The 129,989-nt window shown below is 43.5% G+C and overlaps 6 protein-coding genes and 1 long non-coding RNA gene across 15 annotated transcripts in view; 4 read left to right on the top strand and 3 right to left on the bottom strand.

Annotated features, from left to right (window-relative positions):
* BMERB1 (bMERB domain containing 1) overlaps positions 1–7,066 on the bottom strand; it is a 20,567-nt gene extending 13,501 nt beyond the window's left edge. The window contains exon 1 of the mRNA XM_087942086.1: positions 6,650–7,066. Coding sequence (XP_087798212.1) covers positions 6,650–6,758 — 109 coding nt within the window. The 5' untranslated portion in view covers positions 6,759–7,066. The remainder of the gene's footprint in view (positions 1–6,649) is intronic.
* Positions 7,067–8,636: 1,570 nt separating this feature from the next.
* CCP110 (centriolar coiled-coil protein 110) lies at positions 8,637–25,314 on the top strand. Of its 2 annotated transcripts, XM_026704262.2 has the most exons (15): positions 8,637–8,736; positions 10,330–10,486; positions 11,188–11,316; positions 13,465–15,046; positions 15,542–15,669; positions 17,084–17,264; positions 18,191–18,297; positions 18,862–18,978; positions 19,949–20,050; positions 21,423–21,539; positions 21,775–21,854; positions 22,264–22,326; positions 22,697–22,756; positions 22,849–22,931; positions 24,963–25,314. In XM_026704262.2, the coding sequence occupies exons 2-15, from the start codon at positions 10,346–10,348 to the stop codon at positions 25,013–25,015; spliced, it is 2,943 nt and encodes a 980-aa protein (XP_026560047.1). In that variant the 5' UTR covers positions 8,637–8,736; positions 10,330–10,345; the 3' UTR covers positions 25,016–25,314. The 2 variants fall into 2 exon arrangements, with proteins under 2 accessions (XP_026560047.1, XP_087798206.1); XM_087942080.1 differs by lacking the exon at positions 22,849–22,931 and having other exon boundaries at positions 8,647–8,736; positions 24,963–25,311.
* Positions 25,315–28,023: 2,709 nt separating this feature from the next.
* On the top strand, positions 28,024–72,762 carry VPS35L (VPS35 endosomal protein sorting factor like). 3 transcript variants are annotated; one of them, XM_087942070.1, is made up of 32 exons: positions 28,065–28,150; positions 29,553–29,652; positions 30,146–30,310; positions 30,937–31,059; positions 31,953–31,977; positions 32,434–32,510; positions 33,246–33,374; positions 35,554–35,638; positions 37,222–37,281; positions 40,089–40,185; positions 40,395–40,442; positions 42,264–42,357; positions 43,127–43,204; positions 44,235–44,357; positions 46,175–46,221; positions 47,344–47,455; positions 48,419–48,535; positions 49,874–49,927; positions 50,637–50,717; positions 51,318–51,380; positions 52,910–52,995; positions 56,522–56,602; positions 59,898–59,961; positions 61,066–61,164; positions 61,852–61,929; positions 62,607–62,721; positions 66,493–66,632; positions 67,958–68,123; positions 68,312–68,430; positions 71,476–71,622; positions 72,405–72,539; positions 72,618–72,762. In XM_087942070.1, exons 1-31 carry the CDS (start codon positions 28,134–28,136, stop codon positions 72,501–72,503), a joined length of 2,889 nt encoding a protein of 962 aa, XP_087798196.1. In that variant the 5' UTR covers positions 28,065–28,133; the 3' UTR covers positions 72,504–72,539; positions 72,618–72,762. The 3 variants fall into 3 exon arrangements, with proteins under 3 accessions (XP_026560048.1, XP_087798196.1, XP_087798197.1); XM_026704263.2 differs by having other exon boundaries at positions 28,024–28,150; positions 72,405–72,762; XM_087942071.1 differs by having other exon boundaries at positions 28,140–28,468; positions 72,405–72,762.
* Positions 72,763–74,276: 1,514 nt separating this feature from the next.
* Positions 74,277–82,470, bottom strand: KNOP1 (lysine rich nucleolar protein 1). The gene is made up of 5 exons (XM_087942072.1): positions 82,330–82,470; positions 79,897–81,103; positions 76,797–76,871; positions 75,799–75,870; positions 74,277–75,038 (listed from the first exon to the last, which is right to left on the bottom strand). Exons 2-5 carry the CDS (start codon positions 81,085–81,087, stop codon positions 74,724–74,726), a joined length of 1,653 nt encoding a protein of 550 aa, XP_087798198.1. The 5' UTR covers positions 81,088–81,103; positions 82,330–82,470; the 3' UTR covers positions 74,277–74,723.
* Positions 82,471–82,515: 45 nt separating this feature from the next.
* On the top strand, positions 82,516–106,443 carry IQCK (IQ motif containing K). Of its 2 annotated transcripts, none has more exons than XM_026704265.2 (10): positions 82,516–82,605; positions 83,932–84,002; positions 85,744–85,894; positions 86,898–86,995; positions 89,460–89,512; positions 90,990–91,067; positions 96,552–96,636; positions 98,525–98,636; positions 101,611–101,756; positions 106,342–106,443. In XM_026704265.2, exons 1-10 carry the CDS (start codon positions 82,542–82,544, stop codon positions 106,366–106,368), a joined length of 885 nt encoding a protein of 294 aa, XP_026560050.1. In that variant the 5' UTR covers positions 82,516–82,541; the 3' UTR covers positions 106,369–106,443. The 2 variants fall into 2 exon arrangements, with proteins under 2 accessions (XP_026560050.1, XP_087798205.1); XM_087942079.1 differs by lacking the exon at positions 106,342–106,443 and adding an exon at positions 102,627–102,712.
* GPRC5B (G protein-coupled receptor class C group 5 member B) lies at positions 102,800–122,434 on the bottom strand. 5 transcript variants are annotated; one of them, XM_026704266.2, is made up of 4 exons: positions 121,411–121,639; positions 113,380–114,393; positions 110,316–110,428; positions 102,800–108,284 (listed from the first exon to the last, which is right to left on the bottom strand). In XM_026704266.2, the coding sequence occupies exons 2-4, from the start codon at positions 114,383–114,385 to the stop codon at positions 108,240–108,242; spliced, it is 1,164 nt and encodes a 387-aa protein (XP_026560051.1). In that variant the 5' UTR covers positions 114,386–114,393; positions 121,411–121,639; the 3' UTR covers positions 102,800–108,239. The 5 variants fall into 5 exon arrangements, with proteins under 5 accessions (XP_026560051.1, XP_087798203.1, XP_087798202.1 ...); XM_087942077.1 differs by lacking the exon at positions 121,411–121,639 and adding an exon at positions 122,320–122,434 and having other exon boundaries at positions 108,016–108,284; XM_087942076.1 differs by lacking the exon at positions 121,411–121,639 and adding an exon at positions 121,237–121,259 and having other exon boundaries at positions 108,016–108,284.
* A 1,686-nt stretch (positions 122,435–124,120) lies between these two features.
* Positions 124,121–126,971, top strand: LOC148124680 (uncharacterized). Its single transcript, XR_015739563.1, has 4 exons — positions 124,121–124,228; positions 124,556–124,616; positions 124,715–125,518; positions 126,002–126,971. It is a non-coding gene; the product is annotated as an uncharacterized LOC148124680 (long non-coding RNA).
* Positions 126,972–129,989: the final 3,018 nt, after the last annotated feature.

Below are 129,989 nucleotides of genomic sequence, written 5' to 3'. Positions count from 1 at the left end.
GCTTCAGCGCTGGAGACCGATTTAACTTCTCCATCATGCCAGAAGGGACCAAGTTCCCCAAGGAACATAAGGCAAGGCGCATAGCACATCTTCAATCAACAAAGAAGGATATTTGTAGCTCAAGGTTGAACCGTTGGATCCTTGATGCTCGGTTGTTTTCTTGAAGGCATTTCATTACTCAACTAGGGTACTCAACCCAACTACATAATATCATCAGTGCTAGATGATATTAGCACTATAGAATGGATGATGTTACCTAGGTGGGTAAGGAATCATCTGCAAGAAAACTTCCAAGCTCAGAGAGCACCAAGGACCCAACAGTCTTCCTCCTCCTCCTCCTCCTCCTCCTCCTCCCCCCCTCCACAGACCTCATTCCTTTCTAGGACTGATGATGTTATTTAGTTGGCTAATGAAACATCTGCAAGAAAACCACCAAGCTCAGAGAGTGCCGAGGCCCCCACGTAGCACGTGCATTTCCGCCACTTCCTTGCCACGTCCCACCATCTGCCACTCAAAGTAACTGCCTCGGTTTCCCTAATGAGAAGGACGGTTCTGCCCAATGAATAAAATTGATCCCTCAGTTTTGTTAATGCTCAACTGTTTGGCATAGAAGACATTTCAAGAAGATTTTCGGGTTTTCGATATGGACCTTTCAAGCCCATGGATACACTTCACCATCCAATATTTTTTCAAAACTTGGCAACTTTAAGAGGTGTGGATTACAACTCCGAGAATTCCTCAGCCAGCAATTCAATTTCTGGAAATTAAAATCCATGCCTCTTAAAGTTGTCAAGTTTTTTAAAAAATACAAAATATTGGCACAATCCAATGAGTCAGTAAGGCTAGAAGAATAGCTGATGAGCAATCAGACCCACATGAGTTTCTTTGGTAACTATAGAAAATGGTTTATAGATCGAATGGTATGTCAAGAGTTTTTCCCTAAGCTCCAGTTTAATCCTTGGTTGTAAGTTGAAAAAAAGAAAGAAACAGATTCTCGGTCGTAGCTGGCCTTTGCAGGCTCATTCCTGGGCCGAATTGTGCAGCCATGCGCGGCAAGCAAAGTCTGTGAAATAGTGACAGCAATAATTCACACCACAGATGAGCCTCCACAAGCAAGGATCTTGTTTCAACTTGGCCAAAGTCATCCCTTGTGTTTGTTCATTGATACTCCTGGGGGAATTGTCCCCCAGTGCTATCCTCTCTTTAGTGTTAAGAAATAAATTTTGTCTTTGTCTATTCTGGCGCACTCCTTATTCCTCTGCTTTTGAGAAGTAAAAAAAAAAAAGAGTTTTTCTCTGTTTTTAATACAGGTAGTCCTTAACTTACGATCACAATTGAGAATGAAATTTCCATTGCAATGTGTCAACTCAAAAACATTTCTCTGGTTTTTTAGAGTTGCTAGCAGAAAGGGAATGGGGAAAATAATGCATTCCTTAAATGCTTCAGACAATTGCTAGGCAGCCGAGGCTTTTGGCGCGCAAGATTATTACCGGAGAACATGATTAATGACTCTTGGCTATGGATGTGTCCCATTGGAGAATATACATCCAGGGGGTGGGGGAGGACTAGGGTCAAGGGTGAAATGAATGAAGTGTCTCAGAGTCGGCTGCACCCAGGTATCACTGACATGTTCACTCCTAATAAATGATTTTTTTAAAACTCTGAAAGATGCGGCTAGAAACTCATGATTTGAATGGGGGTGAATTGTCGGAGCCCTGACACTCTGGTTACTAAGTGAGTCGTGCCTAATTTTATGACCTTTTTTGCCACAGTCGTCTAGCGAATCACAAGGGGGAACAAAAAAAAAAACCTAAATCAAAACTGAACTCCCTATCTAAAAAGCATCTGGAGAGTTGAAGGGAAAAAAAGGGATTTTTCTCGAATTCCTAGCCTGCCAAAAACGAATCTGATGTCACATTGTCTTCCCCCCCATAAAATCCATGTGCACGCACATTCTTCCAGAAGGCCAAATCCTCAGGGGGTTCAGCTGGCAAGACCAGTAAGATACAGTTCTGCCTACTCGTTTCTTAAATCTTTCCGCTGCCAAAATACACAAAGATCTGGATGATTTTTTTTAAAAAAAATAACAGTGTCACGGTTGACTTTTGCTACGCAGCCTGATTTGCAACCGGTTAACAGGGAGAGGGGAAAGAAAGCACTGGAATATAAGGGAATTTTGGGAAGGAAATTTGGAATGCAACTGGAAGCCTGAGACAGACCCAACCCCTCAAGGTCGCCCAGCTGGGGAAGTCCGAAGCAGACAGATCGTTCCCAAAACAAAGAGAGCGGAAGTGATTGGTGGACAATTCACAATGGGAAGTCCAAAGAAAAGGGAAAATTTTCCAACGTTGTTTTCACACGAAATCATCAGAATTGGCTTTTCTACTTCTGCAAGCACACGGAATCAGAAGGAAGGAAGGAAGGAAGGAAGGAAGGAAGGAAGGAAGGAAGGAAGGAAGGAAGGAAGGAAGGAAGGAAAAGAAAGAAAGAAAGAAAGAAAGAAAGAAAGAAAGAAAGAAAGAAAGAAAGAAAGAAAGAAAGAAAGAAAGAAAGAAAGAAAGAAAGAAAGAAATGTTGTAGTATGATCCCTATCTAGTTTACCCCAGGAGGCCAATAATGATCTGGCTAACTTTTTTAATTTCATGTCTCAAAACTCCAAAACACCGAGGCAGCTCCATGGGTTGCAAATAAATCTGAAGGCTTAAAAAGTATTTAAAAAAAAGATTAACCACCTGCTTGTCGTGAAAGGCAAATCCCGTGAAGATTGCAGACATCTTGGGCAGAGACAGAAGGTCTCAGCAGGTTCCAGACATTCGTATAATCAATCGAATGGAATAATAAATGATAACACCTCCTCGCACCCCACCCTACCCCCAAACCCCACTCCAGCCAATCATTCAAACCACATTAAAACTGATAGCTCTTTTCAAACAGGATTAAAAAACAAAACCCACAAACCCTGATCAATTATTCAGGCAGCGGCTGCTTGATCTCCTCCAAATGATCAGTTCTCAAGAATACGCAAGAATGAAATAAAACAAATCAAAATGGACCAGTTGAATATATAGAGCAATAAGTTAAGATTGTTTAAAAAATAATAATAGATGTATTAAATAATAGCTATAAGAAAATGTGATTGTTGTTATATTGGTAAGAAAAGTATTAATTATAATTGTAAGCACAAGATATATGTACCCTGTTGACACCTGGTTGAAATGAAATGGAATTATTGTAAAATATAAAATATTTTTTTTAAATAATAATAATAATAATAATTTAAAAAAAGAATATTCAAGAATGGTCAGCTCCCTTTATGTTATTCTGGCATCTAATTTATTTATTTTTTTAAAAATGTGATGTCCCTCACCAGGGATGTGAGAAAACAGCAACGCACACACAGCAAGATGAAAATAGGTGAAGAACAGCAATATAACCACTTGTGTTTGACTTTTGGGTTCAACTGGCCCCTCCATTAGTTAAATATCCAAGGAGAAAGAATATATTTGGAGGGTTGCTCCCATTTTCACTCTGTCCTCCTGGAAGTTACTGCAAGTCCTTGGAAGAATGGAATTTCTCATTTCCAAGCCCTTATTGATTGAAAACCACTTTTGGGGGAAAGCAAGCTTCTTGATGTAATTCAGTTCTATTCTTTTTTTCTTCCTACAGGTTTCATATCTGTCCTTTGTCCCCTACTTTTCAATAGTTTCCTGATTGTTTTGATGTAACTGTACACGCCTTTGCTAAAGACACGATCCTAGGCTTTTAGCATATTAAATCATGTAGATAGTGAAGTCTTTGAGTTGAACGCAACTCCTCTTGTTTTTGAGGACACGTTTGTATAGTTTCCTGGCAACAATACAAAATTGGGTTGCTGTTACTTTCTTACTTCTCTCCCTTAGTCATCTCCCATTCAAGAGCTATCCATGGCTACACCTGCTTAAAATTTTTGGAGACCACTCAAGCTCAGCATTGGAAAAGTTGCAAAATAAAACAAACACAGAGAACACAGAGTTGGAAGGCACCTTGTAGGTCATCTAGTCCAGTGGTCACCAACCGGTGGCCCGCGGCCCACTGGTGGTCTGTGCGAAAATTTTGGTGGTCCGCAGAGAAATGTCACCCCGCAGGGCACCCCCCCAAAGCAATTAATCCAGGCTGTGTGGGAACACAAGTCTGCCTAACCATCAACTGTTCTGCTGTGCCGGGAGATTTAGATTAGCTAGAAAGCAGGAAATGGTTGGATTTCTGGCTTTCTAGCTAATCTTTAGATCTTTGGACCTCCCTTAGGACTGAAGGTTCTATTATTCAGTGCAGACTCAGATAGCCGATGGCAGAAACACAGATCTCTAAGTGAATCTGTGATTCTGTGAGCAACTCAATCTGCCTGCCTGCTTTGCCTGGTTTTGGGTAAAAGTTGCTATTTTTTTTTAATTTAAAAAATGAATATTTACATAAATATTTATAATATTTACATACAAGCCATGGCCAGGCAGCCACATGACCACCAAGCCACACCCACAAATTAGGCCATGCCCAAGAACCGGTTGTTAAGAAATGTGAATCCCATCCCTGCCTCTGTGTGTTTGTGTGTGTGTATGTATGAGAGAGAGAGAGAGGGAGGGAGGAAGGGAGGGAGAGAGAGAGAGGTTAGATCTTTCTCTCTACCACCAACGTCAGCAAGACACCATCGGTCAAAATTCATATTATGAGTTTGGTGGTCCCTGAGGTCCAAAAGGTTGGTGACCCCTGTTCTAGTCCAACTTCCTGCTTGAGCAAGAAACCTTATACCATTCCAGACAGATGGCTGTCCAATCTCTTCTTAAAAACCTCCGGTGATCCTTGATTAGTTCCCACCCATTGCTTCTTGTCCTAATTTCAGGTGCTTTGGAGAACAGCTTGACCCTTTCTTCTTTACGGCAGCCCCTCAAATATTGGAAGACTGTTATCATGCCATCCTCTAGTCCTTCTCTTCATTAAACTAAACATGTCTTACCTCTACAGAGGAAGGAATTGCATCTGCACTGCTTCCATCAAATCTATGCTACCCAAAACTTCGGTAGCCCAATTTTCCCCCCACAGCCCCAGCCCCAGCCCCAGCATTTTCCAACAGGCAAAACAACCGGCAGCTTTTTCAACTATAAAGATGGTGGAGAGATATGGCACGCCAACCTTCATTGTCCCAACGAAATGAACTTTTGACTCAAAGGTTTCTCAGATCCGTTCTTTTCCATTTTAGGGGTATGAAACATTCAAAGGGAGGAGGGGAAAGGATAACTTTTGGTATTCCCAGGTTCTTTGGATTCAGCATGTCTAGAAATTAGAAACAAAAACAATCCCATCCTCAAGGCAAGCTTGACTTCTGCTAACTGCAAGCATTGACTTTTCTTGGAACACTTTATGAAAATGATCTGCCCTAACCTTCTTCCCAGATGATTTTGGACTTACAAGTCCACCTATGTCCCTGGAATTCCCAAGCAATTCCCTCTATCAAAGTACAAACCAACACTAGCCCAGTTTAGCTTCTAAGATCAGCCAAGGATCCTGTAAAATATAGGGTTTTTGTTTTTTTTAACCCACTGTCATTCCAACCCCTTTCCTAATAAGGAAAAGCGCATTAGATCTTGTCTATGGAGATTCTCAATCATCCAGGTCATAGTTGTCCCAAATGAGCTTTTTCCAAAAGGCAAGTGGACTTTCTTGGGCTGTTGTTTCCACCACCCCCACCTGAAAATGTTTGGCTTTTCCTCCAAGAAGCTTCTTCAGTTCTTCTAAAGAACATGTCTTCCACTTTGCTTGTCACAAGATCACAGTAAGGGATCTTCCAAGTATAGAGAGCATAGGAAAACAAAGACCAAACCATGAAGGTTACCAACTGAATTGAAGAAGCTTCTTGGAGGAGCAGCGAATGGTTTTCGAGGGAGATGGGGGGAAACCAAGAAAGCCCACTTGCCTTTTGGGGGAATAAAAAGCACCTTTCGTACCTTAGAACTTGCTCCTCCACTACCTTCCACTTCTCCTGTGTCTCAAAACAAAACATGATGCTGCTATTCGTGTATCCCTTGCCTCTTCCAAGATGCTGGGATCACAGCATGACAAACGTTCTCCAGATTTCTTTCTGTTTGATTGTCACAAGACCACCATCAATAAGGGTCCTTCTAAGCATACAGGAGATGGGAAAACAAAGACCAAATCTTGAAGATGACCAACCACCCGAATCAACCTTCTCTGACTAAATCATCTCCTTAGGGACGCTGAGGTATATCTCCACTGCCCAACACAAATGGGTGAATTCAAGATTTCTGGGCCACCCAGGAAGGCAGAAACCTCTTCTCTCTCCTTTCCTTTTGTTCCTAGGAAGCCAATAGGACAAGACGGGAGGAAGAGTGATGTTGGATTGGGAATCTCACCATCTTTTTCCTTTCAAAGTGCTGATGCAAACAGCTGGCCAGTCTTCCTTCCTTCCTTCCTTCCTTCCTTCCTTCCTTCCTTCCTTCCTTCCTTCCTTCCTTCCTTCCTTCCTTCCTTTCCTTCCCTTCCCTTCCCTTCCCTTCCCTTCCCTTCCCTTCCCTCCCCCTGCATGCACAAACATCCCATTTGATATGGCTGGAGGGATGGGATGGAGGGGAAAAACCTGCCAGCCCTTTCCACTTACTTTTCCCGAGCCCATCGGTGGGTTTCCACTCCGTCTCTTTCACCGCCCCGTAGCTCCTCAGTGGTTTCTCGGCTCCTAAACTGCTGGAGATGGATTGCTTCAACTCCATGCTGCCAGGTGCCCCTCGGGCCCAAGCTTGTTCTTCAAGACTTCAAGGCTGGCCTGGGACCCACTTCCTTTTAGTCCATCCTAGCTGGAGGAGAAGAGAGAAAGAAGAGAAACGCAGGGTGGGGAAAGGAGGAGGAGGAAGGGTCGCTCGATCTGGTCTTCGGGGGAGGGTTGTTGTGGGTTGTTGTAGTGTGTGTGCGTGTGTGAGTGTGTTCTTCTCTTTAATTCCTGCTGCTAACGGATTGGCAAGAGCAGCTGAGCTCACTGCATCTTTCCCTTGTGTTGGTACCCTAGGAGAGGACAGAGAGAGAGAGATGACAGGAATGCCGTGCGCAGACTCAGAGGGGAGACGCTGGGTAAGCCCCCTCCCCCACGGCCCAAGGGAACACAGGGAAGGGAAGGGGAACCAGGCAAACAAAGGGACATGGGGAAGAAGGTCCAACAAACCCATCAGGCGGGTGTAAAACAAAGAACGCCAGCAAGAGAAAAACCGGCTCGGACCTGGACTGCATTTCAGCCGTTTGTCTGCTTGCGTTTGGGGTGGTGGTAGGGAAAGAAAGGATGAGCTCACCTCATGGATGTGAGGTTGTCCAACCCTTGGGGGAGGGTCAGCAAGGTAGATTTCAGAGGAGCAGGGCTCTCCCCACCGCCCCCGAGAAGGGTATGGGTTCAAGGCAGCCTGCTTTGGGCTAGCTTTTTCACTCCCAAGAGACCAGTTCTGATCAGGCTGGAGAATGGGCAGAGATTAATATTCAGACACTGTTATTAGAGAGGATGTTCGGTTGAGTTGTACAACACGTAGACCAGGTTTTTTAAAAAGGGGGGGGGTAGGGTGGAGTGTGATTTTTCCCAATTGAATTGGGCATGGTTTGGGCAGGTGGAGTGAACCAAGGGGTCCCATGAAAAGTACTGCATTCTATGAGAAGGAAATACCATGGTTTAGCTCAATAAACCTGGTTTGGAAAAGTGTTTGCAAATTTCTTTGAATGTATGCTTATTTCTCAAGGATTCAAGCTCCAGTTGGCTTCTCAGGGCTGCTTCAGACAATACCCAAAATCCTCAAGGAGGGTGGGGGTTGCTTGATTTATCACCCCAGGATATGAACAATACACTTTCCTTTGTCAACCAGTTTACGGCTTAAAAATTAGGTGTGAATGATCAATTTATTTTGCCTTATATATATATATATGGTATTCAGCTTTGTTCGGGTATTGAACAATCAACCCATCGAACAGAAGTTGCCCTCGGAAGTGGTGGGAGTGCCATCACTTGAGACTTTCAAGAAGAGATTGGACCGCCATCTGTCAGAAATTGTGTAGGATCTCCCACTTGAGCAGGGGGTCGGACTAGATGACCTAAAACGTGTCTTCCAACTCTGATTATCTGTTATCTGTTATATTGACTGTTTCCTTTTATCTTTTCTTTTATGTACCTTGAGAGCATTTGCACCAAGACAAATTCCTTGTGTGTCCAATCACACTTGGCCAATAAAGAATTCTATTCTATTCTATGCTATGCTATGCTATGCTATGCTATGCTATGCTATGCTATGCTATGCTATGCTATCCTATCCTATCCTATCCTATCCTATCTATCTATCTATCTATCTATCTATCTATCTATCTATCCGTCTATCCGTCTATCCGTCTATCCATCCTATTACTCTGTCTCTCAATCTAATCTAATCTATCTCCAGGAGAAGACAAAGCGGTCATCCGTTTATTTCCATCCAGGAATCCTGTTCCCTCGAAAGGACCCTTCCCCCCCTTTTAAACTACAACTCCCAGAATGCAAGAGTCGGGTTGCCTGGAGACGGCGCGGGAGGCTTGTAACGGCCGCCGCTTCGTTACGCCGGAAGGGGCGGGGCCGCGGCCGGCGTTGCCAGGCGCTGGGCAGGGCCTGCCCGGCCTCGGTGGGAAGGAGCGGCGAAGGCGCGCAGTTTGCGCTCGTTGCAAGCGGGGCGGACGAGGGGAAGCTCGGTGGGGCATCCGCGGGGGGCTTCGGCGGGCCTGTGTTGGGAGGCATTGTCGGTGGGGGTGGGTAGGTCAAGTCTGCAGAGAACAAGGGGGAGGGGGGTCATTTAAGCTGCTTATATATATAAAAGGTTAAGGTTGTCCTTAATATTGACATGTATATCGTTTTATGCTTGGGTTAATATCAATAATTTATTAAATTATTAAATTAATTCAGTAATTTAATCATTTGCTTCATGGGAAGCTGTCCTTAATATATTGAGCTGCCCACTTAAATGACATTAAGCAGCGTTGACTTTTTGCAGGCTTTGGTTCCTGTGAAGTCATCCTTAACTATGGAGCATCCTTAACTATTAATGTGAAGTTGTCTTTAATTTTTAAGCTTTGATTCGTGTGAAAAAAAAAATGTCCTTAATGTTCAGTTTGGGGTTCATGTGAAGCTGCCCCTTCGATCATCGTGAACATGTATTTTCAGCTTTGATTTAGGTCCTTCATTTTTATTTAATAAATAAAAATAAAAATAAAAATGAAGGTCTTAAATCAAAACTGAAAATACATTTTCATGCTTTGATTAACGAGAAGTGGTGCTTCAGTTAATTTGAACCTGTCATTTTAAAAGCTTTGATTGATATGCGAAGCTGTCCTTCGTTTTGAGCTGTCCTTAACGTTAAGCTAATCCTAAACGCTGTTTAAATTTTACCTTTTATTTTTTTTACTTAAGCTTCATTTGGCTTTCGTTGAAATGATCTTCCTCACCCCTCAAACAGATGCTTGAAACTGGGAGGGACCCTCTTTATTCAGCATCTGCCATCTTCATCCAAGCTATTCTGGAAAAAACAACAACCCAGCCCTGATTTAAAGATGTAGTAGATGTGGATGTGTGTGTGTGGATATGTCTGTTTGTGTTTATAAGGAAGGGTTTATGCTTGGGATAAATATCTGGCTTGTCAGCCTAGAGACCTTCATAACAACAAGAACCAAAACCTTTAATAAGAAGGATCACTGGGAAGCTTCTTGAGAGGAAGAGGTTGCACCCGATCATGGATCTTTAAAGATCGATGGGAAGAGACTAGATTCAAATTTAGGCATAAAACCAGTGGGTTTGGGACAACTGAGGATAAGACAGATGCTAGGGAATCTCCTAAATTTTGTACTTATTGTATATCAGGGAACGGTGCCATCAACTTGGATGACAGCACATTTATTTTTAAGTTGGCCTTTTTAGTAAGTAATCATATTAGAACCCATTTTAAAATCAGAAACATGTCCGGTCAGATCAGATTTTAATTCCATAGCTGCCTGGAAGAGTTGTGAGTTGTGTGGTTTTGCTTGGTACAAATATAATAATTGCTGTCCTTTGATTTCAGTTGCAGAGGTGTTGTTTTTCGTCTTGATTTCGATAACAATCTTTAGGTCCTGTTGCAGAGTCTCTTTAGTTGGCAGTGCAATTTTCCAGGCCATTAATAACAACAACAGAGAGAGATTAACCAGGGAATTGTAGGTAGAGTGACAGTTATTGTTGCATATATGCTGAGTTGTTATTTGCAAAAGAAGGGGTGGTTTTTTTTCCAACTCTTCTCTCCCTGTGTCATTCTGCAGCTCAACTGCATTAACGATGGAGGAATATGAGAAATTCTGCAAGAAGCACCTGGCTAGGATACAAGGAGAGTTTATGGAGAATGGAATGTCTCCCATTGTTCAGCCTAGATATGTATCCCTTATTCGATTTAATGGGGTCCCTGTGCTTTCTCCTCTGGTAAGTTGGCTGAATCATGTCCATGGTAAAAAGTTAATGACTGAACTTGAATTATGTTGGGCACTTTGCTGTGTGTACGTTGTGAATCTTCTGCTCTGCTTTTTCTTATTTTTAGAGCAAATACTTTTCCCCCTCTTCCATTAAAATGATAAAATAATCATTAAGGATGTCCACTGGAAAAATCTTTAATGATCCTTTTTATCAGAGCTCATATGCTCTCTTTTCTTGCTTTTTGTGAGGGCGGGGCCCAAACTGTTTACTTTTTACTTTGTGTCTTTTCATTCCGAATTTCTCAAAATCAGAATTGCATTGAGAAAATTTGCTTCAGTGCGTGGTGTCTTCACTTGTGCGTGTGGATCTTTTTGCTGAAGCTTTACAATCTTATTCGTTGTAACATTTCCTCCCAATGTACTAGTCCGAAGTTTCTGGGGGCACTGACTGGAAATCAGTAATTTAAAAAATGCCTCCTTTTTTGCGACTCTAAATCAATGAAGTTTAATAAAAGTGCAAGCTCACGACTGTCTCAAAGGTACTTTTCTTTTTTTCCCTTTCCAAAAGGCAACTGGACTTTTTTGATGTTTCTGAAAACATTTTGCTTCTCATCCAAGAAAGTTTCTTCAGTTACTTTGAGAATCTCCACCAATATGAGCCCAGGACTAATAATAGATGGCAATAATAATTTGTCTCCCTTGCTTTGACAGCTGACTCTGGAGAAGAAGAAAGAGCTTCAGCAGGACAGACAGAAGGCTCTGGACCTAGAATGCTGGAGACAGAATTCCAAGCAGAGGCTTTTGCTGACCCGGGTTGAGGAAATAATGGCCAATGTGCAGGTGAGTTTGAAAGACTTATTTTTATGACCGGGGAGCCATTTTATCTGCAACAGATTTGGAAGGGAATAGGTGTTCTTTTGCTCTCCAGGAGCAAAATCTCTGTTTTACATTAAATAGCATCATTAAATTGCATTAAATAATTCTGTTGAGATTGAAGTAAGATTTCAGGATGGCAATTGGGCAAGGCATCCTGACTAAGCTCAGTCCAAGGATAGGCTGATTATCCTGAATCCTGAGCATATCCTAGACTGGAACAAGGTACTTGATTTGGATACGCTGAAGTTCCCTCCTAGTACAGAGTCTACTTAGGTGTCTTTTCAACCCGGCCTACTTCCCAGGGTTGTTTTTGTAGGGATTTTGTTTTATAGTGACAATGTTGGGAGAAACTCCCAGATAAAAAGCGGAATATAAATGCGAGATGGACATTAAGAAGGAATGAATAAAATGACAGCTTCTGTTCAATGGATGTACCGCATCTAATGTTCCTAAGATGTAATTGAAGTTTGACATTTAAGATATATACATTGATATATATGAATATGTGTGTGTGTGTGTTTGTGTATTACACACACACACACATATGTATGTGTATATACATATGTGTGTGTTACTAATAAAGGAGAATATTTGTAGTTCAAGGTTGAAATAAGGGGTCATTGGTGGTCTCTGAGCTTGCAGATGTTTTGTTACCCAACTAGCTAGCATCATCAGTGCTAGTTTGTGTGTGTGTGTGTGTGTGTCTTTTCATGCGTGTATGTTTGGTCTGTGATTCATTCTTTCATATATCTGAATGTGATAAAGAATTTGGAAGCACTTAAACTTCTCTTATTGGAACACACCTTTAGGTAATCCCAATTAACTTCTGCTAAATGCGGAATTTGGGCACTTTTGATCTGGAAAAAAATCTGGTAGTCTTTTTTTTTTTTTAAGGGTTGACATTTCCTCTTTATTATATTTGCCGTAACGAACCAATGTAAATAGGCACAGGAGTCTGCCCTTCCCTTTCATAAATTTCTGTGTGTTTTTCTTTCTAGAGTTGGCCCATTAGAGTGTTGACACCGTTACTATTGAATTAAAGAGATCATGGTGGTAACTGGAAGTGGCGAATGAGATTGTCCTGGTGCTTGATGGGCACAGTGCAAGGGTATTTCAGCCAACAATGCAGCTTTGTTGCTTTAAAGTAGCTCATTTGTTAGCTCGGCTTGTTTAGCTGGAGTGATAACAGGAGCCCAAACACACACTATTCAATTTCTTACTCTGTTTACTAGTGTACGCTTGGCAACCATTACCCAGCCCGGGATTCAGAAGGTGTGGCCAGAGTGCACTGAGAATACAGTAATAACCACTTACATTTCTTCTACACAGTGTGTATTTTTAACCATGCCCATAGACTACAGAGCAGTTGGCTTATTAACTTGATGCTCTTCGTGCTTCAAAAAAAAAAAAAAATTAACAATTGTGACCGATCAAACTGAGAGCCAGTTCGGTGTAGTGGTTAAGGTAGTGGCCTAAAAACCAAGAGATTGCGAGTTCTAGTTCTGCCTTAGGCATGAAATCTCGCTTAGCAACCTTGGGGCAGTCATTCTCTCTCAGCCCAGCCCATCTCACAGGGGTTTGGTGAAGGAAATAGAACAAGGAAAGAGCATTAGGTATGTTCACTGCCTTCAGTTACTTATAAAGTAATAAAGATGGGATAAAAATCTGATGAATAAACATTAAAACTGTAGGGATCAGGGTTGGGTTGCTACATCTGCCAAATGATCAGTTGCTTTCTATTTCAGGAACAGTTAAAATCCTGTTTGTCATCCCTTTGATTTTTTCCCTCTTTGATCTCTCTATCAAAACAGGTTTTGATTTTTCTTTTAGTTCTAAAAGTTATTTGCTGTGCATTACATACATGTATTAGTCCGCCCAGCTCTGTAAAAATTCCGAGCGCTGTACAATAAAATCAATCTTAAAAAGCCATTAAAAACCCACCGGTTTGCTGGAATGGGATGGAACCAGTAAAGGCTTCAGTGGGTAAACCATTTGACCGTTTCAATTACTTGGATCCTATCCAGTGTGCCTTTTACGATTATTTTGGAACAACCTACTGATCTTTTTAACCCACTACTTTAAATATATATGTATTTTTTTTTAAACTGACAGATGAAAAAGATGTCCAGCCAAAGCGATTTAGACCAGTCTGAGAAAGAGAATATCCATTTGGATTTAGAATCAGAAGTGCTGAGCGGCTCTGCAACAGAACCCTGCAGCCTTTTGCTGAATTCTACTGCTTTGGGTGAACATCAAGAACCCCCAAAGGCCCCAGATGTTAAGCCAGTGGAGACCCAGGGTGCAGCAATCAGGAACGCTTTTGAAGGCACGGAACAATTTATCCCTCCTAATCCCACAGAAACTTCCAGTAGTCCTTTAGAAAAGAGAATTGGCTCAGGAGGTCCGTTTTCCAGGCCTCCAAGCCCACCTCCTACCAAAGAGATTGCCAAGAAAGATTCCACTGAGCCCGGCCTCGGTGCTGGGGAAGGTACCGACCCATACGTCATGAGCCTTCAGAACCTCTTAAAAAAATCCAGGGAGTACATTCAGAGAGAACAGACGCGACGGAGTCTGCGAAACAGTTCCAAGAGAAACAGCCCCGGAAGCCACCCGGATAAAGAAAACAGTGCAGTGAAAATGAACGAGCTGGGGAAAGAGAGAGGAAAATTGACAGGCAGGAATATTCCGGTTGCAACCCCGGAAAAAACCGGCCTTGTCAAGCCCGGTGCTCCTCAACCTTCCTTAACCTCTAAAAATCATTCCGGTGGAGTGACCTCACCCAGTTTTTCTAAAGTCGATATCCCAATGAGGTCCGGAACGCCTCCCATTTTGGACTCGGATTCGGATGAAGACTTCAAAAACCTCTCTCTCTTTGGGAAGGACAGCCTGCTCCGGACCTTCACGGGGTCTTACTCAAAACTTCCCAGTCCGGAGCCAAGCCTGAGCCCCAAGATGCACCGGAGACGGCCCAGGCCCTCTTCCGTAGGGCACATCGTCATCACCAACCCCGTGAACGCCTACGAGTTGAGTCCCAAAGCCAAGGGAAGAGCTGCGGACTTGATCGTTCAGGAGGCCTCCGCTCCTGTGCCAAACCTCTCTGCGGATCTCGTCCCTGCGTCTCCCCGCAAAGCTCAGGCGTTTGACAAGAGCTCTTCCAATACCTTCAATGAGCTTGTCGTGGGGAAACGCAACGAAGCATCTCCACTTCCGGCGCGTCAGCAAGAAGGCGGAAACTCCCTGGCCCATCCCACCGTAGGAGAGTTGACGTCAGAAAACGGAGCGGCATCGAGCAGTTGCCTTGCAAATCTCAGCCCCTGGCAGCTGCAGGATGGGAGCGGTGCCCGGTCGACCCAGAACCCAGCCAAGACCGATAGCCCATCGGACAAAGTCAAGGGCAGTGGGGCCACGGAACTCAACAAATCCTACGACGTTCAGCACCCGTCGCCCTTGCTGATGCAGATGCAGTGCAAGCCACCTCTGGATACCCTGGAAGTGACCCTCGGAAACGAGCAGGTATCAGAAAACAGGTTGGAAAAGGTGAAATGTAGACTTGAGCTGGAGGTGGACGCGGTGCAGAAGGAGAACACGCCGAGGGTTGCGCCCGCGGAAGAGAGACGATGGCCACACGACCAGAGGTATCCGGGTAGAGCTGGGCTCGAGGCCGAGAGCGAAACCCCACCACGATGCCTCAGAGGTAAGGAAATGGACCCTGTACAGGTAGTCCTTGACTTAACGAGTCGTTTAGCAACTGTGCAAAGTAACAGGGGCGCTGCAAAAAAAAGTGTCCCATGGTGCGTCCTTGCACCATCGCAAGTATTCCTGTGATCATTCACATGATCAAAATTAGGGCGCATGGCAGCCTTCATAGATAGGTAGACACCACCTGAGATTGTGAAAAATGAGATTAGAGAACCCGGCTGGCTTTCATGGATCAGGCAGGACTAGAATTCACCATCTCCTGGTGATTGGGCCAAAGTCACTCAACTGCCATTCATGACTAAGGCAGGACTAGAATTCACCATCTCCTGGTGATCGGCCCAAAGTCACCTAGCTGGCTTTCATGCCTAAGGTGGGACTAGAACTCACAGTCTCCTGTTTTCCAGTTGGGACCAAACCGGCTCTCTCTGTACGTGTGTAAGACTCCAGGATTTCGCAGAAACTGATTATATCTCATGTGGGTGGTTTTCAGAAGAGGAAGCATTAAGGCAGAAGATGTGGGCCCTTGCAGAGCTGAGGCAGAAGCTGGAAGAACAACATGCCCAGCAGTTGTCGTTGTTGATAGCAGGGCAAGAACAGGAACAAGAGAGGCTCCAGAAGGTGAGAAGACTCAAATTATCTATTCTATCTATCTATCTATCTATCTATCTATCTATCTATCTATCTATCTATCTATCATCTCTTCCTGCCTGCCTATCTATCTATCTATCTATCTATCTATCTATCTATCTATCTATCTATCTATCTATCTATCTATCTATCATCTCTCCTGCCTGCCTGCCTATCTATCTATCTATCTATCATCTATCTATCTATCATCTGCCTGCCTGCCTGCCTGCCTGCCTATCTGTCTGTCTGCCTGCCTGCCTGCCTGCCTGCCTGCCTGCCTATCTATCTATCTATCTATCTATCTATCTATCTATCTATCTATCTATCTATCTATCTATCATCTCTATCTATCTATCTATCTATCTATCTATCTATCTATCTATCTTTCTGCCTGCCTGCCTGCCTGCCTGCCTGCCTTCCTATCTATCTATCTATCTATCTATCTATCTATCTATCTATCTATCTATCTATCTATCTATCTATCTATCTATCTATCTATCTATCTATCATCTATCCCTGCCTGCCTGCCTGCCTGCCTGCCTGCCTGCCTGCCTGCCTGCCTGCCTGCCTGCCTTATCTATCTATCTATCTATCTATCTATCTATCTATCTATCTATCTATCTATCTATCTATCTATCTATCTATCTATCTATCATCTATCTATCTATCATCTATCTATCTATCATCTGCCTGCCTGCCTGCCTATCTGTCTGTCTGCCTGCCTGCCTGCCTGCCTGCTGCCTGCCTGCCTGCCTGCCTGCCTATCTATCTATCTATCTATCTATCTATCTATCTATCTATCTATCTATCTATCTATCTATCTATCTATCTATCTATCTATATCTTTCTTATCTATCCCTGGAAGAAGAGACCCTGCACCTTTCCTGCTTTGCCAGAAACCTGGATGGCAGGGATTCTGGTGGTAAACAAAGGGTTGGGATTGAAAAGACAAGATAAGAATCTCATCATGAGTTTTCCCCAGCCTGGTGCTCTCTGGGATCTAACGCGGGGCAAATTTCCCAGAATTCCCAGCGGAGGAGTATTGGGAAGGGGCCATTCTAACCCATCGAATGCACAAAGTTGGGCCAAAACTGCTTTGGCTGGAGGCCAGTATCTCAGTTGTGAAAAGAACACCTAATAACATATCCAGGCCAGACAATTTTAATTCTAGGGTGGATTGGATTGGCTAGGATTAAAACGAAATTATATCTTAGGGAGACATCCTCAAAATCAAATGACCAGGTCAGAATGAAAAAAAAATCTGGAGCGAGTTCAGCCTTAGAGTTTCCACAAGGACAGGATTTCATTAGCAAAAAAAAAAAAAATGGTGTCCTCCGACGTTTGTTGTATCCTCAGAATGCTGGTCGTAATCACCCACACTTCTGTTTTTCTTGAAATGGCCCAGGAGATCGAAGAGCAGGCGCGGAGATTAAAAGAGGAAAAAAACGCAACCGAAAGTGGGATTCCCCCCCTTAATCTCGGCAGCGGCGTCGCTCTGGAGTGGAGGAAAATCACCGATAGTAATCTGCTGGAATCCGTGCTGAATCGAGTTGAGGCTGCCCACAGCACCACCTTGGAAAATGAGGGTAAAAGCAGAAATGGTGCATGTTGATTTGAATGTGTAAGCCCAGGGTGAATAAACCATTGAAGAACAACGTGTCCTTTGTATTGGATTGTTGTTTCACGTGTTTTCCTGGGTTGACTCTCTGGAGTTAAGTATTAAAAGCCAACTCCATTTCCTTCCTGTATAATTGCTGAAGGACAGAACTGAATCTTAAGGCTATAGGTAGTCCTTTCTTTACAACAAGTTGCTTAACAACCACAGGGTACCCTTTAGTGACTGTGCCACTCCCTTGAGGACGGCTGCGTTCCCTTAACAACTGCTGCCAAAGGGTCATAAAACCAGGCATGGTCATGCAGCGACCTGTTCAACAACGGTCACGACCCGTGGTCGTAATTGTGAGCTCAATTATGATTGTAAGTCGAGGATAACCTGTCTTTCCATGATCCAGACAGCCGGAGTAATGATCATGAAATATTTTAGCGGGTGTGAATGAGGAAGACAGGTAGCTCTTGACTTAGAGTAGTTCACTTAGTGACCGTTGAAAGTTACAACGGCACCAAAAAAGTGACTTACGATCGTTTTTCACTGTTACAACCTTTGCAGTGGTCATGTGATCAAAATTCAAAGTATGGTTCATACTTCATGACTGTTGCAGCGTCCCGTGATCATGTGATTACTTTCTGCAAACTTCTGACAAACAGCCAGATTCACTTAACAACCAAGTTACTAACTTATCAATTGCAGTAATTTACTTAACAGTGGCTAAAAATGCTGTAAAATGGGGCAAACCTCACTCAGCAAATTCTCACTTATAACAAGATAAATTTTGGGCTCAATTCTGACTGTTAATTGAGGACTACCTGTAGCATATAACCAACACAGGTTTTTTTTTTTAGTTTTGATATTTGCTTAATTATGACTTCCACTGTTAAAACTTTTTTAAAACAGGTTTTGTGAACGCTGGATCTCCATTCTACCTCTGGGAGCAGCCAGCAAGCGGAAAATCGGTCGTGGTATCCAGGTCTATTAGCCGGAGTAAAATGAGGTGGTCACAGGTAAGGATTTAAAGACCAACGTTGGCAAATAAATCCTAGAGGAATTAACAATGTTTTATTGGCAGAAGTCGCTATTTAGTCATTGCTCTTTTATCAAGTGTGGAAATCTGGTACACCATTTTTATTTTATTTTTTTAAATGTATTTTTATTGAGTTTCTTTTATTACATCATAAAATATAATTCCAATAGCACTCTTGGCATCCATACAGGTTCTTAATTTAAATACCATAATACATCATATTATGTTTATCTAATATTAAATAATAGTTTCCACTATAATTACTATCCTTATATCTTTATATAGTTTACATATTTACGTTTTACTCTCATAAGGATTATTTCTGGTACGCCTTTTTTAATTTATGCTTTTTATCAGTGCTATTATTAGCATGGGAATTCGGTATCCCATTTCCAGGAAAGGCATGTAAAAAAAAAACCCAAAGCATCCGATGGATAATTGAGACTCCAGAGTGTATTAACTCTGCTTTGTTTAGGTTCGTTAAATGCAAACTGATGCGGGAAATACTCTTGTGATTACCTGATTTTTACCTTTCCCCTTGAAGGTATACAGCCCTGCCATGAAAAGGAGATTCAACAAGATCTCTGCTCTAGCCAAGGGATTTTTAACCAGAAGACTCTTGCAGACAGAGAAGCTAAAGCATCTGAGACAAACGGTCCATGTAAGGAACCATCTGCATAGATGCTCTGGCTGTGAATGTATGTATATGAATATATGTGTGTGTGTGTGTAAAAGAAATAACAGACATCCTGCGATCTCTAGAATTTAAAATTACATTTAATGTACTTACTAAGCTTTCATCAGCCTCTACATACATACATACATACATATATAAATATAAATATAAATACAATAATAAAAAGACCTTCGCTACAGATCGCCCTTGACGTGTGACAGATCATTTAACAAAGGTTTGGAGTTATGACAGCCTCGGAAAAGTGCTTTTATGGCCTCTCTAAAGCACTTCTGGCTGTCCTCCTCACATGACCGTATTTTGGATGCTTGGCGAACTACATTTACCATTGGTTGCAGCATCCCACAGTCATGTGACTTGAGATTTGCAATCTTTTTTATCCAGTTTCTGGCACGTTTTGCCAGTTTCTTACAAAAAAAAACACCCTTTGGGAGAATCTGCTGGAATTTACTATCCCATGCTATGCTTTAAAACTATAATCAATCAAAGCAGTTATAAAATTGGGTCCAGTCCTGTGGGTACCTCACTGCTTAGGCCCAATATTCTAATCCCAACTATGTCAATTCCTCCAGTCGTAAGTCAAGGGCTACCTATACCATCCTCCCTGCCACTGGCCACAGTGACCACAGAAGCTGGAATCGGCGAAAATCAATTTTTCATTTTTTCCAGTTTAGTTTCCAGATTTAGATGACACGAGGAGATCAACGGTGATTGTGTTTGTCCGTGAAACCAAAGTGCTTGAGGCCTACCTAACAACCTCTTCAGTGCCCTCTTCTTCCTAATCAACTTTCCCCCCCAAAAATGAATTATTTGCCAGATATTCTTTTGGGAGGAACCTGCTTTCTTTGAAGTAACCATTGCCTCAGTGGCTTGGCGTTGGGATTCATTGTGAGAAGAACTGTACCACAAACGGTGCATATGTGCGTTCCTTTTGTAGGATACGATGGAGTTCATCAAAAACTTCCAGTCCGAAGCTCTGTCCAAGAGGGGAAACCTCCCCACTCAAGATGCCAATCTCCAAGAAAGAGTGGTTGCTCAGGTAAGGTGTCTACTTTGAGATCCACATGAGATTGGTTCATGGCAGGGGTCTTCAAACTTGACAGGTTCAAGACTTGTGGACTTCAACTCCCAGAACTCATCCTCCAGTCATGTCAGCTTAGGAATTCTGGGAGTTGAAGTCCACAGGTCTTAAACTTGCCACGTTTGGAGTCCCTTGTTCTATTCTATTCTGCATTCTGTTCTATTCTAAAACTCTATTCCTTATTCCAAATTCTATTCCTATTCTATATTCTATTCCAGGGGTCTTCAAACTTGACAGTTTCAAGACTTGTGGACTTTAACTCCCAGAATTCCTCCTCCAGTCATGTCAGCTGACGAATTCTGAGAGTTGAAGTCCACAGGTCTTGAACTTGCCACTTGGTTCATGGGGACAAAGAACGGCCGTTCCATATATTGATTTTCAGTCAAGCTACGGAAGCCATTTTTGAGCACCTCATGGGAAATCTAATTCTGCCTGAGGCCCAAAGCTACCTGGGTGATTTTTGGCTACTTCTGCTCTCTCAGCCTTAAGGAAGAAGGCTAGGATGAAACGCTTCCCAAAAACGTAGCGAAGAAAACCACAGTGGTTTTTCCAGGTAGCTATCTGAGTGGAGGAATGATTCCCCCTCCCAGGTACCTACAGGTAGTCCTCAACTTACAACCACAATTCAGCCCCAAGGCCTGTCACTAAGTGAGGCACTTGCTAAGTGAGCTTTGCCCCGTTTTACGATCTTTCTTGCCATCGTCGTTAAATGAATCACTTCAGCCGTTACGTTGGGTCACACAGTTGTGAAGTGATTCTGGCTTCCCCGATGTCTTTGCTTGTCAGAAGGCCGCAAAAGGGGATCAGATGACCCCAGGACACTAGTGGAACTAGTGGCTCAGCATTTAAATTTTGATCACATGACCATGGAGATGCTGCAAGGGTTGCGTGAAAAAGTCACACGGTTTTATTTTTCCCCCCAGTGCCGTTGTGACTTCAAAGGGTCACTAAACAAACTGTTGTATGTCGAGGGCTACTTGTACTCTTGCACACAAAGGAAAGATTCCATAAACGTCTTCAAAGATAGTAACTAAGTGACTGAAGTTTCTGCCATGCAAAATTCTAACTGGAAAGCATGATTGATGACTCTTGGCTATGGATGTGTCCCATTGGAGAATATGAATTACGATACACTCAGGGGTTGGGAGGAAAACCAGGGTCAAGGGGGACAGTGAATGATGTATCTCAGAGTCAGCTATACCCAGGCAGTGCTGGATCTTTTAACCCCCAATAAATCCTTTTTAAGTGTTGGAAGTTTGGCTGGAGACTCTTGATTTAAATGGGGTTAAATGCCGGAATCCTCACAGCATGTTTGTTTGGGTTTTTTTAGCTGCAGGCAGCCCTATATGATATTCATGACATTTTCTTCAAAATGGAGGCGTCGGAAAGGATGAGCATCTTACGTCAAGATCGAGAAATCCGCAAAGAGAAAATGCTTCGGCAGCTGGTGCGTTGCAGCTGCCTGTCACTTACCATGCTGGTTATATGCAGTCACGTCTGTCTTTTGTTGTCTTTGTGACTTTGAAAAGCCTTAACACTGGTTTTAAATACAGTTTGTCACCAAGAATGCAGGTTTGCAACTTGTTCTAACTGTAGTTTAGGTGAGGTTATTTTTGTTAAACATAATATCCTACAAATTGCCTTGTAATAAAACTAACATCTCTTAATTGTTGAGCGTATAGGATAAAGCCAAGTCCCCAAGAGACAAAGTGGCCCTTTCTACAGCTACGCAGAAGTCGCTGGATAGGAAGAAGTATATAAAGTACGTGGCAGAAATGGTAACAAGCAGCACACAAGAGATACTGTAGATACATTGGTAAAGTGCTTTATATTTTGAGGTTGGGCAGTTGGTGTCAAAAAGTGGGGATCTTTGTTTTAAATCAGGAGTGCTCTGATTTGAACCTCAGGAATTTTAAATTTCTGTGGACTTCCAGCTCCCAGAATTCCCCACCAAGCCATGTTCGAAAATGTTCAAGAATCTTGTCTTGTATGTACTTCCTGCTTGCACACGGTTTGGCAACTCCGCTTTTTTTTTTACAGCTTTCTACATTACAAGGGGATAGAAATAAAGCAGCTAGAACCATATGCTTGCTTCCAGTGTCTTACGAACAAGAAGACAGTCTTGTCTTCTCCCAAACCCTGTTTTCACATGTTTTCTTTTTCCCCAATAGGGCTACTGAAATGGGAATCCCAAATAAAAAAAACCCTGGGAAGCAAAAGATCTTCGAAAACAGGTTTGTAACATGTTAAATAGTGTTGTAGTAATACCAACCCTCGTCATCCAAATCCAGTCTAAACAGCTGCCTGTGTAACCAACCATAATAATAATTGCTTGGAGCTGCACATAGGTTACGCCAATACCTTACGACATCCTAGCTTCTTGGAAAGAACTGCCCTCTGTAGCTTCAAAATATTGTGAACAGATAATAAAACTTGTATGCCCCCAGTTTTCAATAACCCCTTTGTCTTGTTTTTTTCGTCTCTTGCTTTTTTCCCCCATTCCATCCTGGATTTTCTAGTCGTTTTCATTGTTCTTTTTCTACTGCCGTTCCATCAGAAAGCAGCTTCTGTTATTACAAAATCAAAATGTGATTTCTTCTGCAGAGTCCTTCAGCCCAACCAAGGTCAAAACGCTCCTATCCAAAGGCTGCTGTCCAGACAAGGGTAAGGCCGAACCTCTTGTACAGGGGAGTTTGGGGAAGTAACCTTTGACCTTGGATGCAGGTGACTTATTACCTCCTTTTATGTTCAATCAGAACCTCTAAGGCCTCAGTGAAAGGGGCCGAGCAAAATAGAAAGAAACCCTCAGACCACAGAGTGCCTAGCAAGGGCTTTTCAGGTGTGTACACAAAATTGGGCGCTGGGATCTCTCGCGTAAGAAGGATGGCTTCTGTAGAAGAAGCTTAAAGCAGCAGATATTTTCTTTCCTCTCGGTGCAAACCGGCTCTGCTCTAACTGCGCTATACTAACCCTCACTGGAATGAACACAGCACAGGTTGCAAAAGTTGTAACCAATGAATTGCATGAAGAGACGACTCAGTTTCACTCCACCATTACTAATCTGAGCAACGCTTCTGAAACTGAGCCAATGGCCTATTATTATTTTATTTTTAGTTGCGGTTTCATTTTGTGGATAACACCCGTTGCCTGAATGTTGTGGGGGTTTTTTGTGTGTGTTTTAACTAAAACTTCCTGGCTGGAACACTTAAACCTGTTTCTCACATGATTGTGCATGTTCGTGCCACATACACACATCATATGTATGTAATATGATGAGGGGAAATGGGCAGCCTTAGAAGATCCCGGGTACTAATCGTGCTGTGCATGTGGACTTTTTGATGAGATACGAAGGGTTTCAGAAAGCTAACATTAATTTAGACAAAATGCAAACGTTTTACGGGTAACCCTCGACTTATAACCATTTGTTTAGTGGCCATTCGAAGTTACAAAGGCCTTGAAAAAAGGGACTTGTGACCGTTTTTCACACCCCAGGGTTGCATGATCAAAGTCAATGGGGGAAGCCAGACTCACTTAACAATTGCGTGATGAACTTAACAACTCTAGGGATTCGCTTAAGAACTGCGGCAAGAAAGTTTGTAGAATGGGTCAAAACTCAATGAACAGCGGCTGCTTAAAAATTTTGGGCTCGATTTGTAATTCGAGGACTACCTGTATCTATTTCGTAAAATAGCTTTGTTTGCTTATTCTTCTTAGCCTGGTATTGGAAAAAAAAAAAAAAGATATATGAGTTGGCCTCCTTAGACGATCCCTTCAACCTGCCCGTAAATCCCCAGAAGAACTTGTACAACTGGGAAATTCTTTTAGACCATCACGTTTACTACCATCTCTACGTGCATTTCCCCAAGGAAGCAAATTTCATAATTAGAACCAAACTTTCTTCTTGAAAAGGTCCCCTCCCCATTGGATACTCTACGTGTGATCTCCAGGAGTAAAATCACCTTTGAAAACATTCTATGAAACATCATAGAGGTTGAGGCACTTATAGAGAGAGCCAGCCGGTTCTGGGCTCCAAAATTACAAACTGGACAGTTCAGCATCTGTAGAATGGAGGAAGTTCCAGGGATATCTTGTCTGTCTGCCCAGCCAAGTCTGTCTCTTCCTGTTCCTTCTGCATGATGAGGATTCCAGGTAATTTCTGTGAATCCTGGCATTACTCACAGTAGCTCTGAAGATGCTCATCATGTCTGACTTTGCCCATTGTGTTAAGCCCAAATGATGGTTGGTTTGGGCAGAGAGTGAACTCGCCCAAAATGGGTTGAAAAGCATGTGTGTGTGTGTCTGTTGTGTGTGTTGGATGAACTTGTCTAATTCTGGTTTATTTAATAAGCTATGACTTACTACAGTCTATAAATGAAATCAATATGAATCCAAGCTGTTTAAAAACCAACCAACCTGGCAGTGATTTTTCCCATCTACCTTTTCTACAGCTTTCTTGTATCTCCAAATTGCTTATCTAGAATGGTCACAATGGGTTTTTTTTTTCTCCCAACGTGAAGTGTTCCGACAAAATAAAATCTGTCAGGTATATATATCTGCTGTATAAATCCGTGGGCTACAGAGAGAATTCTAACATAGGCCTGCTAAGTTTCTTAGAAGTTTAAGACTTTAACCCCTCCCCCGCCCCAAACCTCCTTAAGCTGCTTCTCATCACTATCATGGACAACCCTAATTTATTTGCTTCTATACACAGTTCTACATTTTGTGGCCTTCCTCTTCTAAGCTGCCCTTCAGCACAACAGTTCCATTTGCACCTGCTTTAAAACTGCTTGCTTGGGACAAATGTTTGGCATTTTAAGCTAGTCACCTTTTAACAAACAAGACTTGGGTTATTTCTGATTTTTGCTTTCAGGAGTATCTGCCGGAAGAATCCCAAGAAAGAAGCCAAATGTTGCGACAACCTAAGAAGACAGCACTCCCTTGGCTAGAAAGTGGCTTAGCATTGTCCTTCAACGTTCTCCATACCTTCCTTCAAAGAATGTGAGGCGTGGTCCTGTTGAAAGAGTCTCTGGAACGGAGATGTGAAGGCGAAGGAAATATGAATGTGAATATGAAGACGAGCCTTCTGTTTGAGTTCTGGGTTTTTGCGCTTTGCTTACTCCCTCAAGTAGATATTTTTCAGGGGGATTCTTCCAGCAATCCTTTTAGCCTGGGCTGCATTTTTTTCAATTGTGCAATAAATAACCCGGAAGTGTGATGGCTTTAGATGTCCCCACATTCTTGTTTCTCTCTGACATGCTTTGGGATAGTTCAAAAGCACTTCTGAAAAGGAAATTTTTTGTTTCAGCTTTCTGGATCGTTTTCAAAGATGGCTGCACTTTTGTGTTACACAAAATTTCTCTTGGCCACTTCAGTCCTCTATAATCAGGAGGGTCATGATGGTGAACATACGTTTCTTTAGGCTTTCAGCACATAATCAGAGGGTATAAATATTGTATTCACCCACTTCCTTTTTTCTGGCTATAGTCTTGTTTCTGAGCATGCTGTGAGATCTAGTTTATAAAATGCTATCAGACTTGATTTTTGTAGTAAGCAAACTAGAAATCTCTTTAACAAATGCTAACAACTATTAGGTGGGCAGGGAAGGTTATTTTGTTAAACATTTGCCTCCTTTCTCTTTTTAAATCCAAATATTTGGTGGCATTCTCTATAAACAACATTAGAATAATAAATAACCAGTGCTAATAGTAAATTGGAACATTGTGCAACTTATATTAGTCGAAGGTTACTTACTTAACTTTGGGCTAATGGTAAATTGGAATAACGTTGTCCATCTTTGCTCTTTCAACGTATAACATGAGATCAATCTTAATTTCACAGAAAAGCTAGATGAACAAAACCATTTCAAAATACAAATTGTATTTATGTAAATATTGTTTTGGAGGTGGGGGAAAGGCGGAGTGGATTTTAGTGTGGTTTTGAAAGATTGAAACAAGACCATGTTGGGAAATAAATTGGTGTGCTGCTTTTAGCTTAGTAGTGCTTTATCCCAGTATCATATTTAGTCACAGTTAATGTCTAATGTTAATTTGCTTGTTCAGTTGATATTAATATTTTGCCAATGGTAGAGGTTTCAGATGTGGCGTCACTTAAATCATTCCCACAAATTGAAAAATTAAGGTTCAGCTAAAAAAAAAGGGGGTTAACTTATACATGGATACAGTTATTTATACTTATAAACATGTGTATCTTCTAATGCTTTTATTACATCATGCAGTGTTTTAAAATCACATTTGGAACTGTGGCTGCCTTGATGCCAGTGTAAAAAAAAAAAGTCAAAGATTATTGATAGAATGATAAACCAATCTTGCTGGGTTATCTTGGTTTATTGTAGACAAAAATCCCACACAAATGGATAAACAATAATATAAAATTTTAAGCAACACCCATCCCCAGTCCCTGGATTTCTCAGTCTGACTAAACCAGGATGTATAAGCAAACCCCAGCTTGGTTAAGAGCATTTGGTCAAATACGCTTCTGATTTGAACTTTGCACAAATGCTTTGTATTTCTGGCTTTTTAAAAATCTGCTTCTTTGCTTGTTTTTATCTGCTTATCTGAAGGGAGGTCTGAAATAGGAGTCAACTACAGAGATTGGCTCTGCTTTAATGGTAAAAATGGACACGCCACAAATTGTGATGTAACCAATCATGGTTTTAAAGATTGCCCCTGGCAAGGGCTTGTCACGGAAATATTTCACTGCATTCTGATTTTAAATCTATTTTCAATGCTCTTGTCTTGCCTGAGGTTCAAAAAAACTGAAGATTCACAAGCTGACTTAAACATTGCGATTGTTACCTTGCATGTTAGGCTACAGTTTACATGTGTCGATGCTAAAAGTAATCTAATTGTGTGCTGTGGAGTTAGACATAGGCTGCATGTAAATAGTACAAGTTCAGTAATTTAAGTGGACCTTTTTAATATTTTAGCACAAAATGTTTTATTTATAAATTAACAACATATGGTCTTCTGTTTACTAGTGCCAGGATGCCTTTTGTAACTTAATGTTTCATATTTATTTATTCTCAATATTTGTTTGCCTTATTTTTGAGTGGAATGCCATGCTATTATAAGCCTTATTTTTGTACATTGGTTTTCACCTCTCCTTTTTAAAAATTTCTTTAAATATATTACACAATAAACTTTTTTTAAAAAAAATCTCAGTATTTGTGTGCACGAATATACACTTTCTTCCTCAACTGATTTCTGTGATGCTAAGGATCATTTTGGACAATGAAACCATGTAGACTTCACTTTTTAACTTTTAACACCTTCACATCTAGCTGCGAGACAGTGATCGGTAAAGGAACATTTTTTTAAAAAAAATCAAACACGTTAAATGGATTGCTTTTGCGCTTATTCTTTTTCTTTGGCTAGCAAAACACAGACATCTTTAGTTTCTGGAGTCAAACACTTTTAGGATTGCCCTACTAGTTCCATCAAGCAGCAAGGATCCCAGAAGGAAAAAAAGGACCCTAAGAAGTCTTAAGAATCAATTCCAACATTGCACCCGGTCACTTCGGGTTGACTATATAAGCTGTGTCCACCCCCAAGCTTTGGGTTTGTTGGACAAGCCACCTTCAGCTAAATTTGCATTGCAATGTCATGATTTATTTTAGCAGGAAGCTTCTAAAAAGCAGCCTTTCTTAATTTTAGCAGCTTTTCAGCCGGGTGGACTCCCAAACTCCCAGAATTCCCTCCCTAGTCAAACTTCCCAGCCAGGGAATTCTGGGAGCTGTCAAGTCCGCACAAGCTTGAAAGCTGACCAAGGTTGAGGAAAATTGCTTTCAAGATTTTGAGCCCCTGCGCGTAAGCCAACATAGCTTGGCCAAACCAACACAAGCCAAGATCAACATAAGCCCCGCCTATGGAAGCTCAAAACGCTTCCTACTAAAGTTCCAAGCGGAAGCTTTCGCCCCGCCCCTCGATAGCCCAAGGCAACCGGGCAAGCGCCCTTCTCCAACGTGGCCGCTCCGGCATCGGGCTGCGCTAAAGCGGGCGGGGAGTCACGTGAGGGAACCAAGATGGCTGCCTTTCCTTGGTGAGAATCGCGGCGGGGAGGGAGGGAAGAAAGGAAGAACCGGGAGGGATTCCACCCCCCTCCCTCAAATGAGGGAGTCTCGGTTTTCCCGCCCTTTTTTACCCCCCCCCCTCAGAGGGCACTAGGCCGCAGGCTTGGCTGGGGAGGGGGCGCTGGGGCTTGAAAGGGCGGCTCCCTCCCTGGTCTTCCTTAGAGGCGTCGGGATGACAACTCCCATCATCCTGCAGAAGAATGGATTTTATTTTCCCGTGGGGGGGTGGAATTGTGGGGGCTTGGCATAAAAAGCAGCCTTAAGACCCTCAAGAGAGGGTTGGGCAGGTAGAAATCCTCCAGTGGATCTTTTTCCTTGCGGGGGGCGGGAGGGAAATGAAGGACCTACCTGGGGAAAAAAGGGACAGGTCTTTAAAAGAGGTTTTTTAAAAAAAAAATATTTAAAAAGATTGATGTTGATGCTGCTATCTTTGCTTGACCAAGGGAAATTCCAGACCGAGGAAACGTTATAGAAACCCTACTTGAATAAAAAATAAAGTATAACTGTATAGCTGAATGTATTTTTAAAAGATGATTTGATTTTCCTATTGTCATGCAAATGTGAAAAGATTGTGCGGCAAGTGGGAATATGGGAATAATTAAATCATCAAAATAAATTACCTTGAAAGGGGAAAGTGTGATGAAAAGTTACATATTTGAAAAAATTCTAGACTTTTACACGTGCTGTCACATCCCTTAATTATGTCACAAAAGTAGGCTTCCAGAAGAAATATGTGAGTGCGGAAATATTGATGAAATGTCTTCTATTCCAGCAGTGATCAGGTCTTTACTTCCTAATTCAATTTATTACAGAGAAGTGTATATTTTTCAAATAGTGTGACAGGCTTCACAATGACAAACTGTCTTATAGCTGACCACATTGGTAGAATCCAGCCACTATGGTTTCTTCAATATACCAACATTAATCAAACATGTAGCTTACAGCAATGTGTCAGTCCAAAAGTTAGCTTCGGGGAGGAAATATTATTTTGCATACATTTCTTTCGGATGCCAGTTGGTGTCACTGGTGATTCATCTAGGACATAAATCTTCCTTCTCTTTTGTTAGTGGATGTTTACAAGTTGCAAAATATAGGTGTTGAACTAATGCCAATGATTTTTTCTTGCAACTTGCCTTGAACTTATGCTTATACATAAAATTTATTTTCATTGAATTATGGTAGATCTCAGGGTTTGGTCCTTCAGATGGTATTAGATTGGTCTTCCCATCATGGTTGTCCCATGCTGGTTACAGTGATTAGAATTTGGTGAGAGGAACAGCAAATAAATTTAATAAATAAATCTCTAAAAAACCACTTGTTGCCAGTCTGTGCATATGTATACACACACACACGTACACTTTTGTCTTTCAGGCATGCAAGAACACGAAACTATGGGCGTGAATTGGAATCATATAGACTGGAAGCTGTGTCTGTGGAATTTGGTGATTTCCATCCACTCAAACCCATTATGGTAGGTTTACCTAGTAATCTGCAGAAAACGTGACATTGTCATGTTTTTCTGCAAACCAACAGTGTCATTATCAAGTTTGATTAATAAAAGAGCAAGACCTTTTGGTTTGTCATATCTCCATAAAAAGGTCTGTCTGATACCATCAGCATGACTTCAAATTAGGAAAATTAAATTCTGCACTATTTGCAGTATACACTGGTGGTAAAATGTTTAGTTTTATAATAGCAGCATGTGGATTCTACTTTAATGCCTGATCTACTCTTTAAGTTTGTTCAGAATTAGGCTTTGTCTAGCATTGAATGTTCTCCGTTGTCTAAAGCATCTATTCGTAGCTCAGTGATGGCTCACAGAATTGAACATCTCAACCCAAAATAGGCAAGAACTGGTCTCTTACACAGGTTTGCCTGGTCTTGGAATAAGTGCCATTTTCGTTGGAATAAGGGTGAAAAGGATTCAGCTGCAAACTTCTTATATATGCTATTTTATTACTCAGGTTACTGAATCGAAGACAAAAAAATTGGGTCGTAAAGGGAGCACATCCTCTACATCATCTTCATCTTCTAGTTCAATGCTGGACCCACTCAGCAGCGTTCTGGATGGCACAGATCCTTTATCCTTGTTTGCAGCTACTGCCGATCCATTGTTGAGCATGACAACGGTAATGTCATTTCAGACCAGTTGGGTAAGGGGCTGGTGTTACTGCTGCCCCTGCATTCTGCAGATGTGCGTGTGTCCAAAATTTATGTTTTAAAGTTCCTTATAGTGAAGACTACAGTGGATAGGGTCACCTCACACTTATGGGCTCTTCCCCAATGTTGTAGTCGTCACTCAATTTTGGAGGGAGGGACAGAAGGGAGAAGTTATTTTGTTAATCATTTTTAAGCTTGTTCAGGGTCTGTTTTGGGAGTCTCCTGACTCAAAATGGAAAGACGTCATTTCCGGTTCTGGTATTGATGCTCTCAAAGCAGTTTAACGAGTCTTGCAGGGAGCTCTCCAAGGTGCTGAAGGCAAAGACTAGCCTTCATTTGTGCTTTTCTCCATAGGTAACCAATCTCTGTGCTTTTACCGGAGAGCTGACGGATTTGACTGCATTTAATTATGGGTTTTTAAATACACATTTCTGACAGTTCCATGCTTGTCGGTGGCTTTTATTCATTCTGGTAGTGGTGGTGTAACATTTAATTTTATCCTCAATTTAGAAAACAAAAGGCAGGTGTTTTAACGTAAAAGCACCATTGTTTATTTATGCAAAAATGTTATGCTGTTTTTTGTACTCCTTTGTAGGATAATGCCAGGAAGAAGCGTGATAAAGATGAGAGTTTGTCTGTGGGAAGTGACTTTGAACCTTGGTCCAGCAAACGGGGGGAAATCCTCTCACGCTACACAACAAATGAGAAACTGTCCATAGTGAGTCCACTTTTAATCTTGTGTAAACAATACAAAGGTGTCGGAAATGCAAGAAAAAAAATATAAAGAGGGAAAGCTAGTTATTATTGTATTGGCATCCCTCAGTCTCTGTATGCAAAGCTGCAGTGTCCTCTCCAGAGCACGAGGCCTGGGTAATTTAATATGGAGGATAAACTGTTACCCAAGCAGCAGATCCTCCCCTTTCCACGTCACTGAAATAGTCTAATGGAACGGCAGAGCCGATATGATTCGTTCCAGTTGCATTGCAGGGGTTACCAGAACGTGATTGTACACAGTCATGAACTGCTTCTGGGACTCCGGCTCCGAATTTTGCCTTGAGGTTGACCCCTGAAGCCTTTTCCAATAATAGATACAACCACAAGGCAGTGGAGGTTTGAAATCGGAGTTTCCCTTCTCCTAGAAGATGGTTCTACCATTTTATCTGCCATTGGGGCATAAAGCCCTCTACCACCTTCAAAATTGTTGGCCATCTTCTCCTGTAACCCTGGAAAGGGGCCCTTGTGAGGTGCTACCAGCCGAGCTAGCTGGATCAAGGTTTTTTAAGGAGGTATTACAGCACTCCTCCTCACTCCAGTTATTTTAAAAAAAAAAACATAACACATGGAGTCATACTGAAAATGAGCATTGGGCCATGTTTTTTGCTACTTTCTGGAATCTTTTGAACTGCAAATACTTTAAACCATAATTGGCTGGTTTTACAAAATATAATGATTGGATTCCTAGAACATACCAAGCCAGCCACTTTGTAGCTTTGCGTAATAGGGGACAATTCACAATGTGAATTTTGATAAGGACTGTTGGCCTTTGATTATGTAACAGAACTGGACAGTTGGGAATCGCTAATTGAAACTGAACATCTGTTTTCTTTGCAGAATTTATACATGGGATCTGAAAAAGGTAGGCGTTCACTTCTAAATACTGAACTTATTTAAAGTTTTGCATTTAAGTGTCAGCATTATTTTATTCTCTTTTCTATAAACCATGTTCCTTAATTGGAAAATTATTATAGACATGAAGGAACTTCTTCCTGAACCCTCTATTTTGATACATATGGAGTCTTCACACTTAAAAAATCCAGAAGTTAGGCAGCTATGTATTTGTTTTCCAAACAAAGGATTCCAAGGGCTTTTATAAACCAGAAATTTGGCTCACAAAGTCTAAAATACTGCCAATTACAACAGTTTGAAATGTATAGCAAAAAATATCTACTCTAACTCTGCCAGTAATTGTTTTCTTCAGGTATTGTTGGAATATAATGTATTCTTTAATTCAGTCCAAAATTATTTTAGAACCTCTTCCTTGGAAATTAAGTTCCTGAGGATTGTACCATTTAAAGCGTGTAATTACTTGCAGGAAAAGCCTCAACTCCTGGATCCACCGTTTCCGAGAAAGTGCGAACCAGACTAGAAGAATTGGATGATCTCGAAGAGGTGATCAAAAATTCATGTTTAAAGCAAAGAAATTTATGTCCTTTCTTTCAGGAGTCTCTAGGATTTTAATATAGTCTACATTCTGTTGTACCGCCTTATGAGGAAACTGACATGAGAGCTTTTGATCCCATAATTTGTAATAGATTTTTTTAAAATGCAGGTAGTCCTTGACTTACGACCACAACTGAGCCCAAAATCTCCATTGCTAAGCAAGTTAAGTGAGTTTTGTCCATTTTTCGACCTTCCTTGCAACAGTTGAATCACTGTAGTTCCTAAGTTAATAACACAGTTGTTAAGTGAATTTGGTTTCCCCCTTACTTTGCTTGTCAGAAGGTCGTAAAAGGAGATTATGTGACCTCGGGACATTGCAACTGTCATAAATAGGAGTCAGTTGCCAAGAGTCTGAATTTTGATCACATGACCATGGCGAGACTGCCAAAGTCGTGTGAAAAAGATCACTTTGTTCAGTGCTGTTGTAACTTTGAATGGTCACAAAACAAATGATTGTAAGTTGAGGACTACCTGTATGTTCTCCTAACATCATGAGACAGAAATGCTTGTTGGGGGAGAAAGGATGCTGTCTGGAATTCTTTAGGAATGAATAGCAGTGATAGCTGGTTTATACTATTCAGTACAGCAGTTCTGCATTTTCTGGGCTGTTCTCTCAAAGCGAGAGGAGAAAGCTGTTTTTTTTTTTAAAAAAACTCACCGTTTTGCACCCCACCTACTTCTCAGGGTTCCCAAAAAGAATTGCTAAACTTAACCCAGCAAGACTACACGAACCGGATCGAAGAACTCAACCAATCCTTGAAGGATGCGTGGGCCTCCGATCAGAAAGTCAAAGCCCTTAAGATTGTTATCCAGGTGAGCATAACACTGCCATAAGTGGCGTTGTACATTGATGAAGAAGGATGCTTTTAATGTTTTCAAAGGAGTTCATGGCTGTTTCTGGGTTTTCCTCAGGGGTGGGATTCTACCATTTCACACCTATTCACTAGAATTGGTTGTTAACATTCTAAGCAGTTCGGAGAACTGGTTGTTAGAAGAAATTACTGGCCTAATCCTGTAAGGAAGGCAGGAATGAAACATTCTGGTGTTGCTTACAGAAACTGCCTCTCTGTTGACCCTTATTACATTCTTGGCTAGACTTCCTGTCTCAGGAACGTCTCTGGAGTTTTTCCCCTCCTTTACTGGTACTTTGCTTGTGTGGAGTGACCATTCAAAGTTACAATGGCACTAAAAAAAGTGACTTGTGACCGTTTTTCACACTTACGACTGTTGCGGCATCCCCACAGTCATAAGAAACCAGGCGAGGAGATGTGTGCCTTGATGTGAGTGATATTGAGTTGGCCACGCCCAGCCAATAACATGACCACCAAGCCACGCCCACCAACTAAGCCACGCCCACAGAACCGGTTGTTTAAAAATTTGAATCCCGCCCCTGGTTTTCCTCCTTTTCTTTTTGAGTGGACCCGCTTGAGCAAGAAACTTGCGAGGGTGCCTAGCTCTGGTGCTTTTTGCATTTCTGCTTACAGGAAGGCCTCGAGTTACGAGCGTAACAGAGCTGCCCATTACAGTCGTAAGAGAGGAAATGGGTCAGTCACGTGACCAACCTGATTTTAACAGTCTTTTTGGCAACGATTGTTAAATGCCATAGTCGTTAAGTGGATCAAAATACCTAGTTAGGTAAAAGTATTTATACCTAAAGGGTTCATGGCAAGTGAGAATCCCCGGGCTGACCGGAAGGAAAAAGGAAAAGAAGAAGAAAGGATTCGACAGCAATTCTTAATACTTCCTGGTTACCACATTGATTACTTAACCTAGGAATCTCTGTGTTACCAATGGCTAAATGGCCTAGTTATCCAGCCATAGGTTTAATCACTCCAGTAACTGCTCATACATAATTTAATTTGGTTCACAATTTTACTATCACTTGTACTTTGGGTTTTTAAAATAATTCACTGTTCTACTATTTTATATTTTGCTATATAGAGGGGCACAATGGCTTAGAGGCTAAAGAACCTGAGCTTGTCAGCTGAAGAGCTGATAGCCTTGATTCAAGACTTGAGTGCATGCAATAGGGTAAGCTCCCATTTGTTGCCCTAATAGTTCCTGCTCCCCTAGCAGTTCGAAGGCATGCAGATGGGAATAGATTAATAGGTACCACTTCAGTGGGAAGGTAACGGGGTTCCATGCGCCTTTGGCATATAGCCATGCTTGGCCAAAGGACCATGGAAATTGTCTTTGAACAACGCTGGCTCTCTCAGCCAAGAAACAGAGATGAACACCGTGCCGGACATGACTGACAAGGAAAGCTTTTACTTTTATATACATTTTATACGGGGGTTCTTTTGGAGGATTTTTATGCACTCATGCTATATTTTGTTATGCCATAAGAAATACACACACATATACACACAAATCTCTGGAAAGAGCTATTCAGGGAGGCCCAGATGTTCTGTTATTCTTGTTCTCAGAGCATTCAGCACGACCGGCCTGTTGGGAGAGGTCCAGCCCAACTAATAACAGCCCTAATGGGTAGAAATAACAACCTCTTCCTATCGGTTTATTTTCTTTCTCCCTGGTTAATTTTTGTCTAGCTAAGTTGGTTGGGGAGGCTTCGAAAAAAAGAGATTTTCCCAGGGGTTCGCTGTCAAAAGTATTCGGTTGTGGAAGTCTGAGGAGTCTGGCCTCTCTGTTCTACCTTTCCTTCTCCCTGCTTTTATTGGGAATGTTTATCTTTTGCCGCTGGAATGACATCTGGAATATATTACAAATAATACAGTGGGGCTTAGCAACGGTTCCATTCCATCGCTGCTGGGTTAAGAAGGAATTTAGTGCTAAAGAAATCCATAAGGCAGCTGGAGGGTCGGCCAGGAAATAAATAAGAGAATGCCGTGGAGTTGGAGTGGGAATCTTTGAGGATAAACTCTGCCCTTCAAATGACAGGCTATCTTCCGGCTTCCTTTTAATCAACAAAATGACACTCTGTGTAATTACGCAACAGGTTGATTTTTGTTCCCCTTTTTTTCTCTCCTCCCAGTGCTCTAAACTTCTTTCAGATACAACCGTGATTCAGTTTTACCCCAGTAAATTTGTCTTAATAACAGACATTCTTGATACCTTTGGTGAGTATAGGCCCTTCCGTATTTTTGGTTTGTTTGTTTGTTTAAATAAAAGAAAAATATGAATGGTTTTCTGAAAATTAGATGAGCAAGAAATTCTGGAAGAGGAGATTGAAGAAGGAGGACCTTCTTAGTCTATAACAGCAAAAAAAAAAAAACAGCAACCAAAACTCCAGACTGATCCAGTAGCACCTTTTCCAACTAACTGATGTTATTAAAAGGCAATTCAGCTTGTGAATTGCAGCTTACAAAACCTTATGCCCTTAATAAAGTTCTGAAGAGAAGACAGGCGCTTCTCTCCAACAGAAGCAGGAGAACACTTTGGGTGAAATCTACCCCATCCTTTTTCCTCTACCAATCTTTATTTTTTGCAGTGGCTAGAACCTCTTAAGACTGAATGGTAGGCATTTCTGGATTTTCCCAAAAATGGCTTCAAGTTGAAGAATAACTATTTTCATATCTTGCAGTAAGCCAACTTTGACAGGTGCCTGCCAACTGCCATTGCAAACTGGCCTTCCAAGAAAGTAGAAATATTATTGGCTTCCTCTTTCTAAGTATGTTGGCTGCAGTGGCTGAGAAATTTTTACTGGATTATTTATACTTTTTGAAATTTATCACCCACATGGACCTCTTATAAGAGCGATTCCAACCATAGCTGTTTTAAGATGCGTGGACTACAACTCCCAGAATTCTCCAGCTAGGCTGGCTGGCTGGGATATTCTGGTTGAAGTCCAGATACCTTAAAATGACCCAGATTGGGAAACGCAGCCTTATAGACATTCTGTGTAAGTTACTGTGTAGAATAAATATTGAATAAGAATATGAATAAGAATAAAGGCCACCAACTTGTTTTAAAAGCAGTTTTTTTGGATAATAACACATTGGGGAGTTTTTGAGCGTCTATCTCTTTCATTCTTCAGTTTAATAAAACAGGTTTATTTCCTCTCTTAAATCTGGATTTGAGCAAGATATTGTGTGATGTGCCCGTTATCCCACTTGAGGGCAGCATGATGTAATGCCAAAAATGTATTTAGCAAACCCAAAAGCGCAACATGATTAGAATGAGAGGAGACAGAGAAAAAGAAGCCTTTATTTAGATTTATAACCCGTTCTCCTCTGACAGCAGGAGATGGAAGTGGCGTGAGTCTGCAAACAAAAAGATTTTAGAAAGGATATCCAGCAAATACCATTTATAGGAAAGCAGTTTTTCAGTGCGTTTCTTAAAATACTTGGATCGTTTAACATAATCGCCTCCGTTTTCTCCTGTGGGTTCTGAAGGAATAGATAGCATGAGGGTTAATTCATTTCAAAACAACTTTAGAGTAGAGATTTTACCAATAGAGGAAAAATTTGTGTAGCTCAGGGTTGAACTGTGGGGTCATTAGTGCTCTCTGAGCCTGGCTGTTTTCTTGCAGATGTTTCATGACCCAACTAGGTAACATCATCAGGGCTAGCATGTCTAAAGTAGCTGTCCTTTAATTTTATAATTTTAATCCATATACTTGATAACCAATCGTTCTTTTCCAGAACTTGCATCTAGAATTGCTGGGCAAAAGGTATTTACCATCTTACTGTTATCATTGCAGGAAAACTGGTGTTTGAACGGATCTTTTCTATGTGTGCTGATCATTGCACCCCATTGCCAGGTAGGTTGTTCCACAGCAAATGAGCTCATTAGCATCTTTGACTCCAGTGGATTCAGCTGGAGACAAACTGTTCAGAATTAGCAGTAGAAAAAAAAAATAAGATGCAACTGGGAAATATTTTTGAAAGTGTTCCAAAATGTCTCAGAAGTTTTAGCTTCCTAAAAGTTCATTCTAAGTCTTAAGGATGTTTCCAACAGTCTTGTGGCTGATACGGATCTCCCAATTGTAGTTCTATTGAATTATAAGAGAAAAAGGCTCAGCAAAATTTTGGGGAAGATCGCCTAGGGATTGTTGACCTCCGATTGCCTTATTGTGGCTTAGTAAGAACAAACACCGAGTAAGGAATTATTCCAAATTCCTTATTTGTTGTTTGTTCTCACTAACTAAAACACAATAAGGCAATCAGACGCAACAGTCCATATATGTTCTTCCCCAAAGGAATTGGAATAAGGAATTTGGGATAATTCCATTAAACATGTTGTATTTTCGAGGACAGCTCTCTGTGTAGAGAATCCAAACTCCCAAGTAGGACTGGAGAAGTTCCAGTTCCCTCCTGCCTTGGTACAACTCAAGGCATAAAACTACTGCCCCTTGTTTCCTCGACAGCAACTGTGAGTTGAGTTTGATTGGGTTGGGTTGAGTTGGGTTGGGTTGGGTTGGGTTGAGTTGTGTTGAGTTGTGTTGGGTTGGGCTGGGCTGGGCTGAGTTGAGTTGGGTTGGGCTGGGCTGGGCTGAGTTGAGTTGAGTTGAGAGAGACTGGCCCCAAGTCCCCCGTTGGCTTCCATACCTAATGGAGACTAGGACTTGCAGTCTCCCAGTTTCTAGTCTAGCACCTTAACCACTACACCAAACTCTCTCTCTCTAGAAGCGCAGGATAGTTTGAGATCCCCTTGTGATCTTTTGCTTCTGCTTATTGCTCCTGTTTGGGTAGTTTGAGGATACATGTTTACTTTGCCTGAAGCTCATTTAGGGTCAGCCAACAGTCCCCCCTCTTGCAGTCTTGCTGGAATGAGAAATCCCAGGTATGGCAAACACAGACAATTTCCTGGGCCAAGCTGTGCCTTGAGTGGTTGTCCGTGAGACGAGAACACACTCATTAATGCCCTGTGCTCATTCTTTCCGTTCAGATAAAAGAGAACAGATTCTGACTGAGCCCATACCATAGAGAAACCGGCCTGCAGCAGAAATAATTGGAAAGGACTCCGCTGTGCCCTTGATAACAAAAACCAAAGTTTTACGCCTAAAAGCCAATGCTCAGCGGAGCCGACGTCGCTTCTTAGCGGAGCGTTTAAAATTCCCCCACTTTTTTTTTTTTTTTTAAAAAATCATTAAAATGTTTATGCATTCTGAAATCGGTTCAGCTTCGCAGAAGGGCTAGAATTTCGTTTGCCTTCCTAATCTTTCTTGTTGCGTCCTCCGTCGAGTGGCTCCGGCTAAGGGCGTTTGTCCTTAACCAACTCGGCAGTTAATACATGCTTGAATGTCAGAATCTGGATCCCCATAGCGCTCCCATTATGTAAGAGTCCTCAGCTGCAAGGAGGGAAGGGGAGGGATTTTTTTGGGGGGGGAGAAGGGCGAAAAAGGGGAGAAGATGGCAGTCTCTCCCCCAATTTCTGCCTGGGCTCTGTGTTCTTGAAGAAGACGGCAGCGGAATAACAAACGGTGGCGTCTTGCAAGGGAGTGAAAGCATCTGCTGCTGTTCTTCTTGTTCTGTGCCAAAGAGGTGCTTGGAATACAGAAGGGATAAAAATCACCCTCGGCCGGGCCATCAATCCATTTGTTCCACTTTTGCCTTACAATAAACAAAGCTGGCCTTTTCCCTCCTACCGACCAAGGAAACAACATCTTGGTCCAGAGGACTTGATGGAATGAAATTGGGTCAGTCCAGAATCAGCTCAGATGTCTTGAAGCTGCCCAGTTAATACGACTTTCCCCTTAAAAGGCCAATCTTGTGGATCAGGACATTGAGGTAGAGCAGATCAGGAGAATCAATCCGTGGCTGTCTGTGGAGTTTCTCCGTCCTTCAGGTCACGGTTGTCCCCAAAGTGCTTTTTTTTTTCTTTCTCAAGAGGCAACTGGACTTTCTTTTTTTTTCTTGGAATACGTTTCGCTTCTCATCCAAGAGGCTTCTTCAACTCTGATCAGATGGTGGGGAACGGAAGAGTTTACGTTCCTTGCAAATCCGTTCATTCCCCACCATCCAGTCAGAGGTGAAGAAGCTTCTTGAATGAGAAGTGAAACGTCTTCCAAGGGAGTAAAAAACAAGGCAGTCCAGATGCCTCTTGAAAAAAAAGCACCTTTGGCACATTCCACAAGGGTGTTTAGAAGTGTTCTTTGTGATGTACGATCACGATGGTTGACTCATCCTTCCGCCCTTCTGAAGCAGGTAAAATGAGGAGCCAGATTGTTGGGGGCAATCTGCTGACTTTGTAAATCACTTAGAGAGGGCTGTAAAGCATTTTGAAGTGGTATATAAGTCTGAGTACTATTGCTGTTGCTATTAATTGCTATTTGATGGTATCTCACTGCTAAACGCTGAACTGCTATTAATCAAACCTTCACAAATACGAAATTGGAAATTGGCAAGAACCAACACAAACCAAAAAGTAGTGGAATCTCTAGCTTCAAAATTACAACAAATAATGACCTCTAAAATTAGCATTTTTAAGGATGCTTTATTTTTACACGCTTGAATGCTGTCTTCTGAGATATGTGTGATTACAATGCTGTATCTAATTTAATTGAGGGATAGTATAAGGAAGCGGATTCTTAATTAAGACTTCTAATTTTTTTTAAATTTTAACCAGATAATTTTACTACTGAAAGTGTGAATGATATCGCCAAAGAAACCTGCTTAAACTGGTTTTTCAAGATTGCGTCCATCCGAGAACTCATCCCAAGATTGTATCCTTATTGGAATAAGACTTTGATGAAAGAAATATTACCTGATTTATACTTGCAAACTATGTCATTTTAAAAATGTTTTAACTTACCTGCATCCCTAATTGCTGATAACAAGTAAACTTGTATATCAATCCTGGCAATATATTACCTACTTCTTTTGTTAGGTGTAATTTTATTCTGAATTTTTTTTTTCCCTGACTCTGTGCCAGTTATGTGGAGACATCAATATTGAAGTGCAACAAATTTCTTTCCAAAACGTAAGGCTTTATAGCATTTGATAATTCAATATAGATAATCCTCCAGTTATGGCTATAATTGAGCTCGAAATTAGAGTTATAAGTCATGGCGATCGTTAGGCAGATTTCATGCTTGATTTTATGACCTTTTTTTATGGTGGTCATTAAGCAAAGCTCTTATACACAATGGTTTATTTTTAATGTAAACTGGAAGTAAACACGTTTTCAGGGAAAAAACTGCATTAAAAAGTGCCAAGAGCTCAAAATGCAATGTTATGACTGGGGGTGGGGGGGTGTCTTTCAAAATTTCAAAATGAGGTCATAACTAGCTCTAGGGAGGTCCATCCTGACTTCAAATATGACTAGTCATAAGTCAAGGAACTACTTGTAAAGTTAGGTAAATGGGGTGCTTGTGGCATTGAAACACGGGGATTCTGGCCTGAGACTTCTCCATCATCTCTTTACGATTTCACTTTATGCTTTATGGTCTGTTTTATGTGGGACACTAAATATAGGAAAAGACATAGGTCTTGGATGCAAAGAGCTTTTTTTATTGATTGGTCCCTGAAATTTAGCACACCGATCGGTGAAGGCTCCTTGGGTCATAAATAGCAGACTTTAGGCTTTAGAGCATCAACTGTGGGATGAACGCTCTTAATAGAAAAATAGGTTTTTGGTGTATAATTTCTATAGAATGCTCTTTGGTTTGCTGTTGCACAGCTATAGTCTGGTTAACTGTGAAGCAGTGACTTTGAGAGTTTAAGGGCCACAAAAGCTTCGCAGTGTCTCTCAGCAAATGTCTGAATAATTTTGCAGCAGTGTACGTGTCAACTCATAAAATATTTCTCTGGTTTTTTTAAGAGTTGCCAACAGAAAGGGAGGTGGGGGAGCAGTGCAGCAGCTTGCAAAAACCGAAACTGCATTCCATAAATGTTTTCAAAGATAGTAACTAGGTGACTGAGGTTTTTGCCATGCAAAATTCTAACTGGAGGGCATGATTGATGATTTTTGGCTATGGATGTGTCCCATTGGAGAATATGAATTATGAAACACCCAGGGGGTGGAGGAAAACCAGGCTCAAGGGTGACAATGAATGACATGCCTCAGAGTCAGCTACACCCAGGTAGTGCCAGCATGTTAACTCCCAATAAATCTTGTTGAAGTTTTGGAAGTTTGGCTGGAGACTCATGATTTAAATGGGGTTAAGTGGCGGAATCCTGACAGTAGGCTTGTTTCCTGTAGTAAAAACTCTGCTAGCGTTAAAAGCTTAAAGGCCTTGTGAAATATTAGCAGGGTGGTGGGCTTTATGAATCTTGGGCTGTCCTCTTCTATCGACTGAGCAGGATTCCCATGGAGCCGTCCTTTTGTTCACACTGCATGGGGCAGAGTCTCTCCGCCGCCTCCTTTGGGAGGAACGCAGGATATTCTGTTAGATGCTAGGATTTATTGTTTTTGTTGCAATGGCTTTGGGACAACTAAGTTGCTTGACTATATTTTGAAGTCTCAGGTTAGTGGGTAATTATAGGCTGGTAGCAGCCAGGCCTTTGAGATGGTCAGAAGTGATATTGGTAGAAGAGAATATCTGTAGCTCGGAGTTGAAATGTGGGGGTCCTTCATTCTCTCTGAGATTGGTTGGGGTTTTTTTGTAGACGTTTCATTACCCAACCAGGGAACTTCGTCAGACCTAAAAGGTGTTCTGATGTTAGAATAGAACTGATGATGTTACTTAGTTAAGTAATGAAATACCTGCGAGAAACAGCCAAGCTCAGAGAGCACCAAGGACTCCGTGGTCAGAAGTGAACCTGATTTTCAGGGATGAATCTCAAATTAACGTTTTTTTAGGGGAATTTCGGAATGCCTCCCCCGACTGACTTCCATGATCCGAGGAATTGGTGATCCTTTGGTGGCTGTCTACGCTAGAGCATATCTCTGCAGGGTAAGATTTTTTTAAAAAACTAATTTTTTTCCTTACCAATCTTGGTTAAAAGCCAGTGGTGGCGCAGTGGTTAGAATGCAGTGCTGCAGGCTATTTCTGCGGATTGCTGGCTGCCTGCAGTGTGGCAGTTCGAATCTCACCAGGCTCCAAGTTGACTCAGCCTTCCATCCTTCCGATAGCGGTAAAATGAGGAGCCAGATTGTTGGAGGCAAGAGGCTGACTCTATAAACCGCTGAGAGAGGGCTGGAAAGCACTGTGAAGTGATATATAAGTCTAAGTGATAGTGCTATTTATGGAACAATAGAAAAGGAATGATTGAATTATACTGAAATAATTATCGATTGAATTGAGTCCATGAACCATCATTTTAAATTTTTCTTCTTTTAGCCAAAAAATAAAATAAAAAATCCATAACGGAGTGTCCAACCTTGGCAACTTTCAGACCTGTGGACTTCAACTCCCAGAATTCACCAGTCAGGGAGTTGAAGTCCACAAGTCTTAAAGTTGTCAAGGTTGAACACTTACTTTAAAGGTTTCTAGTCTTTTTTTAAATGCTCATTCTGACTGTTTTATGATCCATTCCTCCATTATCTGAATACTTTTCCATCTTTGTGCATGTAGTAATCTTCCTGCCTTTATCCTATCAAAATAAATCTTCCTTGATACGCTGACCCCTTTTTATTCAAGCCTTTGAAGAAATATAAAACGCGCAGAACTCTTATTAAGAAAAAGCAGAGAAGAGATTTCATTCCTTTGGTTCCTCAAACAGGTTGGGATGGAAGTAGCCCCTCACCTGAAGGACAACCTGAACAAGAACTTTTTCGACTTCCTTCTAACCTTTAAGCAAGTAAGTAAATGGCCTGTCCTTATCACAGCAGAATCCGCACCTGGATCCTTTCCTCGATGAGGTTCTTTCCTGCTCCCTAGATCAGACGGAAAAGAGTTGTAGCTGTTGACAGGATAGAGAACCTTGGAAGTAGAAAAGCTAGCCTGTCTGTTCTAAATCACTGAATGCTCATCCGTATGGTAGGTCTTGGTTTATAGGTAGTCCTCGACTTATAGCCATTCATTTAGTGACTGTTTGAAGAGCACAGTAAAAATAATTTATGACCAGATCTTGCACCTATGATCTTTGCAGCATCCCCACAATCATAGGACCAAAATTCAGGCACTTGTATATATTTATGACAGTTGCGGCATCCTGGTTGCCATTTGCGATCTTCCCTAGCTGGATTTGCTTAATGACTGCATGATTCACTTGGCAAAAAAGAAAGAGGTCATCAAATCAGACATGACCCTTTTAACAGCTGCCTTGCTTAGCAGCGATCCTGGTTGTGGTTGCAAGTTAAAAATGACCTGTACTTTCCATCTGGTGCCGACTTAAAAGAGTCTTTGCCAAGGTGTCTACCAATTGGACGTGTGAATTCCAATCCACAACAATACGTGGCTTGTTCAAATTTGTCTGTGGAGAACCGAAGTTAGAACTGTGGAAGCTTCTTGGATGAGAAGCAAAACGTTTTCCAAGATTAAAAAAAAAAAACCCCAATGAAAATCCAGTTGCCTTTTGAGGGAAGCACTTTTGGGCTTGTTCAAATTGCTTTCCACCCTGGAGCTCTTGCCTGGAAGCAGGACAGGTGAGAGAAGCAGATGTCAGTTTTGCTCATCTTCACGTTCATTTTCTTCAGCATAAGCGGATCGGCCCCATTGAGAATTCTCCCATTTCTATGACTTTGGATGCTTTGGCCTCCAATCATTTTTTCCACCCAGAGTTTTCCTTGAGGTCAGCAATGCCATGTTTTGGTTTTACGGTGAATCCTTCCTTTTTTTCCCACCACTTGGACTTTTTGGTGACTATTTGCTTTGGATGTTCTCCACAGGTTCATGGGGATACAGTCCAGAACCAGCTGGTGGCCCAGGGCGTGGAGATCCCGTCGTATCTAACACTTTATTCTCCGGCCATTGATTGGATTCTACAATGCATTGCTTACCGAGCTGCAGAGGTAAAAAAAAAAAGTTTTGAAGGTTACTCAAGTTTGGTATAATGGAGAATGTCCATCTGATTGCATCCAAGGTTTTCATTAGACAGGTTGGGAATGAAGAGAGGCACTATCCTATGGTAGAATCTCTCTTGGCCAGGGCATACTTTGATCTAGTGGTTAAGACACCAGGCTAGAAACCAGGAGACTGTGAGTTCTAGTCCCGCCTTAGTTGTTCCAAAAGTTAAGTTGCCTCTTGAAAAAGCACTTTTTGGACAAGCATGACGTGAATGACTGTGAATCTCCATAGACATAGTCCCACCTTAGGCACGGAAACTAGCTGGGTGACTTTCAGCCAATCACTAGGAGACTGTGAGTTCTAGTCTTTCCTTGGGCATGAAAGCCAACAGAGTAACTTTCAGCCAGTCCCCAGGAGATGGGGAGTTCTAGTCGTGCCTTAGGCACGAAAACCAGCTGGGTAACTTTTTGCCAATCACTAGGAGACTGTGAGTTCTAGTCTTTCCTTAGGCATGAAAGCCAGTTGGGTAACTTTTTGCCAATCACTAGGAGACTGTGAGTTCTAGTCCTTCCTTAGGCATGAAAGCCAGCTGGATAACTTTGAGCCAGGCCCTCACTCTCAGCCCAACCCACTCACAGGATTGTTGTTGTGGGGAAAATAGGAGGTCTGTTGGATCTCCCTTATTTGTAAAAATAATAAAGGTGAGTTCTAAACATATAAATAAAATCATAAGCCCATCATCATTCTTCCTCCCATGTGTTCAGCTTGCTGTCTGGGGAAATTCTAGGAGTTGAAAGTCCACAGATCTTTTAAAAAAAGCCGAGAAACACTCGCTCGACTGCTAATATTCAGCAGAAGAAGAGTTAATTTGGGACTGGCGCTAGGAACTGACTTAACGTTTTTCTCAAGGCTGGCCTTACTTTACAGCTGAAGAGTTCCCTAACCCAGCTCAGACTGTGTTATGTCGTAGGGTTTCTTTTAAATCTGATAAAATAAATACAAACATGGCAACCCCAGGAACCTCGGAGAGGCATTTGAGACCATTTGAATGCAGAGGCTCCTCCACACCCCCTGAGCATAATGTACCCTTCTAGTTTCTACAGCCCAGCTTGTCTCTTGGCACAGAGCAAAAGAACTTGTTATCCTACTTTGGAATCCTCCTGGGTGCCATTGTTCACACTCCTTTTTCACTTTTGTCATACTGATGACACTTCCTTTTATTTTTAAACTCCAGTCGGCTTGACATGATTGCTCCTTTAAGATGATCTGAAGCAAGATGTCGGATTTCTAATGAGACACTTCAGTGTGCCAACTTTTGCTTTTTAAAAAATAAAATAAAATAAAAAACACTCCTGGAAACGCAAGCATGTGGAAATACAAAATCTTACACAAGCTGAGGTTTTAGCCTCGGTTTTCCAGGCATCTTAAAACAATAACAACAACAGACGCTTCGCCAGAAATAAGTTTTGTTCCTCCTCTTGTAAATGCAAAAATGCCCAGTGCAGATGATTGATTCGTTTAATGACCACAGGGGTTTGTTTCAGGTCCGTGGGGATTCGCTTAATCACCATTAATTCCAAAAATGCCCATTACAGACAACTGATCTGCTTAATGACCATGGATTTGCTTAACAGCCAGGGTATGATTTTCGTAACGACTGCCGTGAAAATATTATAAAGTTGGGTCAGTCCAATTAATAACTGGAAAAACTTAGCAACTGTAATTCAGAGCTCAATTGTGGTCGTAAGTTGAGGAGCACCTGCACCGGGTGTTTACGGTTTCCCTTTATTGTTTGTTATTTTTCTGTTTTTTTCTTTCATAGACCTTGTTGACCGAGATGATGGAGAGATGCAGGAAGTTAGGCAACAAGTAAGCTTTAAGTTGTTTTTTTAAAACTCTCCTTTCCTTCTTGGCATACAGGTAAAAGAAGTATCGTTGTCAACTCTGACTGGCAGCTGATGAGATGTTTTGAATTGGAGACTTCTTGTCCATTAAGCATACACTGATCAGACACTTATTTCCTTTATCCTCACTTTGGCACTTCTATTCTACGCCATAGAATAGAATAGAATAGAATAGAATAGAATAGAATAGAATAGAATAGAATAGAATAGAATAGAATAGAATAGAATAGAATAGGAATGGAATACTTTATTGGCCAAGTGTGATTGGACACACAAGGAATTTGTCTTGATATATATTTGCAAGAAGTCCTCAACTTACAACAGTTTGTTTAGCGATAGATCAAGGTTACAATTGCACTGAAAGAAGTGACTTATGACCGTTTTCACAGCTACAACCTTTCCAGCATTCCCACCATCACGTGAACAAAATTCGGATGCTAGGCAGCTGACTTCTATTTGTGACCGTTGCTGCATCCCTGTGTCATCTGATTCCCTTTTGTGACCTTCTGACAAGCAAAGTCAGTGGGGAAAACCAGATTCATTTAACAACCGCGTTGCTAACTTAGCAACTGTAGTGATTCACTTAGCAACAGAGGCAAGAAAAAAAAATGGGACAAAATTCACTTAACAAATGTCTCACCTAACCACGGAAATTTTGGGCTCCATTGTGGTCATAGCTGAGGACTACCTGCATATAGAAACGTGCTGCTTGATGATTATATAATTCCACCCTCCCTAACTGAGATGCAAAATGAAAACTTTCCTAGGCTGTTCATTGGGCTCTTTCACTTTCAGATGATTTTATGTCTTGGACCTATTGTTTTGCCACTCCGGGGTGACAGTTGGTGTTATTGTCATTGTTCAGTTCTGGAATTTTTGCAACAGGCCAGAAACAGAGAGGAAATCGATCCGGAGAATAGTAAAAAAAAAAGCTTTTACCAAATAAGCCACTAATGGTCTGTGGATATAAAAATGCAGTAATGGCATAAATGTTGTATGTTCTGGGTACATCTTAATGTAAAAGCCAAAATATAAAAGTATCAATCGGGGGACTGTCTGGTAACGCTCTGAATAATATTTCTTCCAGCGCCTTGCTCTTGAATTCCGTAATGTCTGCCTTCAGAGCTGAATTTATTGCTGCAAGAGCGATGGATTTTATTGGCATGATCAAAGAGTGTGATGAATCGGGGTTCCCCAAGGTAAATTCATCTGCGTCCTCCCTACTCAAACTCTGTTATTGTTGTCGGCCACTTCTTGTCTCCCCAAATAATTCCCTTAAATGTGCGTTGTAGTCTTTCGCTCCAGTACCATTGGCTCAAAAATCTTTCGAGGATATGGACTTGACCTCTTCATAGATGTTCTTTTGATAATAGCTGGTTCTGTCTGGGGAACAACAGAATAATAGAGTTGGAAGGGGCCTTTTCTAGTGTCCAGTCCTGTGCTCAGGAAACCTTAGACCATTCTGGACAAATGGCTGCCCAACCTAAACTTTAAAACCTCCAGTAATGGAGCAATCACCACTTCCGGAGGCAAGCTGTTGATTGTTCTCGCTGTCGGAAAATGTCTCCGTAGTTCTAAGTTGCTTCTCTCCTTGATTAGTTTCCATCCATTGTTTCTTGTCCTGCCTTCTAGTGCTTTAGAGCAAAGGTCTCCAAACTTGGCAACTTTAAGACATGTGGACTTCAACTCCCAGAATTCTGGAAGTTGGTCCACAAGTCTTAAAGTTGCCAACTTTGGGGACCCCTGCTTTAGAGAATAGGTCGACCCCCTCAGCATTCTCTGAGTGATCCACTGTGCTTGTAATAGTTAATTAGTAGATTTGAAAACCTGATTTTTAAAAGCATTTGGCCACAAAGAGAGAACGCCTCTTCTGGGGTTTTGCTTATTCATCAAAGGTCTGCCTCATTTTTTAGGAAGTTGCTGCTTTTTAAATTCAAAACAAAAATGAAACTAAGCCAATATTAATGAATTAAAAGCCATAAAAATGTAGCCAAAGTTTCTTTCATCAAGGTAGCAAACTTTTCCCCCGGACTGTACTTCTGATCTCTCTCAAATCTTTTACAGATTAAAATATCTGTCTCTGTATTATTAACGTTATTTACTCAAGTGGGAACACTCACAGAGGCAGTAAAATGAACATGAACCTCATTTTATTTTCACAGCATCTTCTCTTCTGCTCCCTGGGACAAAACTTAGCCTTAGCCGACCCGCCGGAAAGTGACCGCCTTCAAATCTTAAATGAAGCCTGGAAAGTGATTACCAAGTTAAAGAATCCACAGGTGGGTGATTAGTAGAAGAAATTGCTCAACTTAGCTGGAGTGGGCAGATGGTTGAAATAAATGTACTGTAAATTAGAAATATTCTCTCTTAAATGTATTGCCTAGCTCGGAGGGAACATTTGAAATGTTGAGTGGGTGAGAGCTTCACACAAAGAATGGATGCGATTCCTCTGGTTCTCAGATCGACCACCCCGATGGGTGTATCCAGGTCCCAAATAACCATTTTCCAGAAAGGAAACTAGCTTGTTCTGTGCGCCACTTTTGGTGGCGTGTTTCTGGGGCTCAAAGTCACGATGGGAAAATCAGTGTCCCGTTGCCGTTGAGGAGACGTACACCAAGATTTTATAACCTCCCATCAGCTACTGGAGGCCTCTGGGGGATCTTAGGCCAGTCCTACTCTCTCACCCCCCCACAAGGGTGTTGTGGTGGAGAAAAACAGGAGTTGACGTACAATCGTCGTTCATTTAAAACCAGGGGTGTCAAACTCAATTTCACTGAGGGCCGCATCAGCGTTGTGTTTGACCTTGGGGGGCTGGGGGGAGGGGCGTGGCCAGCTCAAGGTCACTTGTGTGGTGTCCTGACCACTCTGCCAGCAAAAAGTGGGCTCCCAAGTTCCATTTTCTGTTGTGACAGATTCTTGCAACCCTCTGCCAGTGAAAACGGAGCTCGGGAGGGCCACCCGTTTTCGCTGGAAAGGCACTGTGGGCTGGTCGTTCGTTGTTTCCAGGGCGGCCCTGTGGGCCAGATCTAACAATCCCTACCTGGGCCTTGAGTTTAACACCCCTGATTAGACTATTTAGACTATTTAGACAGTGATTAATTTAACAACCACAGCAAGAAAGATCGTAAAATGGGGCAACATTCACTTAGCAACTGTCTGGCTTAGCAACAGAAATGGTCGTAAGTTGAGGTGGCATGCCATCTCAAGCTCTCGAAGAAAAGGAGAGATACAAATAGCAATCACATTTAGACTTACATAGGCAGCATAAGGCTTTACTGCACTCTCTGGGCAGTTTACAATGTGAGCATTATTTGCACCTTGCCCCCAACAATCTGGGTCCCTGTTTTACTGACCTCGGAAGGACAGAAGGCTGAGTCAACCTTGAGCTGGTCAGGATCGAACTCCAGGCTGTGGGCAGAGTTTGCCTGGAATACTCCACTTTAACCACTGTGCCACCGGGCTCCTAAATTTATTATAAATCTAATCAATAGATGGACGCTCAGGGTATTTTGACCTTCCTTCCTTAGAGAATCAGTTTAAACATGGAAAAAGCAGGCTGGGTGGGTGAAAACCTGCCAAAGTGCCTTGAAATGTGACGCCCATGCATTTATTTTTAGGATTATATCAACTGTGCAGAAATCTGGATGGAATATACTTGTAGGCATTTTACGGTAGGTGAAGATTTAAGCGTTTCATATTTCAATATCTGTCCTTTTCTTTCTTGACCTTCTTCCCATCTTTATGTTAGTTCAGGGCATTTGCTTCTGTCATATTGGAAGCAGGTATGCCTGGTTTTTATTTATTTAGATGTTGCTCTCAGGCCACGTTAATATCTCTTGGGAGTGTGAGAATGAATTATCTTAAAATGCCATCGTGCTTGTGAACTTAACACACTTTGACAAAGCACCCAAACAGTGGTCTCAAGAATGGGACAAAAGGGAATCAGTCTTGAAATTCTAATAGTAATTGTTTTTTATAGTCTTTCCAGTGTGGTGGCCTATATTAACTTAGAAATATTGGCAGCAGTATACCATCATTATTATATCCGCACAGCACTGTATCCAGCCCCGAAACATGAGCATTCTCGGTATAACATGCTTTAATATTGGATTAAATCTTCATTCTTGAAATCTGCCTTCTCAACCCAGAAGTCTGTAAATCTGTCGTACTTTGCAGATGTGATAGATTTAAACTGCCATAAACTTCGCCAGCCAGCACTGTCTTAAAATATGATTTGCCTTTAAAGAATCCCCATCTTTGATGCTAGTCACGTAGCAAAAAGCCGCTCGGTTATTCAGCTTCATAATATATGTGTCTTGGCTTTATATGGTTTTTAATTTATGGCCACTGTGATGCCATTTTCTTTTATTGCGATTGCAGAAGCGTGAAGTCAATACCATTTTAGCTGATGTCATTAAACATATGACTCCAGATCGGGCTTTTGAAGAGGCCTACCCTCAGGTAAGAGAGAAATTCGGTCATAATTTCTAAAAGGGTACAGAGAACATTGGTCAGGCTAAATAAAATGGTAGATTCAAGGGATCTGGGTCCTTTTAACAGTGATGTATCTTATTACCCTGAACCTGTTTGCAAAAAAAAAATAGAGAATGATCTAAAGTCAATGAAATCAGAATGTATATGTATGTACATTGTGTGTGTGTGTGTGTGGTTTGGTCTCTGTGTGTGTCTGTGTATATAGTTTGGTCTGGTCTCTGTGTCTGTGTTTTGGTCTGTGTATATGGGTGGGTGGGTGTGTAGTGTGGTTTGGTCTCTGAGTGTGTTTGTGTGTGTATTGGTCTGTGTGTATATGTATGTTTTGGTCTCTGTGAGTTTGGGTCTGTGTGTGTTTGGGCTATGTGTGTGTATGCATGGAATAAAATCGAACTGGTGTTATTGTAAAACTTACTTGATGGCTATTTTTCAAGGCAGTATTTATGCTTAAAGGACAGGACAGTGGCAGTGGGGTAAAATGAAAGGAAATGAACGTCAGCGTTGATAAAAAGGGAGCGTGTTCTTACTGGATGTTTTTTTTCTTCTTTTCCTTCTCCTTTCTGACCTCAGCTTCAGTCCATGATTCAGAAGGTCATCACCTATCTCCATGACTTCGCCATTCTCTTTTCCTTGGTGAGCTTCTTCGGGACCACAAGGATCCTGGGTTCCCTCTGTCTAAAAGAAACGCGCACTTTCTCCTGGGGACTATTTGAGATTAGCCGGAAGTCAGATGAGTAAACCTGAAAATTAAAGCAAATCTCATTCATACAACTCTTAAATGCTGCCTATGTTGGGCTTTCAGATTATTTAAGCTGAGCTCCAACAGACAAACTGGCTCTCTTCCCACAGTCAAGGAATTCTAGCTAGCTGGTGTTCATGCCCTCCGAATTTGGAAAACGGTTGACCTTCCAAATACAGGGAGCGTCATGCCTGTCTCCTAGTAGTTAGTCCTCCACTTACAACCAACAGTTGAGCCCAAAATTCCACTGCTAAGCAAGACCGTCGTTAAGTGGGGTTTTGCCCCCCTTGACGACCTATCTCGCCATAGTTGCTAAGTGATTCACTGTCATTGTTAAGTTAGTAACACAGTTAAGTTAGTAACACAGATTCACATTGTGAATCTGGCTTCCCCTTTGACTTTTCTTGTCAGAAGGCCGCCTCTCCCGGACACTACAACCGCTGTAAATAGGAGTCAGTTGCCAAGCGTCTGAATTTTGAATCGTGGACCACTGGGAGGGATGTTGCAACAGTCCTAAGTGTGAAAAATGGTCATGTTACTTTTTTCAGTGCTGCTGTAGTCTTGGTGACTAAATGAACGGCTGTAAGTCAAGGACTACCTGTGTATATAGGGTTCGATTGAACAAGTGATTGTTGCCCTCTAACCTGGGTCTCGGGGCACATTTAAAGAAAGCTGACATCACTGTCTCTTGATTTTAGAGTAGAATAGAATAGAATAGAATAGAAATAGGGAATGGAATGGAATGGAATGAAATAATAGAATAGAATAGAATAGAATAGAATAGAATAGAATAGAATAGAATAGAATAGAATAGAATAGAATGCAAAATAAAATTAGGATACAATAAGATAGGCTAAAAATCAGAATAGAATAGAACAGAACAGAAATTAGGAATAGAATGGAATGAAATGAAATGAAATGAAATAATAGAATAGAATAGAATAGAATAGAATAGAATAGAATAGAATAGAATAGAATGTAGAAATAGGGAATGGAATGGAATGAAATAATAGAATAGAATGAAGAATAAGAATAGAACAGAACAGAACAAGGAGAATAGAATAATTAGAATAGAATAATGAGAATAGAAAATAGAATAGAAAGTAAAATAGAATAGAATAGAATTCTTTGTTGGCCAAGTATGTTTGGACACACGAGGAATTCGTCTTGATGCACGTGCTCTCAGTGTACGTAAGAAAAAAATAAAATACATTCACTAAGAATCACAAGATGCAACACTTAGTGATAGTCCTAGGCTACTAATGAGCAATCAAATCATACTAGGAAAACAAGTACAACAATATAAATTGTACAGATTTCCCTGAGACTTGCTCCAAAGGTAACTGTGTGTGGCCAAAGACTGCGCAGCTTCATTCCGATACGTCGAATCGAGCCTAGCGCTCTGTTTTCCTTGATTTCCTAGGAGAAATTCTTGCCATTCCTGGACATGTTTCAGAAAGAGTCCGTGAGAGTGGAGGTCTGTAAATGCATCATGCAAGCTTTTATTAAGTAAGTCCAACGTCTCCTGATTAAGTGCACTTCAGAGAGTCGAGACAGATCTATTTAAGTGCTGTTAAGTGTGACGGGTAGAATTCATCTGCAGTCCATTTGGCATTGGGAGGTTTTGGAAAGGCACATCGCGCTGCTCTAAATAAGGAATTTAAAATATATTCTCATTCCTATCGATCTGTTGTTGAGGCGCATCAACACTCATGCAACTGACTGCATTAAAGCAGTCGCGTGCTTGTAAAAACGGGCGCTTGCTGTCAAGACACGGTGGGTGTCAATCCAGAAATGGAGCGAGGAAGAGGAGGAGGAAGCATTTGCAGAAGGACAGACCAGAAAGCAAAACTGGATGCCGGCTTGCTTTATTTATTTACTCGGAAGATTGACGAGCTGCCTCTAGGCAGAGTCGTAATAAAGTCATCATACGGTGCAACAGATAGACAGCAAAATAGAAAATAAGCCGTGGATGGTTAGGGTGGATACTGAATTGTACATTGCAGAATGCAGGAAGCATTTGTGTAGGGGCTACATCCTTGGATGGTCCCCCGTGTTTCTATTAAAAAGGCTTGGGTGGATTTATTTATATATTCATTAGATTTTTATTCTGCCTTTATTACTTTATAAGTAACTCAAGGCAGTGAGCATACATGCAAATACACTCCTTCCTCCTCTTTTTCCCTACAACAACCCTTTGAGTTGGGTTTGGCTGAAAGAGACAGAAAGAGACTGGCCCAAGGTCACCCAACTGATGCCTAAGGCAGAACTAGAACTCACTGCCACCTGGTGATTGGGCCAAACTCACCCACTGACTTCCATGCCTAAGGCGGGACTAGAACTCACAGTCTCCTGTTGATTGGCTCAAAGTCACCCAGCCAGCTCTCATGCCTAAGGTGGGCCTAGAACTCACAGCCTCATAGTTTCCAGGCCAGCTCTTAAGCCACTACATAGTTATCTGCTTATAAGATCTGATATCTGATGAAATAAAGCGATTAATGGGCTTCTATTTGCTGTTTCGAATGGGAATTAAATTGCATATGATGAAAGCAATAGCCCGCTCTGATAGTAAACGCCCACAAAAAATGGAGACCTTGGGGGAAAAAAATGAGAAAAATGGGAAAAGAACATGTGCAAGGACGTGGTTTGGAGAAGTAAAATGGAAAGAGGAGACAGGAAGGAAGTCTTTTCATGCGACTCCGTATAGCTACATAGATATAATAGTTCTGTTTTAGCCTCTCGAAAATATTTGGAAGCAATGCTTTGATTCCACAGAATGGGGAGCGTCTGTTTAATTCTGTTTCTGTTTTTCCCCTGTGAAGTGGCTTGAAAAGGCAGAAAAGGCCCTTTTGCCATATGTTGCTCTTCTTTGCTGATGACAACTGATTTTGAGAGAGAGAGAGAGAGAAAGAAAGAAAAAAACTCTGGAGTGGCGCGCTAACAAGCTGCATTGTGAAAAGAGAATACTCAGCATTGTTCAAATTGAAATGAGATTCATCAAAATACCTTCCTGTTCAATGCTGAATGCCCCTTTCAGATGCTTATTTCCTTTTGGGGTTTTTTTTAATTTTTTTGATGACAACTAAACCTTGCTTAGATGTTGATTATCAAGTTTTATTTTTTTTTAAAAAAAAAACTTCATCGTTCTGCTTTGGAAGAGTCGTGTGGTCCTGATTTTGTGAAATGGTGCAGCATTTCAGGGGCGATGGACATCTTATATGTATCTTTCATTTGCAAATAAAAAAAAATACTGCTCTGTGCTGATAGGCAGAGGTCCTTCATGACGACCTTGAGCCATCTTTGTTTATCCAAAGGAATGTTTGTGGCATAAGGAGCAGGATTAGATTATCTTCTTCAAAACATTTTTTTAATTGGGAGCATTTGGATAGGGCGCCGAAGCATCCCTTTGGCAGAAACTCAACCTACCTAAAAATTTCTGCTTTGCAACAGCACCCTTGGGTGGAATTGTGCCTCATAACGTCGGGTGAAGATATCGAGCACTTCCTGATACTCCAGTGGTTCAGAGAGAAGGGCAAAAAGGCAGAGGTTTCCTTCTCCCTCACCCCACCCCCCCCCCCGTCTCTTGTGCAGGATTTGCTTGGCACAGCACGAGGCTTCCTTTCTAACTGTCCTCCTGATTTCATCACGTAAACAACAGCTACAACATCAAAGGGAGACAAACCAAAAGCCACCAAAGGAAACAATAGGACCTGAACATGTCCTCCCTAGCAGTCAACACCCAGATGAGCAGAGATTCAGCTCAGGATTAACACTAGACCGACAATTGAAACGCAAACGATACCCCCAAATCAAGAAGCCACCAACTCAGACAAACAAGCTAATGGTAAACAACAGCCTAATCAAGGAACGACCAAGAACATTCCCACCAATACTGACAGGGCAGACCACTAGCGTATATGAAATGAGAGGCAACCCTTACTACCCTGATGATGTCACCTAGTTGGGTGATGAAATGTCTGCAAGGAAACAACCAAATTCAGAGAGCACCAAGGACCCCACAGTCCTTATTAGCAATTCAGTTTCTTTGTCTTGGTCAGTCACTTTTGCACAGTGCCACAAAGCTGAGGTCACTGAACTCCTCCCCTTCTTCACCCTCCCCTTCCCTATTCCTTCCCCTTCCCTTTCCCTTCCCTTTCCTTCAGGTCTGCACTGTCAGGGACATGTTTGCTGCTATTTGCATGCTATCAAATACATTCCTTCAAGAGTTGTCTTTAAACCCACCTCTCTGCCTATCGGATATCTGTAAAGATCCATCTCTAATCAGGCCTCTTGAAAGATCTATTCTTTTTATTTAGAAGCATTTAATTTTAATTAAAAAGAAGCATTTAATTAGAAGCATTTAATTTTAATTTTCTGTGGGCCACTTTCTCGAGCCACTCCGAATTTATTTGAATATGCATTACACAAGGAGCTACTATCTTCATTTATTTTATTTTATTGATTGATTTGATTTGATTTGATTTGTCAATTGCTTACAAGATAATAGGTACAGAGGTGGTATTCACCAGGTTCTGGCCAGTTCTGGAGAACCGGTAGTGGAAATTTTGAGTAGTTCAGAGAACCGGCAAATCCCACCTCTGACTGGAGATTTTACAGTCTCCTTCCCCTGCCACGCCCACCAAGCCACACCCACAGAACCGGTAGTAAAAAAAAATTGAATCCCACCACTGAATAGGTATAAGGATAAACATAGTTATGAATACATGAAATGGATACGTCTAAGAAAACTAAAAAGAAACAACAGGACAGGGACGGTAGGCGCGTTGGTGCGCTTATGCACGCCCCCCTACAGACCTCTTAGGAAAGGGGTGAGGTCAATAGCAGACAGTCTAAGGTTAAAGTTTTTGGGGTTTGGGGAAGAAACCACAGAGTCAGATAGAGTATTCCAGGCATTGACCCCTCTGTTGCTGAAGTCGTATTTCCTAAAATCATTAAATAGATTAAATAGAGAATTTAGTCTTCAGCGCAGGCATTTCTCGTTCTCATTTTTTGAAATTGTGTGCTTCCTTCCTAGGCACCAACAGGAATCCACCAAGGATCCTGTCATTCTCAATGCCCTGCTGCATGTCTGCAAAACGATGCACGATTCGGTAAAGTAAGTTATTTTCCTTGTCCTTCCCTCCCCTCCGCCCCAAACAAGGGTGGATTGGATGATCCCTTCTGAGTTCCAGGCTAGGCTAAGGAAGGAGAGCAGAAAGGGACAGTCCTTTTCCAAGCTCCAATTCTTTTCAGAACCGTCCTTAATAAGGCGGCTGCCCATTTGTCCAGGGAATGGAAAAAAGAAAAAGAAAAACCTTCAACGTGTTGTTTTAAATCCCATCTGAAGGAAAGTTCTGGCAAATGACTTCACGGTTTCAACTAACAGAGAGAGAGAGAGGGACATTTTAAGAGCTCTGAAAAGGGGAAAGCGAGTGACACATTTTTGAGAGACATGCTTTCAAATTAAGTAAAGCTTTGTTGGAAGGTGGGTAGGGGGCAGCTTCATCGCTGGGGAGAACAAGGCAGAATGGATGCGAGAAACTTTGGTTTATAGATAACTGAAAACGAATCTTCCTCTCCTGAAATGAATTCTTCCTTGTAGGATGCTATTTTTATCGCTCTTTCTGCAGAAAGCCGATCTTCTATTTAGTAGCAATTGGGTGCCAGGAACACAGAAGCTCCAATCCTACCTTCTGTCTCTGTTATGGTCAGCCAGTTTTTCCACTTTGATAACATCTGCTTTGTTGGGCAGAATTCAGCCCATTGGATGGTCTTTGATGTGAAGCCAGCCGGACAGGTGGGAGCTTTATCCCAGTTTGACCGTAATGGCTCGCGGGCATCCAGAAAATATAGTCCTTTTCTGAATTCCAGTACTTGATAATACTTGGCCATTAGCTCTTCTAGGCCTGGAGGGGCTGCATTGTTATCTTCATTTTTATTTTCAGAGTTATCTTTATTTTATTGATCGAATGATTGATTAGCCCTTGGGCCATATCAAAGTGCAAAGTTCCAGACAAATTATTACTAAAACTTGATAAAAGCCATTTAAAATGGAATTGGGATAAAATATGATTTAAAATGAAATTGGAATAAAATACGATTGAAAATGAAATTGGAATAAAATACAGTCTAAAATGAAATTGGAATAGGGTGCAATAATTTAAGATATAGCTAAAATATATATATTGAAATACATATGGCAGGGGAAGAAGGCAAGAATTAAACTTAAGTTGCTACAAGATGCTAGAGTAAGAGGAGGATTTGGCTTACCTAACTGGGAATTATATTATGAGGTGGCAGCATTGATATCGGTCAAAGAATGGGTTTTATTAAGGAATGTTAGATTATTAACAGGTCATGATCTGTTACTGGGATGGCATGCTTTCTTATGGTATAAAGAAAGTAAAACTCATGGGTATTTTAAGAGACATTGTATCCGAGATTCTTTATTGTTGATATGGGAGAAAATAAGAAAACAACATTACATGAAAATTCCAGTCTGGTTGTCAGTTAGAGAAGCATTTGCATACTTTATAGAATGGAACACACGATTAGATATGGTGAAATTTTAAATGAAAAGGGTGAACTCAAATCTAAACAAGAACTTAGAGGAGCAAGAAATTAAGATGAATTGGTATACACATATGCAAATACAGGGGGGATAAAGATTGCAAAACAGAGGGATTTTATAATGAACTTAAAGAATTGGGTGAAATTCTAATAGGTACTGATGAGAAAATGATTTAAAAAAATATGGTTATCTACTTAATAAAATATGCATTTCGGAGTCACCCCTGCAATTTACCCCAATATGTCCCAATATGCAAATGGGCTGTCACCGAGAAGTGAGGATCGATCTATTCTCCAAAGCTCCAGAAGGCAGGACAAGAAGTCAGGGTAGAAGCTCGTTAAAGAGAGATCCAGCTGATACTGAGACTCTAAAAAGGATGCAGAGAAGAACAGCGAAGATGATTAGGGGGCTGGAGGGTAAAACCTACAAAGAACGGTTGCGGGAACTGAGTATATTGTAGCCTAACGAAGACAAGGATCAGGAGTGACATGATAGCAGTCTTCTACTATTTTGAGAGACTGTCAGAGAAGAGGTGGGGGTCAACCTGTTATCCAAAGCATCTGAGGACAGGACAAGAAGTAATGGATGGAAAACCATTAAAGAGGGATCCAACCTAGAAGTAAAGAGAAATTTCCTATCAATGGAATAACTTGCCCCCCAGAATTGTGGGTGCTTCACTGGAGGCTTTCCAAAATAGACTGAACAACCATTTGACTGGGATGGTATAAGGCCTCTGCCTTAAGCAGGGGGGGGTTGGACTAGAAGACCTCCAAGGTCCCTTCCAGCCTTACGATCCTATGTTCTATATTCTGTGAATGACTTGCGATGCCAGAATGTTTTTGGCCAAGTATTATCAAGAAGGAACCCTTTTCCTTGCGGTACCCTTGCCAGAAATACACTTTTTCAGCCTGCCTGGCAAAGATACTGTCTGTTCCCCTACTGATGGTGTGTGTGTGTGTGTGCGTGCGTGCGTGTGTGAACACACGCACTTCTCAGAAGCTTTGTATGTTAAGTCTGTTGCATATCATCACATCTGAACTTTGTGCCCAGGATGCAGAGTCAATAGGATGCAGAGTCAATCTTTCTGGGAGTTCTTGGCCAACATTGGAAACAAAATGGAAGTTTCCCGTTCTCTTTCCTTCCTCCAACTCCAGAAACTGCATTTAAACAAATGCAAAATCAATTATTGTTTGCATGAATGCCTCCCAGTCCGCAGAAACAAATGTACAGTATTTCCATGCCTGTAACTATAAACCCGGTGTTGAGTCTATTAAGATTTTTGTTATAACTAACAACATGTGCAATAAAAAGACAGTTGCCCTAAGCCATCTGTTGTTTGAAATAGTACTTATTCACAGTTCAAAGGCTTCTCCCAAGTTTTTGCTCAGATTCCAGTCTTCCCTCTTTGCAACATATAAGCAAATGTGGGTTTTTTTTTAAAATAAAAGTTTTTATTTTTTAAGACAAACATATACAAACAAAACATAAAACCATCTTCCGTTTTATATACATACAGTGTGTCAGTTGGTTACAGATCTTTGGTGCTATCCTTTTGTAGTCATTACTCACAGCCTATAGCAAATGCGTCTTTCTTGAGAATACACATTTGGTGCTTCTCACACTAAACAAATGCTGTATGGGTTAGTCCTCAACTTACAACCATTTGTCCAGTGAGCATTTGAAGTTACAACAGCCCTGAAAAAAAGGGACTTACGACAGGTTTTTCACACTTAGGATTGTGACAATCTGGGCGCTTGTCAAGGACTACCTGTAGGCCCGTAAGGAATTACACAAACATTGTATTTTTGAACAATTGACACTTTAAAGTGTTCTTTTCTAGCGCGCTGACACTGGAAGACGAAAAGAGAACGCTGGCATCTTTGATCAATGGATTTGTAAGAATGGTGAGAAATCTGTTTCTGGGGTGGGGAAGTGACTTTGAATCAAATGTTGACTCCTAATGATTTCCTGGGCCAGTTTTTTTTTTTTGGGGGGGTGGATTTTGGAAGTGGTGTACCATTGGCTCCTCCTTCCTGTTAAGACAAAGTGACTGGCCCAAGGCCACCCATCTGGGAGAACTAGAAGTCACAGTCTCCCAGTTTGTAGCCTGGTACCTTCCCCATGACGCCAAACTGGTTCTCCTGTTTTGTTGTTGCTGCTTTCTAAATCTTTATTTGGGCTCATTTCATGGAGAACCTTCTGGTGGTTATGATGGACCCTATCAGGAGTGGGCTTCAAAAATTTTTAGCAACGGGTTCTCTGCCCGGTTGCTGGGTGGGCGTGGGCCTGGCCTGGCCAGCCTCTTGCACCACGGCGGGATGTGTGTCTGTGTGTTTTTGCCATTCCCAGGCTCCGGAGGCTTTCCTCGAGCCTCCAGGAGGGTGAAAACCGCCTCCCCCCGGGCCCCGGAGGCTGTCTGGAAGCCAAAAACAGGCCCATTTCCGGCCTTTCCAAATTTCCAGGAGGCCCGATTTTCACTTTCCCCGAGTCTTCACGCAGGGCCTGCACTTAACCTGCATCTAAAATTGGCCTTTTGGGAACTCCTGGGGGTGGGGTGGGGGGCAGCCAGGAGTGGGATTTGGAGTTTCTCTGAACTGCACAGACTATGCTACGGGCTCTCCCGAAACCCCCAGCAGGCCCAGCCCTGGACCTTACAGGTCTTGAAATTCACCTTTTTCATCTTTAGACTGTGCCTAATCCAACCCTCGCAACTTCACCTGGAGGAGGAACATATCATAGGTTGCTGTTGGACAGGAAAGCTCTGTGGGAGGAGGTCCCTTTTGGGCTTGTAGATATCCATTCTTCCTTGGGAGCGTGAGAAAAGGGGGGAAAATCCGAATTTCTAAACGAAACTAGGAAGAAAAAGCATTTCCCTTATTGGCAGGGAGGTAGATACAGGCGCTTCCTGGCAACCCTTTCCCTAGAGACCCCGCTGTCGATAAGAACAGAAAGAACGGGTAACTGGACATCGCGGTGACATCTCCCCCTGTGAATCTCTTTAATCCCAGGTATCGTTTGGCCGGGATTTTGAGCAGCAGCTGAATTTTTACGTGGAAGCCCGATCCATGTTTTGCAACTTGGAACCTGTGCTGGTCCAGCTCATCCATGTAAGCATAGTTTGACGGGAAAAATTAGCGGCGTAGCTATTTTTTTTTTTTTTGCTCCTTGTGGTTTTTGTATATTATCATTGCTGACATTTCTCTCGGCCCTGCAAGGTCTACTTCCTCAAGGTTTGAACAGGAGCACAGGAAGATTTGGACACTCCGCTAGATCAGATATTGGAAGGTGGTTGCCATAAATAGCAATCGCACTTAGGCTTATATACCGCTTTACAGTGCTTTTACAGCCCTCTCTAAGCGGTTTACAGAGTCAGCATCTTGCCCTCAACAATCTCGGTCCTCCTTTTACCCACCTTGGAAGGATGGAAGGCTGAGTCAACAACCTTGAGCCTGGTCAGATTTGAACTGCCAAATTGTAGGCAGCTGGCAGTCCGCAGAAGTAGCCTGCAGTACCGCACTTTAACCACTGTACCACATGGCTCAAAAAGGCGAACATTGGCTATGGGAGTTGGATGTGGCAATGTTTGCTTCTCTTTCTGAATTAGCAGCACGGATTATCTAGCACCAGTTTAATGCTGATCATTAGTTGACCACATTCTTCTGAACGGTGCTAGAAGGGAGTCGGGTTTGCTCTCTGTTTATATAGAAATGGTCTGGGCAGTCAAGAAACTCCCAGGTCCATCAGTTGCATGGATGCAGAGTTGTTCACGTCGGTAACATTATTTTCCAAAACAGAGCGTGAATCAGCTGGCGATGGAAACAAGAAAAGTAATGAAAGGGAATCATTCCAGGAAAACGGCAGCATTTGTCAGGGTAAGTGCAGACACGGAACAATCGGTGGTTGAGAGTTAGCCCTCAATCTTGGCTTGATGATTCCTTGTAAGGAAAAAGATCTCAGTCTGATTTACATCTTCTCCAATGACTGAATCAGAGGTGGGTATTCAGCAGGTTCTGACCGGTTCTGGAGAACTGCTAGCAGAAATTTTGAGGAGTTCGGAGAACCGGCAAATCCCACCTCTGACTGGCCCTGCCAACCCCATCTATTCTCTGCCTCCCATTGAGTCCCAGCTGACCGGCTGGGTCTCCTTTGGTTGCCCTGCACAGGAGAACGGAACTGGAAAGTAGGTTAGGGGGGTGGGGAGGGCATGGGGATTCTGCAGTATCCTTCCCCTGCCACGCCCACCAAGCCACGCCCACAGAACCAGTAGTCAAAAAATTTGAATCCCACCCCTGGGCTGAATCCACCTTTTAAAAGACCTGCGAAAACTTCATCAACAGGTTTCTTGTTTGGCCTACATCACATTATACTGTATACTTATTACATTAAACATAAGGCATCATAGGTAAAATGAAGAGTGCAGAGTAAGGTGGGCGGCACATAAACTTAATAAATAAAATATTTTTAAAAAATATGGTTAATGCGGTGAACATTAAATATTAAAAGTCTGAATCTAAGAAACCTGGCTGTGATTGATCTTTCCTAATTCCAGGCTTGTGTCGCCTTCTGCTTCATAACGATCCCATCGCTGACCGGCATTTTTACCCGTCTCAATTTGTACCTGCACTCTGGACAAGTTGCCTTGGCTAATCAGTGCCTTTCACAAGGTAAAACTGCAAGAGCAATAAGCTGCACAATTTTCTAAGGCGATGTTGGTGGTGGTGGTATTGTTGTTGCTTTCAGAGATTAGAGAGGCAAAACCAAAGCGGGTTGCTCAGATTTCTAGCTCTTCCCCTGTAAAGAGCTTGAGAAGGGACTCTGCTTCCCATGGTATGATTGCCTTTGATAGAGGAATATTCCTTGCCAGAAGAGAGACGATTTACAGAGGGAATAGGTGGGTGAAAAACAGGTCTACTATACGAGTAGTCCTCGACTTAACAAGGATTTGTTTAGCGATCATTTGACATTACAGTGGCACTGAAAAAAAGTGACTTAGGAGTGCTTCTCCCCTACTTATGACTATTTTTCGTCACCTGATCAAAATTTGGATGCTTGGGCAAACCGACATCTTTTCACAATGGTTGTTGGTGTCTCAGGGTCATGGGATCACTGTTTGCAATCTCCCCAGCTGGCTTCCCTGACAAGCAAAGTCCTTAGGAAAAGTCGGGTTTGCTTAACGACTGCAGGACTCCTTTACAACGGTCTTGCTTAGGAACAGAAATTCTGGTCCTGATTGTAACTGCAAGTCAAGGACTACTAGATAGCAATAGCAACGAGCCCGTGTTCACATTCACAAAGATGTAAGGCTTGTGCCTTTGTTTGTGCTTTTCTCGAGAAGAACGCAACCGAACGAATGATTAAATAGGACTTCATTTTGCCGTTTTGAACGTTTTTTATTCGTTTTATAAGGCTGTGTGAAAAAGCAAAAAATGAAAATAATGAGAAACGAAGGGAGGCAAAATAAACAGGACTGCATTTTGTTAAAAACACAAAACCCTGTCCCCTGCAGACAGATAAAGAAGAGAGAGAAATCGGCATTTCCTTAATTAAAGTTTCTCTACTCCTTCTAAATTTTCTCACGCCATTGTCCAGTCAGAAGCAGCGCAAAACATCTTTCTTTGTAATGGCCTATCTTGTTTCTCTCCCCCATTGATTCTTTTGAGAAAAAAAAAAAGCAAGCTCCGAAACCAGGGAGGAGGGGAAATAATAAACCTGCAAATATTATAGGAAACAATCCAAAGGTAAAATTATCCCCTTTATCTTGTCTGAAGCGGAGAAATTCAAAGAATGGACAAAGCGGGGGTTTGTTTTCTGTAGAAAACAACACTCCAAACCGGTGAGGGTTGGAATACTTGGAAGCAAAACAAAAGATTTCAGTTAAATATTAAAAAAAAAAAAAAGATTAGTTCTCTCTCTTAGAATCAGGGTTGTGTGTTGTGATGAAGGATGGACAGAGAAGGAGAAAGTTGCAAGGCCCCAGGATTTTGTGCAATAATTTAGATGGTTCCTGTCCTTTGCAAAGGAGAATTGGATCCTGCCCTATTCAGACCAATAACAAATATTGTCAGCATTGCGCACTTTCGCACTTGACGAGCAAATTCCAGCTGTAAAGACAAACAAGTTGATGTGATACACTGACTAAGCCCTTTCCTGCAAAGCTGTGGCTTTCCTTTTGTTTAGGCATCATTTGGTGGGCATCATGAGAACAGAACGCTGACTGTACCATCCAGGCACATTTTCAAAACAATAGGTTTAGTCAGGGGGGGGACATTTTGTATTTATTTGTAGACAAGCCAGCATGAAGTCACTTTTCAGCACCCGCCAGCTGTGATGGTTTCATTGCTGTTGTTGTTGTTCCCTCCCAGATAATTCGTGGGTGCGTTTGTTTGCTCCGAATCTTCACTTGCCCTCTCTTTGCAGGAGGTTGGGAGGACTAAAAATAATTCTCAAGACACTAAGAATTAGCTCTGGAAAGAATAGATCTTCTTTGGAAAGAGGATTCTGAATTGTATCATCTTTTTTCAACGCTGTCCAGGGTCATCTTGAGTTTCGCAATCCGGTCCTGGTTATTTGGTTTTATAGGCCGGTTTGATATTGGCTCTAGAAAAATGCAAGGCAAAATATCTCCATTTCCACCTTTTGCAACTTGAAGGTGTGTGGACTACAACTCCCAGAATTCTGCCAAGGTTGAAATTTCTAGCAGTGGCTCTGCTGGTTAGGGAGAATATGGAATCAAAGCTGATCTGTTTGGAGGATATCCCCATCACTTACCCAATTTGCAGTAGCCAACTGCACTGTTCTATCTTGTTAAATAGATTTGCTAGTGGTACAAAAGTCCATTTGTAGCTCAGGGGGTCTGAACTGCAAGGGGTCCTTGGTGCTCTCTGAGTTTGGTTATTATCTTGTAGGTGTTTCATTACCCAACTAGGTAACATCATCAATGCTAGAAGGGAATGAGGTTTGCAGAGTAGAGGAGAAAGAGGATTGTGAGGCCCTTGGTGCTCTCTGAGCTGGCTGGTTTTCTTGCAGATGTTTCATTACCCGACTAGGTAACATCATCAGTGCTAGAAGGGTTTGTGGAGGGAGGAGGAGGAAGAGGGAGAGGAGGAAGAGGGCAACTGTGGGGTCCTTGGCGTTCTCTGAGCTTGGTGGTTTTCTTGCAGATGTTTCACTACCCAACTAGGTAACATCATCAGTTCTAGAAGGGAATGGAGTTTGCAGAGTGGAAGAGAAGAGGAGGACACTGAGGTCCTTGGTGCTCTCTGAGCTTTGCTATTTTGTTGTAGACCTTTCCTTACCTTAGGTAACATCATCATTGCTAGATAACACGGTGCTAGATTAGCTGCTCTTATTGCACACATCTATAAACACACTGAAAGGGGAGACATAGCTTTTCCAGGATCTGGCTGTCCATAGAAAGGTCTTCTCCAACCCTCAAGGATGACTCAGTTGTGAGGATCCAGCCATTTGGTTCATTCAACAGATGAAAGTTAAAAACAACAACTGAGTTTGCACCATGGGTAAATCCGGCCAGAGTAACATTGGAAGAGAAAGATCAACTTTTAGTGATCAAGTGGTTTTCAAAAACGGTTATCAAGTGTCCAGGTTTGGTTCAGTTGGCATGCAGCTGGTCTTGGCCTCCCTTGTGGACAATCATGGTTTGATCCAGGCTTGTCCTCAACTGACGTTCTACTACCACAGTTTCCATCAGCTTTGGATCTAAACAGGCTCTGTGGTTTATGTAAAAAGTGAAATTATCCTGGGATGAAAGGATGATCTTAATTACATACTTTTGCGTGCAGCAACTTGAGTCAGCCGTCTGCCTTCCAAATGCGAATTGTGTTGTTTGACTTTAGCGATAACACAAACACTGAGCTCTTTCATGCAAGTTATTAACTCTGATGTACACACGTTTGTCCCTAATTGTTGTTTTTCACCTAAAGTGAACTGAGGTGGGATTAGTGAGTTGATGAAAGCTACACTTAAAAAAAGATAAGGGAGATGTATAATTTTAGAAGCCCCAAATATGTTTGTTTACGGAATTAGATTAGATAGGTTTTGGGTTTTTTTTCCCCCTTGGTGGTAAAATTGAATTTGTCCTCTGGTGTGATTATAGTCTAGACACTAGAGATAGTGCTTATTTTTAAAACCAGAATAATTGAAGAGAAGGCTTGAAATTCATACATTCTGTGACTTTTGCCTTAAGAATCTTTAGGAATAAGGAAATATCTGGGAAGAGAGCGGTTGAAATTTAAGATATATGTAGTACCCCAACCCATTCATTTAATGAGCACAAGGTATTTCCTTATTTCCTTTTCGTTTTAGTTCATTGGGCTTTTGATTGTAAACCATTTTTAAACAACAGGCATGTTGATCGAGCTAAGTTTGATCTGCTAATGAAATCCACCCCCCCGCCCTCCACTTTGATCTCTTTATAGCTGACGCCTTTTTCAGAGCGGCAATCAGTCTGGTTCCTGAGGTACCCAAGATGATCAGCATAGACGGGAAGCTGCGGCCTTCAGAAGCCTACCTCTTAGAATTCCTCTGCAACTTCTTTTCAACTCTGTTAATCGTTCCTGTAAGTGGAGAAGATAAGGAGGCTAGTAACACCAGTTAGCAATTGCCAGCTGAAGGCCGGGCCTTGCTTAGACAAGATAGTTTTCCTCCCCTTTGGCTGAAAATGTGGGAGATAGAAGGAAAGAGGCAAACGGCTTTCAAATCAAATCACTTCTCTGTGGCAGCCGTAAATCAGCAACCCGATAAAGATAAAACGAATTAAAATTTCTCTCTCTTGCTCCCTCACTGAAGTTAAAAAGAAAAGAAGTAAATACGGTTCTTCAAATGCAAAGAGGGTGCTGAGCCAAAAAATCTGGAACAGAACCTTTACCAAAAAAAAGCAAAAAACCCAACTTTGAGTCAATCTTGACCCCTGGCAATTGCTTGGATAAAACCCTGCAGTTTTCTTGGCAAGATTTGGGAAGTGGTTTGCCATTGCTTCCTTCCTAGGGCCGAGGGAGAGGGAGAGAGAGAGAGAGAGAGAGAGAGAGACACACACACACACAGAGCGCAGCCCAAGGTTGTCCAGCTGTGCCTAACATAAGACTAGAACTCTCAGTCTCCCATCTTTTTTGCTTGGTGCCTTAACCACTACACCAAAGTGGCTGCTTTTTGTAATTTTCATGGCCCTCTAAAATGTTGACTGTGAGTTCTTCTGCTTTGCACCACGTAAAGGCCGATTGCGCTTTTGCAGTAATAAGCAGAAAGCAAAACTCAGGAGGAGGAGAAGGAGAGGAAGAGGAGGAGGTGGAGGAGGACTGTAGGGTCCCTGGTGCTATCTGAGCGTGCTTGTTTTCTTGCAGAGTTTCATTACCCAACTGGGGTACCCAGTCGACCTAGGAAACATCATCAATACACCGATGGTGTTACCTAGTTGGATAAGGAAACATTTGCAAGAAAACAATCAAGATCAGAGAGCATCAAGGACCCCAGTCGTTCTCCTCCTCTTCCTCCTCCTCCTCCTCCTCCTCCTCCCCCTCCCCCTCCCCCTCCCCCTCCTCCTCCTCCCCAAAACATCAATCCCTTCTAAGACGGATGATGTTATCTAGTTGGGTAACGAAAAGTCTGCAGGAAACAACCAAGCTCAGAGAGCACCCAGGATGCCCTACTTGGAATGTCCTTGGAAGAGCTATATGCTGTTACTGGAAGACGTTCAGGAGAGCAACTGCATGTCCATTCAGACAAGTGACTCAACCCAGCGTCTGACTATTTCATCCCACCTCCCTCTATGTTGCATTCTAAGGCTTAGTCTTAAGCCCTCTGATATAAATCCATTTTAAGACATTAGCGTTCAGGGAAAGCGATCAGTCAATATGTGGTAGTCTCTCATCCGCCTTTGTTCCCCAGGACCATCCTGAACAAGGTGTGCTGTTCCTCGTGCGAGGTCTGCTCAACGTTATCCAGGATTACACTTGGGAAGATAACAGTGATGACAAAGTCAAAATTTACACCAATGTGGTGCATCTTCTGTCTGCAATGGGTCAGGAGACCTACCTCTATCACATAGACAAAGGTGAGAGGGAGATGGTGGCAGAAGGTTCCTCCATTGTTAGGTTTTACTTCAGATTTTTATTTTGCTTTAGATAATGGTTACTCTTCTAAATTCTCATTTCAGGTTGTTGTTTGATTTTTTATATATAGTTAGCCTTCTAAATTCATATTGACCTCCCTTTCCGCATGTAATCTTTCCCCCCCACCCAGTTGAATCTAATGATACCTTGTATGGCGGAGACACCAAATTTTTGGCAGAAACGAGCAGGTTGTGTGAAACGGTGATCAGCCAAATCTTGGAGCATTTGAAGAACCTTGGAAAAGATGAGGTGAGAATGGGCTGTTGGAGCTTTGTAACTGGAAAATAACCTTTCTCTCCTGCTTTTGTCTCTCTCTAGCCCGACGTGGAATCCTGATTTTTTGTGTGTGGTTTAATTAGAATCTCTTATCCGTAAAACTTGATTAAGTTGTAGGTCTCTGTAGTACAGGATACGGAGAGTTCTAGAGCAGGGATCTTGTTCAGAGTATTGCAGCGTAAATTCAGTGCCAGAAAAGTAAACACAGATGGCTGATGCTTCATTTAACTTCTTTATAAACACATAAAGTAAATTTTACCAACCAGCTGTAGATTTCTCCAACATGGAGCAAACTCTGATAGAAGCAGACATGTTACAGGTTCAGAGCAGCAATCCAGGAGCTCAGAAACAGACATCAGTTTCACTTTAGTTCAGCAGGCAAGCAAGACACACAGCAGAGGAGAGAAGCAGTTTCATTTTCAATAGGCAGACTCGGAGCTTAATGAAGCTGCAGAGCTTAATTAGAGCCACGCCTAAGCTACTTCTAGTTTCAGTTTCCAAACAGTCTCCATTGACTGACTTAATTGCTATGCCTATTCATTGCCTGACCTTGTTACCATGCTCCATTGCAGTTCATGAATATATTCTGACAGATCTCCAACTGGAATTCTGGGAGTTGAAGTCCACAAGTCTTAAAAGTTGCCAAGGTTGGAGACCCCCGTTCTAAAGGGTTCACAGACTTTCTCTCACCGCTGTAAGAAGGCAGCGTTTCACAACCAGGGCCACGTCCAGTTGTAGTAGATTTCAAATCCCAGGATTCCAACTGCCCAGCATAATCACTGATGAGAATTCTGGGAATTGAAGTCCACACACCTAGACGTTGCCCAGGGGCTGGTATAAACGGGTGGTCTGTGTTTGGACAGATTTCTGAATTTGGAGAATTCCACCCAGAAAACTATATGGGAATCAGCGCAGCTTGCACAGTATTGATGGGATACGGCCATTATCAAAACAACCGTCTCCCTTAACAATGGAAACCTTGGACTCAGCTGTGGTCGTTAAGTGGAGGATTACCTGTACCTTCATTGCTGCCATCTGGACCAGCTCTACCTTCCAAACGGTCTTCAATGGCAGCCCCGCGTAGAGCACACCGCAGCAATCCAGCTGACTGCATTTGTGGCAGCATTTGTTTTCCACGTCTGCCTCCCTAGTTATAACTCACCCTCTGGGCAACTGTTAAGACTGGCTGAGTTTCAAGAGGGTTCCAGTGAAGGATGAAACACATTAATTGATGGGACAGGTCAACCGTGATCGCCTCGCCAAGTCCTCTCCAAGAAATAGTTTTTTTTCCATGGATGAGTAGACGGCTGGTAACTCTCGGCTGAGAACTTCCTGGCTTTCTTTGCAAGCTTTATTCAGGGAAATGTACCTTTTGACAAAAGGAGAGTTCAGGAGGAGGACTTGGTCTTCCACAGGGGTGCTCAGTTGAGTTTGCCGTGGCATTTCCCCCCAAATTTAGCAAGACCAGGCAACCCACCGATCCCTTCTCGTTGTTTTCCACTTTTGACTTCTCTCACCCTCGACGTGAGACGTGGTGGCTCAGCGGCTAAGGACGCTGAGCTTGTTGATCGGAAAGGTCAGCAGTTCAGCGGTTTGAATCCCTAGCGCCGCGTCACGGAGTGAGCTCCCATGCCTTGTCCCAGCTTCTGCCAACCTGGCAGTTCGAAAGCATGTAAAAATGCAAGTGGACAAATAGGGACCACCTTTGGTGGAAAGAGAACAGCGTTCCTCTGTGCGCCTTCGGTGTTTAGTCATGCTGGCCACATGTCCATGGAGACGTCTTCGGATAGCGCTCTTTGGCTTTGTAATGGAGATGAGCACCGCCCCCTAGAGCTGGGAACAACTAGCACGGATGTGCGAGGGGAACCTTTTGATGTCCTACAAGGGCCCTTCCAATTCTGTTAATGTGCCAGGATTTCTTCATTTGTGTATTACATTTATAGGCCCAATGGCAAAGAGATTGTAGAAGTGTATTAGTCAATGTCTGAAGGACACTGGTTAGCCTGTGCCCTGCTATGCCACAGTGTCACATTAGGATATTCACCAAAGTCATATGTTATACATACACCTGATTTGGCTCTGGGCAACGATTGGTTCGTGGGTGAAATAACTGTAGCCAAACAAGAAGAGAATAAACACCTTTAATTGTGATTGCGGTGAACCTCTTTAAAACCAGTGGTGTAATAGTTGAGAGTGAAACTCCAGCCTTTCCAGTAGGGCTAGCCTTAGTTGGCAAATGGATGTTGAATGTGGGGCAAGGATCCTCTGTCGTTTGCAGTGATCTGCACCACTCTGCATAGGGTTAGTCCTTGACTTACAATCACAACTGAGATTAAGAATTTTCACTGCTAGGCAAGGCTCCCCTGATCTGACCACTTTTGCCAATGGTTGCTGAGCAAACCACTATGTTAAGTAAATCCTGTGGTCCCTAAGCAAATCTGGCTTAATATGATATGCTTAACATGACAGCAGTATCTGAGGGGCTGCCACAAAGAAGAGGGGCTTAAATTATTCTCCAAAGCCCCAGAAGGCAGGACAAGAAACAATGGATGGAAACTAATCAAGGAGAGAAGCAACCTGGAATTAAGGAGAAACCAGTGGAAGAGCTTGCCTCCAGAAGTGGTGGGTGGGTGGTTTTTAAGAAGAGACTGGACAGTCGTCTGAAATAATATAGTCTCCAACTTGAGCAGGGGGCTGGACTAGAAGACCTCCAAGGTCCCTTCCAGCTCTATTCTGTTTGAATTCACCTATCGATGTTATTTGTCGGAAGCCAGCTGGGAACATTGCAAACAGTGAACCTGGAATGCTGCAACTGTTATAAATACAGGCAAGGTTGCAAAATGCCTGAATGTTGATCACGTGATTGTGAGGAAGCTGCCAGTCCTCTTTAAGTGTGAAGATCTGTCGTTTGTCACTTTTCAGCGCCGCTGTAACTTTGGCCACTCATTGTTTGTAAATCAAGGACTACCTGTACTGCTTAGCCGCCCCTTAAACGGACCCTTTTCTTATCATCGGCAGACTCTAAAGCGTCAAAGTCACCTGGCCCTCTGCTTCTTCAATAGCCTCTTGGCTCACGCCGATCTGCGGAACAACAAACTCAACCAGTTGGCCGTCAACCTGTGGAACCTGGCTCAGAAACATGGCTTTGCGGACACCAAAACCACAGTAAGATGGAATAAAGGCCTGGTGTGGGTGTGGGTGTGTTGATGAGGAAAGAGCCGTGGTGGCGCAGTGGTCAGAATGCAGTATTGCAGGCTGACTCTGCCCACTGCCAGAAGCTCGATCCTGAAGTTGATTCCACTTTCTATTCTTCCGAGGTGGGTAAAATGAGGACCCAGATTGTTGGGGGCAAGAGGCTGACTCTGTAAACAGCTTAGAGGGGCTGGAAAGCTCTGTGAAGCAATATATGTCTGCTATTGCTTGGGAAGGAAGGAAGGAAGGAAGGAAGGAAGGAGGGAGGGAGGGAGGGAGGGAAGGAAGGAAGGAAGGAAGGAAGGAAGGAAGCAAGCAAGCAAGCAAGCAAGCAAGCAAGCAAGCAAGCAAGCAAGCAAGCAAGCAAGCCAGCCCTAGTGGCACATTTGTTATAATGCAGTGTTGCAGGTTAACTCTGCCCACTGCCAGGAGCTCGATCCTGACCAGCTCAAGGTTGACTCAGCCTTCCCTCCTTCCGAGGTGGGTAAAATGAGGACCCAGATAGTTGGGGGCAAGAGGCTGACTCTGTAAACCGCTTAGAGAAAGCTGTGTAAAGCACAGGGAAGCGGTATATAAGTTTAAGTGCAGTTGCTACCACAACCTCTCTTTAGTTCACCTACAGCCCTTAATTTGACACAATAAATTCATGCCTGAATCACTGGACCTTAAAAACACCCTTTAGGAGGAGGGATGAGGCAGAGATGCATAACAACTTCAACTTTCACGATGCTTTTCCTCCCTGTTTCCTTTTCTAGGTCAAAACCTTGGAATACATCAAGCTGCAGAGTAAACACCCTGAATTCAGCCACTTTACAGAGCTGCTGCTACGGCTCCCTTTGCAGTCAAGAACTTAAATGGGTGTCGAACTGGGCAATTACATCCCTGGAAAGGTAGTTCTCCAAGCCCTTTAAACTCGCAAGCTGCCTCACAGGATGTGATCAGAGTTTGGTATCTTTTCCCTTTAAAAGGTCCCTTGGCGCACGATAGATTTACTCGGTTGGAGAAGAGAAGGTAAATTTTCCTGGTGATGCAGTCATTTTGGTAAAAAAAAAAAAATGGTTTTGTTTCCCCGCTACACAGCTGTTCATCATTAAACGTTGACTTTAATGTTAATGTTGGGTTAGTGAAATATTATCTTAATCATCACGGAGTGGAAAAAATAACTTTTAAATTCAAATTTGGCGGACTTGCAAAGGAAAGAAAGATGATTTGGGTTGGCAAGGCGAAAGAGAAAGGCAGTACTTACTAGCTTTAGAAAAGGGATAAACTAGAGTTATTTGACACCTTTAAAATATATGCTTTGAAATCATCTAGTCAAGAAAGCACAATTGGGAAAACGTTAACCTTTTGGGAAAGCCCCTGCAAAGTATATCCCAAACATTATGTTTAGTTTAATCAAAAGAAGGACTAGGGGAGGCATGATAGCAGGGGCTGCCACAAGGAAGAAGGGGTCAACCTAAGCACCAGAAGGCGGGAGACAAGAAGCAGTAAAATAGAAAGAATCAATCTAGAACGAAGGAGAAATTTCCTGACAGTTGGAACAACTGGGATAATTGTGAGAAGTTGTGAATACTCCAACACTGGAGGTTTTAAAGAAGGGATTTCCTGCTTGCGCATGAGGTTGGATTAGAAGACCTCTCAAGTCCGTTCCAACTCTTTATCCTGTTAGGTAGTGAAAATAATTGTGTTTGCAGCACAGATCAGTTAATTCACAATGCATTTCCTTCAAAATGCATTTAAAAAAAAATCTCGTAAGGATAGGAGGCATTTATATTCAGTATTAATCTTTGCAAGTAGTCCTTAGCTGGCTATTTTATGTTCCTATGATGCAGTCTTCATCTGCTTTTTAATTTATAATTGCCAGGGAGTGAGTGGAAGAGGTTTTGCTTTTAAATTGCTAGATGATGTAATCCTTCAAGAATAGGGGAGCAGCGTTTTAGAAAAAATATGCGTGTTGGTACAGCGCTGGCCTACAAAGCAAAAACGAAGGAATTCCAAACTGCAGAAGTCAGCGTTCAAAATAAGCAGCCTTAATCTCAGCTTGATTTTGTATCAATGTTAAGGCTGGATTTGAGGAAGGTCTGAAAGGAAAAGGTGAGGTCATACAACGTGAGGGGAGAGGGGGTGAGACAGAAGAAAAGGAGAATAAATGAGGTCAGGGAGAATAAAGGAAACCCTTGGTGCTCCCAGCTTGCTTGTTCACTTACAGGGGTTTCATTACCCAACTAGGTAATATCATCAGTGCTAGAAGGGAATTTTTATACGGGTGGCTTATCCTGTCAGCGTTGGTGGGAACGTGGCCGCCTTCTTAGTCGTTCCTTGATTAGGCTGTTTGCTATTTGATTATCTGCATAGATAGTTTCTTGATTGCCCAAACCACTTCTGTGTAAGCAGAGAGCAAACCCTACTCGCCTTCTAGCAGTGATGATGTTACCTAATTGGGTCATGAAATGTCATCAAGAAGACAAAGCTCAGAGACCACCAGGGACTCCAGGTTCAACTCTGAGCTATACAAATATGTCCTGGATTAGCAAAGAGGTGCAGAGATGCCTCTTGGCCAGCCATGAAGATTATAATCTCCCTTGTAGATACATATATTTACCTTGAGATACCACTTGAGACCGATGAATTGTAGAAACAAACTTTTAATAAAATTGGATGTAACATTGAAATAAACAAGATGGCTTTTTTCCCCCCTGGACACACAATCACTGTATGACAGAAGAGCACAACACTGAGGCCAGGACTGTAAATTTAATGTAGTCATTTGCCCAGGTGTTGAACAGACAAACTGTCTGCTCCCAAGATTCAGTGGCACAGTATGGAAACTCGCAGCAAAAATTGAGACTGCAGGCAAAACCACAGGTCACCTGCCTCGGATTTAAAATATGTTCTATTCTTACCTGCCACTTATTTAATTATATACTGTTAAACGACCGTAGCACAGTTACCCATCCTAAATCAAGTCAATCATGGCTCATCAGGCATATATCAATCATATCTATTTTCTTGTTGTAGATTTAAAAAAAAATAATTATAACCCATCTGGTTGGGGCAATTTAGCCTTCCCTTCCTCAGACTTCAAACTTAATAGATCTGGAAGCGTATTTGTCTATGTGCGCACCACTGGGAGCACTGGACTGGAACCCCAAGCCGATTCCGCGATGGTGCTTAAACTCCATGGCTTTCTTGAATTCTGCTTCTAGGTTATGTTGCAGTTCTTGCTCTCTGGGCCGGTCCAGAGCCAGGTTTGGTTTGTTAGCGTTGGCTGGAGCTGAACTCTGAGTTGGGACGAAGCCTTTTTTAAGCCCACCCATCAGTCTGTGAAATTTGGTCTTTTGCTCCAGACTTTCAAATGTTGCTGTGCTCCACTGGCCCAAACAATGATCCTGAAGAACAAGGGAGAAAGCTTTAGCAGGCTCTCTGCGGCTTAACTCTCTCTAAAATTGAAGAAGATGTAGACTTTCAGCAACAGTCAACACACCAGTGGTATCCCAGAGTCCCGGTCTTTCTCTCGCACTCTCCCTCCCTCTCCCCCCATCCTCCCTCTTTCTCTCTCTTTCTCTTTTTCTCTCCCCCTCCCCGTCTCTCTCCCCTTCTCTCTCCCTCTCTTTCTCTCCCCCCTCTCCCTTTCTTTCTCTTCCTCTCTCTCTCCTCTTTCTGTCTCCCTTTCTCTCCCTCTCTTCTTTCTCTCCCTCTTTCTCCCCCCTCCCCCTCCCTTTCTCCCTCTCTCCCTCCCTTTTTCTCTCTCCTTCTCTTTCTCTCTCCCCCTCTCCCTCTCTCTCCCTTTCTTTCTCCCTCCTCCCCCTCCCTTTCTCCCTCTCTCCCTCTTTTTCTCTCTTCTTTCTCTCCCTTTTTCACAAAGATGTCACAACTAATTCTTCCAAAGGAAATAGAGGGAAGGGGGGGAGGGGAACTGCCCCTTTTCGGGATCAAAGATGAGAATTACAATTTGCCAGAGGTCAGGCGCTACTGATCTGCTCCCAGAGTCTCTAGGGGTTCAGCTAATTGGCCCTGTGACATGACCTCAGGTTCTCAGTCAAAGGAGTGATTGGTGGATCCAGTCAGAGACGTGACTAGCGTGTTAAGCCGGCAGCGTTGCTCAACAGCTCGAGTGAAACTGGCTAGAGACAAAAGAAGTTTGCTTACCGATCCGTCCTTGGCAATCTTGGTTTTGCCAGATTCCCGGTCGATCTCTTCTTGAAGTTCTTGCCGTCTCACCTGAAGCAAGAAAGGATGGGTTTGAGTAAATCCACTGAGTAAACCTTGAGTAAAGACGAGTGACGACCAGGTTTCTTTAGGGCAATGTTTGTCCACCTTGGTAAGTTGAAGAGGTGTGGATTTTCAACTCCCAGAATTCCCCAGCCACCTTTGCTTTGCTCTGCTTTTGCTGGCTGGGGAATTCTGGGAGGGGAAGTCCACGGCAAGATTGAGAAACGCAGCTTCAGGAATATTTCTTTTTGATCCAAAATAAAGGACTTACTTTTAAATATTCTTTTACCTCCATGCAATACAAGCACGTCACACACAGACACTATTGCGGGATCTCCGTGAAGACAAAGCTAAGGAAAGCTGCACTGGTATAACAGACTACCCCTCTGAGGATTGAAACAGCACATGTGGAAACACACCCAAGCAAACCACACAATCGCTTCACGCAGAGGTGCTCAAATTCTCCAGTGCCCTGATTCCCTGGTGCCTGCAATCACAGGCCAAATAGAATTTTCTCAGTAAAAGAGGTTAGAGTAGATTGAGAGTACTTGTTTACATACAATTGTATGGATGATTACTCTAATGAACCTAGCTGGTTCTAAATAGGTGAGAGAAAGGAGAAAAGGAAAGGGGAAAAAAGGAGAGGAAAAAGGAAAGAAAAAAGGAGAGGAATGGAAAGGGGAGGAGAGGAAAAGGACTGGGTTTTTTTTTTTATTGGCTTCCCTTTTGAGGCTTGTGGACTTCCATACTGCACCTCCTGTAGCATTTCCCCAAATCCCCTTCCATACAAAAATCCAACATGGCTCAAGCACTGGACATCCAGAGAGGCCAGACAAGGGGCTGATGGCCATCCTGTCTCTCTCTCCTTTGCATCAAAACCAGCCCTCATCTTGACAATATTCCAACCCAGCCACAAGATAAAGAAATGATTGTACCTTGTCTATGTTCACTTCATCACAGTTTCCTTTTCTGAATGCCACCAATTTTATTTCATCGGCTGTGACCTGTTTCTTTAAATAAAATTAAATAAATAAATAAAGACACAATGCTTCAGGGTTAGGTATAGCAGGGTTAAAAAAAAAACAACAAAAAACCCTTGTTGTAATTCTCCCCAATCTCGTGTCCTGCTACATTTCCCATGCACCCTGCTAAACGGGATGCAAACCCTGATTGGGCTGTCCTACTCTTAAGCAGCTCCTGAATTCCAGTCATTTTGGAACCATAACTAGGCTGCCAGGCTAAAAAAGGACAAGAGGATAACATTTGGCAGTCAATTCTCTTCCTCTTTCTATTAAATTTCCCGGAGTCTAAGAGATGTGCAGAGCAATCAAAGGCCAAGAGATATCATAGCCATCACAGAAGCCTTGCTTGGACAGCGCAGATAAAAATAAACTGGACCGAAGCTTTTCAGCCTTCTAAATGAAAAGGTTGCTCAGAGTACATTTCTGGAGGCATTTGAAATGCCAACCTGAGCGTGAAATAGCTTGGAAGTATTAAGATGATGATCTGCAACACTCGGGGGAATTCAGCGCAAAGGATGGGACGCTCTTGTTGATAACCGGGCTGAGATTCAGTCCTGGGAATGCTGGCTTCTATTACAGCCAGATGCAGTTATTATCTCAAAAGATTGATCAATCAACTCATCCCAATCAACCAGGCAATCTTTAAATGGGGAGCATTTCAACCTTGGCAACTTTTAAGACTTGCGGATTTCAACTCCCAGAAGTCCCCAATGCTGACTGGGGAATTCTGGGAGTTGAAATCCGCAAGTCTTAAAAGTCCTCAAAGTTTGGACACTCCTGATTTAAGCTCTTTTGCTTTACATTTTTTTTTTCTTTTCTTTTCTTTTTCTCTTGGCATTCACAGCCACTCAAAACTATGCAACGATTATTTCCCCCCAGCCTCTTTTCGAGACCACATGGGAAGCTGGAACGCAGACTTGAAGGATTCCACTTTTCTTTATACGATTATATTATACGATTTAACCGAGAGCCTTCGCTTCACTTAAACAATCAGAAATCTGGAGTTCCCCCTTGAAAGGGTTAGGCTAGCAAAATATTACCTGTTGGGGTCCCCCCCCCCCCACCGTACAGCTTTCTCAAACCGCCAAGGTTTCCGAGATGGCAAAGATGATTGTTTCTGTGCCAGAATTGCAGTGGATAAAAGACTGGATTTTTCTTTCTTTTTTTAAAAAAAAGCCAGGTATTGAAAGTAAAGGAATTTGACTCGTGAGATCTGCTGTCGGCGGGGTGGGGGGTGGGTGGGATGAGAGTTGGGAGGTGATTTTGTTATATTGTACTTTATGTGATTCCTTTGGTTCGTTTTTAATTGTTTTAAATGTGGTTTTATATTCTGTAAACCACCTCGAGTCGCCATGGGCGAGTAGGCGGCAATATAAATTCAATAAATAAATAAATATAAATTTCTAAAGAAAAAAAAAATCAATGATCTTTGGGTTAGGGCAGAGGTCCCCAAACTTGGCAATTTTAAGACTTGTGGACTTCAACTCCCAGAATTCTCCAGCCATGCAATGCTGGTTATCCAGTCTAAGGCTCTCCCTCCTCTCTCCAAGGCCATTCCCTCAGACCATTATTCAAGGTTTCCCTTGCTCTACGACAGGGGGTCTTCAAACTTGGCAAGTTTAAGACTTGTGGACTTCAACTCCCAGAATTCTCCAGCCAGCTATGCTGGGTGAGGGGGAGAACAAAAGCTACCTTCCAACCATGACTGGAGAGGCTTCTGATTTCATGACCAGGAATGTACCGCAAAGTGTCTCCTGCCTGCATGTTACTCACTGTGTTTATTTTTCTTTGTCTGTTATTTTAGTGTTTGTGCTTTTTTTTTTAAAAAAAAGGAAAACCACTTCAAGCTTAACCCCAGCCCTACATTACAACCTGCACACGTGGCCCGAGGAGGGTGGGGGGTCCAAGGACAACAAGCAAGACTTGAGGAGGGGCTGGGCATTGGTTGGTTATCCTCTTATTAAAGGAAATTCCCCGCCCCCTAAAAAAACCCCATTGTCTTTTGAATGACTTGAACAAAATTTGAGGTCCAGAAGTCCAAGGTCCATTTTTTTTCCTTCCCACAGGGACTCAAAGAACCAATGGTCAAAGCAAAGGGCCGGAGATCAGGGCGCTTCGCAGCTGGAATTGTAGGTCCTCCTACAGAGGCTACATTGTAGGTCCTCCTACAAAATGTAGGTCCTCCTACAGAGGCTACAGGGTGGCAGTTTCATGGAAGAATTTCCTTTTCCGAGATATTCATAACGTTGTGGGGTTGAAAGGCCCAAAGAAATAGATCAAGTATCTTAAGAAGAGAAGCCCACGATTTGACTAACTCAGGGGTGTCCAACCTTGGCAACTTTAAGACTTGTGGACTTCAACTCCCAGAATTCCTCAGCCAGCAAAGCTCCACAAGTCTTAAAGTTGCCAAGGTTGGACACCCCTGGTCTAACTGATCTCAGCAGTTCAACAGGAATCCACCTGTCTGCAATTTAAATCTGCGATTCTTTCTCCTCTGGTTTGGGGTGATAACATATCAGGTTGTCTTTTATATGAACATCCCTGCAGGTATTTACAGAGTGTCTTCCCCTTCAGAGCCAAGCGAATAAATGTAATAAATAAGATCCACATCTTTGAAGTGAATCCTGCCGTCACGAAACCAAACCCAGCTTCCCCTGTTGAGGTAGCTTGTTGGGAGGCCAGCTGAGCAGCTTGCAGTTGGTGATCATGTGATCCCAAGGATGATGCATGCCATAAACATTGCCTGAATTTTGATCACGTGACCACAAGGATGCTGCAAGGATCCTAAGCGTGAGGACCAGTTAGGTGCAAATCACTATTTTTCTAAGCCATTGTTTTACTGCACAGGCATGAAATGAACGGTTTGTAAGTGGAGGACTAGCTGCACTATTAACTACTATTTTAAGTCCTGCTTTAGTTTAGTCCCACTGAAATTACCAAAGTGCCAGTTTCGTTCAGATCTAGCCCATAAATTAAAAAAAAAAAACCAACTACCAGCCCTCTCCAAGTATACCTTAGTTTCCGGTTTCATCTTTGCTTTCTTCCCTCCATCCCAAGAGTTTTCAATTTCCTTGTTTTTCCTCTTTTTCTTGACCTGCCGTTCTTGGCTGCCCTCAAATCCATCCTGGTCATCTCGTTTCACTTTGTGTTTCTTTGCTTTCTTTCTCTTTCCACCTGGCGCTCCCACCTTCGACGAGATGTCTTGGCCAGCTTCTGAAAAACGGCTTGCATCTCCGGTTTGTCTCTTGGCCTTCTTCTTTGCAGCCTTATTAGCCTTGCCAAGCCCTGCACTTTTCTCGGATCCGCATTTTAGACTATATTCACTCATCATATTGCAGTGGTTTTCCTGGATCTTGGCTAAGCAGGAAAGAGAAGCAGGACTTATTTTATTCAGCTTCTTCTTCTTCTTTTTCTTCTTCTGGATGGCTTCACTATCTTCTTCTGATCTACGGGCCAAATCGTTCCGTCGTTGCATAGGTCCATCCCTACTTTGGGCATCTTCGCACTTGTAGCTGGCAATGTCTTTTTTTGAAATGTTCTCGAGGTATTTTTTGTAGTACTCAAAGTATTTCTTCTCGACTTCGTCACCCACAACTTTCTGCTCAAGGGTCCTACTCTTTTTCTGACCGGAGGGCATTTCTTGGCAACCGGGTTTCAGTTCTGCAGAGATCTGCTTCACGTCCTCTTCACTGTCACCACTGTGTAAAAGCTCAAGGCAAGCAGGTTTGTCTTTTCGTTTTTCCTTTTTCTTCTTTTTCCTTTTCATCACCGATTCTTCATCTTGCCTGCCAACTTCAAGAACAGCCTTTTCGCCTTTCTTACTCACATGAAAATCAGTACCAGGCTGCCCTTCATCCAAACCATCGGAGTTTTGGATTTGTATACAAAAAAGCTTTCGGTCTTTCTTTTTTTTCAACACCTTGTTTCTTTTCTTGGTGTCTCTTAATTCTAAATCTGAGCTGCTTTCTATAACCACGGGAGAGCTTGCCCGTGCTTCCTTCTTTGATTCAGAGTCACTCTGTTTCTTCTTTGGATCTGGCAAATCTGAATTCGTTTCTTTTACCAAACATTTTAATTTTGGGGGCTTGGCTTTTTTGCCTAAACCTGAACAGTGTCTTTTGGGGCTTTCAATTATAATAACCTGGCCGCAATTAGGATCTTCAGCTTTGTTCCTTTTCCTTGCTGTTTGCTCAGAATTCTTCATATTTCGGAGAACTTCTCTGGAAGTGGGCACAAAAATTCACAAAAGAAAGAGGTTTTAAATTACAGAATTTATTACAAATGGCGAACAGACCTCAGCTTATTAAGTAGCATACATTTATCACAACACATATGCAAGGGCAATTATTTGTAACCGAATACTAAACAAGGCCAATTTCTTTTCAAGCTACAGGCAGTCCTCAACTTACAACAATGGAGCCCAAAATTTCTGTTGCTAATCAAGACAGTTGAGAAGAGAGTTGTGTCCACTTTAATGACCCTTTTTTGCCAGCTAAGCAAATTACTGCAGTTGTTGAGCAAATCTGGCTTCCCACATTGGCTTTGAAGGTGGCTGGGCGATCCCATGGCCCCGGGACACTGCAGCAGTCATAAATACATGCCAGTTGCCAACAACATACCTAATATTCCTTCCTCTTCCTATTCTCACAAGAACAACCCTATGAGGTAGGTTGGGCTGAGAGGGAGGGACTGGCCTAAGATCATCCAGCTGGCCTCCACGCCTAAGGCAGCACTACAACTCACCGTCTTCTAGTGGTTGGTACCCAGATGGCTTTTATGCCTAGGGGGAACTAGAACTCACCTGGTGATTGGCCCAAAGTCATCTAACTGGCTTCCATGACTAAGACAGCACTAGAACTCACCACCACCTAGTGATTGGCCCAAAGTCACCCAGCTGGCTTTCACGTCCAAGGTGGCACTAGAACTCACCATCTCCTAGTGATTGGCCCATAGTCACCTAGCTGGCTTTCACACCTAAAGCAGAATTACAGTTCACCATCTCCTGGTTATCGGCCCATAGTCATCCAGCTGGCTTTCATGCCCAAGGTGGCACTAGAACTCGCAATCTCCTGGCGATTGCCCCAAAGTCACCCGGCCAGTTTCCACACCTAAGATGGGACTAGAACTCACCGTCTCCCGGTTTCCAGCCCGCCCCAGAAAACGCTGTTGCAAAAATACACCCATTGCAGAGATTGCATTCGTGGAAGGGGCTGCACAGCTGTCCCCGCAAATTGCACCGGTGGCTGCATCGGTTTCCAGTCCAAAGGCGCTCTGCACAAGCCCCGAGGCACTCCCACCACCACCAATGATCCCCTTGCCAGACCCCCCCCCCCCAAAGCCCCCATTCCTGCTAAGACCCGGACTGAAATACCCGGGGAACCTTTCCCCAACCTGGCTCCCACGCAGCCCACCCAAGGGAGAACCCAACCACCCCCTCCCTGCTCACCTCGCTCGCCCCTCACCACGCGGGACATCGGGCACTTCCTCTCCCGCCGGTGGGGAGGGGAGGGGGAGGGAGAGAGAGAGAGAGAGAGAGAATGAGGGGTAGAGCAACGCTTCCCGGCTCGACCCGGAAGTGAAAAAGCGGCGGGAGCACCGTCGCCTTAGAGACGCGGCTTGCCGTCGCCTAGCAACGGCTCCCTCGCTCGGGGCCCTTCCATGGCTTCTCCCGCCGCCGCTGAGGAGGCTCCGGTGCGGAGCCTCTGGGAGGAAATTTGCGCAGGTGGGGAGAGGCGGAGAATGAAGTCGTTAACCGGGGAGGGGTTCCCGGCGGGGGGGGGGACAGGTTGGCTCGTGTATGTGTGTGTGTGTGGGGAAAGTATCCCCAAATCCTTAATGGGGGAGTCTTTTGACTCAGGGATGCTGGCTTGCAGAGTTGTGGGCGGCCAGCAGGTGGCGGCAGAGAGAGCTTGGAAAGTTCGCAGGGCTTTGCTGAGCGTGCAAAGCTTTGAAGAGCCCAGTTTGCACCCCCAAAGGGTGTGCGTGTGTGTGTATGTGCAAACAGGCGTGCTTCTCCTTGGGGAGGACAAGCATGACTGGGGAGCAGAAATAGAGGTCCGCGCACACTTAGCTTTTATTGGAAAGACACCCCACCCCACCCCACCCCCCGAAGGGAATGAATGGGACAGCCTTGGTTACTTTCAGCTTTGGTTTGCACAGATGAACAGAACTGGAAGGGACCTTGTAGGTCATCTAGTCCAACCCGCCCTCCCTCCAAGCAGGAGACCCTACCTACACTGTTTCTGACAGATGGCAGTCCAGTATCTTCTGGAAAGCTTCCCGGGACGAAGCTCCCACAACTTCTGATTTCTGTTTAGTGGGGTGTTTCTCCAACTTGGCCACTGGAAGGCATGCGGGAACTTTTCAAGTCCACAGGTCCTCCAGTTAGCCAAGTTTGAAAAATATTGCATTAGTGTGTGTGGATGCCCGTGCCAAGACTATACACCAGACCGGATTAGATTTGATTAGTGCCTTGGAGTCAGTCTTGAGTTACCAGGAATAGCATGTATTTTAGCCTTCATTGAATAATAGCACTTGGCAATAGCGGTACCGCTTCACAGTGCTTTGCACTCTCTAAGCAGTTTACAGAGTCAGCCTATTGTCCCCCAACAATCTGGGTCTTCATTTTATCCACCTCAGAAGGATGGAAGGCTGAGTCAACCTTGAGCCTGGTGAGATTCGAACTGCCAAATTGCAGGCAGGCAGCAGAAGTAGCCTGCAGTACTGCATTCTAACCACTGTGCCGCTGCGGCTCTTAATAATCAGTTTCTGTATTCTTTGGTTTTCCTTTTAACATAGCAACATCATTTTCTTTAAAAGGACAACCAGGAAAAAAAAATTTCCCTATCTTATCTCTATAAACAAATCTTCAAAGCCAGGGCATTCCAATTTAGCCAAAAAAATCCTTTAAGGGCTTCCAGAAATGGCAACAAATTAAAAATCTTGATCTTTAATCCTCCAAATAGGATTCCGTGAGTTAATTTCTTTGCCTTTTCTCTTTGTCCCTTTCATTTTCTCTTTTGTTTTCTTGAAAACAAACAAACAACAGAATTTGAAGCCCAACAGCCTGTTCATCCGGATCACTTGGAAAAGAAAGAGGTACCTCCACCTGCCTTACAGGTAAAAAGAAAAATCCAGATAGTGGCTCTCTTCCATGTCTTTAAAAAAAAAATTCTGGAACTCTTTTATGCTCTTTAAAAAAACCAAGAAGATAAATATTCCCATACAACATTGCCAAAAGATTGTTATTATAGATACACAGCCCTTGTGCATAGAACCTTGTGAAAGATTACGGTATTTGAGGTATTTCAATTTCAAAGTGGGGAAAAAAGAGGCTGTTGTACAAGCGAGATGTGATAATGGCTGGGGAATTCTGGGAATTGAAGTCCACAAGTCTTAGGCAAGAATGGACACCAAAGGTCTGTTAAAGAGGTCAGGTGCATGGTAGCATGTAATCCAAATTGGGAATCCTGGCTTGTGGTGTGTTTCCAAATCCAAATTGCCTGTCGGGGTTTGTGCTGAGCTTCTGAGCTATTCAGCTCAGTCTTGTCAACCCCACCCCATGATTTTCCTCCAGCTTTGCCTGGAGATGCCAGAAGCTGAATTTAGTTATTTTTGCATGCCTGTCTGCCATGAAGGGCCAGCCCTCCCCTATGTAGCAAATCTCATTTTGCAGCTTGTACATTATATGTCTTAATATGAACTGACAGGCTCGGTTCACTGCAGCCAGCTTCGTCCTTACGAATCAGCCCTCTTGAGCTACACTCGGCTCTGGTTTTCTATGTGTCCTTACATATTTCAGATTCTGGTCTTAATCAGAAAAACTGCGAGTCGCCCCTAAGTTCTGTATTCCCCTTTTCCCCCCATTATCTAAAAAAAAATTAAAAATACCAGAATCCTTATTATTAAGAACTCTTTTCCCTAATGATCATTTAATTATTGTTTTCCTCCCATAATGAAGCTTATATGTGACTCTTTAAACACGTGCTCTATAAATTCCTGATCTTGGAAGTTTGGCTAATGCCTGGATCAAACCAAGAAACCTAAGCACTCAATCCAGGAAGATACATTTCTAACCCTTTAGATCAACTTCCCCAAGGCACACTCCAGACGTACAGTTTCATCCCCCAGAATTTCCCAAGGTGGCCGGAGATTCCTGGGAGTTAAAACACACCCCGCATTTTGTGGAGGGTATCCAGACGGAGAAATCATCATTTAAAGAATTATTGTGGGGCCCTTGGTGCTCTCTGAGCTTGGTTGTTTTCTTGCAGACATTTCATGACCCAACTAGATAACATCATCAGTGCTAGAAGGTAGTGGGGTTTGATCTCTGTTCACATACAAGTGGCTTACCCTGTCGGTGTTGGTGGAAGGTGTTTTTTTTTTGGTAGTTCTTTGATTGGGATGTTGTTTACTGCTATATTGTCGGTCTAGTGTTAATCTTGGTATTAACCTCTGCTTATTTGCGTGTTGATTGCTGGCGAGGCGGTGCTTTGCTAAAGTAAGTAAACTAATCAAGGTTAACAAAGTAATAAGCAACAACCTAATCAAAGAACCAACAAGAAGAAAACAACTCTCCCACTAATACTGATAGGGAAGCCACTGTACATAAATAGAGAGCAAACCCCACTATGCTCACTAGCACTGAAGATGTTACCTAGTTGGGTCAAGAAACATCTGCAAGAAAGCCACCAAGCTCAAAGAGCACCAAGGACTCCATAGTCGCAGTCCTCCTCCCCTTCCTCCCCCTCCCCTCCTCCTCCTCCTCCAGAGTAGGTTCAGAATCAAACCTTCATTTTGTTCTTCCTGGTGTTTATTTACATTGAAGACAGGCATTTATCTCTTTGTTTTTGGTGTTCAGCAGGTTCCCACTGCTGCTGGGCCACTGCCAGAGCTGCCGGAGCTGAGTGGAGCTGAGAGCAAGCCTGTGATTACGGAGGAAGCGCTGCCCCAGAAGACCCTGTCTCTTCTTTCTGCGCTGATAGCTCCTGAACCCCCCGACTTAAAAACATGTACGCCGCTGTCCTTGTGCAAGCTCCTCTTTCTTTATGAGGGACTCCTTTTGAAGAGGAAGCGAGGGAAAGGAAGGGACAACCAGTCTTAACCTCGATTTCTGCCCGTTTCCTCGTTGCAGTCTGTGGAGTCGGGGTTGGTTTGCCCACGTTCAGCTATTTTTACTGCAAGTTTTCAAACAGAGATGCAGAAAGAAAAAACGGACAAAAACACGTTCACGGGTAGTCCTCGACTTACGGTTCAAAGTTCCAACGGCACTAAAAAGGGACTTATGATCAGTTTTCTCACTTACAACCACTGCCGTTCCCCCACGCTCAAGTGATCAAAATTCGGGCGCTTGGCCACCGACTCATATTTATGACGGTCGCAGGGCCCCTGGGTCCCAAGATCCCCCTTCTGACAAGCAAAGGCAATGGGGCGGTAGCCAGATTCACTTAACAACTGGGTTTCTAACTTAACAACTGCATTGATTCACTTAACAACTGTGGAATGAAAGGCCGTGAAATGGGGCAAAACTCACTTAACAACTGCCTCACTTAAGCAACAGAAATGTTGGGCTCAGTTGAGATTGTACATCAAGAGCTTATCTGTAACGTCAAAAAACTAACTGTATTTATTGATTAGATTTTAATCCCACCTATCTAAGTTTTACAAATAACTCAAGGCAGCGAAGGTACATAATGCTCCTATTTTCCCTGCACCCTGTGAGGTGGGTGGTTGTCGAAAGGCCTAGCTGGGTGGAAGATGGAAGGAGGGAATAGAAAAAAAATGTAATTATTTGTTCAATTATTTAATAAATCTATAGAGCTCCCCCCCCCCCAACTCGCACCTAGGTGACTCTGGGTGGCTTACAACGGACGAGAGGAGAAAGTTAAAAGAATTAAGTGTAGCGACTAGGGAGGGAAGAAATGGGACCGTGAACCAGAGAGCTTGTTATATGATATGTAAATGGAACAGACTTAATATTTACATGGTTGTAAAAGCAAACATTGATCTGTCCAGGTACGCCCAGGGAATTCTTGGAATGCTACATTTTCCCAGTGCTTCTTCCCGGCATGGTAGAACTCTTGCACGAAGCCAAGAAGCAAAGATGTTTTGAGGTGAGTCCAAAATCGTTCTCAGAAGGATGTGTGACCTTCCAGAATCGCAAAGCCACCTTGATGGTTTTTATAGGAGGTAGACTAGAAGGCCTCCATGGTCCCCTTCCAACCTTCTGTTGTTCTATTATGGCCAGGCAGGACCCAGGGGAGGGGTCAAATCAGAGGTGGTGAATTCAGCAGGTTCTGACCAGTTCTGGAGAACCGGGAGTGGAAATTTTGAGCAGTTCTGAGAACCGGCCAATCCCGCCTCTGACGGGCCCCGCCAACCCCATCTCTCCTCTGCCTCCCATCGAGTCCCAGCTGATCGGCTGGGTCTTCTTTGGTTGCCCTGCACAGGAGAACAGAGCTGGAAAGCAGGTTAGTGGGGTGGGGAAGGAATGGGGATTTTGCAGTATATCCTCCCCTGCCACGCCCACCAAGCCACGCCCACAGAACCGGTAGTCCAAAAATTTGAATCCCACTACTGAGTGAAATGCATCATCAGTTCGGAGTCCTTTCACACCCACAAGAGTTCTAAGCCCAACCCAATTTGAATTCCATTGACCGTCATCTGCCGCCAATTTGCCTTGACCGTTAGTAGTTCAGATTCTTGTAGAGAGCAGAGCTAGCATGCCGTAAACCTGCATTCGTTTGAACAATCCTAGTTCCTGGTTTCTTGGTCAGAACATTAACCTTATCAAGCCTTCATTTCCATCTTTTAAACTTCTTTGTTGTTTTTCTGGACTGCCTTACAAGAGTTTGGTTAGTGGCCGAAGTTACAATGGCATTGAAAAAAAGGTGACTTACGTCCATTTTTCACACTTAACAGCCATTGCAGCGTCTCCAGGGTCACTGAGATCAAAACTGGCAACTGACTCATAGTTATGACGGTTGAAGTGTCCTGAAGTCACGTGATCACCTTTTGCAACCACCTGACCAGCCATGTCAAGGGGGAAGCCAGATTCACTTAACAACCGTGTTACTAACTTTCACCTCTGCAGCGATTCGCTTAATGGCTCATAGCCAGAAAGATGGTTAACATGGGGCAAAAACTCCCTTAGCAACCACCTCACTTAGCCACAGAAACACAGGTTATGAGGTTACGTGTTTCACTAGGAGTCCTGAACTGTGCAAAAGAGCATCTGTGGCGGTGGGCGTATCTGTAAAATAAAGCAAGCAGAGGGGCAGAAAATGATCCGAGGCCCCTGCATTGTGTTCCCGAGTGTAACGCAAACACCCGTCAAGAATGGGAGCATAATTCTCCTCGTGGAAAATAGTGTGCAGCCCATCTGCCGGTGAACAATGCACATTGTTATGGAGGTTTCCTGTGCATATCCGGGTGTGCATAACCCAGCCCAGCTGTGCGCAGAAATTGGCCTTCTTGCTTTCTTTAAAGGCAGCCGAGCCGAGCCTGAAAAATAAATACGGTAAGGCTGTTAACGCTTTTGGTGGCTCTGCCGGGACCTCCTCATTCCAGGAGAGCCATCCGTTTCGATCCATTATTGAATCTATACTGGAAAGATGATGCGCTAATCTCCCCAAGGGAGCCTGGAGACATAACTGTCTAGATGAGAGTTCTCCCTCCCCGGCTCTCTCCTTCTCTCTCCTTCCCCCTCTCTCTCCCCCTCCCTCACTCCTCTCTTCTTCTCCTCCTCCTCTCTCTCTCCCTCTCCTGTCACTTTCTCCTCTCTCTTTCTCTTTCTCCCTCTCCCCCTCTCTCCCTCTCCTTCCATCCCTCTCCCTCCCTCTCTTTATCTTTCCCTCTCCTCCTCTCTCTCTTCCTTCTCTCTCTCCCCCCTTTCCTTCTATCTCTCTTTCTCCCCCCTTTCCTTCTCTGTATCTGTCTCTCTCTCTCTCTTCCTTCCCTCTCTCCCCTCCTTCCTCCCTCTCTCTCTCTCTGCCCCCTCTTACTCTTCCTCTCTCCCTCCCTCTCCTTCTCTTGATCATTCTTTGATGGGGACGCCGTGAAGGTCATAAGCGCGAGGACCAGCCCTAAGTCACTTTTTTCAGGACCGTCATAACGTCGAACACTCAAATGGTCATCAGTCGGGCACCCATGTATTCGTTCTCCCTGGGACACAAGGACATATTCATACAGTTGCCATTATTACCTCCAGCTGATGCAATCACAGCCCATAAATACCATCATTTGCATGAATATTTATAGCCCACCATTATTTTTATAAACAACTCAAGGTGACAAAGAAACACACCCCATGCTCCTTCCTGCTCCTATTTTCCCCACCATGGCAGCCCCGTGAGGTGGGATGGGTTGAGAGAGAGAGAGAGAGAGAGGGGGGCATATGGCGTGGTCCTATACCCTCCCTTGTTGCCCCGTGGATGCCCTCCCTCGTTTCATCTGTTGGAACGTGGCCTCCGTTGCAATGTCCACTTGCCCTTTGGAGAGAAAGTAGAATAAAAATAACACCTCCTATCGTTTCTCATCATTGTTTTCCTGAACTTGATGTCTCTTCTGTTCTTCCAGAGGAAACAGACACGATTTATCGCTCTTGATTTCCTGACAGAGTGGCTATACAAGTAAGTTTCTTGCTCAGGGTTCAGTATTTGAAGATGGTTCCGTTATGTTTTTTCCTCCTCCTCCTAAGCAGAGAGCAATTCCGATCGTCCTCGACTCACAACAGCTCGTTTAGTGACCGTTCGAAGTTACAGCGGCACTGAAGAAGTGACTTATGACCATTTTTCACACTTACAGCCATTGCAGCGTCCCCATGGTCATTGAGATCAAAAGTCAGGCATTTGGCAACTGACTCGTATTTATGACGGTTGCAGTGTCCCAGCGTCACGTGTTCCCCATTTGTGACCTTCTGATGAGCAGAGTCAAACGGGGAAGCCAGATTCGTTTAACAACCTTGTTGTCAGGGTTCCATGTAAGAGACCCATATCAAGCAAAACTCCGAGGCAGGTAGATCCCTCAAAGAAAAGCTTTATTGGAAGGACCATGTTGGCACAGATCTGGTGAAAACCGACTCTGAAGTCTCCCGCGGTTTTCACCTAATTAAAAGTAAAAGTTTTTCTACTTTCTCAAAACCAGAGGTGGGTATTCAGCAGGTTCTGACCAGTTCTGGAGAACCGGTAGCAGAAATTTTGAGTAGTTCAGAGAACCTGCAAAGACCACCTCTGACTGGAGATTTTACAGTATCCTTCCCCTGCCACGCCCACCAAGCCACGCCCATAGAACTGGTAGTAAAAAAAAATTTGAATCCCACCACTGCTCAAAACCATCGGTCACATGGTCCAATCACGGTGCAGATTGGCAACTGGATGGCATCACTTCCTCCAACCAGGCGCGAGAATGTCCTTGGTTCTCAAGAGAAAATATTTTGTTTTGGCTAAGCATCCTTTCTATCTCAAATCTCCCCCGCTGTCAGGGCTCTGTCAGTTTCCCCCCATTTAAATCATGAGTCTCTAGCCGAACTTCCAAAACGTAAGATTTATTAGGAGAAGACATGCTGGCACTGCCTGGGTGCAGCCGACTCTGAGGCACATAATTCATTGTCACCCTTGATCCTGGTTTTCCCCCACCCCTCTGGGTGTATTGTAATTCATATTCTCCAATGGGACACATCCATAGCCCAGTGTCATCAATCATGCTCTCCAGTTAAGGCCGAAACTTCAGTCACCTAGAAACTATCTTTGAAAACATTTATGGAATGCAAGCTGTCCACTGATCCCCTCTCCCTTTTTGTTGGCAACTCTAAAAAGACCATACAAATATTTTATGAGTTAATACTCTCCCTATCGATCAGGTCAGCTTCAGGACTGACACTGAAGTGCTAGCTTCAGGGTTGACACAATCAAGTGTTACTAACTTGATTCACTTAACTGCGGCAAGGAAGATCGTAAAACGGGGCCAAAGCTCCCTCAATGAATGTCTCACTTAGCAATGGAAATTTGGGGCTCCATTGTGGCCGTAATTTGAGGACTGCCTGTACGCTTAGTCATCACTCTCAGTTTTATGCGTGTCTGCTTTTCCCCACGATGCTGATCCTTCCAGCCACAACGCGAAGAGACGAGATGAGCCCTTCGTGGAATTTTTCGAGATCCCTTTTGTGAAGGATTGGTTAAAGGACCAGTAAGTATTCCTCGTGGTTTACACCACTTCCCGTCTTTCGCCGTGCTTGCTTTTCTGTGAAAGAACGAAACGCAACCCACGTGTCTCTTTTCAGTTTCCATTTCTTCTTCCGTCAACGCCATCACAACCCTCCGATACACAGGTTAATACGGCCATCGCTTCCTTGCCAAGAATGTATTTTCCTAGATGTATTTGCACAAGGGAAGGGAATTTTCACTACGTTTTTCAGAAGTGGTTTGCCACTGGCTCCTTCCTAGGGCCGAGTGAGAGGGACTCGCCTGGAGTTTTTGTGTCTTGGGTAAGGGATAGACTGAATTGACTCACATACTGCTGTTTGTTTAACAATTAAATTCATTAATGAATTTAATTCAAGTAAGCAATTCTGGCTGGCTTATCGTTCTAAGTAGAATGAATGTAGGATAATGGAATCCCTGCCATTCAGGGACACAAGTTTCTCTAGGCCCAGAAACCAGGAGCCGGTGAATTCTAGTCCCACCTTAAGCAGGAAAGCCAACTGGATAGCTTTGGGCCAATCAGCAGGAGACTGGGAGTTCTAGTCACTCTCAGCACAGGGGAAAATAGGTAGAGCAAGGAGTATCACAGACGTTCACACTTGAATTACCTATAAATTTAGTTCAGCTTATTTTTCAATTGTCACTGCACCTCGTACAACGAAATTAAATGCCATCTCCAGTGTACATTATAACTATAAAAATAAAACACAAACATCCTTCGCATTCTATGCAATTGAATTGAAAACCCCTGATATTACATTAATATTGCACTGTACAGTAGAATTCAACAGAGCTACTGCCCTGGGATAGAAGCTGTTTTTCAGCCTATTTGTCCTTGTTTTTATTATCCTGTACCGTCTTCCAGATGGTAATAGTTCAAAAAAAAAAACAAAAAAAGAGTGCCAGGATGAGTTGGATCTTTGAGAATGTTTTGAAAGTTCTTAAGGCAGCGGGGGCTATAAAGCTCTTCCAAAGAGGGGAGAGGGCAACCCATGATCCTCTGGGCAATAAGTTAATAAAGGCATGATTAAAAACCCAACACATAAACAAACCAAGTTCCTCTGGGATAAGAACCTCGAGGCCCTGTTTTACACTGATGTATGTGGGTTTTCATTCTTAATGCTGCTCCTAAGAGCGCCCGTTGCGTTTCCCTATCCTGACTCCATCCTGACTGGGACGATGATTGGAGTGCAATTGGCCCCTTTGCACTTCGTGGATGGTTATGAGACATCCAGGATGCTGCCGGGAAGGAAGACAGGAGGGAGGATATAATAAGAACATTGTGCCATATTCAGCTGGCCGGGCCTCGCATTCAAATTCACCCAGGGCCCATAGGGCCAGGCCATGAAAAGGAAATCGCCAAGACATTTCTCCGTGGGCGGGGTGGCTTCCTGTGTCACTTGCCCACAGCCAGCTGGTTCCTAGCGGGCATCCGACTCAGGTGACGATGCCCTTCAGTAAGCTGGCATTGTCAAGATTGTCAGAACCTCATCAGGCGGGCCGCTTGTCATATCCTACTCTCATTCTCTGTATCCTCCAAAGAATTTCTCTCCGGCTTGCTTCCACCACCCCCTCCGTCCGTGTCGTCAACATGGCTGCTATTTACTTTTGTTTCGCTCACACGTTTTGGGAAGCGGGTGGGAAGTATGTCAAGTGTTCGTCCAGGCGGCGGCCGGCGTTCCCATCCCACTCCCTTCTCCTTTTCATATTCTAATGCCCACCCCCCACCCCCCAAGTCTGCTAGTCTGGGTCGCCTTTACAGCTCCCATCCCTCCTGCTAGTTTTCAATTGACCCTCAGGGCTAATTTGGCATGGCTGAGTGGCTTTGCATTCGCTTGGTCTGATGAATGATAAGAGACAATGGCAGCCTTCCAGTATTTGAGGGGCTGCCCGAAGAAGAAGAAGAAGAAGAAGAGGGGGAACAGCCTATTCCTCAAAGCACCTGAGGGCAAGACAAGAAGTAACAGATGGAAACTGATCAAGGAGAAGTAACCTAGAACTAAGGAGGAATTTCCTAACAGCGAGAACAATCAATCAGCCGAACAACTTGTCAGAAGAATTTGTGGGTGTTCCCACACTGGAAGTTTTTAAGAAGAAATTGGACAACCATTTGTCCTGCTTGACCAGGGCGGGGTTGGACTAGAAGACCTCCAAGGTCCCTTCCAACTCTGTTATTCTGTTTCTGAATATCATCCGTCTGCCTGTCCTTACACCAGCTGGTAGCCTAATAATTCCTTTTCAAGTCCCTGATATTGGGCCGGCTTCTAGGGCGTAATGCTGAGGATGCTTACCGATTCCTCTCTCTTTATTTAAAGAAGTCCTGATCTGTAAAACACACAGGAAGCCAAGGTGTGCGTAACCCGGTTTCTAAAATTGTATTTATTTGCACGGTCGAATGATACTCCCGCCTTCCTTCTCCAAGGAAACTCTCCAGGGGGTTAACGAGGTTTAAAACAAGCAGACCGCGAGAAATAAAATTAAAATGCAGCTTGAAATTAACAATGGAATAAAGATGAACAATCCAACCACTGAAAGCTGACGGAATAACTCGGAATGACCTTTTATTGCATTCAGACAATGGATTAAAGACAAATGGATTGAAAACTGAAGAAGTGAAAAGGGGAGAGAAGAACACTCAGGATTGGGTTTTAAGCCACGTCCACACTGGATCGGAGGCATTTTGAAGTGCAGAAAGTGTATTGGGCTTATACTAGCCTTTCTCAGCCTAGGCAACTTTTAAGATGTATGGACTTCAACTCCCAGAATCCCCCAGCCAGCCATGGACCTGGGATAGGCAAATATTGATGTTTGGTGGTATTAGAGGTATCGTTGCAGGACGTAAGCTGTTCCAAGTAAAGCTGCCTTTTGCAATTGACTGATGGGGATGCCGTCAATGCCGATGATCTGGTGCTCCAGATGTTTGGGGGTTGCACCAAAGGTGCCTGTTGCTATTGGCACAAACCTTTGCTTGCTTTCTTTTGCCACGGTCACTCCATTTCTACTTGCAGGTCTTTGTATTTTGTTACCCTTCCCAGTTTCTTTCTTTCTTTCTTTCTTTCTTTCTTTCTTTCTTTCTTTCTTTCTTTCTTTCTTTCTTTCTTTCTTTCTTTCTTTCTTTCTTTCTTTCTTTCTTTCTTTCTTTCTCTCTCTCTCTCTTTCTTTCTTCTTCTTCTTCTTCTTCTTCTTCTTCTTCTTCTTCTTCTTCTTCTTCTTCTTCTTCTTCTTCTTCCTCCTCCTCCTCCTCCTCCTCCTCCTCTTCTTCTTCTTCTTCTTCTTCTTCTTCTTCTCCTCCTCCTCCTCCTCCTCCTCCTCCTCCTCCTCCTCCTCCTCCTCCTCCTCCTCCTCCTCCCTCCTCCTCCTCCTCCTCCTCCTCCTCCTCCTCCTCCTCCTCCTTCTTCTTCTTCTTCTTAAGCCACAGCAGCTCCCTTCCCATCTGGGCCACTCAAGTTTGCACGCTATTTTCCAGGTCTTCTTCTTCTGCTGCTGGTGCTGTTTTGTCTCGGTTTCCCCTTCCTTTAATTCAAGACACCCGTCAACAAAGCTGTCAAGCAGCTTGTCCCTAAATTCCGAGCAGACTCTTCTTTGGTTAAGCGCCGAGAAAGAAATCCCAGACCCCCGCAAAAAAATAAAATAAAATAAAAAACGAACAAATCCCAACCGTGTCCCAGTGTCTCCACGTCAACCCGCCCTCCCCACCCCCCGCCCCGCATTTGTCCCAAATCAGGGAAGGGAACGTGCAGGGAGGGTTGCTCTGCTGCCTCGAAACATCGGCACAAGAAACCCTGCAGGGCTGCAGCTTTCGGCCTGTCAACCCCGATGAACGTCAAGCTGCGCCTGGCATCTTCGATTTGCATCAACAAGCCAAGAGTTATCCACCAGGGGATCTGTACGCTAGGATGGCGGGCGGGATGGCAGATCAAGGGATCTGTACGGGGGAGATCTCGGGGCAAATGTTGCATCCGATAGAGAGTCGTCCTCCGCGGAGGGAGGCAAGGTCAAGAAACCCGAGACAAGCATCCCTAGTTGGCTCATTTTACCAAAGAGTGCTTTTGCAGACCGCCCGATTTATTTATTTATTTGTTTATTTCATATTTCTGGCAACCCTTTTCCAAACAGATCTCCGGGCTCCGGCATTATTTTGGCCCAAGTTGCCTCAGTGGATGCCATAAAGAAGAAGACACCACACTGACGTCGATCGTTAATCTAGCTGCTGTCCCGTTTTTCTTCCCAGCGTTAGATTTATCTGCTTCTCTGGCTGAAAACTTGGCCCCTTGAGGGCATCCGAGCGATGCCAGATCATTCTGGGAAATCCAATTGCACACGAGACAGAGCCTTTTTGCTGTATTGACCGGTGCTCCACAGGGAGTGTTTGTAATTTTTTATTTTTTATTTTTTGCAACCAACACACCTTGCACATTCCCTGCACAGCCGCTTTCTCAGCTGATTCCTCTTGGGATTGTCTCCTGCCCCAAATAATTTATTCCCTCTTGCCCAGTTCACTCCTGTGCCTGCCGATATCCTATTTCCATTCCACCTAAAGTCAGTTACTAATATTCCAGTGCAGAGGTCTCCAAACTTGGCAATTTTAAGCCTTGTCGACTTCAACTCCCATAGCTGGCCCGAGGAATTCTGGGAGTTGACGTCCACAAGTCTTAAAGTTGCTGAGGTAGGGGCCCCCTGTTCCAGTGGATAAAATGGATTTGGGGTGACTTCGGCTCCTTTGGACTGGAAATGGGTGAGGTCTCCGCCGACTGGATTTCTGGACACGAAGCCCTTCCCTGTCAGACGTGAGTGATCTACATCCCATTCCTACTTTAGTCTTGGATCGGTTCCCCTGAAAGAGCCTTGTGATTTGAAAAACGAAGCCCAGTGCCGGCATGGAAGGAATTCGTACTGCAATGTTAGGAAGGACAAGCTTGTATTTCTCCCGGGAAAATGATGGGATGTAAACATCATGGAGAATTGACTTTAGGTCAATCACCAGGAGACTTTGAGTTCTAGTCCTGTCTTAGGCATGTAAAACCGGCTGGGTGACTTTATGCCATTTATCAGGAGACTGTGAGTTCTAGTTCCACCTTAGACATAAAAGTCAGCTGGGTGACTTTAGGCCAGTCACTAGGAAATGGTGAGTTCTAGTCCTGCCTTAGGCATGAAAGCCAGCTGGGTGACTTTGGTCCCATCACCAGGAGACTGGAGTTCTAGTCTCACCTCTGATGTGAAAGCCATCCGGGTGATCCTGGGCCAATCACCAGGAGACGGTGAGTTCTAGTCCCGCCTTAGCCATGAAAACCAGCTGGATCGCTTTGGGCCAATCCCTCTCTTTCAGCTCAACCCACCTCACAGGATTGTTGTTGTGTGGGAAACAGGAGGAGGACGACGTGAGTTATTTGTAAAAATAATACGGGCGGGATATAATTAATAATTAATAAAGAAAAGATGTATGATTTTGAAATGGAAATATTTTCTCTAGTCCTAGGCCTCCCATTCCTCTGTCTCTCCTGCTCACTGAGAAAGATGCCAGCCACATCATCCAAACCTTCTGGAAAGGTTATCGGGTAAGACCCCTCTATAATTTGCCGGATGTTTCCTCCAGGCAGCAGACTCAAGAGGAACCCCTGTTTAGGGTTTCAACCCCAAGTGCTATAAATGTCTACAAAGGTGCAGGTGGACTACGGATTTGCATAGCAGCCATTGGTCAGTTGCGATATGGTTGTGAGAGGAAAGTTGCCGATAGTGCAAAACTCAGTTTTGCTTTCCCACAATGCCAGATGTTCAAAAGCAGATATGATCAGGGGCCAAGAACACCTTCAAGTCCTGTTGTCCCTTGTCTTGTTTAGTTCATGGCAGTGTTTTTCAACCTTGGCCAACTTTAAGACTTGTGGACTTCTGGGAATTGAAGTCTACATATCTTAAAGTTACCAGGATTGAGAAACATTGGTCCAGATGATAATTTAATTAAAACCACACACGTCACAAGGTCGAAGGACTCAGCAAACTTGGGGGAGAAGAATAAGCAAGGAACAGGATACTTGGTATTTGAAAAGGAAGGAGAAAAAGAGAGTGTAGGAGAGAAAAATGAAGGGTAATGAGTCATAACGAGAGGCAGTGAAGAGCTAAGAAAACACAAAGATGCTTTATGAGAGGACAGCCTTCTTATATTTCTAACTCTTGTCCTTGAGATGGCAATTGTCTATCCCAACTTCTCCTCCTGAAGTCCTCCCCAAAGTCCTTTAAAAATAAATAATCTTTAAACACACGCCCATGCCCAATCCCTTGACTTTTGCCAGCTAAACGTTGCAAGATTTTAGTTGTTTTACCCACGAATCTGTGTCCTGGCATACCTAATGAGGCTCTAAATCAGTCAGATGTGCCGGAAAAAATCGGGAGACTCAAAAGCACGTTGAAGGCAGCCTCAGCAAAATGGCCACTGTAGCAACATGGTGGCCATAACTTGTTTCCTTCTGGTTGACCTCCAGTTTGGAGGCTCAAAAACAGCTTGGGACATTGGGAAAGGAAATAGGCTCACCTGAGAACAGCAGCTCCAGAGTAAGCCCGTAGAACACGTGAGATAAAACTAGCCCAGTGGAGGACTATAAGAGGAGGACCTCTGGCTGGCATGTCCCATTTGTGGATTTTCTGTCCAGCTTCTCCCGGAAACATGATAGCGTGGATTAAAGCGCCTTTGCTCTAATCCTCTACTAGAGAAGTTGTATGTTTGGTTGGTTGATTGATTGATTGGTGGGTGGGTGGGGGGATTGATTGCTGTGACCCAGCGTGCTCTTTCTTGTCCTGCTTTTATTCGGCACAGGAAAGCTCTCCATGGGGTTGGAGAGCAGAAAGAGTGGGTTGCCTGAGACACATCCTCCCAATCTGGATTTGAAGGTCAACCAAAAGGATACGGCTGGGGATTTGCTACTTATACTCCTCTTGCTATTTTAAGCCAGACATAGCAGACATCCGATAGTTTCCATTATAAGAAGTAATCCTATTGGTAGCTTATTCTGTCCTGATGAGTCTCTGTTCAGTTAGAGGGAGAGTGGGAGGTGGATGGATGGGTGGGCGGGTGGATAAAGGAAGATCCCAAAAGATCACACCGCAGCCAGTAGTTAAATGGACGCACTGTTGTCTACTCGGGTTTCTTTGTACCAATCAGTTAGAAAATATCACTCCTAAATATCTGTGGAGATCCTCAGTCATCCAGGCCACGGTTGTCCCAAAAGTGCTTATTTTAAAAGGCATCTGGACTTCATTTTTTTTTCCTTGTAGATGTTTCACTTCTCACCTGAGAAGCTTATTCAGTTTTGTTCAGTTCTTCAGAGAACCGAAGAAGCTTCTTGGAAGAGAAGCCGAAGTCCAGTCGCCTTTTGAAAAAGCACCTTTGAGATTGACGCCACGGATACCTCCAGAGTTTCTTACCCAGGCACGTACATTTCCCATTTCTAGGTCCGTTGTCATCCTGAAGTTCAGGAATTACGCCAGTGGCAAAAACATTTGCGGGAGACAAAAAACATTCACCGACGTGTCCGAGAATTCTGGGCCCATCAAGAAAAGAAAGGTAATTAGGCTGAAATGGTCAGTTCTCAAGGGGGTCGGTGCCCCAGCTGAAAACGTTAGGCAGATTGATAAGTTCAGATGAGCTTTTCTCAACAGTATCTGTTCGAGTCCATTGGATTACAGTCCACGCTTGGAAATTCAACTCGTGTATAAGTGAAAGATTTGCTATCAAGATTTGCAATCCCTCAAAAAGAGGCTATAGAGCCCTGCACACCAGAACTACTAGACACAAGGACAGTTTCTTCCCGAACGCCATCCCTCTGCTAAACAAATAATTCCCTCAATACTGTCCAACTATTTACAAAGTCTGCACTACTATTGCTATTAACCTTCTCATCACTCCTTATCGCCCATCCCCTCCCACTTGTTGACTGTATGACTGTAACTTTGTTGCTTGTATCCTTATAATTTATATTGACTGTTTCCTAGTATGATTTGATTGCTTATTGTACCCTATGACTATTATTAAGTGTTGTACCTTATGATTCTTGACTCTTGACGAATGTATCTTTTCTTTTATGTACACTGAGAGTATTTGCACCGAGACAAATTCCTTGTGTGTCCAATCACACTTGGCTAATGAAGAATCCTATTCTATTCTATTCTATTCTATTCTATTCTATTCTATTCTATTCTATTCTATTCTATTCTATTCTATTCTTATTGTACTCTATGACTGTTATTAAGCGTTGCACCTGATGATTCTTGACTCTTGACGAATGTATCTTTTCTTTTATGTACACTGAGAGCATTTGCACCGAGACAAATTTCTTGTGTGTCCAATCACACTTGGCCAATAAAGAATTCTATTCTATTCTATTCTAAGATGGGGAAAATAAATAAGCACCACCTAAAAGAAGTGATGTAACTAGAGAAATACAGAAATACACCCCCTCCTTCCTCTCCCTCTCAATCTCCCCGTATCTGTCTTCCTAAGAATCTGTAAAATGTTCTTGCAATTTAAAAGTGCAGTCTTGAAAGAAGCCAGTACGTGTCAAAGAACAAAGGGGTTAGAAAATGTTTTGTTCTTTCTTTCTTTCTTTCTTTCTTTCTTTCTTTCTTTCTTTTCTTTTCTTTTCTTTTCTTTTCTTTTCTTTTCTTTTCTTTTCTTTCTTTCTTGACATATGCGAACATGTTTTTCATCCCTTGCATAAGAAGCACATCATGACTGCGCTTGATGACCATCCCTTGTGTGCTAGCATTGTTCTGCAAGGACAACTGGCCCTTGTGCCTTCATCTCAGATATATTCACTCACTGTTTATTGGAGCAGCTCTCCCTGAAGTTATGGCGATGATGGAAAGGTTTTCCCGTCCCTCCTCAACTTGCAAAACAAAAAAAATCCCCTTTCACATGATCAGATGAAAAGGAAAATATTTCCCTTTTGCTTGCACTGTGTTTGTTTAAAAGAACCGTTCCTTTTTTTTTAAGGCATTTTTTTACTCACTATGAGTTGGCAGACCCAAGACTGAACTTTGTGGGGATTTCATAAGCCTGCTCCTTTGTGGCCCATCACATGATAACAAAATTGTTTATTCAGGGAAAGTTTTCCCCCCTGCACACCACCCAAACAATGGCACATCTGTCCTTTGCAAACAGCAGCCTTCATTCAAAATGTGCACAAAAGCTGCCATTCTCTTTCCTGAAACTTTGTGGTTCAGGGTGGAAACGTATCAATGGGCAATGTGTCGTGCGTTGGAACAGGCATGCGGCTTTCTCCTTCTCGAATGCTTGAGATTCTTCTCCTAAGTTTAGGAATACTAATATCTTCCCAAAGGACGTGAGAATTGTGGAGGCTGGAGTCTGCCTGATAATTGTCTATCCTACGTCATCTAAGAAGCTCAGTAATAGCGTATTATGGTATAAGTAAGAAAATAATAGTTATAATCATGAGGTATAACATTATGTAGTCAAAAGAGATTATACTGTATGATGGGAATTGATATAGCCAATATATATCAATGTTGTACAATTGGAACTTTGACTAATACTAAGGAGAAAAGCACAATTTTTTTTTTTAAAGAAATATTTGGATTTATTCAAGGGATGTCCAACCTGTCAACGTTAAAACTTACGGTCTTCAACTCCCAGAATTCTCAAGCCAGGGAATTGAAGCCCACAAGTCTCTGGGAGTTGAAGTCCACAAGTCTTAAAGTTGCCAAGGCTGGACACCCCTGGTTTATACCAAATGATAGCCTTTCATTTAATTTGGTCTTTTTTTTCCCTTGACCGGCCTCCGTCCATACAAAATCATGACCCTCCTTTCAAAATCAAGCAACATGCTTGCGTGAGCCTGAATGTTAAAAGAGTGTGTTTGCATCCAGTGCCACTTAGGTGCCAGGGAGGGCACGGACATTGGATCTGGTCAGTAGCAGCTGAGAATGCAGCCTTCCAAACCCCACAGCCCCATAGAGAGGTCAATGCCGCTGCAGAGCTCCAAGTTCTCTCTCCGTGTATATGTGTTTATGTGTGCCTAGGTGTCTTTGAAATTGTGCTTTGAGAGGCACCGCCAAAGCCAGGAAGATCGTAGTAAGTCTGAAATGTACAATCTTCCTGGGGATTTTTTTTTTAAAAAATACACCTCTATCCAGGTTCATGCATCACACAGAGCACTAGTAAGTTTCATTTAGTCAGAGCAACATAAACTCAGTTTTAATGCCTTGGAAACGTACATTACGGCTTAGTGCGAGTCTTTTCAAACTTTATAGCACTGCGACTCTCTAAAACAGGGATGTCGAACCTTGCAAATTTCATGACTTGTGGACTGTCAACTCCCGGGAATGCCCAACCAGCTTTCCTGGGGAATTCTGGGAGTTGAAGTCCACAAGTCTTAAAACATTGCAAGGTTGGACACTCCCGATTTAAGAAGTCACCAAGAATTGAGACCCCATTTTAAACATCCGCATATGAATATTTTCCATTTTTTGACTGCCAAAAAAGGTTTTAATAATAAGAGACCAAAAACGTGTATTTTCAGTGGGAACCAAACTGGAAGACTCTGAGGAGGCCAGTCCAAATCTCTCGAAAACTCTAATGGTGGATAGGTCAAAGACACCTGAGATCAAAGCAAAGATTAATAAGGACCAGCTTAGCAGCTCCAAGCTTGCAGAGAATTCATCCCAGGTAAGATGCATCAGCCTCTTTGAATTATAGTCGTATTCTTCAGAATTATGGGTTCAGGGTCCCAAATCATCTGCTTGCTGGTGTAGGGCATAAGGGAAGTGACCTTGACCTAAATATGCAAGAACTATTTTACTTATTTGTATCCCACCTTTATCGTTTTTATAAATATGAACGGATCCAACACACCTTCCTCCTCTTCCTATTTTTTTTTTCCACCACCACAACCCTGTGAAGTGGGTTGGAATGAGAGTGAAATGCCCAAAGTTATCCAGTTGGCTTTCATGGCTAAAGCGAGACTAGAACTCACCATCTCCTGGTGATTGGCTAAAAGTTATCCAGTTGACTTTCATGTCTAAGGTAGGACTAGAACTCACCATCTCCTGGTGATTGGCTAAAAGTTATCCAGTTGACTTTCATGTCTAAGGTAGGACTAGAACTCACCATCTCCTGGTGATTGGTCTAAAGTCACCCAGCAGGCTTTCATGTCTAAGGTAGGACTAGAACTCACCATCTCCTAGCCTGGTGCCTTCACCAAACTGGCTCTCATTTCAATACAGTATCAATAGATATAAGCCATATAAACCGAAGTGGTGCATTTTTAAGAATGCAAAGGGGTCCTGAGATAAAAATATTTTGAGAACCGCTGCTGTCTGGTAGCTACACAGGGAAAACACGTCATCCTTGCCAACCATTTCAACATCACCCAAATTGTGTCACAAAGCGAGTGTGTGCAGTCTGTTTGCAAGCATCTGATGTGCTCGCCAAGAATATGTTCCTTTAAATTAACGACAAACTTATTATGAAAAACACCCTAAGAGCTTTAGGCCGACCAATATGCAAAGTACTTTTCTCCTTCCCCCTTAATTCTAGAAGCATTAGCAGCTGAAAGGATAAAGTAAAAATAAAAAAAGAATCTCTTGGGACCAAATTCAGCCGACGGCAGCTGTGCTCATTGAACTGTACCCACCGCACAAACATTGACACACAAAAGCTTTTAAGCAAAACAAAACAAAACAGGAAAAAAAAAAACAATGACCAGGCCATTGTAAGTAAATAGTAATTCTTTATTTTTTTTATTTTCTTCATTAAGAACAGCATTTTGAAAATAAAATGTATCTTTCTTGCCCAGGCTTTATAACTCTCCTTTTTGTTTAGTTTAAATTTCATATCTCTTTATGTACAAGTCCATTATGGTACACAATTGATTGTCTCAAAAACCTTTCCAGAGGATGTAGAATATGAAATGGTACGCAACGGTCAACAGGACAGGGAAGGAGGGAACGTTATTAAAAAAAAGCACATTAATACATTTAATAAATATTTACATATATTATCAAAAGAAGAAGAGAGCACTTGTCATTTTAATAAAAAGCACCGGTTGGGTTATCTGATAGGGATAGAAGAGTAGTCAGATTATAATATATAATAGGAGATTTGAGAAAAAAAAATATATATATATATATATATTTTTCTCAAATCTCCTAATCAAGGCTACAATTGCTTCTGATTCTGCTGCGTTGAGTTTAAAACGGAAGCTTCGAGCAGTAAATTAGCCAAAGCAATGTTCCCCAAAAGCAGATTTCAGTTAATATTGCAAAACACCTTGCTTAATTTAGGATTCAGACATGGAAATCCAGGCCTTCTCAAACATCAGCCATGATGGTGGAACTCTCTTTCCTAAACTTGGATGCCCTTCAGATGCATGGACTCTTAACTCCCAGAATTCCCCACCAGGGTGGCCAATGTTCCTGAGGATTCTGGGGGCCCAAGACTCCTGATTTTGCACCAAACTTGAGAAGGTTGAGCATGAACTCATTACCTATCTGATCCCCACAGAACGAAAGCTTAATGGAAATGGACAGTCGATGAATGTAAATGGAGGTATATCTCAGGGCCAATGACGTCAAGCCAGAAACCCTCCCGATTGGCCAGCCCTGTTTTCTATATATATTTCATGCGTGGTCCTCCAAGCTATTCAGCTGTGGAAAAGGGGTGCAGCTGACAGGAAGTTAAGACCACTGGACATGCACCAAGATTAGTAGAATGAAAGCATGCTTAATGTTTTATTAGGCCCCAGCACTGTGACCAGTCACTGGAAAGATTGCTATCGGCTTTGAGAAGGTGCAGTTTGCAAGCAGCCGGAGCCAGCCCGAGAATTGGAAGAGAAGGAGAAAGGCCCGAGGTGGGGCTCCCATTTTATGCAGACAAGCTTTCTTCATGCTTTCTCCGTGGGGAGAACGGCCTTCCCTCAAACTTACAGAACATTACCCAACTTTTCTCCTTCCTTCAACCCTTCGCTGGGTGGCATTTGTTATTTGATGCCAGAGCTCCGGAATCTGGGCTGCAAGGATCAAGACCTCCTCTAGATGGCTGCAAAGAGCTCAGAAAACTCTTATCTCTCTGCTGCCATCTGGCGGTCAGCTGGATGTTTTCAGCCCAATTCTGCAAGTCCAGGGAAAATCCACCACTCTTCTGCCAAACAATCCAGCATGGAACTTAAGCAGCCTTGCTCGGACTGCATCTGACGTTCAAATTGTACCTTCCCAATTTGCCGGGGTTGGTGGTGGAAATTTGATCCGGCTCATTTCCCCAACTGCTGTATAAATTGCCTTCTAGCGTGCTTTTCTACGTTGGGGAATTTGCTGTATTTTTCTAGTTACATTAATCGGCAGTCACAAAGCACAGAATAATATTGATGCTTCCTAAAGCAAGCTGCTGTGAAAAGCCCAGCTAGTTTCTCTTCCCGTGGGTTAAGCGCCTCTCCAGATGCTCTACATTTTGAACAAAAAGCAAACACCATACAACTTTTTGCAACTTTTAACACAAAGAGATACAGCTCAACTCAAGGGTGTCTTTTAAACGGTTTGTAACAAGAGGCGTTTTGGGGGGAGAGTTGTAGCAGCAGCAGCAGCAGCAAACATCAGAAATCACAGAATAATAATGATAATAATAATAATAATAATAGTGATAGTTCGAGAAAATAATAATCCCTTCTTTATAGTTTTATCGGCACGCCTCCCACCACTAGGAGGCATGGCCCAGGTTCACAGGAGAGGTTAGGAGGAGTCCAACCCTGTCTTTTAAGCTCCCAAACTGCCATTGATTTAACGGGAAGGAGGACCGCTAAATCCTTCCTTGTCTAAAAGAAGAAGAAAAATAAACACAAATTGGACAGTCTCAGAACCGTCTAAAAGTGGCCTTTTCCTCCAGTTAAAAACAGCACAATTCCGTCTCTTTCCTCTTGTTCACATTCAACTGGGGAAAGTAATTAATTCCAACTGTTTACCCCAGGTTCATCATGCGCATTTTGGTAATAAAAATAGTTTCAAAACCCCATTTTCACACGTATCAAATCTCTGTCCTGCATAGACCCACGGTAACGTTATATATAACGAATGCCCACCTTATTAAAAAATATTGCTTTGTATTTTAAACAGGAGGTTAAGAGAACATCCAGTTTCCCCACAATCTTACAAAATGAAATCAGGTTTACATCAAGTTAAATTTTGCAAATTCCCGGAACGCAACAATGCAGGTTTTTCCTCTTGTACGTAAGCCTGTGTGGGCCACAAAAAATTATTGCTGTTTTTTAACTTGGCAATTTTTTAAAAAGACTAAACTTGCTAAAATGATCGTGGCAACAAGAGCAATTTAGAATTCATAGAACAAAGAAAAGTGTCTGTGTTGCACATACTGGCTGGTTTTACACCCGTTACACCCTCCTAAATAAGCCAGGTGATGCCAACGGTTGTGCCTTGCAAAACGCACCGACGTGGCGTCTACCGTCACATTTATTTCAAGGTTTTTTCACACTCTGCTTTTTTTCCACACTAAACAAGGATATTCAGAGCTGACTAGAGCGGATACATAAATGAATAACAGTGTTTTATTAGCCCTTCCTTCCGCCAAACAGCAACAAGACTCAAGTAAACCATAAACAAAGAAAGCAGTTCTTAACAGGAAGAAAAGAGAAAGAAACAATGTTAGCAAAACATTAAAGTGCACCAAATTTGATGGGGCAAGGAGTTTATATTCCCTATTCCCTATACCTCAGTCCGAATAAAGATTGCCTTTAGAACCACTTATAGGTAAAATGGACTCTTTACTAGTGCTACAGCAGATATCTAAGATTTTTCAGAATAATTCTTGGTTCAGGGTATTACATAATGGCATGTCCTCACATCATACTACTACTACTACTACTACTACTACTACTACTATTATTATTATTATTATTATTATTATTATTATTATTCCTAATGCTAATATTTATATGTAGAAAATTAGCACGCCAGAGAGAGATTCATTCAAAATCTTTCCTGAGAAGACAGAATGTATCTTTTGAAAATGGACAGGTCTGAGTGCAAGAAACTGACATATAATATAAAATAGCATTTGGACAGTTTACCTCCTTATTCCCTACAGATATATTTATTACCCAGACAGTGAGGTTGGGTATATTAACCAGTAGGATGAAACAGATAGAATTAGTTAAATTGAAAACCAGGGACATGAAAAGGAAAAATAAAATAAAAAAATTCCTCAAAAACCAATTGATTACATTTCATTTTTTTTTTCTTCTAAGAACCAGCGAGCAGCTTTGCAAATCTGAAGGATTCGGCAATCTTATTTCTGCTACCACTGTCAATCGCCCATTTACAAAGCGAATCGCTTTAGACTAAGTGCAAAACAATAAAATGAATCCTTTGAGATATTTCATACCGTCCTGCTTTTATTAATCGCTCCCTCTCTCTCCCTCCCTCCCTCCTTCCCCGCCTGTCTCTCACACACATACACACAAATGCTCACGCGCACGCACACACGCACACACCTCTCAACCAAACAATCGGACTTGCTTTTTTTAGTCTCTAGGAAAGCAGAAAGCAGGTGCTAGCTAGCCAGCCGAATGTAAAAATGGCAAATCTACATGCTTTAAAATGCTCACCCACGAAAGGAATGCTTCACCAAACATCACTGAAATCATAGCAATGTGAAAAGGCAGAAAGAATTAGGGGGTTGTGTGACAAAGGAGCGGGGGCGGGGGGGGAAGGAGAGAGGAGAGGAAGATATTCTCAACGTCCGTGTGAAAACGATCGAAGGATAATAATAATAATAATAATAATAGTAGTAACAGCCATAATAACCCAACGTTCCAGATACACACGAGAAAAGGCAATCAATGTGCAAAACAAGGTTGCAGTCCATGAGGCTTCAGTGTTCAACTAGGATGGGGAATGAAGAGTGGGGGGTGGTTTAAGGTCGCCCCTGTGGAGAGGATTTCCTGGCCTGAGAAGGACCTCAGGTTTGAATTCGTGATGAGGACAATACGTTTGGTGATCCACCATCTTCCTTTTTTGGGGGGGAAACTCTCGGGAAGCCTGGAGGGTTCTCTTTCTCCCTTCCTGGTCTTTCTCCTGAGCTACCTGTCTGGCACCTGAAGTTTTTCCCCTTCTGGAGATACAATTGGCGAGACTTTGCCCCTCTGTGACCTTGGTCAGCCGGGCAGATGGTTTCCTTGGTCCTGCCAAATGCACCCTAATGGCCAACTGCTCTGTATTGCTTCTTGGGAGAAGAGGAGTTGGGTGAAAGCTCGTCAGGTTTCAAGAAGAGCAGAACCACCTGCGAAGACACCACTGACTTTGGGTCACTGTTGACACCTGATCTGGGTTACCCACAAGCGCGCACGCACACACACACACCAGCACCTTGGGCGTGGAGAGGGTAGCACCCTGTCCCATCGCTCGAGGTTCCCTAGTGCAGCTCCACAGCTTACTCTAATTCGGCGTTTCTCAAAGTTGGCCCCTTTAAGACAGGGTGGACTCCAACTCCCAGAATTCCTCAGCCCACGTGAAGCCCACCCGTCTTAAAGGGGCCAAGCTTGAGAAGCCTTGCTCTAAACCAGGGGTCTCCAAAGTTTTAAGAAGGGTGGACTTCAGTTCCCAGAATTCCTCAGCCAGCGTTCTGAAAGTTGAAACCCACCAGTCTTAAAGTTGCCGGATTTGGAGACCCCACCTGCCCTAAATGCCCCCCCCCATGAACGCTGTTCAGAGAGTAGCAAAGAAGCCAAAAGGCCTCCTTTTGTGTTGACCACACACAAAGCACAATTGCATGAATGAAAGACCTTTGCCCCTTCCAAAGCCTTCCCACTTCCTTATATATATATGAAATGTTGCTTAGGTCTACTTTGTAAAGTTCAGTCAGCTTCTATCGCCTTGCGGAGGTCCCTGATAGTTAGCTTATCGATTTGACAGTGCTCATATTTATTTTTTGTTTCGTTTATTCATTTTATTACAAAAAAAAAGGGAGAAAAGAACTCAGAGCTATCGGTTTCTAGGACCTTCCACACACACACACACACACCCCCGATGGATTTCCTCCCTCTGAAAAACACACACTTTGGGGGGTGGGATTGGGGGGGAAATCAATTTTTGTTAATGGATTCTGTCTCTCTCTCTCTCTCTTCCTCTATGACCTCTAAGCTTTTCACCATAGGTGTCTTCCAGTGTAACTTGGTGGCGCAGTTGGAATCTGGAAATAAGGACAATACATCCACGATTAAGCATTTTGGAGCGTTGAGAAAATCTCTGCTTTAAACTCAATCCCATTACACAGCTCTGCTTTGCACAGGTAGCCCTTGACTTATGGCCACACAATTGAGCCCAACATTTCCGTTGCTAAGCGAGACGGCTGGGAAGTGAAACTTTGCCCTATTTTACGAACTTCCTTGCCACCGCCGTTAAATGAATCGTCGCGGTGCTTAAGTTAGCAAGCGAAATCTGGCTTCCCCGTTGACTTTGCTTGTCAGAAGGTTGCAAAAACGGGACACACGGCGACCGTCATAAATAGGAGTCGGTTGCCAAGCCTCCGAATTTTGAACACGGAGATACTGGCGACGGTCATGAGAAAAAAAACAACCAGAAATCACTTTTTTCAGCGCTGTTGTAACTTTTGCAACCGTCACTAAAAACGAACCGTTGTAAGTCAAGGACTGCCTGTGCTCTTTCTTTTCCTCTTTTTCTTCCATTAATAATGAAAACAAATCCTCGGGTTTCTATATTCACTTGCTTGGTTCTACTGCCTTGAATTCATCAGAGATTTTTAACTCCTGAACCCTACTAAGGATGAGATATCCTTTTCATGAGTGAGCAACACATAACAGCCCACTTTGCTCTGTTTTTACCTTCCCACCTGCCCCAAAATATCCTCATTGGGGTTTGGCTAAACTGCAGAGGTCACCAAACTTGGCAACTTTTAAGACTTGTGGACTTCAAACACCCGGCATTCTCTGGCTGGAGAATTCAGGGAATTGAAGTCCACAAGTCTTAAAGTTGCCAAGTTTGAAGGCCTCTGGGCTAAAGAGTTAGTTGCAGAATGGGCTCCTGAGTTTCAGAAAGCCAACTGCTTGCAGATAAAACCAGCCAAACAGGTGGGAGATGAGGATGGTTCACAATTCAAAACACTTCAAGCGTGGAGTGACATGTCAGATAGCCCTCTGCTGCTGGCTGAACTGAGGCTCATAGTCTTCCTGCCGATATGGGTCTGGAGGAGACGGACAGTATGTTTGTTTGTTTTTTCAACACCCGCCTCTCACCATCCCTGCCCCCCCCCTCCAAAACAGGATGCAAAGGTGAAAAAAAAAATGCAAATTGCCTGATGGAGTCAGCAGCCGACTTAAAAGGACGCGCGAACCTAAGCTCTATGGAGCAGAAGCCAAACGAGTGGCATTTTGAAGCAGGCCACCATAGCAGAACTATGATCACAGCAGTTAAGCAGCTGGGGTGGATTGGGGTGGGGTGGGGGGAGAGAGAGAGCATCGCTGGTGGGCCAACAGAAGTGGAGGGAGATAAAGAGCGGATAGGATCAAGCGTTTGGGCAGCTCCTTGGTCCACGCAGACCCTAGGCAACCCAAAGGAGATAATAAGGAATCTGGAAGGAATCTTTTGAAGCAACCACCTGGGACCTTGACTGCTGTGGGTAGGAACTCTGTGAGACGGGCCCTTGTTTTTTTTTTTTGCAAAGCCACACATATTTAAAGGAAGGACACCACCAATGGATGGTAGTCCATCTATAAAGAAAACAAAAAACGAGGCGGTTGATTGGTTGGGAAAAGGAGCCACGGTTAATGCTCAATGGACAAAGAAGCGAGTGAGCTTTCCTAGAGACGTCATCTCTGGTTTCTCAGACCAGAAGAACATTTGTGACCCTTCCGATATATATATTTTTTCCACTGGAGGAAATGGACAGAATAAAATCATTCTTCCCTTCTCACGGAAAGAAAAGAAGAGATGGCGTGGTTGTGTTAGTGCCCAGAGAACAATCTGAGCAAAGACAAAAAACTTGACTGGCTCAACGGAATTTGGAATTCAGCCCTGCCTGCATTTTTGGGTGGGTTGAAGCTTCCCGTGTCCCGTTCTCACCCCGCCCCGCTCCCCCGTCTTTCTCCTCTGCTCCCCAATATCGGCAAGCATCCAACCGAAGGAAGTTCTGAGTTGAAAGCAGCGGTTGAGCCTTTCCCCCCTAAGGGGTAGCTTCTTCTACGCATCCCATTTTGATACTTACAGTCCCACCGTTCAAGACAACCGCCATCTCGGTGGGTTGGTAGACGTTGCTTCGGAAGGGAGCGCTTGCACGGCTTCCCAAGCTGCCGTTGCGAAATCCTGCCGTCCGTAACGCTGCGCGATGTTGAGGAAGAGGCGGGGAAAGAAGACAGAAAGAAGGAAAAGTGACTTTGGGGTGGAAAACCAAAAATAGAAAAGTTGGGAGTTCTGCATAGATGGCTTTTAAGGCGGTGAGAAGATCTACAGGCAGGATTTTTAATTCCAGGCAGGACCTGGGACAGCTCCAACTTACCGTAGTTTTCCACCTGTAGGAGAAGGAATGGCAGAGCCTGGGGGGGTGGAGTTAAATGAGGGATTAGCTTAGAATCCTTATGTAGCCACAAGTGAGCTAAGCCCAATTCTCCTTTAATCCTGTTGACTCTTATCTAATAATTCCAAGCAGGTGCTTGGGTAGTTGAGAATATTCCTGTACGTAAGCATGAGTAGCTATAAATCAGATTAATTGGACCTTCACAGGTGGATTTGATCTTTCACACCTGGCACCACTTCACCTCAAAATGAAGCCTTACACACATGCCATAAGCTGAAATATTTATTTGACAACAGAGAAATCTAAACCAAACAGGGGAAGAAATATATATAAGGGCCATAAACTGTATCTGCCAGTGTAAAGGAAATACTCCCTCCGCAATAAATATAAACAATCTACTTAATGTTTTAACAAATAAAGTTTAAAGTAAACTAAAGGAACATGGGGTTTTGCAAATCGTATCAAGATCTTTTTGGGGGGTGTAAGAGAATTTATTTCAGGTCATCATTAAATATTTAATATTTCTGTCCAACCAACAATGGGAGACAGCTGAAAATGTACCTAACATTAGAAACCCAAACTGTAAAGACGTCCAAAAGATAACCTGCTTGATAATGATATAGAGAATTATGGATGTCGTAGGACAAGCAAAGATTTTTGAGATTACTGATAGTACTTGATTTACAACCATTTACTTAGTAACTGAAATTATAACAGCACTGAAAAAAAGTGATTTATCTACTGATTTATTGCTGAATATAGCCAGTAAGAGTCAGCCCTAAATTGATGCTAGATAAGAGTTAACAGCATTCAAGAGAGTTGTGGGACTGTAATGACTCTAGGTCGATTACTCTCTTGACTCCACCTCCAGGCTCTGTCTATCCTTCTCCTACACAACTTAATTATTCCTATGAGTTAAGCATCATTAGATGGGGACATCTCACTGAAGCATTGTCCTCAGTGCTGTCTTTAGAGTGAAGACCACTTATCTTATTCCTAGATTCATTTATGAATTATGACTATTCCAGATGGCTTGCTTTGGCTGGACGTGTGTGCTCAATGCGGCAATAAGGTTGAAAAAGAAAAGGAATTTATCAAAATACCAGTTCTGTAATTTTCTCCATCCATATATGAAGGTGCATGATTTTTAAAAATGCCAAAGAAACACCAAACGATAGATTTGTTCCGCCATATAGAAACCTTCTATTCCCCTGGGGAAAATGTCAGGATATTGTAAATCAATGGCATATTGCTTTATTGAACTAAGATCAAGCCAACTTGCTACAATGCACTCTTGAGTGTGCAAAGATAATTGATTCAGCTGGCAGAAAAGGAAACACACATTCAGGGTTTTTCAGCAATAAATCTTTTAGACTCAAGTCTCACAGCTTGCCACTTTCCTCAATAAAGAAAGGGAAGAAGAAAAGGAGAAAAGAGAGACCGCTCTTCAAAAGCAGTCAAATGGCTGTTAAATCATCTCAGTGCCAGTGAACAGAGATTAGTCTGAAAGAAAATCCCCTGGATCCGTTCCCCACCAGATGTTGCTGAATTATAATTCCTATAATTCCACTAACGGGGCCAGAATTGAGGGATGCTGGGAACTGTAGTTCAGCAGCACAGTTCTCCTCAACTTCTGCTATTAAGGATTCCAGCAGAAATTCAGGCACTCGGTGCCAAACAGGAATGACGCATGGCGTCTAACTCAAGGTGAAAACTGGACAGGAAATTGCAATTCATCACAAAGAGGCCTGGGAACAAAATGCAATCTTCAATCTCGTAGCTATGCGGATCAGGAGATACTTAGCGTGAAACTATATGCTAGATCCCAGAAGAGAAAGCATAGTTAGGCTGTTCTGACACCATCGACTGCTAGGTGGGCAGGAACAGGAGCTCAGTCTGTGGTGCGGCACTGGGGTCTCGAACCCAACCTGTCAGCTTTCCAGATGAAAAGCTCAGCATCTTTAACCATTGAGCCAATGTGCTTCTCTAGTCAATTAATACTGTAGTAAGCACTAACTTGGTGCTAGATAAGAAGTCGGCAGAATTCAAGCAGGTTTGGCCTTAAACCATTTATGAGAGCCTAATGATTCTAGGCTAATTCTTCTATTAACTCCACACACAGGCTATGCTTTTCTCTCTTCTACAAGCAGTTCCTGTTTGAGTCCATCCCCCAGTTCCTGTCTGAGTTATTGCTACTACTACATTGCTACCACTCTATAAAACCTTAGTAAGACCACACCTAGTGTACTGCATCCAGTTTTGGTCACCACACTATAAAAAAGATGTTGAGACTCTAGAAAAAGTGCAGAGAAGAGCAACCAGGATGATTAAGGGACTGGAGGCTAAAATATATGAAGAACGGTTGCAGGAACTGGGCCTGGCTAGTCTAGGGAAGAGAAGGATCAGGGGAGACAGGAGAGCAGTCTTCCAATATTTGAGGGGCTGCCACAGAGAGGAGGAAGGGGTCAAGCTATTTTCTAAAGCACCCGAAGGCCAGACAAGGAATAATGGATGGAAACTGAACAAGGAGAGATTCAACCTGGAAATAAGGAGAAGCTTTCTGATAGTGAGAACAATCCACCCATGGAACAGAAGTTCCCCTTGGAAGTTGTGGGAGCTTCATCCCTGGAGGCTTTGAAGAAGAGATTGGACTTTAAAATACTCCATTCTCAAATTTTTATTTGGTCAATCTTTCCACGTTATTACGACCCGCGTCAAGCACCCTCAGCCCCATCCTAAACCAACAGACGCTCACCTGCATTATGTTCATCCATTGAAAAAGCTTTATTCTCCATGTAACTCCGAGGAAGCTGGAGCTCATCCTCGAAAGCAGTCTCACGCATCCGCGGTTGCGAGGTGTCGAAGTAGTTGGGCGTGTTCTCTTGCTCAGATGGAAGGATGGCACAGTGAACCTCTGGGATGGCATAGAAGATTAGGAAGACCCAGCCGTTGGCTACCAGAGCCACTGCTAGGGTGGGATCCTGCCACTGATCTCTCCTCCCCAGTTCCTTGTTACCGTACAGGTACATAGTCAGCCAAGCCACCCAAATGAGGATTGAGAAGAAACTGGTGATGATGAGGCACACCCCGTTCTTCTTCCACTTCTTAAATTTCCCACACAAGGTGAAGAAGGAGAAGCACAGGGTGACCACCATCAAGAACATCACGTAGATGGAGGCCATGGCAAAATCCGTGGGCTCGTAGTGGCAGGCCAGCTTTCCTTCCCTCACAATCGTCAGTATCAGCCACTCTGTGGCAATGATGACCTGGACCAAGGCGATGCAGATGGCGATTCCGGCCAGCTGCCATCCCGATGGGCTTTTGCCATGGCGGACCAGCCTCCGGAGCCGCCAGGCTTGAGCGAGCAAGCAGGAGAAGCAGACGGCGAAGAGGACTCCCCAGGAGAACCTGCGGACGCAGCAGACGGTCTCGTCCTCTTCGATGATGTACGCAAAGGCCAAGCCAAAGAGAGCCAAGGTCCCTAAAAAGAAGAGGAAATGGAGGCCCAGCGGGCTCCTCTTCTCCTTGCCTTTGATGAAGGGCAGCCTCACCAGCAAGATCAACTTGAGGAGCAGCGTGGTCAAGACCCCTGCCCCTGCCACAGCCTCAATCACGATTCCCCAGATAGCATCCAGATCACACAGGGCAACATGTTGAGGAAGAAGGTCCAGTCCACATCCTCGTGGAGTACTGGAGTTTTCAGAGGAGCCATAGTCAACCACAAAGAGCAGGAGAAGGCCAACCGTAAGGGAAGTGGACATTTTTCTATCTGGAAACAAAAGGACAAAGAGAATAAGATGATAATTTGCCTGATACTTCCTACTTCTAGGCAATTCCCCGCTCCTTCCCCCAGAGAAGATGGTGCTAGAACTGCCAGAAGGCCAAGCCAGCATGGCTACTACATCGGCTGAAATCTCCAGGAGATTAAATGCAGCATACGGAGAACAAGAGCGCCCAACCTTGGCCACTTGAAGACTTGTGGTCTTCAACTCCCCAAATTCCCCAGCCAGCCATGGGGAATTCTGGGAGTTGAGGTCCACAGGTCTTAAAGTTGCCCACGTTGGACACCCTTTGATGTAGAAGATCCCATGTAGACACTCTTTGTCCTCCATAACATCTGGGTTACCTGATCACGGCCTATCAACAAACTGGAAATTGAGGCCTTCCCTCCAAACCATCAGCAATTTGTGCGAATTTTACATTCCTACATTTTCCAGGGAGAGCCAATTTGGCGCCTGCCGATTAAAAGCACTGCATTAGATATCAGGAGACTGGGAATTCTAGTCCTGCCTTAGGTGCAAAAACCAGGCAGGCTAATCACTCATTCTCAAACCCAGGGAGGAGATACTAGCAATCCACTTCTGAAAAACATTGCCAAGAAAAATATGTCACGGAAGGTGACTTGGATGACACTCAGTCACCCAGGTAAAGTTATCTGAAGGTTGAGTTGTGGCAACTGGACTTATTAGTGAGTCCAGTTAAAAATAATAAATAATTATAATTTACTTGTTTGTTTGTTTGTTTCTGAGCAGTGAAATGTCTCAAACTAACAACAAGAAGTCCAATTGCCATGAGTCAACCCTTCATATTGCCAAGAGCTGCAATCTGCAGGGACTTGTTGCTGGGGTGACCAAGTCTTTGGGTTGACTTTCTGGACCGTAACCACAGCCACGCTAAGAGTTTTCATCATCTACGCTTCAGCTACTCAAAGAGTTGAAGGCTTTTGGATGAACACCGCAGTGCTACTGCAAAATATTTGTTGAAAAAGCGGGGGTGGGGAAAGAACGCTACTCTGACTCCAGAACCGAAACCTTTGCTGCAGTTCTGATAATTTCACACACACACACACACACACTTCCCTGGAGGATATCGCAACGAGTGGGAATTCTGCCCAGTTCCTTCCCAGATACTTCGAAAAGAATCAGCTTCGAGGCAGATCGCAGAGCACAATGAAAGCCAAGCGATGAGCAGCCTTCTAAAAAAAAAAAAAAGTGACTCCTGAACTTGTAATTGATGAGGGCATTGTGCTTACACACACACACACACACACACACACACACATAAAATAATGCCTTCACTGCTTCTTCTCCTTCTGTATCATAAATGCTGCAGGCTGTCAGCCCTGCACTTTTTGCCGCTGAATGACCCAATGCAGAGAAACAGCAGTAGGGATGAAAAATGCCGTCAGGCTATTTTTAGAAGACCTAAGTCCAACTGGAATCCAAGTGGGATGTGGAGTTCGGCCATCAATCCCCTTCCCCAAATATAGCAGGCCTACCATCACATGTTCAAGGGCTTCCTTTGGAGCTCCTGGGAATAACAAAAAACTATCTCGGCACACACACCCCTCTGTGAATCGAACTGGAACATTCCAAAGATTGTGTAAGAATCAAGAGGCCACCTGCATTTCGTGGGTTGCCGAACAGGAGCAGTTTAATTTCCTGCTCTGGAATAAAACCAGATTTTAAGGAGTAGAGAGAGACCCGGAGTTTGGAGCAATGTAAATTGCTTGCTCAGGGTTGGTCTCCATCAGAGAGGGAAGCTACTCCGCTTATGGATGGTGGACACTAGTTGGAAAGCCATAGCTACTAGAGAGTTGGTCTCCATCAGAGACAGAAGGCATCCTACTTATGGTTGACACTGGTTGGAAATCCATGGATTTCAGGGTTGGTCTCTCTCAAAGAGTGAAGGGACCACTTATTTGCTTAGAAAATGCATATGGGCATCTATTTCACATATCAACTCTGGGCAGCTAACAACAATCCACCAAAATAATGTAATAATAAAACCTCCATCAATGAACCAGAAGCAGAATTAAAATAATCAATAGACACAATAACCAGGACTAACCTCCTAACCAAACGTAAACTCATCTAACGCCCTGCTCCACCATCTAGGAGGAGAGCCATGGCTTCGTGACTTGCTGAATGCCAAGGCCCTGTGATGACCCAGGGCATGGCACAAAGGCAACACAGTCAGATGATCATCAAGAGCCTCTTTATTAGCTCTAACTTTACCCCCAATGTCCAGGTTACCTTCTGGCCAGAGAAAAACTTTGACAAACAGCCTTTGACTGCAGAAAATTAAGTCCAAAACATCGTCAACACAAACTGTAACTTGAAGTCCAAACAAGCCAAACTGAAGTAATTAGTTTAGCAGGGCTGGAGCAAGAATTTCAGACTTGGAGGCACGGCAAAACTCACACAGTTGGGAAGATGCCAGGAACACAAATATGCCACGACAACACAGGATAAAGTCACGTTTGCTCCCAGCAGCCTGCTGCTCGCAGCCTGCCTTTCTTATCAACTGCCTTCCCAGCTGTGGTTTATGAAGGGAATCAGGGCCCTTTCCTCCCATGTAAGCCACACAACCCACGTTGCTCTCTGTTCTTCCCTGCGTGCCCTAGGATGAAGAGGGGGTGGGCTTGGGTCTTCCTCTGAACTCCCTCTCCCTTGTTCTACCACTTCCCTGCTCTGCCCAGCCAGACTTTGCCCTTCCCCAGCCAACAGAGCCACACTCCCGCTCCCTGTCAGCTGTCTGGCTTCCTCCTCGGATTTAGACTCCAACAGGGGCACGACAGGCCCTTTGAATCCAAGGAAGTAGCCTATCCCATTGGGCAGGTGCTACAACAGAGAAGGGGCATCTCCTAGATCCCACCAGGTCGTAATTTAATAGAGGAACCGTGGGAGTTTGCACTAGGTGGGGAAACTATTTGTGTATTGCAATGGCTACTCTCCAGGGACAGGGGACAATAGAAGTTCAGTAGTTGAAGGTACTAAGTGTTCCTCCAGTCTGGATCCCCTTTCACAGGAAGCAGACTTATACCAGACTCAGCCCAACAAAACCAGTGGGATTCACTGGTCACTGATCCTATTGCATGGGGAAACCAAAGTTGAGCCCAGGACTTTGAAGACACACAGCAAAACCCATAATTCTGGGCTGCAGTGCCTTTCTGTCCTCAGGATCCAAGGATGATATAAACAGGACACCATCAGAAACCTTAACTGTCCAACTTGGCCTTGCGTAACCGAATAGCTGTCCCACACGGAAACCTTATTCCCGTAGCCACCTAACTGTAAAATTGCTTTGGCACCTTCACAATTGTACCAACATCCTGAATCTGTATTCTTCCTTCGCCTGGTTGTTGTTGTTATTATTATTTTTAAAGAAGCATGAAATTAGCCTTCAGAGGAAGACCCCAAAGAGCATCCAGCCTTACTGGGTTTCTCTTGAACCAACCCCTGACCAAGATAGCCAGCAGCTTTGGTCCAATCTTGTGAATTTCAGCACACCCTTGGTTAAACAATGCAGCTTTTGCACCCGAGGTCCCCTTTTAATACTGCTTTCAGGAGCCTGATGAAGGAGGAGGAGAGGGGAGGGGGAGGAGGAGGAGGAGGAGGAGGAGGAGGAGAAGAAGAAAAGAAGAAGAAGAAGAAGAAGAAGAAGAAGAAGAAGAAGAAGAAGAAGAAGAAGAAGAAGAGGAGGAGGAGGAGGAGGAGGAGGAGGAGGAGGAGGAGGAGGAGGAGGAGGAGGAGGAGGAGGAGGAGGAGGAGGAGGAGGAGGAGGAGGAGGAGGAGGAGGAGGAGGAGGAGAAGAAGAAGAAGAAGAAGAAGAAGAAGAAGAAGAAGAAGAAGAAGAAGAAGAAGAAGAAGAAGAAGAAGAAGAAGAAGAAGAAGAAGAAGAAGAAGAAGAAGAAGAAGAAGAAGAAGCTGCTCTGTTAACTCGGCCCTTGCTATCTCCAGCTGTGGCTGCTCTGCCTGCCAAAAACCTTGTTTTCTCTCTCCTCTCCTCTCTCCCACCCCACCCCACCAAGTGCAATACAGCCAACAACACATAACTCACTCTACCACCTGACCCCAAAGAGTGGCGTTTTACTTAATGCGTTCCTCCCCGAACATTTGCAATCCAGAAGTTCCTTCTTCAACTTCATGCATAAGCGGCTCAGTCTGCGTTTCTGATAAACAATGCCTGTTTGGGTGGCGTTTCGTTTTCTGGCATGTTTACTCCTCTACTCCGAACAAGGTTCATTCCCAGATGGGTCTCTCTTTATCAGATCTGAGGAGCGTTAAGAACAAATCCATGACCGTCTCGTCTCCTCCAGGCTGTGTCAACAACAACTCCCCTCCCTTGGAGAGGCCCATAGCCTCTTTGGGGATCATTCCTTTATCTGCAGTTCAGTTTCTCACTCCCTTTATCTTAGAAGAAACAGACTTTCGCCAACTAACAAACGGCCGCGCTTCGTTGGATCAACGGCCTGGATAATTAATGTATAGAACATTCACTCTATTCTTACAATCCACCTTAATTCAAAACAACAGAGGGAAACTCATCAAGGACGGAAGCAACCTGGAATTAAGGAGAAACTTCCTAACGATGAGGACAACTAACCAGTGGAACAGCTTGCCACTAGAAATCGTGGGCGCTCCCATCACTGGAGGCTTTTAAGAAGAGACTGGGCAACCACTTGTCTGTGATGGCCAGCGTCTTCTGCTTGAGCAAGGGGTTGGACTAGAAGACCTCCAAGGTCCCTTCCAACTCTGTTTATTCTATTCTATTCTCTATTCTCCTCCTCCTCCTCCTCTTCTTCTCCTCTTGACTCTTGACGAATGTATCTTTTCCTTTAGGCACACTGAGAGCATTTGCACCAAGACAAATTCTATTCTATTCTCTATTACTCTCCTCCTCCTCCTCCTCCTCCTCCCCTTGACGAATGTATCTTTTCTTTTATGTACACTGAGAGCATTTGCATCAAGACAAATTCCTTGTGTTTCCAATCACCCTTGGCCAATAAAGAATTCTATTCTATTTTATTTTATTCTATTCTATTCTATTCTAGTCTAGTCTAGTCTATTCTATTCTATTCTATTCTTTCCATTATTCTATTCTATTTTCTGTTCTATGTTCTATTCTATATTCTATTCTATTCTTTATTCTGTTCCTTATTCTATTCTATTCTGTTTTCTATTCTATATTTCAAACCCCAGGCTTCCCGGGGGCTCTTGAGGAGAGCTGTCCCGTCTGATTACGACCACCGCCCCTCTTCCCCCCCAAAAAAACAAAAACAACCCTAGAGATCCTTGGAAATCTCTCTCTCTCTTTCTCTCTCTCTCTCTCCCCCCGTCGCCCCACCAGCCCTCGCTTCTTGCTCTGCACCCCGCAAAAGTGGAAGCGTCGCCCGCGTTGGCTGTCGCCGCGCAAAAACCCGCCTTCGCTTCGCGCCATCCCTTTTAGGCACCCGGCCGTCCGGTCCTCCAGGCGGGTCGGGTGCCTCTTTCTCGCCGTCTGCCCCGGGCCTGATGGGCGGTGTAGTCCCGAGCTCTCTTTGGAGGGCGCAGGAGCCGGAAAAAGCGCTCCGCAGCCGCGCAGATCCTCGCTCTTTCCCACCCACCCCCCTCCCAAGCCCCACGCAGCCGCCCTTCCTCGGCCACACTTGCGCCCATCACTTCCAAAGTTCTTCCGAAAGGGCGCTCGGTCTTTCTAGCGCGAGCCGTCCGCTCCGGATGACCCCCCCAGCTTACCCGAGAGCCCGTTCCCGAGAGACCGGCGGGGCTCCGGCGAAGCGCGCGCGCCCTCCGCTTTCGGGGCAAGCGAGGCCGGGATGGGGATCGCCTTCAAGCCCAGCCGAGAGCCAGGTGTTGAAGGAGCGGGGGGGCGAGAGGGCGGCCCGGCTAGCGCTCCCTTCCCTCCTCCTCTCCTCCTCCTCCTCCTCCGTCGCTTCTCCAGCGCCTGGGCTGCGTCGGTTTTCTGCAGTCCCCGAGCCTGGTGGCCGCGGTCCCTTTGGGCGGCAGCAACGCCAAGACCCATCATCCCCATTACAAAGCCCGCTTCCCTCCTCCTTCCCCGGCGATAGTGCCAGGCTCCAAGACCCATCATCCCCACTTTAAAGCCCGCTTCCCTTCCCGGGAACAAGTACCAGACTCCAAGACCCATGAATCCCACTTTGAAAGCCACTCTCAGTGCCAGGCTCCAAGACCCATCATCCCCACTTTAAAGCCCACTTCCCTCCTCCTTCCTAGCGACAGTGCCAGGCTCCAAGACCCATCATCCCCACTACAAAGCCCGCTTCCCTTCCTGGGAACAAGTGCCAGACTCCAAGACCCATGAATCCCACTTTGAAAGCCACTTTCAGTGCCAGGCTCCAAGACCCATCATCCCCACTACAAAGCCCGCTTCCCTCCTCCTTCCCCGGCGACAGTGCCAGGCTCCAAGACCCATCATCCCCACTTTAAAGCCCGCTTCCCCTCCTGGGAACAGTGCCAGACTCCAAGACCCATCATCCCCACTTTAAAGCCCGCTTCCTTCCTGGGAACAGTGCCAGACTCCAAGACCCATCATCCCCACTTTAAAGCCCACTTCTCCTCCTTCTTAGCGACAGTGCCAGACTCCAAGACCCATCATCCCCACTTTAAAGCCCGCTTCCCTCCTGGGAACAGTGCCAGACTCCAAGACCCATCATCCCCACTTGCAAAGCCCGCTTCCCTCGCTCTTCTTCGATCCCACTAGCCCACCCTCCGCGGCCGAACCGACGGGCGCCGACCGAGCTGAAACCCACCCGACCTCGGGGAGGAGTGGGGGCGAGGGCAACGATTCCTCCCCTCCCCAACCCCCCCACCGAGAGGGCTTCCCCCACTGGCCGCCGGGACCGAAGCGCGCAGCCTTTTTGCCTCCCGGAGCCGCGGCTGCTGCAGCGCCCGGGACCCAATTGCGTCCCCGCACCCCCCCAAAAAAGCCGGCCCAAGGCTCTGGAGTTGCGCCCCCAGGGAGTGAAGGGGGAAACACCGCTCACCCGGGCTGCCTCCGTCTCTCCTCGGCCCCGGCTGGGCTGGGCTGGCGGTGCCGCAGCCCCCGCAGCGGTCACAGCGGTCCCTGGGCGACGGGCAACCGGCCCCTCGGTTCCCCAGGCCCGGCCGGGCTCATAGAGCGGAAACCAGCGGCGACCCCGCCCCCGGGCCGCGCTGCTGCAGCCTCCGAGCCCCTCGCCAGCTGTCCGGCTGGCCCCGCTCGCCCTCGGCTCTGCTCCCTCCCCTCCCCAGCTGGGGAAGGGCTGTCCGGGACGCCCCGCCCACACGCCCCTCCCCGCCTCCCCTCCCCGCCCTCTGGACGACTCCACGGTCCGCAGCGCCCCCTGCTGGCCAGGAAAGGAGGGACCCCCATTTCAAGGGTTGCATTCACGGAGAAACCCTCCGCCCCCCATTCCGGGACCCGATCAACCCCATTGTCCAAGTTGAGCCTGTGGGACATTAACCCAGATCAGCCCCCCCCCACAAATAAAATCCAAGCTGAATAAGTCAAGACCTTGTTGAGGATCCAAACTCTGTCAAAGGACCTTGGAGTACTCATCTCTAATGATCTAAGTGCCAGAGCCCACTGTAACTACATAGCCAAAAAGGCGTTAAAGAGTTGTTAACTTAATCCTACCTAGCTTCTTCTCTGGTAATATCACACTACTAACCAGAGCACACAAAACATTTGCAAGACCAAGACTTGAATACAGCTCATCGGTCTGAACCCCATATCATATCTCTGAGATGAACACAATTGAAAAAGTCCAGAAAGAAGAGTTCTCCGCTCCTCAAGTCATTGCAGAAGACCTTAGGCCACCAGACTTGAAATTCTAGACCTAGAAAACTAGAACTACGCCGCCTTCAGTCCAATCTAAATATAGTATATAAAATCATACATTGCAATGTCCTACCTGTCAATGAATACTTCAGCTTCCACCCTAACAACACAAGAGCAAACAATAGATGCAAACTCAAGGTGAGGACATTTCTCCTTCGTTCTGGGTTCCTTCTCTCCTTGATTAGTTTCCACCTACTCCGTCTCCTCCAGCCTTCGGGTGCAAGGAAGCCTAACTTGTGAGTGCAACCAATAAAAGTGAACGCGCATGGGAATGCGAGCTGTCATTACTCTCAGGCACCGGAAGACTTTCACTCCCCTGTGGTTTTGCAACCAGCCTCTCTCTTGCGAGAGGGTGAATCGGAGGTGGGTGCGGTGGGAGCGTCGCCTGGATCCAAGTGCCAAGTCCCCATGGATCTCTGCGCAACCCCTGGGCCTCTGCCCCGAATTCTAAGCTCTTCAGTGCCATCTTTTATTTTATTTTTCTCTTGGGGGGTGGGGGGGAGGGGAGAGGGAGAGGATCCCTTTAATCTACACTCAAATCCAGACAGCTGGATTTGGCTGGAGATTCGTGGTGTGTGCGTGTGTGTGTGTGCAATCCAGTAAATAGGTTAATCCAATAACCAGATTATGAGTCTTGCGCAAACACAGCCCAAGACGTATATTAAACTGATAGCGAGCAGGGTGGGGGGTAGGGGGGGCGTCTTTCCCAACAGATTGATGAGCTTCACCATGATGGCCAGAAGTGGGTCAGGATTAATAGCTCCAGCTTGACCCCACCCCCGTGAGCTGAGACTGGTGGTCTCAGCCCTGGAGTGGGGATATAAACAGGACTCTGTACCTTTCCTTATCTCTCTCTTGTGTGAGAATCTCTCTCTCTCTCTCTCTCCTCCCTCCCTCCCTCTGTCTCTCTCTCTCTCTCAAACGTTAACAGACACAAACACAAAGCAACAAATAAAACCATTTTTCCATTGTACAGTGTGTCGGGTGGTACGTATCTTTTGTGCACAATATCAGCAGCCTTTCCCTTCTAGATTTAAATTATAATTCACATTATATATATATCGACTGTGCCTATTATGTTATTATTAACACCTTATCAGACTTTAATTATAAATTCACATCATTCTTTTCGAGCAAATCTCAACTATTACATGGCCTAATGCATAATATTATTTATTTCATAATGAAGAATATTGCAGCATATCATTACCTCACCTTATCATTGCTATCATGTAATATTTATATTATAATATATTTTATTTCCCTGTTTTCTTATCTAGACATCGATAAAATAAATCCCAGATTTTATAATATTCTTTATCTTCTTGCTCTCTAATTGCTCATGTCAATTTACTCATTTCTGCACATTCCACTATTTTCTTAATCGCCTCCTCTTCTATCGGAATTTTTTCACTTTTCTGATTTTGGGCAAATACAATTCTAGCTGCTATTAATACATTAAAAATCAGATATATCAATGGCTCATATTTATGACGGTTGCAGTCTTCCCTGGGCCTTGAGATCCTGCTTTGCGACCTTCTGACAAGCCAAGCCAATGGGGAAGATTCACTTAACAGCCACGTTACTGATTTAACAACTGAAGTGATTCACTGAACAACAGTGGCAAGGAAGGTTGTCAAATGGAGGCAAAACTCACTTAACAAATACCTTGCTTAGCAACAGATATGTTGGACTCCACTGTGGTTGTAAGTTGAGGACTTACCTGTACAGGGAAGGCTAAGCATGGATGGCCCATACATTGCTGAACTACAGCTCCCAGCATCCATCGGTTTGGTCCTCACTGACTGAGTTTCTGGGAGATGTAGTTTAACAGATTCTCCTATCGCTGCTCAAGGCTGAGATGTGCCTCGGACTGTAATTCAGTTTGGATAAGAAGCTCAGCTTTTAAGGAAGAAAAGACGTGTCAGTTTTAGCAATGGGCAGCATCACAGATATTAGAAGAGGAATTGATGTTTCAGAAGGTAGGTAGGTAGGTAGGTAGGCAGGAAGGAAGGAAGGAAAGAGAAAGAAGGAAGGAAAGGGGGGAGGGAGGGAAAGGAGGGAGGAAGGGAAGGAAGAAAGAGGAAGAAAAAGGGAAGGAAGGAAGGAAGGAAGGAAGGAAGGAAGGAAGGAGGGAGGGAGAGAGGGAAGGAAGGAAAGAAAGAAAGAAAGAAAGAAAGAAAGAAAGAAAGAAAGAAAGAAAGAAAGAAAGAAGAAAAAAGAAAGGAAAGAAAGAAAGAAAGAAAGAGAAGAAAAATACAACAAGACTGGGGTTTTTGTATAATTTCAAACTCATTTTCAATCTGCAGGGTGCCTCAAAATGATTGAGTCTAACAGAATCACAATCTGATCCTGGAAACACTTGGAACGGTAAGTAGATAAAATTTTAAAACAATTCCAGCCTCCAGCTTGTAAAAAGCCAGTGTAAAATATGTTTCCTGCTTCTTTTTTTCTTTTTTTTCATTCAGAGTTGTTGAGAGTGAATTCTAGCTGTGGGTGAATGTGGTGAAAACTTGCCAATTTTGTTTCCTCAGCTGTAAAATTTGACAGTTGCATCATTGCTTCTATTGGGGAGTGAAAAAAAACAAAACAAAAACAAATGATAACAAGTTTGGCGTCTTGGACATTCTGTCAAAACTCTGAGATGCATATCATGACATCTTCATGCAGAAAGTATTGGGCGTGTGATGTCTGACACAAGAAGGTAAAAGTTGCATCGGTTGTGTCATGGACCTACTCAAGTGCTCATGTGCTTGTTGGGCCAGAGGAGCCCAACAAGTTGACCCCGAGCTACACTTAATTCTTCGTTATGGAAAATTCTGGAGTTATACAAGGCAGGCTTAGGCCTAATCCTGTTACCTTTACCCTTCTTCTTGACAGAGCAAGTGTATAGCCCCAGCTATGTTTATGACTCAGCTGAAGTCAGAATACAAGTGAGACAGTCCTATGTTTTAAAAATGAGTGTAGGAGGACAAATAAAGAGTAGAAAAATGTGACCTTATGGAGAATGCGAGGCAGAAATAAATGTAAACTTGCCAATTGCGCTTCCATACACTCTACTGCCTTTTTCAAGTAAATGGATGACACAACTCCATGTCTTTATACAGTACCTACCATACCACACTACACTCTATCAGAATGGATAACGTCAACTCATAAAATATTTCTACGGTCTTTTTAGAGATGCCAACAGAAAAGGAGGGGGGAGCAGTGTGCCAGCTTGCAAAACAAAAACTGCATTCCATAAATAGTTTTTCAAAGATAGTTTCTAGGTGAGTGAAGTTTCCACCATACAAAATTCTAACTGGAGAGCATGATTGATATGACTCTTGGCTATGGATGTGTCCCATTGGAGAAGTTCTAGAAGTTTGGCTTGAGACTCAGCCCTTTGAGAAATACGCTAGCACCCTAATTTTATTTATTTACTTATTTATATTTTGAAAACTCTACCAGCAGAGGCTGCTATAACAAAAAAAAACTCCCTACCTTGGGTGAAATGTTCTTAATGTACTACCAACTCCGAGACTCTATAAATCCAGAAGAAGATTGCCAGGAATCATTTATCCCCAGTGAAAACAAATGAATAGGAGTGCAGAGGGAGGGAGGGGAAGGAGGAAGCTTGCTAGCTTTTCAAAACATTAAAAGGCTTCTTGGCTTAATTGATCCTTCTCCGAGTAATTCTTCCTTGGAGGCAACGTCTAATTGAAATCAAATGTACTGTTGTAATTGCTTTAATTTTGCTGTTGCCTGGGTAGGCTTCATAGTTTAGAAATCTTTCCTCTACAAAATCTCTACAAAACAGATGTTGAGACTCCCGGGGGGGAAAAAAGTGCAGAGAAGAGCAACCAGGATGATTAGGGGACTGGAGGCTAAAACATATGAAGAACGATTACAGGAACTGGGCCTGGCTGGTCTAGTGGCGAGAAGGACCAGGGGAGACAGGAGAGCGGTCTTCCAATATCTATGGGGCTGCCACAAAGAAGAGCCTATTCTCCAAAGCATCTGAAGGCAGGACAAGAAAAAATGGACGAAAGATGATAAAAGAGAGAACCAACCTAGAACTAAAGAGAAATTTCTCGACAGTGAGAACAATCAACCCGCGGAATGGCTTGCCTTCAGAAGTTGCTGATGCTGCATCACTGGAAGTTTTTAAGAAGAGACTGGACAGTCCCTTGTCTGGAATGGCGTAGGGTCTCCTGCTTGAGCGGGGGGGTGGACTAGAAGACCTCCAAGGTCCCTTCCAACTCCATTATTCCGTATTCTATAGTTCCTAAAAGGCCTCTGAGAAAACAGCATCCTATACCAACGAGGTTAAACTTAAGCGTAGCACACAAAATTATCTGCTACAATGTCCTACCAGTCAGTGACTACTTCAGCTTCAACCGCAACAACACAAGAGCACACAACAGATACAAACTCAAAGTAAACTGCTCCAAACTTGATTGCAGAAAGTACGACTTCAGCAACTGAGTGGTCAATGCCTGGAATGCACTACCTGACTGTGGTTACATCCTCAAACCCCCAAAACTTTTAACCTTAAACTATCCACTATTGACCTCACCCCATTCCTAAGAGGTCTGTAAGGGGTGTGCATAAGTGCACCATTGTGCCTACCCGTCCCTGTCCTATTGTCCCCATTTATTCATACCTGTTTCCTATATTCTTACTCATGTTTATTCTTATACCTATTATCTTGTAAGCAATTGACAAATCAAATCAAATCAAATAAATAAAATTGTGTCTGTTTAGAATTGCTGAATGACAACATCCAGTGCCTTCTGCCCACAAGGGAAAGGAAAATGGCTGGGAATTGTAGTTTCAAAACATGCACTCACACTTATCGATAGAGTCCAGTGTTGTTCAATGTTAGCCGTTTTAAGTCATGTGGACTTTAACTCCCAGAATTCCACAACCAACATGGAATTAAACTGAATCCTGGGAACCAAACTGAATTCTAGTACAAGCAGTTGAAATCTACACTTCTTAAAATGACCAAGGTTGAAATAAGCGCTGATATAGACAACGTTGGACAAGCAACCGCATTTAAGAGAGTTTGTGCAGAAAATAGGTAATATTTACAATATTAGGTAGCTGTCCAAGTAGCAGCCTCCACATAGGAAAAGGAAATTCTTAGGAGATCTTTATTTTGCAGGTGTATAAAACAATATTTAGGCCAAGAGGGGGGAGGGGAACCTTATACTTGCTTCTCCCAGCACTCAAATTGCGAGCAACCACTGCAGTTTGGTTGCTTTTGGCTTGCATCCTGCTGAGGAATGCAGTGAACTGCACTCATGCAAAGGACTGCATTAGTTGCGGCGAAACGCATCAAAGCTGCTGCAAATTCCGAATTTTGCCATGGCCGCATTTCATGTAGAAGTCACTAGATGGCGATGTTGGTCAAAACATTTGGGCATTAGCAAACTGGGACTTTGAGTGGTTTTTAGGAATGGGGATCAGGAAGAAAAAAGAGAGAGAGAGAGAGAGCATTGAAAATTATGAAAGCGAAGCCAGACTTTGTCCTTCTGAAAGGGAAATTTGCTCTGATACCTAAAATCCACTTTGCCATTCCTGGATTTAAGCCAGCTGCCATCAGCTTCTTTGCTAATAGGATTAAAGTGGCAACATAAAAGCTTGCATTTTCTCCTTTGCTTGGAAGTCCTGATGTCTGTGTCTAGGTTTGAGGGACCTTTTCTGACAACCACCTGGAAAAGCTTTGATTCAGAGAGTTTCCCACATAACCGAAAAACTCTGAAGCATCTTTTCAAAACATCAGGCCAACTACTGCTACGAACGGAGGCCTGAGTTAGAACACAGCCATTGCACGTAGCAGTTGAGCAACTGATCTTGGGCCAAAATTGCCTTTCAGGGTTTTTTTTTATTTTATTTTTGAGTTTCCTGCAACTTTCCTGCCTCTGTAAAAGATGCACCGATGCTTGGTGTTATGCGTCAAATCAGAGGTATCCAACCTTGGCAACTTAAAGATTTGTGGACTTCAATTCCTGGAATTCCCCAGCCAACATGGGTGCCGCTCTGGTCTTCTATTTAATATTTATATTTAACTGGGAATACAAGGATTCTTAAGTCATATTCATTGATACAAATTCTGGGTAAGTTCTTGGGTTTTTTTTTCTGTGGGCCACTTGCATCAACTTGGTCCTTATGGGGTAGAGGAACAGTTAAGTTTCACCCATTTCTTAGAGCGGGGGTGGGGAACTATGGCCCTTTTATTATGAGGGTTTCAACTCCCAGAATTCCCGAGTCAGCCATGTTGGCTCAGGAATTCTGGGAGTTGAAATCCGCAAGTCAGCTGGCAATCCAATAATAATCCTGCTGGCTCAGGAATTCTGGGAGTTGAAATCCACAAGTCAGCAAGCAATCCAATAATAATCCTGCTGGCTCAGGAATTCTGGGAGTTGAAATCCACAAGTCAGTTGACAATCCAATAATCCTGCTGGCTCAGGAATTCTGGGAATTGAAATCCGCAAGTCAGCAAGCAATCCAATAATAATCCTGCTGGCTCAGGAATTCTGGGAGTTGAAATCCACAAGTCAGTTGACAATCCAATAATCCTGCTGGCTCAGGAATTCTGGGAGTTGAAATCCACAAGTCAGCTGGCAATCCAATAATAATCCTGCTGGCTCAGGAATTCTGGGAGTTGAAATCCACAAGTCAGTTGACAATCCAATAATCCTGCTGGCTCAGGAATTCTGGGAGTTGAAATCCACAAGTCAGCTGGCAATCCAATAATAATCCTACTGGCTCAGGAATTCTGGGAGTTGAAATCCGCAAGTCATAAAGGGGTTATAGTTCCCCACCTCTGCCTCAGGGCTACCACCAGCAAGGTCATGTCTCCTGTTTCTCATTTCCCAATCCCTAAAAGTAAGATTGTGCCAACAATCTTAGGAATCAGAACGCACGTTTTTTGGCAGTGGTGTATAGACTGCAGCTAAGCACACTGCACATTGATCAGACTGAACAAGAAAGGCACTTGATTTACTAATTGCTGGGTTAAATCACCTCTTGAGGAGCTTACAGATGCTAATGTTTTCACAGATGAAAAAGTGAGTTAATGGGGACTTCAAGGCCAAGAAGACAGGAGGAATTTTTCTCCTGCCACTTATCCAATATCCTTGATGCAGTTTGTAAGAGAGGTCCAAACATGGTTTTATGACGTCACTAGCAAATCTGTAAAACTGTTTGTGGAATGTCAGGATTTAGCTTCTCTTCTTCTAGAGTGGAAGGTTGAGTTTGAGCTTCCCAGCAGGGGAGGACAGAAATGGAACTGGGGTGCTTGCAGTCCCACCATGGGTGGAGAGGTTTGTGTGAGTCTATTCATCTTAAGCCGCCCTCTGGTTTATGGGCGGCCTTGCATATTATTGGATTGTCAGCTAGAGTTATGGCTAAGGGTGTTGCATGGCGTGAACCCAACTTTACACTGTTTTTGAGTTCCGAGTTCCAAAATGCAAATCCTTGGTGAATTCAACCATCCCTATCAGAAATCTTGGTATCCATATCAGGAATCATATTTCAGCAAATTAATTGGGGAGCTATTCATATATCATGTTCTTTACCCGGTCAGTAAAAAAAACAACAACAGCCCTTGTAATTGTGTGATGTATATGTATTGTGTGAATCCGTATTTGTGAATCCAACAGCTGGGTGAATTTACGTTTCGGAGTATACAAAACCCAATATGGCTAATTTTGGTAAATATGTGTGTTGTAGCCAAGGGTGAATTCTGGG

Source organism: Pseudonaja textilis, chromosome 14 (assembly GCF_049901715.1).
Source record: "Pseudonaja textilis isolate UNSWEBS1 chromosome 14, rPseTex1.2, whole genome shotgun sequence".
NCBI classification, from domain to species: Eukaryota; Metazoa; Chordata; class Lepidosauria; order Squamata; family Elapidae; genus Pseudonaja; species Pseudonaja textilis.
This window is presented reverse-complemented; position numbering and strand designations above follow the sequence as displayed.

Bases quoted from the DNA above. Each gene is read 5' to 3' on its own strand.
- CCP110 (XM_026704262.2), top strand. From the start codon at position 10,346: ATGGAGGAATATGAGAAATTCTGCAAGAAGCACCTGGCTAGGATACAA. The intron at 21,540-21,774 runs GTGCGTTGCAGC...TTGAGCGTATAG, and splicing joins AGAAAATGCTTCGGCAGCTG to GATAAAGCCAAGTCCCCAAG. The intron at 22,327-22,696 runs GTTTGTAACATG...TTTCTTCTGCAG, and splicing joins CAAAAGATCTTCGAAAACAG to AGTCCTTCAGCCCAACCAAG.
- VPS35L (XM_026704263.2), top strand. The intron at 40,443-42,263 runs GTAAGGCTTTAT...ACGTTTTTTTAG, and splicing joins AACAAATTTCTTTCCAAAAC to GGGAATTTCGGAATGCCTCC. The intron at 59,962-61,065 runs GTGAGAAATCTG...CTTTAATCCCAG, and splicing joins TCAATGGATTTGTAAGAATG to GTATCGTTTGGCCGGGATTT.
- KNOP1 (XM_087942072.1), bottom strand. From the start codon at position 81,087: ATGAAGAATTCTGAGCAAACAGCAAGGAAAAGGAACAAAGCTGAAGAT. The intron at 76,872-79,896 runs GTATACTTGGAG...TTTTATTTAAAG, and splicing joins AGATGAAACCGGAAACTAAG to AAACAGGTCACAGCCGATGA. The intron at 75,039-75,798 runs GTAAGCAAACTT...CTTGTTCTTCAG, and splicing joins AGATTGCCAAGGACGGATCG to GATCATTGTTTGGGCCAGTG.
- IQCK (XM_026704265.2), top strand. From the start codon at position 82,542: ATGGCTTCTCCCGCCGCCGCTGAGGAGGCTCCGGTGCGGAGCCTCTGG. The intron at 82,606-83,931 runs GTGGGGAGAGGC...AACAAACAACAG, and splicing joins CTGGGAGGAAATTTGCGCAG to AATTTGAAGCCCAACAGCCT. The intron at 96,637-98,524 runs GTAAGACCCCTC...TCCCATTTCTAG, and splicing joins CCTTCTGGAAAGGTTATCGG to GTCCGTTGTCATCCTGAAGT.
- GPRC5B (XM_087942074.1), bottom strand. From the start codon at position 118,554: ATGAAGTTGAAGAAGGAACTTCTGGATTGCAAATGTTCGGGGAGGAAC. The intron at 114,394-118,499 runs GTAAAACGCCAC...TTTTGTTTCCAG, and splicing joins TTCGGGGAGGAACGCATTAA to ATAGAAAAATGTCCACTTCC. The intron at 108,285-110,315 runs GTAAGTATCAAA...CCTTATTTCCAG, and splicing joins TTGTCTTGAACGGTGGGACT to ATTCCAACTGCGCCACCAAG.